This window comes from Pogoniulus pusillus, chromosome 38, assembly GCF_015220805.1.
Source record: "Pogoniulus pusillus isolate bPogPus1 chromosome 38, bPogPus1.pri, whole genome shotgun sequence".
In the NCBI taxonomy this organism is placed as follows: domain Eukaryota; kingdom Metazoa; phylum Chordata; class Aves; order Piciformes; family Lybiidae; genus Pogoniulus; species Pogoniulus pusillus.
Window position 1 is genome coordinate 3,136,927 of NC_087301.1, and position 140,953 is coordinate 3,277,879.

At 48.7% G+C, this 140,953-nt stretch overlaps 2 protein-coding genes across 3 annotated transcripts; both read right to left on the reverse strand.

Annotated features, from left to right (window-relative positions):
• Nucleotides 1-2,304: 2,304 nt before the first annotated feature.
• On the reverse strand, nucleotides 2,305-16,172 carry CRTAM (cytotoxic and regulatory T cell molecule). Its single transcript, XM_064173086.1, has 14 exons — nucleotides 16,022-16,172; nucleotides 15,834-15,902; nucleotides 13,357-13,503; nucleotides 11,705-11,857; nucleotides 11,383-11,514; nucleotides 7,875-8,045; nucleotides 7,270-7,332; nucleotides 7,078-7,143; nucleotides 6,490-6,597; nucleotides 4,898-4,969; nucleotides 4,619-4,720; nucleotides 4,042-4,188; nucleotides 3,469-3,552; nucleotides 2,305-2,445 (listed from the first exon to the last, which is right to left on the reverse strand). Exons 1-14 carry the CDS (start codon nucleotides 16,170-16,172, stop codon nucleotides 2,315-2,317), a joined length of 1,596 nt encoding a protein of 531 aa, XP_064029156.1. The 3' UTR covers nucleotides 2,305-2,314.
• A 3,157-nt stretch (nucleotides 16,173-19,329) lies between these two features.
• On the reverse strand, nucleotides 19,330-103,059 carry UBASH3B (ubiquitin associated and SH3 domain containing B). 2 transcript variants are annotated; one of them, XM_064173241.1, is made up of 14 exons: nucleotides 102,786-103,059; nucleotides 45,961-46,014; nucleotides 45,196-45,382; nucleotides 44,493-44,691; nucleotides 43,207-43,376; nucleotides 39,761-39,969; nucleotides 36,272-36,407; nucleotides 35,148-35,268; nucleotides 33,819-33,941; nucleotides 31,699-31,791; nucleotides 30,779-30,923; nucleotides 26,105-26,211; nucleotides 25,053-25,162; nucleotides 19,330-24,252 (listed from the first exon to the last, which is right to left on the reverse strand). In XM_064173241.1, the coding sequence occupies exons 1-14, from the start codon at nucleotides 102,944-102,946 to the stop codon at nucleotides 24,115-24,117; spliced, it is 1,953 nt and encodes a 650-aa protein (XP_064029311.1). In that variant the 5' UTR covers nucleotides 102,947-103,059; the 3' UTR covers nucleotides 19,330-24,114. The 2 variants fall into 2 exon arrangements, with proteins under 2 accessions (XP_064029311.1, XP_064029312.1); XM_064173242.1 differs by having other exon boundaries at nucleotides 45,957-46,014; nucleotides 102,786-102,927.
• Between the last annotated feature and the right edge of the window lie 37,894 nt (nucleotides 103,060-140,953).

Here is a 140,953-nt window from a genome sequence, read left to right on the forward strand (position 1 = left end):
CTCACCCCAGCGCTCACCCTCGGCGGTGCCGGCTCGGCCCCGTGCCCGGCCGCGGCGCGGCCCCGTCGCCATGGCTCTCGGACGCCGCCGTACCAAGCGCCGGGGCGGCGCGGGGGGAGCCGCCTGCCTGCCCCCTCCCCTCAGGAGTGAGTGGTACCGGCCGGGCCGGGGTACAGCGAGCCCTTGCGCTCCGCTAGCAAACGGCCTGAGAGACCTGGGGGTGTTCGGTGTGGGCAAGAGAAGGCTCCGAGGTGACCTTATTGTGGCCTTCCAGGATCTTAAAAAAGCTGTGGAGGGACTTTTTCGGATGTCAGGTAGAGATAGGACTGGGGGGATGGAGCAAAACTACAAGTGGGTAGATTCAAACTGGGTGTTAGGAAAAAGTTCTTCCCCGTGAGGATGGTGAGGGCCTGGAACAGGCTGCCCAGGGAGGTGGTGGAAGCTTCATCCCTGGAAGTTTCTAAGGCCAGGCTGGATGTGGCTCTGAGCAACCTGAGCTAGTGTGAGGTGCCCCTGCCCATGGCAGGGGGGTTGGAACTGGATGATCTTTGAGGTCCTTTCCAATCCTGACAGTTCTGTGATTCCCGGCGGGAGTTTGTTCATTCGTTAGTCAAAAGCAGCTTTCAGCAGCTTTCAGAAGCTTTCTTACTCCTAGCGAGAAATAATAATCTCTGTTACAACAGCCCCTCATGAGGAGAGCAAGCAAAGCTTTCAGCTGTCAGGTAAACTACCTCTGCTTTAGGAATTCAGTTCCTGAGAGAAACCTTCCCTGGCACAACAAGGCAGGATTCACCATTCCAACCATCACCCAGTTTTACTTAGGGTTGTTATTGCATCATGCTGCATCATGCAGCATGTCACATCATGCATGTCACAACATGCATCGTGCTACATCATGCAGCATGTCACATCATGCATGTCACACCATGCATCGTGCCACATCATGCATGTCATAACATGCATCAGGTCACATCATGTGCCATGCCACACCGTGCCACATCATGCATGTCGCAACATGCATGCTCCTCATGTTTGCTAGCCCCTTCTTTAAAGACCAGATCAAGGGAGGTTCTCCCCTTCTATTCTGCCCTAATGAGACTTCATCTTCAGTACTGCCTTCAGTTTTGGGCTCCTCAGTTGAAGAGGGACAGGGATCTGCTGGAGAGAGTCCAGTGGAGGGCTACAGGGATGATGAGAGACAGGAGCACTGCCTGATGAGGAGAGGCTGAGGGACCTGGGTCTGCTTAGTCTGGAGAAGAGAAGGCTGAGAGGGGATTTAATCAATGTTTCTAAATAGCTGAGGGCTGGGGGTCAGGAGGGGGGGACAGGCTCTGCTCACTGCTCCCTAGGATAGGACAAGCAGCAATGGATGGAAGCTGCAGTGCAGGAGGCTGCACCTCAACACAAGGGGGAAGTTCTTTACTGTAGGGGTCCCAGAGCACTGGCACAGGGTCCCTAGAGAGGTTGTGGAGTCTCCTTCTCTGGAGCCTTTCCAGGCCTGTCTGGATGTGTTGCTGTGTGAACTGAGCTAGATTGTATGGTCCTGTTCTGGCAGGAGGGTTGGACTGGATGATCTCTTTGGATCCTTTCCAACCCCTGACATCCTGTGATCCTGTGACTTCCACACTCTTGGAAACAGCCCTGGAAGCTTATGTGATTTGGGAAACTCTACAGCTGTAGCATCCAAAAGTTCGAGGTTCAGAGCCCATTGCAGACTGGTGCAGCCTTGCACAGCATGGAGTGATGTTACCATTGCACAGGTGAGCAGCTGAGGCAGAAGTCCTAGCAAGGGGGAACAATTTTCAGGTTTGATTTTAAAACACTTTGGATATCAGGATGCTTTCCTGCTGCATGCCCAGGTTTTGGTTCAGAAAAACATAATACAAGTCCCAGTTGGTTTGCACCTCCTGCTCAGTCTCGTGCTTGCAGAAGAGGTAGCTGAAGCATTGGATGATATCTTCACAGCCTGTGGTCCGTGGAGGTAATTGCATGGTCCCTTGCCAGGACCCTAATTGCTGACAGGAGCAGAGATGGAATTGATGAGGTCTATTTCTGGCAGTGCTTAATGAAGTCCTTTGAGGATTACAGGTAAATCAGTGTGTTCATTACTAATAGTTACAGGTAAATCAGTGTGTTCATTACTAATAGTTTTCAAAGAGCACCAGGCCTATCTACCTGTCCCTCCATTTAAAGAGAAGCAGTCCCAGTTAGCTGTTTGTACTTCTGCCCCTTGAAATCACATTCAGACCAGAACACTATAATGTAGCTCTCAGGAGCCAGTGGTGTTTGTGCAGGTGGCACAGGTTTGCCATGGCTATACATGTGTTTCCCTTCCACATCCAAGCACTTCCTCTCTTGTTGCAATGCTTTTGTCTCTTGCATTCTTCTGTGTTGTTTCTACGCAGCCTCCTCTCACATACTGTGTGTTGGACTTCTGACTGACACCTGGAAGATGAGCAGACCTTGGTTACTGAATTTGGGAAAGGGGAGGGGGTACCTGCCTGCTTTAAGGATTTCCTATTTAAAAATATTTGAAAAGGAAGGAAAGTTTTCAAAATGTGTGGAGAAAATTCCAAGCCACTTCCCCTTTCGATGCACTTTGGGTGCTGCAAGAAGCTCATGTTGGAAGGCATGGGCAAAGCTCCCTCATTTTTGCCATCTGGGCTCATTCACCTGCCAGAAGTTGTCTTTCTTTAGACAAAAGTCCAACTGCAGAGTGGAAACGCCCAGCTGAAGAGCCAGTCACTGGCTGGGGGCAGGACTCTGGGACAGGCTCTGTTCACTTGCTCCCTGGGATAGGACAAGGAGCAGTGGGTGTAAGTTGGAGTATAAGAGGTTCCACCTCAACACGAAGGGGAACTTCTTGACTGTAAGGGTCCCAGAGCAGTGGCACAGGCTGCCCAGAGAGGTTGTGGAGTCTCCTTCTCTGGAGCCTTTCAAGGCCTGTCTGGATGTGTTCCTGTGTGACCTGAGCTAGATTGTATGGTCCTGCTCTGGCAGGAGGATTGGACTGGATGATCTCTTTAGGTCCCTTCCAACCCCTAACATCCTGTGATACTGTTTCTGATGAAGCTCTGATGTTTTGGTAGTGGTGAAATCACTAAGAGCTATTCAGGACAGTTAAACAGTAGTAGTTTTCCCACTAGATACCATGGACGTTGAGTTTCAGTAGATCAGATTTGGAAGCTATGGAGGAACCCATTGTGATTATCCAGTCTAACCTATCAGTCTATTATCCAATCTCTCCTTTCTAACCATAATGAAGCTAAGATTCTCATTGTGTACAGTTTTGCATCACTGTTGCTGAAGCTATAACATCTCTGGTGGTCCTGCATGTATGGAAGGGCTGGGCTTAGAATTTTAAGTTTAAAACAAGCAATTCCCAAAGCAAGTTTGACTGCAATGTGCTGCTGTGGTCAGTAGCAGTGCTCTAACAGGAATTGGTTTATGTTGGTTAAAGCGTTTTACCATGTCCATTCTTCTCATGGCCTGGGCTGTCTTCATTACATTTGGATTTATAACTCTCCAGTGTCTGCTCTGAAACATCATTTTCTGTGCAAAAAACACAAAGGTAATTAAGATGATGAGAATTTTCCATGGCTCTTCCTCACTTTCTGCCTTGAACATAGAAATCCTGAGAGACTATTTATAAAATGAGAGTTCAGTCTTCATGACCATCTGAGAAATAGACTTAAACCAATAATTTCATGGCTTTTGTGGCATCTCATGTCACCTGAAGGCCATCAGTTACAAGGATTCTTGAGCAGTTGTTTGCAACAATCAAAGTCACTGTTTATAGAAGGACATTTGATCAGTGGCTGCAGGATCTGTGTCTTGCCTCTGCTTAACAGGCTCCTCAGCTCTCCAGGCCCTTTGAATAAAGCAGCAGCAGCTGCTGGATTAGGCCATCACTCACTCTCTTCCATGCTCCTATCATTCACCTCTTCCACACTCCCATCACTCACTCTCTTCCACGCTTCCATCACTTACCTCTCTTCCACACTCCCATCACTCACTCTCTTCCATGCTCCCATCACTTACCTCTCTTCCACACTCTGTGAGCTTTTTTCACCTTCCTCATAAAAAGCAGGACAATGATAAGCAGTGCAAAAATCAGAGTAGCCACCAAGATTGGCAGCAGGAGATTCTTCTCCTTCTTTTTGATGCCTTCAGATTTCAGATCTTCCTCTGTAAAAGAAAAGAGGCAGATGTCTGTTTGTGCTGTTAAATAGGTTCCCATGAGTCTTTGGTAGCTAAGACTAGAAGGATATATCCTGGACCAGGAAAGATGAAGATGGTGAGAGAGCAGAAATCATCTACTGGACTTAATTTTAGTATGTGAGGTCACATACTAAACAATCACAGAATTATTGAGGCTCTGAGATCAAATCCAGCCCATGACCTAACAGCACCATGTGTAACATAAGTCACAGCATTTCTTGCTTTTGCAGAAGTCAGTGGACTTGTGCTTGGGCATCACAGACAGTAACAATGTGGTTGTGTTTCTGTGGTCTCTTTGCAGGACTGCAGGCCAGCATTACCCTGACAAGCTCTGGAAGTGGACACATGGTCAGAGAGAAGCAGCTTAGTGTAAGAAGCTGTTTGGAAGCTGTCATACCAGAGGTGGTGGAAATCACAGTTACATTTTCACTTGGGAGTGGAGCTGCTGTCTTGGAAAGTTCCTCTTCTGTGACATTGCCACTGAATGGTGCTTCAGTTCCTGGAAGAAGGGAAAGGAGAACAGTATTTGTCTGAAGGCCAAAGTGATGCTTAAGAAATGCAGAGGGGTTTTTTTTGATTCTTTTACTGTCTTCATAGCTCACAGTGGTGCAGTCACCCAGTGTGAGAGTTGCCATCCTTGCTACTGCCACCCTTGCCTGATGCTGTGAGGTCATACCATTGGGGACATGATAAGTTGATGAACCAGCCAGTTCTTCCTTCGCTGCTGCAGATGGTGTCACTTCAGGCCCTGTGCAGAGAGGTGAGCTCTGACTTTCTTATGCACACAGACAACATATCCTTGTGTAGTTAACATTGATTTATAAAGCTAAAATGGTAATGTGCACTGTGCCTGCCAAAACTTGACAGGTGGAAGAGATCTTCCTTATCTAAGCACCCCTAGTGAAAGTCCTGTTAAAGAGTCAGGCTCCCTTTCCTTGAGTACTGCCTTCAACTTTGAGCTCCCCAGCTGAAGAGGAACAGGATCTGCTGGAGAAGGTCTAAGCAGAGGGCTATGAGGACAATAAGAGGACTGGAGCAGTGCCTGAGGAGGAGAGGCTGAGGGACCTGGGGCTGCTTAGTCTGGAAAAGAAAAGACTGAGAGGGGATTTAATAAATGTTTGTCAATATCTGAGAGCTGGGGGTCGGGACGGGGGACAGGCTCTGCTCACAGCTCCCTGGGATAGGACAAGCAGCAATGGATGGAAGCTGCAGCACAGGAGGTTCTGGCTCAGCACAAGGGGAAACTTCTTGCCTGGAAGGGTCCCAGAGCCCTGGCACAGGCTGCCCAGAGAGGTTGTGGAGTCTCCTTCTCCGGAGCCTTTCGAGGCCTGTCTGGATGTGTTCCTGTGTGACCTAAGATAGATTGTAGGGGGGTTGGACTGAATGATCTCTTTGGGTCCCTTCTAACCCCTGGCATTCTGTGAGCCTGTGATCCTGTATGTTCATCACTGTAGGTGTGAACTCTCTATTGGGCTGTAGCCATCCTGTGACATTTGTAATCACTGCTGCAGCATGGTGATCCCAAAGGTCTTTTCCAACCTAAATAATTCTATGCTTCTAGGACAACAAAGCTGGTGAAGGGTCTAGGGAAGAAGTCTTATGAGGAACAGCTGAAGGAACTGGGGTTGTTTAGTATGGAGAAAAGGAGGCTGAGAGAAGACCCCATTTCTGTCTACTGAAAGGAGGTTGGACTGAGATGTGGATCAGTCTCTTCTCCCTAGTATAAGGTGATAGAACAAGAGGAAGTGGCTTGAAGTTGTGCCAGGGGAGGTTTAGGTTGGAGATTAGCAAAATTTTCTTTATGGAAAGATTGGTCAGGCATTGGAACAGGCTGCCCAGGGAGGTACTGGAGTCATCATTCCTGGAAGTGTTAAAGAAACCTGTTGCCATGGCACTTAGGGACATGGTTTAATGCCCATGGTGGTGTCAGGTTGGACTCAGTGATCTTAGAGGTTTTTTGGACATTCGAGCTCTTCATTCTCCTGCTGGCAGGAACTTCTCAACTGGAGAGCTGCGAGCTGCAGGCTGCTGCATGCACCGATAATCGTTGTTGTGCAGTGCCACCTAGTGCAACCGTCCAGAGAAGTCCCAGCCTGGGCTCTCACCGTGCTGCTAATGCTGATGTCCTGCATCTAAACAGAGATTTTGTCTGCTGTCACGACTGACAAACCGAGGTCTTCCCACACAAACTAGAAATGCTGTGCTTTATGTTATGTGTGTGTTTGCAATGCAGCATTTCTGTCCTGGTTTGGTCAATTCCAAACTTACAAGCAAATGTGAAACCTGGTTGGAGGTTTTGCTGGGTTGGTGCTGGTGCTGAGCTGCTAACTACTGGATCTTCTGGTGCTGCAGAAGGTATGGTTCGTTGTTCAGATCCTGAAGGAAATGCCCCCAGAAACACAGCACAAAAATTCAGCAGAAACACATAGAATGAATCATAGAATCATAGAATCACAGGATGTCAGAGGCTGGAAGGGACCTCAAAAGCTCATCCAGTTCAACCCCCCTCCCAGAGCAGCATCTCCTAGACTAGATCACACAGGAATGCATCCAGGTGGTTTTGAATATCTCCAGAGAGGGAGACTTCACAACCCCCCTGGGCAACCTGCTCCAGGGTTCCGTCACCCTCACAGGGAAGAATTCCTCCTCATGTTTACATGAAACTTCCTATGCCTCACTTTGCTATTGAATTGATCTTTGAAAAGTGAAACCTGCCCTGAATACTCCTCTTTGGCTGCTCTGATTGGTGGTCAGACTTAAGAGTCCTACCTTCCCACCTTCAGTTTCCCTGTCCTCCAAATGTATTTAGTGCTACAAAACGAGGAGTGGGAGAAGGAAATGAAAGTGAAGCCTTACCAGTATGCTGTGGGTGGCTTGGGGTGGAGGTTGTGTTGCTCTGGAGATCTGACCCTGCTGTGGCCACTGGGAAAACAAAAGCAGTTCTGAAGACTGTGCAAAAGTGTCCCTCAGTGCTGAGGGCAGCTGATGGAAGCACTGCTGTGCTTGTCTGGGCAGTAATTCAAAAGAGGCTGAGCAATGGATGCCTACCTGGAGACTGCTCATTCTCAGGGACATGTGTGTCCACCTCTGGGGCAGGGTTTGGTTTTGGCACTGAAAAAAACCCAACAACAACAATGCACCTGAAAGCATTTGCTGAATCAAGCAATCTAAGGCAGAATCAAGTCAGAATTGTTAGATCCATTCTAAAGATGAGGGGAAAGCAAACTTTACTCTGAGAATTATTAGACAAGCAGCTTCAGTGTTAATTGACAGGTTTTAGACCCTGCTGGCTTTTCTTGCTGGATGTGTCTGGTATACAGAAGACACAGGAAGCACAAAGCTTCTTGACAGCAGAAGCTTGGCAGATATCTTCAAAGCTTTAGGACAATTCTAGCAGTAGCACTGGGGAATTGACCTGCCTGGGCTACTGTGGTTTAATGTTTAACAGGTTTTAAGGTAGTTAAGAACCAGGGAGAAGCCCCCACATCTCAGTTTGGAGCTCTTCATTGGCCCCAGACAGTCCTCTCATTTGAAAGAGATTCTATCTGAGTGGCAGTAGATTATGAGCTTCAGCTTTGCATGAGCATCTGCATGAATTTCAGCACTTCAGAATGGTAAAATGAGATAGCCCTTGATGGGGGAGCCTGCAGTACCTGTCCTAAGGAGGTCCTCAAAGTGGAAAGACAACTTCAGCTTCTCTTCCCTTAGTGCTGGGTGGCGAACGATGCAGCTGGCTGTTGAGTTGGGCCCATGGGCAAGCACTGTCAGCCTGCTGGTTGTGGTCCACTTCTTCCCATCAGCTTCTGACTTGTGCTTAGTGTCACCTATACACCCATTGGAAGAAAACACTGAAGAGCTTTCTAGTCAAGAGCAATTTAATGAAAAACCTTCCAGGTGCAATCTGCATCACTTTGGTGTGCTAAAGCAGCACCTGATTGCTGTGCAGAAGTGGTTCATTGTGTAAGTGGATTAAGTGGGAGCCCAAAGGCAGCAAGGTCATGTTTGCTTCCTCAGCAGCTAAGTGCAGACCTTGCTGTGCCTCTTGCACTCAGTCCAAAATCTCTGCTTGGTTTTATGACTGATGTGGGGAAAGTCCACTCCAACACCACATGAAATACCCACTTTTGGTCCTTATTGAAGGGAATGAAGTCTTTTGCTATGTGCCACAGCTGTGCATAGCCTGCAATGGAGAGCCTCAGGGCTTGGCACCTGCTGTTTTGCAGCACAACTGAGATCTAGAAGAGTTCTGATTCATAGATTCCTGGAAAGGTTTGGGTTGTAAGGGACCTTAAACATCCTCCACTTCTAATCGTCCTGCCGTGAGCAGGGACATCATCCACTAGCAAGGCCCCATCCAGCCTGGTCTTGAACACCTCCAAGGAGAGGGCATCCACAACCTCCCTGGGCACCCTATTCCAGTGGCTTACCACAGGATCACAAAATCAAGCAGTTTGGAAAAGACCTTTAGGATCATCGAGTCCAACCTAGCACCTAACCCTTCTAATTAACTGAGCCATGGCACTGAGTGCCTCATCCAGGCTTGTCTTGAACACCTCCAGGCACAGCAACTCCACCACCTCCCTGGGCAGCCCATTCCAATGGCAAATCACTCTTAGCTTCAATCCATTCCCTCTCATGCTATCACTACCAGCCCTGTGCTGGTTATGTATGAGCATGCTGTGTGATATCCAAGGACACTGAATTTGTATCCCAACAGCTGTGGATTTGTTACCCCAGACATAAAAAGTTGTGCCCTCTGTGTGCCTGTTGCTGACCACGCACAGAGAAATATTTAGAATCATAGAATCATAGAATCAACCAGGTTGGAAATCTGTAATAAATCAACCTTCATGGAACTTTATGTAACAAGTCCTCCATCATCCCTACAATGCAGGTTTGACTTTTCCCCTTTGGCAGCTGGAAGACTTAACCACAAAGATTAATTGCCTTGCCATAACGAATTAGAGAGCACAGTGTGACTTGTCTGATGTAGTCTCTGCTCCTCTAGGTGGTAACAACTCCTACTCATTGATATGATAGGGAAAAATAAAGATGTGCTTCATGTGACACAAAGGGAGGTGTTTGAAGCACTCTGGTGGAGAGAGAGGTTTGGGTTTATTTCATCTGGTTACCTTAAATACCCATGGTTGCAGAATAATTTCTGCTCTGTGTGTGTAGAGCTTCTTTGGAAACAGCTTTGGTGCTTTCTCTTGATCTGTTCCCCTTGTTAACACTCATTTCTTAAAGGAGAGAAATTCCTCCTTTCCAAATGAGCCTTTGCAGATAACTTGCTGTACTGCACAGAGCAGGATGTCTCAATCCTTTTTTCATCCCCAGCAGGGTCACGTAAGAGCTCAAAAAGATTTCAAAGTGTTGGTTTGGGTTGGTTTGGGTTTTTTTTTTGCTAGGAAGGAAATATTCCTTGTCAGCAACAGCTCAGTAATTACAGCTGGTTTGCCCCTGCTGAGCCCGGGGGGAACCGAGGTGCTGCCAGTAATTAAGATGCATTAGCCAGATTCTGATTAGTATAAACATTTGCAGTAAGTGATTAAAGCCGACAATGAGAGGGGGAGAAGGCAGCGCTGCTCAGAGGCAGTCATCTCTAAGAGGGGAAAGGCACTTGCAGAAAGTTCGAGAAGCAGTGCATGAGGGCAGGTGTTTTTCCTCCATTCAAGCACTGCAATTTGTGTCAGCTGCCTGGTGAAATCAGCAGCTCTGGGGGCACCCAGCCACACCTGACCCCTATTAAGCACAGGTCTTAAATGATTTCTAGGTGCCTCAGTGTGAGGTTGGAAGCTCTGCTGGGACCTGCTCTGCTGTCTGGCCGGGACTGTGCTCCAAGGACAAGGAGGAAAGGTAGGAAAATGGAGTTTTTTGGTTAAAATATGTGGAGAGATGTTTAGTGTCTGTGTTCTTACAAAGAAAAGAGTACTTTGCCAGGCCAAAGCTGCGACTGTTTCATGTTTAAGAGCACTCTGGAGGAACATAGGGAGCAGTGAATGTAAAGTCTGTGCTGTATTGCAAGGGTTTCTCTGTTAGTCTTGATTTGTGGCTATATTCTGACCAGCACACCTCTCTGCTGTCTTCCAGGGCTCTTAGTTTAAAGGAAGATTGGGGTAGGAAGATTGCAGGCTAAGCTTTGAATATGTTGCTTGAGGATGCAAAATTGAAATAAGAGCTTGTTAATGCATGAAGGAAAATACATTTGCATCTCTGGATATTTTCCTCACACTTTGATAGAGCTGTGCATTTCCTCTCCCTGTGCTACAGTTACAACTGATATTAGAACATGGTCTTCAAAGCAGCTATTTGTGTAGTGTACAAGTGAGGCTGAGCCCTCTTTCTCCTCGTGTTTGCCGCTCGGGTGCCTGCAGATTAAGGAGAGCCTCACAGGCCAGCATGAGTTGTGTTTCCTGAGCCATCCTTTTGCTTCTGCTGGTGCCTGGCACTGGCAGATTCAAGAGAGAGAAAAGCTGGTGGAGTGTGTGTGAGCTGAGGCAAATCTGTCTACCAGTTGCAGTATGGAAATAGTTCTGATGGATTTATTATCTGCCTTTATACTGGGGCTTTGAAAATTGTGCCCCCAGAGTTTTGGTTTCATTTTATTTCAATGGAGTTTTACTCCAGACTCTTAAGGGACATCTTGTTACTAAGTGGTGGTGTTCTGAATGTGGGCAAAACAGATGAGCCCTCTCCCCTGCACAAACACTAGAACATGGTGCTAACTTTTCTCCAAACCTGCACCACAGGGCCAAGTTGTACTAAATGACTGGAGGAGGAGCAGTGGTCCAGCTGATGTACTCTAGAAGGTGTTTCAGCCTCCAGTGTTTTTACACATAGAATCCTAGAATGGCTTGGTTTGAAAGGGACTTTATAGATCATTTAGTTCCAGCCACCCTGCTATGGCCAGGGGCACTCTTCACTAAACCAGATTGCTCATCCAGCCTGGCTTTGAGCACCTCCATGGAGGGGGCATCCGCAACCTGTTCCAGTATCTCACCACCCTCACTGGAAAGAATTTCTTCCAAATCTCCAGTGTAGATCTCCCCTCCTCAAGCTTCAATCCATTCCCTCTTGTCCTGTCACAAGAAGCCCTTGTAAAAAAAACCCTAGGCTAGTAAGAAGTAGTTAGCAACCAATCCTTGGTCCTTTAACACTTACCAGGGAGCTCTATCCCGTTGTCCAGCAGCCAGGTAATGTGGGGCTGTGGTTTGCACCCTTGGGTATAGCAAGACAGTGTAATGATTCTTTCTGAGTCTTGAGATACTTCTAGCACAGGAGGAGGAGGAGCAGCTGCAGAAGCAAGACTTAGAATCAGTTACAGCTGCTTGGCTTTATGGATGGCTGCATACAGAGTCTTATTGAGAGATGCTGAGCTAAGACAGGATTATGTTTTGTTAAGCACCATGCAGAAATGCAGGTGTGGAGTTGAAGAGCTGCCTTTGTTCTGCTCCTCTGGAATAAAGCAGGTGAAGAAACTTACCTAATACCTCCACAGTCTTGTTCTTGCTCTTAAATGGGCTGCCATAGCAGAAGCATTTGTATACACCCTCATCCTGCACCGTGATGTTGGAAAGCTGGATGGATAATTCATCTGCTGAGTGATGGATAAGTTTGTATCTCTGGTCTCTTAAAGCTGTAAAGAAAATAAACCCCAGTGTGCTAAACAAGTTGGTTCATAAGAGCAAGAGACCTAAACAGGGCAGTAATGGTTCAAGGTAGTTTTCTTTGTTGCATTTAATTGATCAACACTTGAGGCAGGGAACAGTTCTAGCACAAAGCATTCCTAGCTGGAGGTGTTTCAGCCAAGCCTGGCTGGGGCACTTAGTGCCATGGTCTGGTTGATTGTCTAGGGCTGAGTGCTAGGTTGGCCTGGATGAGCTTGGAGGTCTCTTCCAGCCTGGCTGATTCTATAATATGTTGTCAGAAAAGCAGTAAGACTTTTGAATATAAAGCTGTGTGAACTGAGGACCTTTTTCTTCCCTGTTCCCCAAACCTTTATTTGACCTTGGAAAAAAAAAAATCACTTCCCCTCTTTGGGTGTATTAAGAGATAACTAAATGAACACTGTGATCAACATGGAACTATTCATTAACTGCTTATTAATTGTCTGTTTTGTTTCTCCTTGTCTAATTAGCTTGATTTTAAAAGAGGCCATCTCCTAGGCTGTTTGTACTCTGCTCTCCTGACTTTCTAGGGTTTTTTATTCACTCCTCCTTGTCTTGGTTTCAGCTGGTTGGGCTTAGACCATGACACTCCTGATGCATAAGCCATGGGAGTCCTCAGGGCCAGGCCAGCAGGTCACATGAACTATTCTCACAATCACAGCACAGAAAGTGTAACTTTCTGCCCTTAAATTGAACTGAAACTAAGGATATGTACTGGGCACAAAGGAGGAGGGGAAAAAACATCAACAGCTATATGTATTTTCAATTAATTTTTCATCTGAGGTCTTGCCAAAATACAGAGTTGGGAGAAAATGCCAACAGCATTGTACTGTATGGGAGTGCTGAAATCATGATGTAAGACTTGTAGCTAACTTACCCTCTTCTTAGCTACACGGAGACTGGGGGGAGCTGATTCACGGAGTGGTTTATTGGAGAAGCAACATGACAGAGACTTACAGTGGTGAGTCAGAGTAGAAAATGGCCATGCATAGCCCTCATCTTGCAGAGCTGTTGAATGTGGATCACCAGGAGAAGAGAGAGAAGGAGCAGAGGGGCATGAGGTGCAGAGAGTGAAAGGCAACACAAGTGGAACTTTGCCTTTCCAGCACATATTAGGAGTTGCTGCTTGTTTGCTACAAATTTCCCCTTGATGCACTGCATCAAATTCCCTGATGAGCAGAAGAGCACCTAGGGCTTTCAGGCACATTCACTCTTCTCTCCCTTTTAAGGCAGGAGTGAGTTTTTGTGCTAATCTCTTGGTGCTGATGGTAACTACAGCTAAAAGCTCTAGTGCCAGACCACTCTCATGGGGGTTTCCATTTCATCAGCTTACCGCCAGCAAGAGCTGAACCTAAAACCACCTCGAGTGGTTGAGTCAGACTGGCCATGGGTGGGAGCAAGGAAAACCCACTTCTGAGTGACCCTCCAGCTCCACATGGAAGGTTTTGGCTTCAGTTTTCACACTTACCCCTCTGGTTGTTAAGAAAAATGACAAACCCATGAGGGTTTAGCCACTGCAGGGCTGAGCTGTCATTGCTGCTGAGGGTGCAGTTGAGGCTTAGGTCCTCTCCTTCCTTTAGAGTCACAACTTCACTGCCAGCTCCTGGAAAATCCCCTGCCAGAGTTAAAACACAATAAACCCAAGTATTAAAATGGGACATGAAGTGATGTTATCTGGCTTCATTCTGGGGCTGATTTGCAAGTGGTGCAAATCACAGCTGTGAAGAATGAGGTTATTTTATTCCCAGACTCACAGAAGGGACCCCAAGGATCATCAGGTGCAACTTTTTAGGCAATAATACAGTTGAAATGAGCTGGCCCAGCAGCCTGCCAAGCTGAGTCTTCAACCTGCCCAATGGAGAGGACTCCACTGCTGCCCTTGGGAGGTGATTCCAATGTCTGACTGCTCTCATGTAGGAAAATTGTCTTCTGGAGTCCCTTCCAACCCAATGCAATCAGTGAACCTAGAGTTGCTGCAGCTAATTCACCATCAGATATGGCACACCAGTTTGCATCCCCTGGGGTGGAGATACTAACCTGGGGTTAGTATCTCAGCTGGCATCTCAGGGCTTGTGACACATGGAGATCATTTACAGGTAGAAAAGCAAAACCTCCTTGCATGGCTTCCACTTGTGAAGACCTGTGTCAGGAGGTGCAGAGAAGCCCTTGACTGTGGTTTTATATGGGGCCCTTCTGCACTACTGCATCATGGCAGTTTCCTGTTGCTAACAGCTGTGTGGGGTCTTCAAAGTCACACCTTTTGAGGTGGGAGCAACAAGGGTGAACAAGAGAAGCTGGGGGTGTTGCATGCTTGTCTCAAACAGGAAAACCCAGCACTCAGAATGGAGCCTAAGTGTAATTTCCATCAGACCAGGGCTTCATTCACACCATGATTCACAGGTCAAATTTCTTTCCTTCTATAGGGGAGAATTTGATGTGGCTGTGGTCTTCAAGCCACTGTAGTCCACCATAGTACAGTCCCTGGGGTATGGGATATACTCCTGTGCTTTGTATTGTGCAACCTCAGGTGGTCAGCTACTTGGAAACATGTTTGGCATTAAGTGCAGGGATATATCCACCTGCTTGGCAAGGAAGGGCAACAATTGCTTGCCAGGAGCAGCAGAATGCAATGGAGTGGAGTTGTTCATGTCTCTGGTTGCACATCAGAAAGTGCAGAGTTTGCTGTGGATTTAGGCACTCAATGCATCATTTCAGAGGTATCTTTAAAACTGTAGCCTGTAGACACATCCTGTTTAATGATTTATTTTTGGCCTCTGGTGGCAGACCTGTGAGTGGAAGCCTGAATTAATCCTGAGGGCCAAGAGCAGCCAGCAGTGGTCAGTGGGTACAAATTCATCCTGTAGAAGGCTGTGTCAATACTGGGAGCTGAGGGGTTGTTGGCTGAGAACAAAGTGAAAGCTGCTGATTTGGAGCAAGTCTGGAGGGCACTGCAAGTGCTGACTAGAACTGACAGCTCCTTAAGGCCTGGCTTCTGTCAGGCATAATCAATGGCAATAAGAGATCCTAAGCACATACTTGTGTTGTTCAGACACAGAGATTTGATGTGGCCTCCGAGTGGGAGCATTGTAGAATCATAGAATCAAGCAGGTTGGAAGAGACCTCCAAGCTCAGCCAGTCCAACCTAGCACCCAGCCCTACACAATCAACCAGACCATGGCACTAAGTGCCCCAGCCAGGCTTGGCTTCAACACCTCCAGGGATGACGACTCCACCACCTCCCTGGGCAGCCCATTCCAATGCCAATCACTCTCTCTGGCAACAACTTCCTCCTAACATCCAGCCTAAGCCTCGCCTGGCACAACTTGAGACTGTGTCCCCTTGTTCTGTTGCTGGGTGCCTGGGAGAAGAGCCCAACCCCACCTGGCTACAGCCTCACTTCAAGTAGTTGTAGACTACCTACACACATCAGTCAAGTGCCAGCAGTGGTACTGCCATGCTTGCTGCTCCAGCATTCCTTAAGAAGGGAGAGGGACTACTGCATTGTTCAACAGCAGGCTTGTGTATGCATTCCATTCTCCAAGGTCAGGAGTGAAGCCTGCAAGGCTCCTGAGCTGTAGATAGCTGTTCTGCTGCTTTCCTTACTTAAACCTTTCCCTGTTTGCTATACTCCAATATGAATCTCTCTCATTCTCCTGTGTATGAAAGACAGGCTAGCAAATAGCTATAAGCTATATCCTCTAGTAGGACTGAGGAGATTAAGCATTAAAAGCACTTTTCATTTTCAGAGTACTTTACAATGGCTTTCTAAACGATTCTGACTTCTCCTGTTAGCCTCCTTCGACACAACCCACGAACCAAGGCACACACAGATATGCCAGCCCTGGAAAGCAAGCAGTCATCTGCTGTCCAAGTTTTAGGGGCAATCTTTTGGTTTCCAAATGCTTTGCCAGCAGCTGCTAGGAGGTGAATTGGTCTCAGGGATACTGCAGTAGTGGAGAAGCTGGAACTGAGCACCAGCATGCTTTGGCAATTGGGTGACAGTGACGTTGTCAGCTAGGAAATAACACCAGCAACGCTGGCTTGCACCTGAGCCAGTGAACTCTGGAAATCAGGTTCTCCAAGCTGGGCTGCTTGCAGCAGGGAGATGGTGCAGGACAACATGCATGGCTTACCTTGCATCAGGAACAGAGCTGCGATGTGTAGCACCCTGGTGAAAGTCATGCTGTGGTTTGGCTGCAGGCAGTCAGGGCTGGCTTCCTCTCTCTGCTGGGGCTGCTGTGCAGCAGGTCCCTTTTCAGCATGGGGGGAGAGCAGATTTACCATGACTTCATCACTGATGGGGTCTCTGCCTCCTTTCCTTCTTTCTGCTGTTCCACTCACTTCTCCCACCACCTTGCATTTCCTCTGTGTTGGTGACTGCTGAGAAATCTGTGACCTCACAGGTCCCTAAAGTGAAACTGGTGGGTGGCAGGACTGGGGGCACTTCACCTTGCACCCCCGTCCAGTGCTGTCTCGGTGTCTGTGAAGGGGAGGAAGCAGGCACCTGGGAGCAAGCAAGCAAAGGTGGACTCCTGCTGCAGTGATGCTGTAGGTGCAGTGTGAGCAGGATTTAATTCCCCAGGATGAGGAGGCACCCGGGAGGGCAAAGCTTGTCTGATGGATGCTGTTTTACTGCAGTAATTGACAAGGTTGCTTGAAGACCCAGCTGTGCAGTTTGAATCAGTGGGAAGATAAGTCTCGTGTGGCTCTATCTTGTAGCATCAGGTGTCTGGGAAGTTTGCTTTGCTCTGTGTGCAGGAATCCTGGCAAAACAGTCTCAAGAGAAAGGTAATTTGCTGTGTGTGGTTTGTGGCTCTCTGGGGAGCAAAGAAGATTGGTGAGGTGATTGTGAAAGGTTTGCTGAGCACCAGAGCATGGGACAGAGGGCTGGCTACATCAAGGAGATCCCAGAGGACCAGTGGCAGAATTTGGGTTTCCCATATCCCCTTTCAGGTCAAGATTATTTCATGAGCAATCTGGGCCACGGCAAAGACCTTTGTGTCTCCTGGGTGTGTGGTGTCCAGCAACATCACCAGATTTACCCAAGCCTGTTGTAGGCAGAGGAATCTTCCTGATGTATCCTGGTGTGCTGGTTCCCGAAAAAAGCTTTGGCAGAGCCTCTCTGGCACTTCTCTGCAACTGCAAATGGCTGATACTGTCAAAATGAGCTGGGGTTAACAAGAAAGGGACATGGGTTTGAGAGGAATGGGCAGAACAGTTATAAATACATCAGGCACCTCATTTCTGATTTATTAGAATCTATTCCCACTAAACTTGGAAGTGCATCGTCCTGTCAGTGTATATTTCATTGAGAAAAGCTGTGGCTTTTCTGTTTATCCTAATACCATCAGAAATCAGAGCTATAGGCCATAAAGCTTAATGCAGGTTTGAAAGGAGAGTCTCACTGGCTGGTGAAGTAGTCCTGCTGGATGAATGGGTTCAGATCAAGAAAGAAGATCTGTGTTGTTAGCATGGTTTTGGCTTAAAATTTGTGCTTCTAGCTTCATGCATCTAAACCTTGACAGTAAAATAACTCTGGGGATAAAAAAAAGGACCATCAAGCAGCAGGGACACTGAAGCCTCCTGCCTCCAACCCAGAGGGAAAGCTCCTTCCTTGTGCAGCAGATCAAGATCTGTGTTGTTAGCGTGGCTTTGGCTTAGAATGTCTAGCTTCATGCATCTAAACCTTGACAGTAAAATAACTCTGATGGTCCTTTCTTTTATCCTTAGTCAGCAGGGACACTGAAGCCCCCTGCCTCCAACCCAGAGAGAGAAAACTCCTTCCTTGTGCAGCAGACAGAAAATCAGACTCGAGGAGGTTTTGTGCCATCTGCTGTCCATTAATTAAATTTCAGCTTCAGTGGAGGGAAGGGAAAAGGAGCTCAAATTCCCCTTTGTTCTTGATGCTTCTGAGGCTTGCAGCCCATCTGGGTGGGCATCCCCAGATGGGATGTGGTGAGGGCAGCACTGCAACCCAGACTGAGAAACAGCCTTTTTGTGTCAAGGTCCCACTGCAGCTCGTCCCTAGGTATCACAGAATTGCAGAATGTTTGGCTCTGGCCAGCCTGATCTAGGGAAGGGTGTCCCTGTCCAAGGCAGGGGGTTGGAACTAGGTCATCCTTGTGGTCCCTTCCAACCCTGACTGATTCGATGGTTAGGGGCTGGAACAGGCCTCTAGAGCTCATCAGATCCAACCTCCCTGCCAAAGCAAGATGACCTAGGGCAGGTCACACAGACTTGGACAGGCTGAGGGCTGGGCAAGGAGAAAGTGAATGCAATTCAACAAGAGCAAGGGTAGAGTCTGGCACCTGGGAAAGAACAACCCCAGGAAGCAGGATAGGTTGGGGCTGAGCTGTTGGAAAGCAGCAAAGGGGGAAAGGATGTGGAGGTCCTGGTGGGTGGGAGGTTGAGCATGAGCCAGCAATGTGCTCAGGGGGCCAGGAGGGGCATTGCCATTCTAGGGTGGATTAGAAGGGCTGTGGTTAGTAGGTTGAGAGAGGTTCTTCTGCCCCTCCGCTCTGCCCTGGTGAGGCCACATCTGGAGTGCTGTGTCCAATTCTGTGCCCCCCCAGTTCAAGAGAGTCACAGAACTGCTGGAGAGAGTCCAGCACAGAGCCACAGAGATGCTGAAGGGAATGGAACATCTCTCTTAGAAGGAGAGCCTGAGGGAGCTGGGGCTGGGAGCTTGGAGAGGAGGAGACTGAGAGGTGACCTCAGCAATGGCGATAAAGATGTGCAGGTGAGTGCCAGGAGCTGGAGCCAGGCTCTGCTGGGTGATGCCAGTGCCAGCACAAGGGGCAATGGTGGGAGCTGAGGCAGAGGAAGTTTCATTTAAACATGAGGATGATTTTTTTTCCCCCCTGTGTGTGTGACAGAGCCTGGAAGAGGCTGCCCAGGGGGGTTGTGGAGTCTCCCTCTCTGGAAGTATTCAAAACCCACCTGGATGTGTTCCTGCACTGGCAGGGAGGTTGGATTGGATGACATTCTGTGACCTTTGGAGGTCCCTTTCGACCCAAACCGTTCTATGTTTCTTTGGTAAGAAGTGGACTGTGCTTTGAAAACTGATGAGTGAAACCTCACAGTGAGCCTGGAGGAGGCTCAGGGGTGACCTCATTGCTGTCTACAACTACCTGAAGGGAAGCTGTAGCCAGGTGGGGTTGGGCTCTTCTGCCAGGCAACCAGCAACAGAACAAGGGGACACAGTGTCAAGCTGTGCCAGGGGAGGTCTAGGCTGGATGTTGGGAGGAAGTTGCTGGCACAGAAAGTGATTGGCATTGGAATGGGCTGCCCAGGGAAGTGGTGGAGTTGCTGTGCCTGGAGGTGTTTCAGCCAAGGCTGGCTGGGGCACTTAGTGCCATGATCTGGTTGGTTCGCTAGGGCTGGGTGCTAGGCTGGACTGCCTGAGCTTCACCCTGGTTGATTCTATTCTATCAGCTCTGTAGCCATTTCGATATCTTTATTAAATCATCCACAAGACATTGTTGTTTGTCTGCCTTCAGAGAAATCCATTCACTCTCAGAAGTGAATTATAACACAGTGATTGTTCCAACAGCTGTTAGCATCTGAGATTTGAGATTGAAAAGCAACCAACCCCTCCAAAAAAAAACAAAAGCAAATAAAAATATTACAGATGTCACAGGTAATTACAGCTAAACCTTTGTTTTTTTGGCAATACAATTATTGGTGGTGATTTTTAAACAGCAAACATTTGCTTCAAATAAATACAATCTGCTCACACTTAAAACAACCCAAACCAACAACCAAACCCAACAGAATGATACAAGTTTAAAATGGAGGGGAGGGGGAGAATAATATAATAATCCACTGATAACATCAAGTTTTAAGAGATGTCCACAGAGAGGTGTTTCAGAAAACACATTTTGATAGGAAGTACCAGAGAGGAACTGGCTGAGAGTTTTCTGTTCTGTAGCATGTATGGTTGGTGAAGATTCCCCAGGGAAAAAGTGTTTGAGGAAGTGGTGAGAAGTGAGCAGCAGTTTCCAGTGCCTGCAATCAATCACACTTACTGCTTGGCTTTATGAATGTCTGTTGTTCCTTCTCTCACTGTTTTAAGCTTGTCTGCTACCACTGCTGTCTCATGGTTATTTTTAAAGTTTCAATCGTTTCCTCTGTGCTTAGGCTCCTCAGTGAAACCAAACCACAACCCGAATCTACCCATGCTCCCTTTCCAAACAAGCATTTCAATGCACTTGAAGCTGGGAAGCGTCACAAACTCGTTTCCAGCTCTGGACTTAAATGAGGGTTAGTCAGCTGCAGCCTGACTCCAGTGTCTGCTCTCCCTCTTTTTGAACTGAAGCTGAATTCTCATCGCGTACCAAATCTCCCCACCGGTTCATTTCTCGCATCAGGACTGGAAGGGCTCAGCCCTGCACAGATGAGACTCCTCATGAAGTCGGTGGCAGGTAGTGAGGAGCAGCCTGTGGCAGGACCAGGCTTTGCATGTTTTCATCCCGTGCCTGAGGGTGTAATGAGTAATCTTCCTCTTGGTTTGCCTGGGCTCTGGGGCCGCAGGACCCGGTGAGAACCTTTCATTTCACATGCAGTGCAGTCCTTGGGAGCTAAGCAGAGAGGCTGAGTTTGTCACAGTGCTGTTACCCAACTCCCTCCCCATGCTTGGGCCTTTCTTTACCCAAGAGCTGCAGTTAGTGCACAGTACCCACGTCCCTGAGTTATTGCTGCTTGGGAGGCTCAGGGCTGCAGATGCAAACTCATCTGGTGGGAAGCAGCACTTCAGTATCCCTTCCACCCTCTTTGTCTGGCAGAATTCTTCTCTAAAGATGATTCCTGGTGAATTCTTGTAAGCAGCCACAGATTTGGGGCTGTAAATGACCACTTTTCTAGTGTCAATGTTACTATGAGCTAAACACCGGAGGAGAGGAGCAGGCTCCTGCCACCAGCTGACTTCTTTCTGAAACTGCACACTGAGTGAAAAGGGAAATGTGGTTCTTGTATTCTTTTTTTTCTGAAGTTATGGTCTGGATCCTCAGTTTGCATAAAGCCCTGTTGGTTTGAGTCCACAGTGTCAATTTACACTCATGAGGAACCTCAGAGGATTTAAGTATGTGGCTGTAGCTGCCAGTGCAAGGGAAATGCATTGAGCTTTAGACCTGGCACCTCTGTTAAACTGGAAAGGTATCCCCAGGCAGAGCTGAAGCATTGGGGTGGGGGCATGCTGCAAGCTCCCTCCCACCCACTTCAGCAGAGGAAGAGACAAAACCCAGTGACAAGGACAAACTCTTGATCAAACCTGCACTTTTTCTAGCCCCCTGCATTTGACCTGCTGGTGCTGTCATCCCATCAGCTGCTGCTGTCTTGATTCTGCACTTTGCTCTCCTGTATTTTTCTAGCCCAGCCTGTAAGTTCCAATTTATGAAAATCCTGACCAAACAACTTGACAGATTTCCAGCTTTATTCCTTAACTGGGAAGAGAAGTGGGGGGAAAAGTCTAGGAGCTGTTATTTACCTCCTATGCCCAAATCAAATGGTTGGGATCTGATGCAGCTCACAGTGAAGGCAAGGAAAAGACTCACACACACTTTAGATAGACCAAGTCTGATGTTCTTGTGGGACAAAACACTGAAGTGACATTAAATACACACTAAAGAGCAGCAATGGAGTGCAAGTGAAGCAGCAATTGTTTTGCACTCTTAACATCTCCATTAAAAACCTTAAAGGGACACATTTTATCCTTTCTTTTTTCCTCCCCAGTAAGCCAGATTGACACAAGACTACTCAACACAAAACTCTGTGAGAAATCAAAAAGGCTGGAAGAAAAGAAGATGATTTTTGTTTTCCTTTCTGAGGTTCTTGGCACCTGAAAAAAAGTAACTGAATTGAGCTAAGACTACAATTGTCAAAATACTTTCCCAAACATCCAAAAATAGACTTTTTTTTTTTAAAGGAAAGAGTGTTTTAACATCTACCTTCTCCAACACAACACTCTTTATTTTTCTAGATTGCTTACTATATGCAAAGATCAGCTAGTACAAGATTCAAATTGTGCATTCAGGTTTAGTTCCCTCCCTGTTTCATGCTTCTGCCTAAATAAATCCCTTTTATCGTGTTCCTTAACTGTTGCAGGGCCTGACCAGCCTCTGCTCTTCCCTGTGGGCAGTATTTGGTGCCCCAACTGCAGGAGCAGCCTCTGCTCTTCCCTATAGGCAGTATTTGGTGCCTCAACTACAGGAGCAGCCTCTGCTCTTCCCTATAGGCAGTATTTGGTGCCTTAACTGCAGGAGCAGCCTCTGCTCTTCCCTACAGGCAGTATTTGGTGCCACAAATGCCATCTTGCTGACCCCTAGCATGAAACAAAAAGCAGTCCAGAGTATCACACATGCAGCAGGAACCAAAGGAGTTTTGCTGTGATTGTCAATTCATCTGTCTGGTTTTAAATTCTGCAAAGTTGCAGTGGGTAAGCATGGAGGAAAACAAGCCAGAAAAGCTCTTCAGTGTGTCTGCACACAGCCCAAAATAGTTTAAATTACAGTTTAAAAAGTAAAGTGACAGCAGTATCACTGCACAGGAGCAGTTCCTTTGTCAGCTCCTAAGTTATTTCCCTGACTTTTCAGTATACATCCCTGGGATAATACTGCACTAATGAAGAGCCTACTGTGTATTATGTAGTCATAAAGTCTAAATAGTGGCCTGTTCTTCTGGACCATGACAAGGGACATACTGCACAGGATGAGAGCTCTGCTGTCTCCAGGTATCTGCAGAATCTGGTGTCCTCTCCAGGCATGCTAAGTAAAACCCAGAGACAAAGCTGAGCTAAAATCCTTTTGGACTTGTTGCATTGCAAATCCTGCTGAGTGCTTTGCCCCATTGCTCAAGGAAGTTGTGGATGCTCCCTCCCTGGAGATGTTCAAGGCCAAGTTGGATGAGGCTTTGAGCAGCCTGGGCTAGTAGAAGGTGTCCTTGCCTGTGGCAGGGGAGGTGGAACAAGATGATCTTTAAGGTCCCTTCCAACTTAAACCATTCTATGAATTTAGGAAGAAAGGGCTGCAGCTTCTCACTCGTTATTTCTTCTGACTGCTGAAAGTGCAGCTCAGTCAAATCCTTCTGAAGGTGAGACCAGTCCTGCCTAAGGCTTGATAGGTTAAGAGATACCAACACAGACCCAATTGTGATCTTGCTTTAAGCAATAAACTTCTGCCAAAGTTGGCCAGCATCAACTTCTGTGCCACACAATCATCTCAAGTGAGGACATGAACACTTGTGCAGAGGAAGAGGTGAACAGAAGGAAGGTACCTGGGATGCCAGGATTTATTTCCTGGTACATCTCCACTTGCCTTTGCTGCTGCTTATGGGAATACACAGATTTATAGCCCAAACCAAGAAAGGAGGATGCCTAAATCTTTTTCACCCATTTAAGCACATTTTAAAGTACCTTCTGCTAAGACTCCTAAAAATGCCTGCAGCAACTTTTTGACTCGAGACTGATGACTTAATATTAACCTAAGAGAAGCCTGTCCTGAAGCCAGTTTATGCAGTAAACTACCTGCTGTGGTGGATGCTGCTTTCTCCTGTGAGAAACTTCATCTGTAACTGATGTGAGACTCAGAACCTCCTTCTGACATGGGTCAGCATCCATCAGCCTTTGCATCCAAGGCATGCCCAACACCTAACACACCACTCCAGTAGAGGAGAGGAAGAATCTGCTGCTGCCCACAGAGGCAACGCTGGATTCTTGTTTCCAGCTGGTGCTGACACACTTTATGGAAGGTGCTGAGAATCTGGGGGCTGGGAGTGAGGGGGGTGGCAACACGTGGTCCTGAACAAGCCTGCTAATGCTTTGCAAAAGTAGTAGTTGAAAAACCAAACCCAAGCCAGTCTCCTGTATGCTCCATTTACACAGTGCTGGTTGTTCCTAACGCGATGCAGAAGGCAGTGAGTTACTGGTGTTACCAGAGCTGTGTTCAAGGTGGGAAAACCTACCTGAGCTACTGACTAAACAGAACCTCCCTGCAGTGCAAGACCTTCAGTCTCTATTTTAGGACTTTCTTTTTTTCCCCTCTCAAATCTCACTCCCTTTTGTATTTGCCTGCTTGTAGATGAGAGCTGTTGCATGACTGTGGCTGTGAGAGATGCTAGAATGCCTGTTTGTGTGACCCACTCAACATAGCATGACTGGTTTTCCACTGTCAATAAACACAAGAAAGAGACATTCTCCAATGCTTAGGAAGGCCATGGGTTTTCCTTCTTTTGCCTATTCTTGTAGTAAGGTTTCTCTCCAGTTAAAGCCTCCAGTTGGTCCATGTGTGAGAGGGAGGATAGGGGGGTCGGTAAGCTGCCAAACGCCTGTGTCTCCCAGTTCTTCGCACGAGCAAAACCCCAAGTATGGAATCTGTGTGAGGAGAGAGGGAAATAATGAGCAGGGATTGAGCTGGGCTTCCCTAAGGGCTGAAGTCCTGTTCTACTACTGAAGCATCTCTCTGGCTTTTCTCTCTCGCCCAAAGCCATTTTCAGTAGGGTGTGACAGCCAGACTGCATGCGCTGTTGTGCACAACGCTGGGCAAGGCAGAGGATACCCTTGTAACGTGGGTTAAACGTGGGGCACTTCACTTCAGAGGTGTCCTGTTGGCTCTTCAGGCTTCAGACTCTGATGGTCAGCACAGCTCTGGAGGAAATCTATGGCTGTTAGTCTGGCTCAGGTGTCCTCAGGTCAGGTATGAGTTATGGACATCTCAGAGCACATCTGCAAGGCTGGCCGTGGACAGTGCCATCTCTTTAGCCAGTAAAGAGTAAAGCAGTGAAGGCAGCAAACCTCCTAATGGCATTAAAAGCTCTAAAAAGGGAAAGGAGAAGGGAAAGTGCAGAGCAGAAGTGCCTGTTAACTGTGGTTAGGGTGTTTTCAGCACTGGAGGGCAGTGTGGGAGCCTCTGTAGAACCCCGGCATGCACAAGAGCAAAGCAGAGTCACTGCAAGGCCATCTGTAGGTGGGCACCCGATCCCATGCTCTCTGTTACAGAAGTGCCACGTTCAGATAAGCCTCTTAAAGCAATCCTGACTTGTGAAACGGATGAAACTCACTCACGGGCAGAGGGATCAGAGGAGAGGAACAAAGTGTCCTCTGCCTGGTTAAGCAGATTGCCAGTTCCTCCTCTCTGTCGAGCCAGCCAAGCTCTCCTCCTGCCTGCTAATTACCTTTCGGACCATCTGTACAAAGTCCTTGGAGTTCTGCGGCGAGAGCCCTTGGAGCTGGCAGGTACAAGCCTCCAGGGAGGATGCATGTGCCACTAGCAGGATGTTATTTCCTGAAATAAATGGAGACATGCAGGCTCAGGGAAAGGGGAAGGATGAAGCCAGCTCGTACAGAGCAGTCAGCCTCCTCTTCTGCAGACTAAACAACCCTGGTTCCTTCAGCTGCTCTGCACCGGACTTGTTCTCTCAGCTTTGTCCTGGTGGAATGAGAGATTCAAGCTGTGACTGGGGCAGGTTTAGACTAGATATTAGGAAGATCTTTTTTCACAGAATGAGTGATCAGTTATTGGAATGTGCTGCTCAGGGAGGTGGTAGAGTCACCAACCCTGGACGTGTTTGAGTTATTTGGATGTGGTGCTTGGGGATACAGAACAAGGGGACATGGTTTCAAGTTGTGCCAGGGGAGGTCTATGCTGGATGTTAGGAGGAAGTTCTTCACAGAGGGAGTGATTGGCATTGGAATAGGCTGCCCAGGAAGGTGGTGGAGTCATCATCCCTGGAGGTGTTCAAGAAGATTGGATGAGGCACTTAGTGCCATGGTCTGGTTGACTGGCATGGGCTGGGTGCTAGGTTGGACTGGCTGAGCTTGGAGGTCTCTTCCAACCTGGTTGATTCTATGATATGGTTTAGGCTGAACCTTGTAGAGTAGGGATATGGGTTGGACTTGGTGATCCTAAGGGGCTTTGCCAACCTGAATGTTTCTGTGACTCCTGTATGGGATTCATCTTGAAGAGGAGAACATTGGTCAGGGATATCAGTGTTCACTGGAAAATCAGAAGCAGGCTGCCCAGGGGGGTTGTGGAGTCTCCCTCTCTGGAGATATTCAAAACCTGCCTGGACACATTCCTGTGTGATCTGGTATAGGCGATCCTGCTCTGGCAGGGGGTAGGACTGGATGATCTTTTGAGGTCCCCTCCAGCCCCTGACATTCTGTGATTCTATGATTGACATCCCAGGGTGCCTGTCTTGTTTTTCACCCCTTCTGTAGCACTTACCTTTGCCTTTACATTCACTGATGATTTCTTTTGTTACTTGGTAGCTTCTACTTATATATGTATCATAAGATTCAGAAACCACTAACTTGCTGACAGGAATATGAGGTCTGTGAAGAGAAAAACAAGTTTAGTGAATTGGGAGAAGTGAACAAGTTTCAAGTGCAGTTATGATTCATCTGCAAGGAGCTCTTTCTTTCAGCGCTTAATTCCTCCAACCTGTGTCTCACATCGGGACCGCTGTGATGGTTTTTACACTTCAAGACAGAGACCTTTACCATTCCTGCATTTAGATGGTTCAGTTAGCTGGGGAAATTGATAACTGCTTCCTCCAGTGTGGACCACTTCGTGGAGGCAGCACAGGACATGCTGGTTGCATTGGTGTTGCTTTTGCAATGGTGTGCTGCCACAGTGGTGCCACTTGGCAATTACTGAGGCATGTGTCCTTGGACCGGCAGATTTCAGGCTTCACTCAGCTGCCTAAAGTTAGTGAGTGGCAGGAGAACAACATTTTTCAGCCCAGTAGGAGTGGGTGAAGAGAAAGGGACAGCAGGACAAGGACAGTGCAGGCACCACCACCTGCAGACAGCTGAGTCAGCTCTGCTGGCTGCCCAAGCCCTCTGTGCCAGGCTGAGATCTGCACTGGGCTACCTCAGCTTCCAGCTTTGAGGATGGGCTGACAACATCTGTGTCTGTCTAAGGAGTCCAGGCAAGCACAGGGACAAACTTGGAGTGTGGAGAAGGCAGATGCTGGCTCTTTTTGCTGTCCCTGCTTTGATGGTGAAGGGCAGAGGCAAACTGCTGCTTTGGCCATCTGTGAAGATGCATTGCTGGGAAATGTCTGGAATTAGCCAGCCCCCTCCTGGGCCAGGGTGTTTCAGTGAATTGCCTGGCAGGATTCTGGCCAATTCTTTCAGCTGGAGCAGGCTGATGCACAGGGAGCAGCAGAAGGCTGTATTTTTGTGCTGGGTACAAGGAAAAGACATAACTTTTCCCTCCATCCAGTGAGCTGATCTATCTACAGCATTACTCTTGTGAGAGGAGACAGAGAGCACCATGAAGGCTGCCTCCCAGGCCCCCGTTTAACCAGCTGACCACACAAGAGCAGGCTGAGTCCTCTAAAGCTGAGAGCATTTGTTATGGTCTTCCCAGAAGGCATGTGTTTTCTGAAGCAGAGACTCTCCTGTGGTCCAGCTGCTCTGCTGAGTGCCAGCAGGGATAAATACAGTGTCAAGAATTCTATTTAGGTACCCTCAGCAAGTTGGAATTTCAGCTGGAGACCAAAAGGATGCAACACAAGTCACTTGTGGTATAATTAGGTATGAAAAAATCCCACTTGGTGTTTCTTTTTTTCCCCTTTCCAGTTTTCTTTCTTGGTTTTTTGTTCTTTTTAATGTCTCTCAGCTGCCTTTCTTCCACTTGAGGGTTTTCAAACACACGAGTGCACTAGGTCACCAGGCAGCACAAGTGTTTCTGGTGTTACCCTAAACCACAAAAACCCAGCCACAAAATATTTGTCACCAAGCCCACGTCTTCTCTGTGTATGCTAAATGTTTTCTCCTCATCTGACACTTCTCAGCCAGCAGTCAGGCTCACACTAAGACAGTGCTGGGCTCTGCAAGAATCATAGAATCAGTCAGGGTTGGAAGGGAGCACAAGGAGCAGCCAGTTCCAACCCCCCTGCCATGCCCAGGGACACCCTACCCTAGAGCAGGCTGCACACAGCCTCAGCCAGCCTGGCCTGAAACACCTCCAGCCATGGGGCCTCAACCACCTCCCTGAGCAACCCATTCCAGCCTCTCACCACTCTCCTGCTCAACAACTTCCTCCTCACCTCCAGGCTGAATCTCCCCACCTCCACCTTTGCTCCATTCCCCCCAGCCCTGCCACTCCCTGACAGCCTCAAAAGTCCCTCTCCAGCATTATTTTGTAGGCCCCCTTCAGATCCTGGCAGGCCACAAGAAGGTCCCCTGGGAGCTTCCTATGCTCCAGCCTGCACAGCCCCAACTCTTTCAGTCTGTGCTCACAGCAGAGCTGCTGCAGCCTCTGAGCATCCTCCTGGCCCTGCTCTGGGCATGCTCCAGCATGTCCACACCTTTCTTGTAATTGGGGCTCCAGAACTGGATGCAGTACTCTAGATAGGCTCTCAGCAGAGCATAGTAGAGGGGGAAAATCACCTCCCTCGAACTGCTGGCCACACATCTCCTAATGCAGCCCAGGATCTGGTTGGCCCTCCAGGCTGCAAGTGCACACTGCTGGCTCCTGTTGAGCTTCTCATCCATCAGAAAGGCAGATCAGTGCAGAGTTCAGCAGTGAGGTGCAGTGGAGGACTAAACTGTGTGACTTTCCTGGAGTTTCCTTCTTTGTGGGAGCTCTTCTGAAGCCTGGCTTGTAGAAGTGAATCATAAATTGGAGAGTAGGAAGCCTGAACAGATCATCTTGTCTATTCTTTGCCACATGACTGTTTCTGCTGAGTTTTATTTAGCCTTTCTCTCTGCAGCTTACAGTAAAGCTGCCTGTGTGTTAGGCTGGAGGGCATCAACTGCTGTGCTGCTGCACCAGGGAGTCAGAAGAGTCTTGAGTTTCCCTCCAGACTCAAGCAGCAGCCCTGTGGTGGTTGTTGCCAACGATATTTGGAACACAGAGGTGTGGGCATAGGGCTGGATAAAAGAGAAGTGGCAGAGGCTGGCAGCAAGGGTGCAAGGTCAGGATGTGGAGCCTAACCAGGCACTAAGGCTGAACTATGCAGCTGTGGGGGTGGCTGGCAAAAAGGCCAAGCCTTGGAAAGGTCAGCCCTGGGCTTTTGGAGCAGTTGTCAGGGCCATGCAAGCTGAGAGGATTCTCTTTGTGCTTCCCTTTCTGCAAAGCAGGAGGAAAGATCAGTGGTGCTTATCCATTTGCCATTCAAATGATTTTTAAGCAGATGTTTAAATTGTTTGCTTTCAGCAACTGGGGTTTGGTGGGGTGGGGGTTTTGGAGGGTTTTTTTGGCTGAATACCATGAAAACCTGGGTAAAAACCCTGCTGTTTCCCCTAAAAAACTTTGTAATTGCTGAGAAGTGACAAATACTGAGGGCTTGGCTCTCTATGACACAAAACCTCTGACTCTTGCTGTCACAGGACCCTAAATGCCTGACAGCTGCAGACAGGTTCCCCAGGGTGATACAGAAGGTACAGTTAAGTTCCATCACCTTGCCAGTCATGAGAGACAGACAAGCTTTTGCCTCTGGAATGAGCCCATGGTTCAGTCCAGTCTGTGGGTGTGATGGTCAGGGAACTGACTCAGCCAAATTAGTTCTGTTAGCTGAACCCAAACTCCTCAGTTTTAGTAAAGCAAAAATATGTTGGTGAAGGTCAAGAACTGGCTGGAGAGCTGGGCCCAAAGAATGGTGGTGAATGGTGCCACATCCACCTGGCACTAGTGGCATGCCCCAGGAATCAGTGCTGGGCACAGTCCTTTTCAGTACCTTTATTGTTGATCTGGCCCAGGGCATTGAGTCCAGCATCAGAAAGTTTGCAGATGACACCAAGCCAGGAGAAGCTTTGGATCTATTGGAGGGTAGGAGAGCCCTGCAGAGGGACCTGGCCAGGCTGAATGGATGGGCAGAGGCCAAGGGGATGAGATTGAACAAGGCCAAGTGCAGGGCTCTACAATTTGGCCACAACAACCCCAAGCAGCACTACAGGCTGGGGCCAGAGTGGCTGAGAGCAGCCAGGCAGAGAGGGAGCTGGGGGTGCTGGGAGAGAGGAGCTGAAGATGAGGCAGCAGTGCCCAGGTGGGCAGCAGAGCCAATGGCATCCTGGGCTGGCTCAGGAGCAGTGTGGGCAGCAGGACAAGGGAGGTTCTTCTGCCCCTGTGCTCAGCACTGCTCAGGCCACCCCTTGAGTGCTGTGTCCAGTTCTGGGCTCCTCCATTCAAGAGAGATGTTGAGGTGCTGGAAGGTGTCCACAGGAGGGCGCCAAAGCTGGGGAGGGGCCTGGAGCACAGCCCTGTGAGGAGAGGCTGAGGGAGCTGGGGGGGTGCAGCCTGCAGCAGAGGAGGCTCAGGGCAGAGCTCATTGCTGTCTACAGCTACCTGAAAGGAGGCTGTAGCCAGGTGGGGTTGGGCTCTGCTGCCAGGCACCCAGCAACAGAACAAGGGGACACAGTGTGGAGTTGTGCCAGGGCAGGTTTAAGCTGGATGTTGTTAGTAAGTTGTTGTCAGAGAGAGTGATTGGCATTGGAATGGGCTGCCCAGGGAGGTGGTGGAGTGGCTGTGCCTGGAGGTGTTAAAGCCAAGCCTGGCCGGGGCACTTAGTGCCATGGTCTGGTTGCTTGGGCAGGGCTGGGGGATAGAGGTTAGGCTGTCTGAGCTTGAAGGTCTCTTCCAACCTACTTGATTCTATATATTGAGGGTTTCCTGGACACCTGAAACATGCAGAGGATGGAAGGAAGAATAGAAAGAGGACCTCCATAATCAGCAATGTGGCTGGACCTTGCCAGTGAGCTGGGAAATTTGGTTTATAAAAAGTCATTCTCAGGTCCTGTTCAACACAGCAGCCTCAAGCCTGCTCTAAGTTTCATTCTGGGAGCCTCAGCAGCTCTTTCAGTCACTGCTTAAAAACTCAGCCCAGTGTTACTCTTCAAAAACAAAGCCAAGGAGCAATGCAGGACCCACTCATCCCTCCCTTTGTGCTACCTGTAGGTTGTATCAACACTTAGAGTAGCTGCAGCTAAATCCACAGGGGGTATCCAGGCAGGTAGTGTGTTCCCAGAGACCCACTTGGTCCACTCAAACAAGCCTGGCTCTATTCGAATTTTCAGGTTGTTCTCTTGCTGCATGCCTGGGAAAGGGAGAAAGGAAACCAAATATCAGTGGAAGTAGCTGGGGAAGGAGTCAACAAGACTTTGCAGCTTTAACACTTCACCTTGAATGAAAACTATCTTTGAATGAAGCTTTTCATTCAGCTTGAATGAAAACTGTCTTTGTTTTCTCTCTCTGAGCAGTCAGTTGATTCATAGCAGGTATGAAAGGTGAGGTATTTGATATAGCTACTGGGCATATCCTGGGCCAGGGAATGTAAATCCCTAGCCAGCAGCTATGTGCAATACATTGAAGCTAGAGCTGGCTGTGTTTTGACTGTTTCTGATGCCAGGGCATCTCGTGCCTCTTTCACTATTTCCCTTCCCAGTTTCTACTGTAAATGACTCTTCCAGCCTGGTTGATTCTATGACTCTATGCTGATGGTAGCATTTGCTGCGGGAGCATGCAGCAAGGAGCAGCTGTAGGAGGATGAGCAAGCAAGGGTGCAGGGCATGCTGAGCTGGATGTGTCCACCCATCCCAAATCTGCATCTGGCTTCTGCAGGGGTGGGGGGCAATAAATGCCACTCTGCCCAGCAGCTGGAGGTGGTCAGGCCAGCATGCTGTTTGCCTGAGCACTTTTCACACCATGCAATTAGAAAAGGGCTCCTCAGGTGATGCTGTGCTCAGGTATAGTCCCATAGAAATAATCCTCAGGCTGAACCATTTGCTTCAGTCTCCTGTACCAGGGTTCCTTCCAGCTGGTGTTTTACCCAGAGAGGAGAATTCAGCCTTTCCTGCTCACTGGGTTCTTACCTTTCAGGATGTTGTGTGCTGTCTGTACACACCGTAGGGACGGGGAGCTGTAGATGTAGTCTACAATGGTATTTGTTTCTAGCAAGGCTTCACCTGCAAGTAAGTTTCAACACCCATGAATAAACCCAGACGTTGTAACAGCATGGGGGAAGGGGGGGGTGGCTGGGGAGGTTCTGCCACCCAGCATGGAGTTGAAGCAGCTTTCCAGCTGACTGCCTGTGTTCTGGGAAAGATGTGTACCCATCAGATTGATTTCAGCAGCGTGCTGGGCGCTGTGATGTGCCCAGCTGTGGAACCAGGATATGTTTCCCTGCATCTGTTGCTCCACCTGCACCTAGATACTTAAAGCAGGATGCACAGAAATCACAGCAGCTTTGGCTCCTAGATTGAACCAAAAAGCCAACAGAGTGCTGAGGAGAACTGTGGAGAGCTTGAACTTCATTTCATTGCATTTATAAGCTGTAAATCAGAACAATTCAACTTAACTCAAGCTCAACTTAATGCAATTGGCTTGATCCTCTGCTGGTATAAATTACCATCTCATCACATGAGTGGAAGAGTGCTGAAAATGAGATAAGAATCAACTCCCCTTTTCTCATTTGGTTCCCTTAGGCATTGTAAGAATATTAATAACCTTAATAGTGATCTGCTCAGCACTGCACAGACTTGTAGTAGGGCAGAGTTACGTTTCAAGAGGCAGGACAAAGAAGTGGGAGCAAGAAAGGGTTGTTAACCTTAACTTCATGTGTTTAATGATGGCTGTAAACTATGTCAAACTGCTTTATAAATCTTTTGAGAGCATGTGGGGCAATTTAGAAGGAGCCACACATCTAACAGCCCTCTTGGTTTGCTTTGGTCATCAGAGGAATTATGGCTCGGTCAACCTCAAGGTCGAGGCTGTGCTGCAGCCAGTGGGCAGCAGCAGCTGCCTGCAGATGGCCAGCGTGCCACAGCCAGCCTGGCAGGTTGATGGCTTCTGGGTCACGTATGCAGCTGCCTACTCAGAGCTATTTAATGATCTCAGCAAAGTGTGCTGTGATTGCTCCCAGATTCACCTTCTGCTCTGTGCATCCTGCAAACCCTGCTGCCACGTGGCTGGGCGTCTGAGCATCCTGCTGTGGTACAGCCATTGCTGTTTGTTTAAAATGCAAAGTGTAATTTTAGCTGCCCTACTTTGAGTGTGACCAACGCCAAGTGCTCTGAAGGATTTGCATCTGAGAAAATGCCAAGAGCTGCTCTCTGAGGCTCAAGTCTTTAAGGGGCTGGGCTGCCCTAATCAAATGCTCCCTGCCTAAGTTTTCTGTCTCTGCACCAACAGACGCAGAAGGCAGAGACAAGGATGGGGGTGTGGGAGAGAACTGGAAAGAATTTGGACCCATGTTTTTGCCACAGAAACATAAAGAAGCCAGGCTGATAAAAGCAGGCTGACAAGCTGAAATTTGAACCTGCACCAAACCTTTCTGTGGCTCTGGTGTGGCAGATCCAGCATGAGGTGACTGTCACCCTGCTGCATTTCTCACCAGCATCTTCCAGGGGTGCAGATTTACAGGGTGGTAGGGAATGCTCTGCAGCCATGCCTCTGATCTCATTCTGTGCCCTAGATTTTCAGCTGCAGCAGCTGAAGGAGGCAAGGTTTCCTTTCAGTCATAGAATTGTTTTGGTTGGAAAAAGACCTCTTAAGATCATCCAGTCCAACCACCGACCCACCACCACCGTGGCCATTAAACCATGTCCCCTAGTGCCATGGCCACAGGTTTCTTGAAGACCTCCAGGGGTGGTGACTCCATCACCTTCCTGGGCAGCCTATTCCAGCATCTGACTGCTCTTGCATTCAAGATTTTTTTTTTTCCCCTTCATAATCAAGCTAAACCTCTCCTGGCACAATTTCAGGCCATTTCCTCTCATCCTCTCACCTAGAGAGAAACTCCCTTTGAAAGCAGAAGCTTGCTGGGGAAGGTGAAAGGGCTTGGCAAAGGTCCTTCAAACATCTAAGTGCTGTTAGTTCAATGCACTTAGATGTTCTTTTTTCCTGCCCTGTGCACTTTCTCTTTCTCTGGCTGGGTGTGTGAGAGGGAGATATTAAAGCTTCCTGGGCAGGTTCTTGTCTGAGGACAACTTACCAACCATCCTTGCCTGCATGCAGCCCAGCACAGTGATGGGAGCATCCTTTTCATAATCCCTGAAGCCGCCACTTCGCTGAGGTAAGCTGTGAGGCATGTTCAGGTTGCTGCGCATGTACCTTCCTGTGAGAGCAGAGTCAGGGAGAGGCAGACAGCACCACCTGCTTCATAGAATGGTCTAGATTGGAAGGAACCTTAAAGATCTTAAATGTCTCTTCCACCCTGGCTGGTTGTATGATCATAGAATCAGCCAGGTTGGAAGAGAGCTCCAAGCTCAGACAGCCCAACCTAGCACCCAGCCCTGCCCAACCAACCAGACCATGGCACTAAGTGCCCCAGCCAGGCTTGGCTTCAACACCAGCAGAGACAGTGACTCCACCACCTCCCTGGGCAGCCCATTCCAATGCCAATCACTCTCTCTGACAACAACTTCCTCCTAACATCCAGCCTAGACCTCCCCTGGCACAGCTTGAGGCTGTGTCCCCTTGTTCTGTTGCTGGTTGTCTGGGAGAAGAGCCCAACCCCACCTGGATACAACCTCCCTGCAGGTAGTTGCAGAGTAGATTATCAAGTTCCCTTCTCCATCATGGGCAGGGACACATCTCTGCTACATTTGGTTGCTCAAGGTCTCATCCTGCCTGGCCTTGAACACCTCCTGCTCTGACAGGGGGGCTGGACTTGATCTCCTTGGGTCCCTTCCAACCCTTAATGTCCTGTGACATCCAGGGAGGGGGCATCTGCAGCCTGTTATCACCCTCATACTGAAGAACTTCCTAGGATCCAATCTAAATCTACTCTTCCTCAGCTTCAAATGATTCCCCCTTGTCTCATCTCTAGACACCCTATGAGAAGTTCCTCTGCAGCCTTCCTGTAGGATGCCTTCAGCTATTGGAAGGCAGCTCTAAGGTCCCCCAGTCTTCTCCAGGCTGCACACCCCCAGCTCCCTCAGCCTGTCCTCGCAGCAGAGGTGCTCCAGCTCTTGGCTCATCTTTGTGGCCCTCCTCTGGGCTTGCAAAAAATTTCCTGATGGTAGTAAATATTTGCACTGGAGACCAACCACTAACATCATGACTTCATTCCCAAAAAAAATGCCCTTTGGCAACCTCACTTTAATGTAATATTTCCTGCAATAGTTTGCCAAGTGTTAGCAGATGTATGCACTCCCTGGCTTGTGTTTCTGCTTCCAACTGCAGCCCTGCTCTGCCACATGGAGCTGCTCGAAGCAGCACTTTGCGTTAGGAAACCACAGCTCCCATCTAAGCTTTGCCCCAGGCAGTCGCTGCTCTCCTTCCTTCAGCTAAACCTAGAGACCCGAAGGAGTTGGCTCACCTTTGGCATCAAAGCACTGTGACAGCCAGTACTTCCCAAACACCACATCCATCCTCTCCCCATGTCTGCAGACAAACAGGCAGCGTTTCTGAGGCCCTGGCTGGCTGCTGATTCTCAGGGGCTGGAAGAAAAAGGCCAGGATTTTTTTACCTTCAGCAAAGTGCAAGGGGTTTCAGAGAATGGTTTAGCTTGGAAGGGACCTCAAAGTTCAGCCAGTTCCAGCCCCATGCCATAGGCAGGGACACCTCCCAGTAGAAGAGGTTGCTCAAGGACTCATCCAACCTGGCTCTGAACACCTCCAGGGAGGTTGTGGAGCACAGAAGCACCCAATGTGATCACAACCTCCCTGGGCAACCTGTGCCAGTGTCTCACCACCCTCACTGTAAAGAATACCTTCCTAACATCTAGTTTGAATCTCTTCTCTGCCAGTTTAAACCCATTCCTCCACATCCTGTCACTGCAAGACCTTGTCAATAGTCCCTCCCCAGCCTTCCTGGAGGTCCCCTTCAGATGCTGGAGTGGGATCTGAGGTCTGACTTACTAACCAGAGTCAGAACCTCCTGCTTTTACCCAGGTGTGGGTACAGGAAACTCTTCTGAAGTTGGTAAATTTCTGCTGGTATAAAGCTGCTAAAGTGAGCAGAGGATGGGACCCTGCTGCACCACACTAAGAGCAGGTTTGGGGGCAGCAATGGCATAGATTTATACAATGGTTTAGGTTGGAAGGGACCTTTTAAAGATATCCAGTTCCAACCCCCCTGCCATGGGCAAAGACACCTTCCACTAGCCCAGGTTGCTCAAGACCTCATCCAGCCTGGCCTTGAAGACCCTCCAGGGAGGAGGGGACACCCAAAACTTCCCTGGGCAGCCTGTTCCAGTGTCTCCCCACCCTCACTGTTGAGAATTTCTTCCTAATCTCCAGGGTAAATCTGCCCTCCGCAAGCTTCAATCCACATCCTCTATAGCTGCAGTTAATTGTGTCCTTCAGAAGCTCCTAGAGAACTTTTAACTCGTAACCTGTGCTACAGGCAGTGAAAGGACACCTGAGGGCAAGCTGGCAGGGAACACTCAGTGCTGGACTCTTGCCACTAAAGCTGTGTCTGACTTCTGTGTGCGTGGCACTACCTGCACGTTCTGGCAGATGATGGTGAGCGGCCCTGCCTCGCAAGGTCCTTGCTCTTCCTGCTGTCTTCTTTCCAGAGCTCCATCACTGAAGGCTTGAAGGGATGGGGAGGATGTAGTATTCAGAATGGAGTAGGACCTGCCAAGAATAGAAAGATGTTGGCTTGGGGAATGCTTTGGGCTTCATGTGTCAGGCTGCAGCAAGGACATTTCTGCAGTCCACAGGAACTGATGATAATTACTCTCAGGATGCTATTACTTTATAATGTGTATTTTAGTGCTGCCTGGAGAGCACCTTGCTAGGTGGTGTACACACATGGAGAGACAAAACCCATCTCAACACACTTTGTCTCCTTAGAAACAGTTTGACAGAACTACAGTTCCCAAAGTTTGGTCTACAAGGCTCTGCCAGCCATTCCTCATGGAAAATACCAAGACCTTCCTCGCAGCCACAGGATGCTCACTGACATCATCTGGGGGCCAGCTGCAAATTACTTTAATGGTCTTGTGGACTAAAGTTTGGGAACTAATTGCTGCAGGGAGTTCCCACTCACCTATTGCTTCAGTAGGAAGCTGGAGCACAGTCTTGCCTCTCATGCTGGGGAGTTTGCAGGGTTCTTGCACACAGAATAGCTTATGGCCACTGTTGGGGGTGTGGCAGACTCAGGCTGGGTTGTTGCTTCTTCATTTTTCAGTTCTGTCTATCCCATTTCCCATCTGCAGTGGGAATTTCTTCCCACCAGTGTTTTCTCTTAAGTGCAGTCAAAGGGATATGATAGGTCTCATTCTCCCTCTGAATAAAGCTCTCATGTCCAGACATTCAAGGACTTTGAGCTAGACCCTCAGGAGTGAACTCTTGACAGGCAATTACAGAAGCTGCAGCTTCTCTGCTGGTTCAACTGCATTGTTTGGGTTACATTTGCTTAGTCTCTACAAAAAAATCAGTTATCAGCTTAGGGTATGTGGTCAGTTACTCTGGTAGAAGTAGCTGCCAGTGCTTGCACTTCTCAGCACCTTACATCTGTCAGAAGTGGCTTCTGAGTAGTCCCTAGTTAGGATAAAATCTCAGAGGGGTGTTTCAAAGCTGCAGAAAGAACACCAAGTTTCTCTACCAGTGGAACAGAAATAGGTCATCTGCATTTTTGTGGAGAGCTGCAATCATATGATTGGCATCTGCTTCAAGAAAGGAAAAGTACCACACTGCTGGTCCCTTAGCCTGTGTGACCTGCTCTAGGTGGCCCTGCTCTGGCAGGGGGGTTGGACTGGAGAACCTTTCATGGTCCATTCCAGTCTCTAATGTTCTGTGATTCCATGATCTGGTGGAATTAGGGTGCAAGGATGAGACTGAGGTGCTGGCTTAGTCAGGTGAAGATGTCATTCAGAGAAGCACTGGCAGGCAAAGGGAGCAGGAGGTGGGAACCAGCCATGCTGAGGCCAGCACTGTTGCCCCTGCCCAACAGCATGTAGCCTTGCAGCAGGCACCATGGGTGCAGCAACCCTCTGGCAGCAATGACCTCTCTGACCTCCTGCTCTTGCTCTTTCATACCTGACCCTCCAGCATGACTCATAACTAAATCAATTTTATTCCCAGCAAGGGCTGGGCATGCTGCAAGGAACTGTTCCCCTCATTGCCCAAGTGCAGGCAGAGGGCAGCACACACCTCAGAATGCTGAGGCATGGTGTGACAAGGTGCAGCAGGGGTGGTGGATATCGAAGGGGAGGTGAGTGTAGGCAGGAGAGCTTTGTGGATAAGCTGATGGAAATCTTACCAGGTGCTGAGGTGAGAAATCATGTCTAACCCTCCTCCTCAGAATATATGCTTGTGATGTATTGCAGGCAGGAGTACACTCAGAACACACTTCCAGCTGGCAGAATAAGGCCAGCTCTGATCCAAAGGCATTACCTGTGCCAAGCCCAGGTGGCTAAGCTCTGAGCAGGGAGCAGCAACAGACATTTCTCTCTGGATTAAGTGCTCCACTTGGATTGTGAATGCAGCTAGCACAGATACATCCTCACTGACATCAAAATTGAGAATCTTAATATGAGTAGGATCTGAATTTCTCAGCTAGGACCCATCTTTGTTGCTGTATAAAGTGGATCCTCAGCCCTCTATCTGGCTGCTGGAGATCTTTCTTTGTAATGAAAGGTCAGCTGCAGTTTGAAAGTGACAGGCTCAGTGAAGACAGCTTTACTCTGCTTGGCAAATATACAGATGAAAGGTCCTTTTAGTAGTTGTGTCCATTTTGAGAGCAGGCAAGAAAAGAATAGATGGTTGTGACAAGGGGGGCAAGTGAGTGATCTCTTGCTGTGCTAGTCCCTGCCTGACAGACTCCTGGGTTGGAGTCCTCATGGGGCTAAGCCCAGGCTGCCTTACAGAAAGGCAGTGGTTGGTGGCAGTCACATCTGGAAGCCAGCCTGCAAGCTACGGTTGCCCTGTGCCTGCTCTCCATCTGTCACTCACCATGTTGCATGTGTTAAGCCAGAAACGTCCCAGGCACGGGAGAAGGTTGTTTGCCCTTTCTGCTCTGCTTGTTTCCTGCATTTTGTTTGATTTGAGGAGTAGTTGGATCAGTTTCTATGTGAGTGCTGAGTTAGGTCAGTTCTGCTGGCTGGCCTCTGCTGACATGGGTTACTGAATGCTTTCCCTTTCTGCCTAGGCTCTCCCTGCACAGGTCATGTTGAAATCTGACACAATACCTGTCTGTATTTTGCTCTGTATCTCCATCCCTTCCCTTTGTAAGCAACCTGCTCACTGGTGTGACCATAATCAAACTTCTCTACCTGCAACGGTGCTTAGCAGAGGGGCAGCAGGCAGAAATGTGTCCCCTCTCCTTGTCCTCTTCTGCTCTTACGTACCAACTACTCCCTATGATTGTCCAAGGTATTTAGGTGCTTAGGGGTGCAGCCAGCCTTGCAGGAGTGCTCACACCCACCCCTCAAGCACTATGTTTTTACTGCTGTTTAGCAATCTCCATCAAAATCCAGAGGCATTAAGGCACACCCTCATTCAGAAAATGAGATCTGCATTCTCCTTGAATGCAGGAAGGCAACTAGCTGCTTCTGAAAACCCTGCTAAGTCTCTAAGAAACATTGCTTATCCCAAGTCCTTTTCCCCAGGCAATTACACACAAAAGATCTTGCTTCCCAAATTAATGCTCAGATTTAAACCTTCCTGATGCCAGTCCCATCACAGAGGTGTCTACACAGCAGTGACTCTGCAGTGGCCATCTGCTCTGTTAACCAGCAGTAGCAACTCTGTGACTAATAGTTGCTGGAGCATCTTGGCTACATACATCACATCGTTCTATAATCCTGTGCACCAGGGACAGCATCTGCTCTTCCTTTGCTTGTCATGGACTTTGCATGCCAGTATGTTTCCCCCAAGCAACTTTCTCAGCAGCCCTGGGGAGCTCTTCACTTACCTAGGTGAAATCACAGCTGCTGAGCCCTCTTTTTAAAGCAATGGAAACTGGACTGAGCAGGTTTACCTACCCATGAAACACCCAGGTCCCACATTCATCTGCCTTCGTGATGTAGTTTTCAGGCAGTAGCCCAGAGCAGCCAGTTGCAAGGGAAATGCCATAAATCCAGCCCTCACTTGTACTGGTTTGTTCCACTGGGGACATGAAAATAAAATCCCCTGGGACCAGCTCCAGTTCATCATCGTTCTGGGGGGTGTAAGGATAGATCACTTGCAGAGTCTGGGGGAGAAACAGAAGCACAAATGAACGAAAGGATTGTTAATGGAAGGGAATCCTTAGCAGAGCAAGGCAGGAAGACTCCCATACTGCACCTTTAACCTTAGCAAGGTCTGAACACCCCTCCCTGTAATGCAGCATCTCCTGCTTTTACAGGGAAGCTTTACCTTGAGGGAGTTCCTAACACTTTCCACTCTACTGTTGGAAAGGTTTTCTAAGTATTGACTCCTCCTTCCCTCTTTGACTCTAATCGTGTCTTTCACAACCAGGAAGGAGAGAGAGGGATGACCTTTTTAGTGAGCAAAACCAAGTGCTTAAATCTTAAGTGCCCTGTTAAAGTTCTTGCTGGGATGCAATATTTACACAACTCTAGTGGTTAGTGACCATTTTGGCTTCCCTATTCCTGCTTGATCTGAAAGAGTTGTCCTTCTTACTATTGCCTTTGAGGACAAGGCAAAGACAGCTGAGGGGGCTAACAGGTTTGACTCTGTGACATGCTGCTCTCAGAACTGCTCATGAGAATGCCCAGGAGGAAGCACAGCTGATGAGAACTACTTGGATGTGGTCACATCACAGGCTCACAGATGTCAGGGGTTGGAAGGGACCCAAAGAGACCATCGAGTCCAACCCCCTGCTAGAGCAGGACCATACAATCTAGCTCAGGTCACACAGGAACACATCCAGACAGGCCTGGAAAGGCTCCACAGAAGGAGATTCCACAACCTCTCTGGGCAGCCTGTGCCAGGGCTCTGGGACCCTTCCAGTCAGGAAGTTCCTCCTTTTGTTGAGCTGGAGCTTCCTGTGGTGTTGCTTCCATCCATTGCTGCTTGTCCTATCCCAGGGAGCAGTGAGCAGAGCCTGTCCCCCCCATCCTGACCCTCAGCTCTCAGATATTTATAAACATTGATTAAATCCCCTCTCAGTCTTCTCCTCTCCAGGCTAAGCAGCCCCAGGTCCCTCAGCCTCTACTCATCAGGCACTGCTCCAGTCCCCTCATCATCCTTGTAGCTCTCTGCTGCACCTTCTCCAGCAGATCCCTGTCCCTCTTCAGTTTTGGGCTCCCCAGTTGAAGGCAGTACTCAAGATGGGGTCTGACCAGGGCAGAGTGCATTGTTTTCTTTGTATTTCCTAACACAAACTGTATGGGGGAAAGATCAGTGGGCAGAATTCTGTCACCTTCAGTGGAGCATGAGGAACCCAGACAGACTAAAAGTCTGTCAGGAACTTTCCTTGGCAAGAGCTGCAGCAGCTCCCATTTAAAAGGAGAACAAATATGGTATTGTCCCTGGCCAAGCCTAACTCCTGCAATGGCACCATGCAAAATAAAACCCATAATCTGCTGAGCAGCTCTGATCTCCTGATGGTGTCAGTCCATCTGCTCACTAATCCTCCTAAACTACTTCTGGTATCTTCAAAGGAAGATGGAAACAAGTCCCCATCACCTGAGACCAACACTTTCACACATGGCTGCCTGAAGTTAGACATGCAAAGATGTGAGCTGGTTTCCAGCAGCAGCTCCCTTTGCACTCAGTGATACTGTTGACTGTTTGCAGCTTCTAAAGGACAAGAAAGCTCTTTGGATAGGGGAGGAGGCTGCCATGCATGGGAAGCATGGCCTGGGCTGGGTCACAGCACTATACAGGAGAGGCTTCAGAAGGTCTGGCATCTCTTCTCTGTGTATTATGTGCTGGACTAGAAGAACTTCTTCCTGCTTCACCGCAGGTTTTGTCTGATTCTGAGCAATGCACTTTGGGGTTAGTCAGCCCAACCTTAGGAGTCAAATTAGCTTCCTAAGCCTGAGCAGGCACCTTGTGGAGGTTCCCTTCTCCAGAACTTTGATTCATCTGAGGTAGAGACCTTAGCTGGGTCAGATGATTCACTTTCTGGAGGTGCCTGCTTCTCCTCAGACTGGGTCAGACATAGAGGTTTAACTTGGGGATATTTAGAGGGAGGTGAGACCAATCTCACATGTGGTTTCTCTACTCCCAAGATCCCAATCTACAAATTGCATATAACAATAACTCTTTTCTTTATATTGTGCTGGAAAACAACATTATTAAGGAAAGTAGGTTAGGACATGCAGATGTGGCAGTTATGGAATCCATGTGAGTCATGGAAGTACACAGGTCATGAGAGGAAATGTTTTTAACAGGAATTAACATGAATTTGAACTAAATTCTGGGCCTATTCATCACCTCAAGTCTGTACAGATGAAATGGGTAGCAGGCAGGTTAAGGTACTGGTCTGGCTCTTGAGAGGTCAGACCAGCTTATACTGATCTAACAGAGCATCATTGTTAGAGTTAATTAATCCAGCAGGACATTGTTCCCACAAGAAGCAAGAAACGAGGTGGGGGGAAAAGCAAGTCTAGACAGCAGGAGTGAATGCCAGTGGCATCCTGGCTTGGATTAAAAGTGCTGTGGCCAGCAGGAGCAGGGAGGTGATTGTCTCCTTGTACTCAGCTCTGGTGAGGCCACACCTTGAGTGTTGCGTTCAGTTTTGGGCACTGCAATACAAGAGAGAGGTGGAGATGCTGGAGAGGGTCCAGAGGAGGGCAATGAAGCTGGGGAAGGGCCTGGAGAATAAATCTTATGAGGAGCGACTGAGAGAGCTGGGGATGGTTGGTGTGAAACAGAGGAGGCTGAGGGCAGACCTCAGTGCTGCCTGCAGCTACCTGAAGGGAAGTTGTGGAGAGGCTGCTGCTGGGCTCTGCTCACAGGTAGTTGGAGACAGAATGAGGGAGAATGGCCTCAAGCTGAGGCTGGGGAGGCTTAGATTAGACAGTAGGAAAAGGTTTTTCAGAGTGGTCAGGGACTGGAATGAGCTGCTCAGGGAGGTGGTGGAGACACCCAGCCTGGATGTGTGATTAGGATGTGGTGCTGAGGACTAGGTTTAAGGTGAATCTTGTAGAGTAGGGTTCTAGGTTGGACTTGGTGCTCCTGAGGGGCTTTGCCAGCCTGCATGTGATTCTGTACAAAGCACAAGCAAGGGGCAGAGTGGCTGCTGGCTGAGAGGACTGGTGGGGTGTGGGACATCTACATTCCAGGTGTCTGTGTGGGACCTGAGGGAAATTCCTTACTGCCTGTGTAGTCTGTGCTGTGTGCCCACACACAGCTCTCATCCATCACCTGAACCCTCTTGAGCTGCAAACACAGCCCGAACAGCCAACAACTCTGCCAGGTTCCATTTATAATGTCCCTTTTTGAACCTGTGGGACTGAAGCAAGCTGCAAAGCTGTACCTCGTGGTTAACGAAGCGTATGTCTCGGGAGAAGATCGCCGCCACCCAGTCACAGCCCAGCTTGACGTCAATGTTCTGTGCTAACTTCTCCAGCGTGGGCAGGTGGCTGGTCTGGAAGTGATAGGCCAGTGTCACATGGAGCTGCTTCTTGTGGGGCTCCACGTGAACGTCTGCAATGAGAAGATGTCAGCTAGCAGCAAGGAGTGGCGAGATTAGCAGCTCTTCAGAGCTGGAAGAGCATCTATCGCCTCTAAACAGGAGCTGAGCTTCGTGAGATAGCTCAAGTGGAACAAATTGTAGGCCAGCATCTGAAAAAGGCTTTGCAGAGTCTCTGTCTGCCTGCTGCTGCCTTGCACAATGTGCATCCGTAAAGGCAACAGCAGTTTTCTGCCTTTTCTGGAGGGAGGAAAGTTGTAGGTCACTGTGAGGTGAAAGCTCTGCAGTTCAGAGGTGTGAACCACCTTGCTCTGGGCCAGAGGCAGAGACTTGCAGCTGTCCTGCGTGGTGTCATGAGGTGTTTGTGTAGCATGGAACAGCCCAGGGGCTCAGGAGTTGCTCTATCTTGATGAACTTAAATTAATGTTGTGCTAATGAAGGACTATAATTGTGCCGTGATTAGTGCAGGCTGAGCGCTACACCAACAGAGAGTGGGAGGATTAGTCAGGGAGCTATTACAGTGCTCCACTGCTGTCCTTACTTCTAAGTTTGGAGGTACTCAGAGGACACCCAGAGAATCTGTTCAGCGGTGGAGATTACTGGTTCTGGTTATCTCCTCTCCCTGCTTCCACAGGGGTTCCCCCATCTAGAAGCAGCAGAGGACCAGGCAATGGAACCATGTGTTGGTACTGGGGTTTAAAAGGGTTCCCTTCTAGGTACCCAGGGCACCTGGGGTTTTGTCACAAAGCTCCACTTGCATCTCAGAAACGAACACAGCCTTTAAGTGGCTGAGGAACGTTTTGTGGCAGTGGCTTGAGCTGGTGAGTAGAGCAGGAAATGCTCAGCCTGGCAGACAAAGCATCGATCTGAAAGGTTAAAGAACCACAAATGTCAGCTTCCCTTTCAGGAGATAACATGTGAGATTAAGTGTAAAGTGATCTTCGAACTGAGTAAGCGCTGAAACCCAAAGCACCCTGTGAGGTGTTCCTTCTTGAGCTCTTAGTCTTCAGGCCACTTCTAAAAGTTAAGAGTAGTGGCTTAATGAGCTCGGTTTCATTCTGCCGTGGAAACTTTGGGTTCTCAGAATGCTCAAGATCTGACCAAGCTGTGAGCTCTTTGAAGTCACTCACCTGCTTTAGAAGCAGCCTCTGCAGCGAAGTCTGCAGCAAACTTCTTGAGCACCTCAGCACTTTCTTCCTTGACAAAAAGCCCAATGAAATTGGAGGATGTGTAGAGCTCCAAAGGCAGAGGGGCAGGGAATTTGCATTTCCACCGCATCACAGTGGCCTGCAGAGCTTCAGTGAGAGCATCAACCTTGCTGTCCTCACACTGCCAGAGAGAACAGGAGAAGCATTTCTCAGAGGGAGAATCATTCCTTACACCTGTGGTTAGCTCTTGGTAGAAAGGGAGAGGGTTGGGTGTGTGGGTGTGAATGCTCTACCTTTTGCTGTAATGCAGTGAGAAAAAACAGGTGTTAGGAAAAGGTACGTTGAGAGCTCATCTGCTCCTTCTCTGTCCTCAAATCTGGATCTGCTATCCCCAAATAACCTTTCTAACCTCCCCTTCCCTCCCCCAGTCTATTTTCCCATTAACTATTACTTAAGGTTAGGAGAACCTAGGGTTTTGCTGCTGCTTTCCCCTGGAAACAACCTGCTTTAGAGCCCAGTAAGCTCCTCAAGAAGCCCAGGCATCAGCAGCAGTGGCAACAACCCCTCCCAGCACAACCCCTTCTGCAGCCACCGAATGAAGCGTGTCATGGCTGCAGGCTGCGCCTGGCAAGGGCTGCTCATGAATGCAGGCATAAAGGCAGTGGAAAGAGGAGCTCTGGCTTACCATAAAGAACTGGCAAAGGGTGATATGTGGGAAGATGTTGTGAGCTTTGTTCTTCCCACAGATCTGCTTTGACTGCTGCCAGAACTCAGAGAGCTTCTGAGCCAGGGGCCCGGTGGGGCGCAGGTAGAGGACGTACTCCCGGGGCAGGGTGTCATCCAGGAATGGGTCACCCACATGGGAGAACAGCCTGGGGGGAGAAAGAGCTGTTAGATTGGCAGGTAAAGGCATATGTATTTTAAACCAAATCATCTTGCCTTGCCCTCACACCCTTTTTGTTCCCCTGTTATGAAATGAAGCAGCTCCAGCAGGCCAGGCAGAGGTGCCCTGCCTCACTTGCAGCCCATTACCACTGCTAAGTAAGACAGAAAATTGCAGTGTAGTTTCAGGCTGAGGCTCTGAAGATCTAACCCAGGTCACCACTTCTGCCTTTCTGCCTTTCAGTGTATGAAACACAGGGAGGAGAGCACTAGAAATTGCTCAGCAGCTCTTAGATTTCTGCTCAGGTGCTGGGGTGCAGAGAAGAGTGGCTTCTCTCTCTCATGTCTCTCTTGTTGGTGCTGCTCAGGATCACAAACTCTCAGACAAGGCTTGTTTGCGGCTTGCTGATTTCCAGCACTTCAGTAACCTCCCACTCACTCTCACAAGTGCTTTTCAGATAATGCCCTTGTTTTAAACACATTCCACAGGCTAATGGCTTCATGGTGAACGTTAAATTCACTGATTCCTCTTACTCATTGTTTTAAACATTTATTACTTCATACCAACCAGTCGCATGCTGCTTGAACGCTTCTTCCGCCTGTCGATGCCAGCGCTTTTTGTCTGGAGAGAGAGCAAAAGGAGAAGTGCATTTCAGTGCTGCTGCCTTCGATGGCCATGGTCACATCTACTGCTTTAACCTGCTGGCATTCTCTTTGGACATCTGTGGGATATGCTTTCCAGATTGATTTCTTCAGCCCTGGGGCTTGCTCTCCCCTGTGGGGCTTTGTTTCCCACATTCTTTCCGGCACGAGAAGGACATGAAACTGTTGGAGTAAGTCCTAATGAGGCCACAAAGATGATCAGAGGGCTGCAGAACCTCCTCTATGTGGACAGGCTGAGGGAGCTGGGGCTGGTAAGCTTGGAGAAGAGAAAGCTCCAGGGAAACCTTACAGCAGCCTTCCAGTACCTGAAGAGAGCTACAGGAGATCTGGGGAGGGATGTTTTACAAGGGCTTGTGATGACAGGACAAGAGGGAATGGACTGAAGCTAGTGGAAGGAAGATTTAGGCTGGAGATTAGAAGTTGTGTCAGGGCAGGGTTCAGGCTGGATGTGAGGAGGAAGTTATTGGCAGAGAGAGTGATTGACATTGGAATGGGCTGCCCAGGGAGGTGGTGGAGTCGCTGTCCCTGGAGGTGCTGAAGCAAAGCCTGGATCTGGCACTTAGTGCCATGGTCTGGTTGATTGGATAGGGCTGGGTGCTAGATTGGCCTGGCTGAGCTTGGAGCTCTCTTCCAACCTGCTTGATTCTGTGATTCTAAAATGTTCAAGGTCAGGTTGGATGAGCAGCCTGATCTAGTGTTAGGTGTCCCTGGCCATTGCAGGGGAGTTGGAACTGGATGATCTTTAAGGTCTCTTCCAAACCATTCTATGTCACCTGCCAAGTTACAATACTCAGCCTGAGCAGCAAAGCCATGCAACCTGTCCCTGCATTAGACAGGGACCTCTGGGTTTTCCCTGCTTGGCCCAATGCTTGTCTGCATAGGGAAGCAGCAGCTATTGGTATTTACTGAGCACTTTGCTGCTCATTTGCTCAACAATTAAAACGTCCAAGTCTGGAAGTGCAGGGCATGAAAAATTCAGTGGCCACCAGAGGGCACAAACCAGAGGTTTTCAGGTTACAATCAACTGCCCAAATGTGCTACCTCCCTTCAGTTCTGGCTGCACTGGAAGTGCTCTTTTTGCTGATTTCCCTTCAGGATGCCAATAAATCTCTCTTCACTGCAGCTAGGAAGGCCCAAGTCTTCTGCTCAGCAAGTTCTGCAGTTGCAGGACAAGCCAGCATGGTGCAGGCACAGAATAGTGCTTTCCAAATGCTCAATGGCAGCACTGAAATGCAGCTGTAGATCAGCTCAGCTTTGTAGCACTTGAGACTGCCAAAATGAGGAATTCACCCAGAATCCAAGTGGCATAAAAATTTAGCCAAAAATATGAACGAAGGAGCCAGAAAAGGAGAGAGAAACCTTAGGGCTGTGGGGCAGAAGCCAGAGCCTCAGGTGTTATGAAGGCAAACTGAAGATCAGTGTGGTGTGCACCCTGGGCTATCTGCTGTGAGAAGATGCTGCTGGTTGGTTATAGGAAGCGACTCCAAGTGATGGAAGAGCATTGTGGCTCCAAAGTTCAGCTCATGGCTTTAGGATTAGGGCAGCCAGCACCCTCCATAACTTGTTACTTCTGCCCATAGTGCTGTGTAGGATGCTTGCTGCTCTCTGTCACCCTTCTGTCTGCAGTGAGGAGTTTCCAAAGCCCTCTGAGAAGCGTGTGGGAATATGCACTGTTACCCACCACCTCAGAGACACGTGGTGTTGACTCAGCTGAGTTTCAGCTCTGCCCTTGGCTTCTCCACCCTTTGAATATACAGATTTTTGTTCATTTGAGAGTAAGAGGAAGGTAGAAAGATAATGCTGCTGCAAAAAGGGGCTGTGTTGCAAACGTGTGATTATGAAAATACTTCCTCCTGAAGCATTTTGCTGCTCTTATCTGCCAGCACCCGTTTGAGATCAGCAGAGTGCCAGTCCAAGCACCTGCCTTTTGGGAGGCTCTACCTTGCATGATTGACGTTGTAGTGTGGTCTGTTCTATCTTGCTGACCTTTCCCTAGCCTGGCTCACATGCATCATGCAAAAAAGCCACTGCTTTGCTTTGAAAAGTAGTTCAGACCAGAGCAAAGAGCAAAAAGCTTTCCCTTGCACAGGCTGGGACCCTTTCAGGGAGGTTGCTCCTTGAGCCAGCAACGTCCAGCTGCTTCAGCTGGCTTACTGTGGATCATCCCTGCCCTGGTTTCATCATCCCTTTCTGTTAAGTTGCCTTTGCTCAGTTCACCTCCCCTCTTGCCTGGATTGTTTATGCTCTTTAAAACACAACTAAAACGTGACTCTCCTAACCATACATCTTGCTACTGAGGTCTGTTTGTCTGTGTTGCATCCTAGGCAGTGAATTTCAAACACCCTCCCAGTTAAAGCTCTGGCTTTGAAATGAGCAGCTTCTCCTGTTACAAAAAGTGAGGGCTGACAAGCTGGCTCTCGCTCCTTATTTACTCTCTCCAGACCCCAGAGCAGATCTCTGAAGGAGTCATGCACAATCTAGCAGGACAGATGGTTCTGCCACCCACCCTTGTTGACTTGTTCACATAATGAATTGATGTTTCCTTGGAACAAATCACACAATAGAGCTCTGCTGGAATTGACTGCAGCTCCTTCTTCATTGCCTTTTGTGCTCCTGGGACCCTAAAGAGCCTTACAAAATATTAGACTGGGCCCCACACAGGTTTGTTCATCCGTGGTTTCCAGAGGTGCCTCCCTCTTCCGTAGGGACAATAAGCTCCCATTTCAATTTGATTTTCAGTGCAAGGAGGAAAAACTGCATAAAGCAAACAAAAGCCAAGGTATATTTTTATCACAGGACCTGAAGCTGAGTGACTTTCTTCTTTTTCTTTTCTTATTGAGTGCTGGGAATGGTGCCAGTCACTGGATAACCTCTGCTTGGTCCCCAAACAGGACATGCATTGAGTCCTTCCCAAATACCTTCCAGTGTTAGCCACCAGCAAGAACCTGGAGAGGACCTCCAAGTGCTCCAACCTTGTCAAGATCAACTCTTTCAAAGCTGAGTACCCAAAACCAGTCACACCTATGTTTGACCACTTACAAAGCAGCCTAATTTTTGCAGCTGCTGAGTGCAGTGAGAGCTGGAAGACACGTTCTGCTCCTGAGGAAAGCAGGTCACTTAATTAGGTGACTAACTATGGCTTAGGTGCTCGAGTTTACCCATGCTGGGTAGCAGGTTTTGGCTGTAGTACTGTAGCTGGTGGTGAGAAGTGGGTTTGTGATGCAGATGCATGAGAGAAGAACCCAAAAAAAGGCCAGAAAATAGTTTATTTCTCAGAGTCTACCAAGCTGGCCCAGTAGAGTTAACCATTGCTGGTCAGGCAAAAACTGCAGTTGGATACGGACAGGAGGTGTAAAGCTCTGTGCAGCATTACTAGTCCTTTGAGCTACCCAATTCCTCCATCTCTTAACTTCTGCTGCCTCTGAGGTGATGTACAGGAAAACCCTTTAGCAACGTGCAAAAGCAGTTCTGAACAGACAGCAAGGCCGAGGCTGTGTCCAACTGCAGGTGGAGATGGAGAGTTCAGGGAAGGGGAAAGAAGACCCTAACAGTGTTTTCAGAAAGCACTCCAGTGATTTCTAGCTACCACAGAGAATCAGAGGCGTTTGATTCTTCAGTCCCAGTGACCTCCCTGTGACACTCTTCAATGTCAAGTCGCAAGGAAAGTCTTTCTCCATTCAATCACCGGTTAAAGAGCATCAAAATATTGCTAGGAACAGCTGACCCTTTAGCCTGCAGCATAACAGCAGAACTGCTGTCGCTGCCCTGGCATACATATTCATGTGCAAATGATGCCCATTCTAAGCCCAGCCCACTTGATGGGAGAGCTCACAGCTCTGCCACGCTTAAGAACTTAACTCATTACTGCTGAAGGGTTTTTGACTTCCTGCAATCTCAGGATAGGGGGGAAAAGGCAACTGAGGAATGTCGATTCCGTTAGGAAATACTTATCAATAAACATAAAATGTAATGGCAAAATCCCACTTAGCTCAGAGGCAATGGCTGTAATGGGCAATGATGCACTGACCAGAAAGAGAACCTTCAGTCTCACAAGCACCACGCAGAAATCCTCCCTCTGGAAGGGCTCAGCTTCCTCTTCCAGTCCAGCTGAAAGAAAGGAGGCTGTGTATGGCTGCCAGTGGTGCTGTAGTGTAGGGACTGAGATAGGGAAAGTTAATGCAAGCAGGACAAGAGCAAGGGTTGGGGGTGAAGAGCTGTGTGCTGAGGTGGAAAAGAAGAGTTTGTTCACCCTGGCCATGCAGGGTCTCCAGCCTCCACTGTGGTCAGCCTGGACTGCAAGGGCTGAGATGTTTCAGGGCCACACCTCAAGTATCATGTTTAGTTTTGGGCCTCTCACTACACGAAGGACATTAAGATGCTGAACCACGTCCAGAGAAGGGCAAAAAAGCTGGTGAGAGGTCTGGAGAACAAGGCTGGTGAGGAGCAGCTGAGGGAATTGAGGGTGTTTACTCTGAAGAAGAGGCTAAGGGGAGACCTTATTGCTCTCTACAGCTTCCTGAAAGAAGGCTGGCCTGAGGTGGGAGTTGCCCTCTTCTCTCAAGGAACAGTTAATAGGGCAAGGGGAAATGGCCTCAAATTTTGCCAGAGGAGAGTTAGGTTGGCTATTAGGAAAAATGTCTTTGCTGCAGGAGTGCTCAAGCACTGGAGCAGGCTGCCCAGGGAGGTGGTGGAGTCGCCATCCCTGCAGGTGCTCAAGGATCATGTGGACATACCACTCTAGGACATGGTTTAATGGCCATGGTGGTGTTGGGTTGGTGGTTGGACTGGATCATCTCAGAGGTCTTTTCCAACCAAAACAATCTTTCTAATTCTATGTGCAAGCCCTCAGAGCTGGACCTTCAGGCATGCACAGAGCAGAGACTGCTGCAGGCAACTGCTGCTTCTCCTCCTGCTCAAACAGACCAAGGCTGAATCACACAGCTGCTCTCAGCCCTCAGGTCCAGAGAGCCTGCTTGTTCCCCAGGAGCAATGTCTAAGTCATAAAAAGCTGCCCCCTCTGGCTGCTGCTTGGGGCTGAATTTCCCCATTTCCACTGGCTCTGCCTTTGCTATAATAAGAAGAGCTTCAGCCCCTGCTGTGGGCAGAGCTGGCTTCTCTCTGTAAGGGGGAGCTTGCTCTGCTGCCTGCTCCTGCTCACAAAGGCTGTAGAAAATGCTACCAGCAGCCTCCACCTCTGATCCACCTACAGGTTGTCTGCCTATGGAGGCACCGAGGGATTTGTGAATGAGCAATGGAAGGATGCAGGCAGCCTGTAAAGGAAAGGGAATGACTAAATCTTCCCTTTGGTTTTGTGCCTCGAGCCTAGACAGACTTATCTGTGAACAAAGCCCCTCGGAGGGATGAATTCATCATTTCAAGTAGCCCTGAATCTTTGGCCCATGAAAGATTGAGCTGTGTAAATAAAAAGGGTTTGGAAAGTGCATTATTAAGCACGATGGCAGCATTTGGCTCTGCTCATTGCTGGGTTCAGTTTGAAGGACTGCCTGACATGATGAGATAGGAATTAAGGATCATGGTTTATGCCAAAGGAGTTTGAAAGATGAAGGCTGTCAAACAGAGTATTTCTCTTAGGAGTCTAAAGGAGGCACTTTTATTTTTCCTTGTATGTGTGCATTAAATCCATATCTGTGTAAAAATATACTCAAGTAGGTATCTTCTTAAAGCTTGACTTCCTAGCAGTCTCTCTTTGCTTTACAATCAAAGAATAGAAAGGGAAATGCTGCCTGGCTTCAGGGAATGACAAAATCTAGGTCTGCTGCAGAGGTGGCTGTAGCTGCTGTTTGGAGCATGCCTGTGAGCCCAGGTATAGGTCAGGAGCCCTCCCCTTGTAAAACGAAGTCAAACTCGGTCATGTGTGAGAGGTCCTGAGTTGAAGCCCTGTGTGTTGGGGAAGCAGTTGTGCATCCTTGCACAAGCAGCAGAATTCCCAGCTTCTTGTGACTGTGTGTTCATTCCACATTTCCCAGCAAGTGACATTTATGTGTCCCTTATTTTTTTCCACTTGCCATCAATTGTTTATGCCATTAGCAGCACAGCAGTGGAAATGTCTCTGCTTTAGGCTTTCAGGGACACATTCCACACTGAAGCACAGTTTTGCAAGCATTTGTCTGTCCATTCAATGGTCTCAGTTTCTCTATGTAGGGCAAGATACCCAAATTCCAAATACCTGTGTCTCATGAATTGGTTTTGTTCATAGATTCACAGAATGGGTTAGGTTGGAAGGGACATTAAAGATATCCACTTTCAACCCCCCTGCCACAGGCAGGGACACCTTCCAGCAGCCCAGCTTGCTCAAGGCCTTATCCAACCTGGCCTCGAGCACCTCCAGAGAGGGGACGTCCACAGCTTCTCCAGGCAACCTGTTCCAGTGTCTCAGCACCCTTACTGTAAAGAATTTCTTCCTAATCTTCAGTCTAAATCTGCCCTCTTCCAGCTTGAATCCATTCCCTCTCATCCTACCACTACAAGGCTTTGTCAAGAGTCCCTTCCCAGCTTTCTTGTAGCCCCTTGCATGTACTGATCTTTCTGTGTGTTCTACCCAAAGAAATGCCCACAGGGAGGTGTTCTGGCCTGATGAGTTTTCATCTGGGTGAGTCGAATGAGTTCCTCTGAATTCTCAATATGCAGAATTCATTTGGTCACCAAAAATCATATGATGCCATTTCTGTTCTTATTTGGGTGACCTTAGTTCTATAAATAGGGGCAGGACAGGAAGATATCACCAGGGATCAAGTTCCTGTTTAGAGGAGGGGGTTGGGTAGGTTCCTTTACTGCAGTTTAAGGGGGAAAGAGGAAAAAAAAACCCAAATTTGGTGTTTTAACCTAAGTGCACAGCAGAGGAATTATTTTTCTCCCCATCACTGAGCTTAGGCTTTCATCCTTCCAGCTCTGCCTTCTGTTGCTTTGCACCCACGATGGAGGACATAAAGTCCTCGTGTTTAAGTGCCTGCCTCCAACTGCAGCCACAGCCCCCACCAAACGTGAGGTCACTGCTCTACCCTGGGCTGCCCTTAGGAACAGGCTGTTCCCTACAACAACCCCAAATTTAGGTCAGTGAATGCTGCAAGCAGATCACAGCTCTGTGAAGACCCAGGTCTTGCCTGAGATACAGGAACCTCCAGAGGAGGATGGGGAACTGCTCAGTGGCTACAGGGGCTGCAAGGTTTCAAGCTGTGCTACATCCTGTAGGTCACACAAATATTTATAGAAGGTGCCTGACAGCCTGATAGAGGCTCAGCACTTCTCTTCCTCCTCCTTTCCCAAGGGCTGACTGCTTATTCCCAGCCAAGCTCTGGTGATAGCAAACAGGGAAATTGGAAACGCTCTCCAAAACGAGTTTGGGCAATGCACTGCTTTGTGCTTCTTTCTGCTTCTTTCTGTTTCCATCATTTCAAAGGCTGAATTTGAATTCAGAGGACAGTGCAGCTGGCAAACTGCACAGCCACATGATGCTGATGGTTATTTTTAAGTGCAAGGAGTGATGGCCTGGGCGTGTGTCTCTGTTTGAGGTGTTTGTTTTGCTAAGTTATGTAAGGTTTCGAAGGCGGATTCCCCCCCTCCCCCCTTTCTTTAGCACATGGACACCAAGTCATTCCCCTAATCCTCTGCTTAGCTGGCTTGTTGCAGCAAAAGAAAGGGGAAGTACAGGCTCGTAAAAAGGGTCCAGGATAAAGGCAGGAATGCAGCAGGCATTTAACATTTGGGAAGCGATAGAGGGTGTGAAAAGGAAGCAGGAGATTGTTTTCTTGAGAAGAGTAACAGTGCTGGTTTTTATAAGCCATGGGCTTACATGTCCAAGCCCTGAGCCCCCAGGTGCCAGCCAATCCACCAAGTACTCCTGTGATGGGGAAGGAAGGCACAGGTATTTTGGCTGGTTCAAATGGGTCACACACCATCAAAACTCCTCTGTCAGAGAAGCACAGAATCTCCTAGATTGGAAAAGCCCTTCAAGCTCATTGAGTCCCATCATTAGCTTCACACTGACAAGTCCTTGACCAAACATGGACTTTTTATTCTTCCCTTCAGTTTCACATGCAAAACCTTGTCACAGATTCAGATTCACAGATTGGGTTGGAAGGAACCTTGAAGACCCAGTTCCAACCCCCCTGCCATGGGCAAAGACATTTTCTACTCCAGCCTGGCCTTGAACATCTCCAGGGATTGAGCATCCACAACCTCCCTGGGCAACCTGTTCCAGTGTCTCCCCAACCTCATTGGAAAGAACTTCTTTCTACTGTCCTGTCTGAATCTACCCTCATTACTTCTGCTTACAGTCATCATGCTGTTTTTCTTTTTGGGTGGCAGTTGTTGTCTGCCTGCTTAGTTCTCTTCCATTTCTCCTTCTGTACAAATGAATAAATGTTTGTTTGAGCAGCAGTCCCTGAAAAGTAGCAGGAGTCCTGAAGCTGGAGATAGAAGTAGATAATGTCTCACAATTCCTGATGAAACCATAGGACTTGGCAGAACCTCAGCTGGCTGATTTGGAAACATTCACAGTTTTGATACAGAGCAATCACTGGGAGGGGGTGACAGGGTTAAGGAATCATAGAATCAACCTTCCAGCACCTCAACATCTCTCTTGAATTGAGGGGCCCAGAACTGGACACAGCACTCAAAGGGTGGCCTGAGCAGTGCTGAGCACAGGGGCAGAAGAACCTCCCTTGTCTTGCTGGCCACACTGCTCCTGAGCCAGCCCAGGATGCCATTGGCTCTGCTGCCCACCTGGCACACTGCTGCCTCATCTTCAGCCTCCTGAATCCTGGCTATTAGCAAAATAGCCCAATGGAGATAACACAAAGACACTCAAAGACCACATTCATAGAACCATTTTGGTTAGAAAAGACCTCTAACATCAAGTCCAACCACTGACCCAACACCACTGTGACCATTAAACCATGTCCCAAAGTGCCATGGCCACACTGTCTTGAACATCTCCAGAGCCACTGACTCCCCCACCTTCCTGAGTAACCTATTCCAGTGACTGATCAGTCTTTCCATAACAAAAATGTCCTAAACCTGCCCTGGCACAATTTCAGGCCATTTCCTCTCCTCCTATCACCTCCTACAATGAAGAAACCAGTCCTCACCTCACTGCAACCTCTTTTTAGGAAGTTGTAAAGAGCAATGAGGTCTCCCTTTGGCCTCCTCCAGGCTGAACAACCCCAGGTCCCTCAGCTGCTCCTCATCAGACTTGTTCTCCAGACCCTTCACCATTTTTGTTGCCCTTCTCTGAACATGCTCCAGCAAATCAGCACTTTTTGTCTTTCAGCTGAATTCAAATGCCTAATTTTAACACTGGCCAGAATGCTGCAGAATGACCAAGGCTCCATTATTCAAACAGCGCAGCGCAGGAGAGCAGAAGCATTCATCCCAATGCTAGTGACACATTTTTAGCTATCCAGGAAGACAAGGTCTTTGCAAGGAGCCAAGTCTGAGGTCTAAGTATCCTCAAATGTACCATCTGGAGTTCCAGTGATAGCCAGGAAAGGAAGCAGTTGTCAGGCTGATTGGAAAGAAAGGAGTTCAAGACAAATGTGAAGCTTTCTTCTTCCTAATTGCTCTTCTTCCTAGGCAGAACTGAGCTGGAATGGGACAGAGATTTCCCATCTCTCTTTTTTTTTGTATAAAGGTCTTTTTATAGCTGAGGCCTCTCTTTCTTCCCATCACAGGTGGGTTTTAGGCAGCGTGGCTCTGCCACACGGCTTGCCAGGGCAGGATGCTGGGCCAGGTGGCTGCCGGTGGCGCATGGTGCCCGGTGAATGTGCATCTCGGTTGTCTTGCTGCCCCTTCACGAGCACCTGCCTCTCCATCTGTCACCTGGCCTCTTACTCTGAGTGGCACAGCTCTCTTTTGGAGACCACTGTTTCAGCAAGTGGCCACAGTGCCCAGCATAGCTCCAGCTGGTAGCACCAGAGGAACTGTCACAGTGATGGTGCATGTCCCACGCACCCCAAATCAGAGAGGGTGAGATATAGGAGGTGGAGAGATAGTGAGCTACCCAGTGTCACACAGGTGATGGTTTTGCTATGGATGCTCTGCTGTGCTGTGGTCTGCCTGCCTTGAGGCTCCCTGAAAAGATAGTCAGAGGGCTGGAGAGCCTCACCCATGGGGACAGGCTGCTAGAGCCAGGGGTGTTCAGCCTGGAGAAAAGGTGTCTGTGAAGAGACCTTATAGCAGCCTTCCAGTACCTGCAGGGGGCCTGCGAGGAAGCTGGGGAGGGACTTTTTACAAGGGTTTGTAGAGATAGGCTAAGAGGGTCTGGGTTAAAGTTGGAAGAAAATTTAGACTGAAGATCAGGAAAAAAAACTCTACACAGTGAGGGTGGTGAGACACTGGAACAGGTTGCCCAGGGAGGTCATGCATGCCCCCTTTGTGGAGGTGTTCAAGGCCAGGTGGGATCAGGCCTTGAGCAACCGGATCTAGTGGAAGTTGTCTCTGCCCATGGCAGGGGGAGTGGGACTAGGTGATCTTTAACATCTCTTCCAACCCATTCTGTGTATCTCCACTTGCACTTGGTTCCCAAAGACTACCCCAATGCACTTGGTTCCCAAAGACAACCCCAATTTACTTCTTTGTGTGTAGACTTCTTTTTTTTTTCTTTACCATCAGATAGATCTTTAGGAAGGGGAAAAAAAAAAGCCAAAGAAAAAAGGCCCAAGTAGCACTTTAAAGTGCCAGTGTTAACATTTTCCAGCTTCTTGGGGTTTCAAAACAGGAAGTTTGGGGGCGGTGCAGTTGCACAATTTGCCAGAGAGCTGCTCTGTGGGGTTGGTGATGCTGTGCTGCACCAGAACTGAAGCCCTGCAGCCAGCAAGGGCCTTGTTCTCTGGCACTAAGTGCCTCATCCAGGCTTTGCTTCAACACCTCCAGAGACAGCAACTCCAGCTCCTCCCTGGGCAGTCCATTCCAATGCCAATCACTCTCTCTGCCAAAAACTTCCTCCTAACATCCAGCCTGAACCTCTCCCAGCACAATTTGAGACTGTGTCCCCTTGTTCTGTTGCTATTCTGTTGTTGTACCTCCCTTCAGGTAGTTGTAGACAGAAATGAGGTCTGCTCTGAGCCTCCTCTTCTGCAGGCTGCACACCCCCAGCTCCCTCAGCCTCTCCTCACAGGGCTGTGCTCCAGGCCCCTCACCACCTTTGTTGTCTTTCTGTGGACACCTTCCAGCACCTCAACATCTCTCTTCAACTGAGGAGCCAAGAACTGGATACAGCACTCAAGGTGTGGCCTGACTAGTGCTGAGCGCAGGGGCAGAAGAACCTTCCTTGTCCTCCTGCCCACCTGGGCACTGCTGCCTCCTCTGCAGCTCCTCTCTCCCAACACCCCCAGCTCCCTCTCTGCCTGCCTGCTCTCAGCCACTCTGTCCCCAGCCTGTAGCGCTGCTTGGGGTTGTTGTGGCCAAAGTGTAGAACCCTGCCCTTGTTCAATCTCATCCCATTGGCCTCTGCCCACCCATCCAGCCTGGCCAGGTCCCTCTGCAGGGCTCTCCTATGCTCCAACAGATCCATAGCTGCTTCTGGCTTGGTGTCCAGAGAGGAAGCAAAGCCTCACAGCTAAGGAGAAAGCTTTCCCAGCCCAACAGAGAAGAGGCAGGTAGAAATAGCACAGAGCATCATCAACAGGGTACAGGTAGAGACTGAAAACAAAGCTTTGAGCTACTTGGTCTCGTGATGGAACTTGTGATGCAAACTTCCTTCTAGGTTAGAGTCCTTGTGTCATGCACATCTTCAGAGGGAGAGCCTGAACTTGCTCAGACTTGAGGGCAGTGAGATTTGGATCACATCATCCACTTAGAAGCAATGCTCCCAAAGGCTTGTTCAAAGAGGGTGAAGCATCAGGTTGGGGCCTGCATAGCCAAATCCACTCACTGTTCCCATCCCTTTCTATCTAGCAGGAACAGATCACAATTCAATTTCCTCAGCATCTGGAATTTAATCTTACACTTGGTCAGTGTCTGGGGTAGAATAATCTCCCACCGTGAGAGAAGGTGATGGTTGACACCAAAGCAATGATGTTTTGTGGCTAGTCTGAGTTATCTGTTTGCCAGCAATGGAAGGGTGAAGATGTCCTTGTCCTGACAGCTGCACTCTGCAAGCTTCATTTGGTATTCTTTGCATTGGTCACTTTTTAGACTGCATTTGGAAGAGTCTGACTGTGTTCACCCTGACACTTTATTTTCTCTTCTTTATGGGCAATGCCTGTTTACAATGAGGACTCTTACACGTTGTCTAAAACAATGGACTCACATCTTTGCTGAAAAGGCAAACCCTGGAGGCAGAAAATGGGAAGTAGATGCCTGGCAAGAAGCTAACCACAATCCCACACCTAAAATAGACTCACGCAAAGCAACAAGAAGGAAGTCTAAGAAATTAAGGAAGGTGGAAGGAAGAAGGGTGGAGTGCTGAGATAGTTGGGTTAAAGGGAAAAAGAGATACTCAGAATAGCCTCCTGCTCTAGACAGCTCTGTTCAGGAAATTTTTCAGGCCTTGTTGTTTGCAATACTACTTGAAATAATTATTCCTCGCTCACTGTTTCTTGCCATCCAGGTAGGAGTGAGTTATGTCAATGTTTGTATGGGAGACCTGGGCAAGAGGCCTGAAGTGCTGTAGAAAATGGGGGAAAGGAGGACTAATGCAGTAGATGATGAGGCACACTTGCCAATGACTCAAGGCTAAAACACCCTCCCCATCCCCCCAAATAATCTTGGAGTTGGGAGGGCCACAATACCCCACCTTGGGGTGAGAAACTGCACACAGGTCTCAGCCTCTTGCCTGAGATTCTGCAGTGTGTGGTTAAACCAGTAAACTAAAGCTCATGTCAGACTTTCCATTTGGGGGGGGGGGGAAGTTAGTAGCAAGCTTCAGTCTGAAATTCAGTTTGGGTCTGTGTTTGGTCTTTTCAGATGGTTCTGTGGTCCTCAGCTGACACAAGTCTTTGCTAGTAAACCCCCAGCCTGGGGCATAAGGAAGCCTGCAGTTAGATGAAGCAAAACCTTACATGGAAAACTGAAAGTTAGCTCAGCTTTGGCTTGCTGCTTCTACTTCTTGTTGCAAGAGGAAGGAAATTTAGGCTAATGTGGATGCTTTTGAGAGAGCTGTACACCAAAGTCAGGTGGGAGATCTAAACTGGAATGAAGAATTGCTGTGTAAGTACCTGTCCTTTACCAGCCTCAAGTGGCAGAGTACAACAATTTTGCTGCCATAACATTAATAACCATGAGAAGCCAAAAACTCTTGACCAGACCTGACCTTTTAAGACCAGGTTATATGTTACAAATGCCCCTGGAGTGCCTGGTTAAGTAATCTGAAGTGTATCTAGGCAAAGGCACCTGAAAGGTTTTAAGCATGGAAAGGTTAAATAAAGAGCCACAGGACAAATGTGTGTTTGAAGTCTAAAAGGGAACAGGAAGTGAAGAATTGTGACAAAATGAGAATCAATAAGATAAAGAAGGATCTGAGAATGCAATGAGAAAATTCTACCACAGAGTGGGAATATTTCCCTGCATACTTCTCCTGGTTTTACTTTCCAGTCAGTGTGGTCTGCTTTTCTCTCTCCCCTGTATCTGATCATATTCTTGCAGAACAGGTGAGGGAATTGCAAAAATACAAAGGAAATAGGAAAACCTTAAGGAGACCTGGATTTAACAATTATCCCTACACCAAAGAGTCCTTAGGCATGCATTTAACTTCAAGCATGTACTTAGAGGCTTCAGCCAGGCAGAGCAACTGCTCTTCTGCAAAGCAGGTGCTGGAAGGTTACAGCAAATCAAAGCTTTGAGTCTCTTCTTTCTTCCAGCAGAATATCTATAGATTTAAAGCAAGTGTTTGCCTTGATAAAAGTGAGTTTTCTTTCCCCTGCTCACCAAAAACCTGGGGGTTTAATGCCAGCAAATAACAAATGGATGTGCATTTGCTGGAGCAAGAATGTATTTAACGTTCCCACTTCCTCACTAAAAGCCCCAAAGCAGCACACCCGACCCAGGATCTGGCACAGCCTGCAGCACTGCATGGTCCTGCTTGGTCCCCTCCCTACAGGATCCCCTCCCTACAGGATCCCCTCCCTACAGGATTCCCTCCCTACAGGATCCCCTCCCTACAGGATCCCCTCCCTCCAGGATTTTCCTTGAAGCCAGTTTGCAGCCTGCTGTTGAGGGCTTCCAGATGAAGCAGGTGTCATGGTGCACTGTTTATTCTAGTGCTTAGTTCTCCTGTTTACAGAGGAATAACTTCACCCTTCTGTGCTCCAGGATGTGTTTGTTCATAGATTCATAGAATGGTTTGGGTTGGAAGGCAGCTTACAGATCATCCAGTTCTAACCTCCCTGCCATGGGCAGAGACACCTCCCACTAGCCTAGGTTGCTCAAGGTCTTATCCAACCTGCCCTTGAACACCAATCTGGGCAACCTGTTCCAGTGTCTCACCACCCTCACTGCAAAAAACTTCCTACAGTGCTCTCTGCAGCTGCAGCACTCCCCAGGACCTGGCACAAGGCTCAGAGACCTCAGCAGGGCACAACCATAGTACAGGTCATAGCAAATCAGCTTGCCAGACCTCTTTCCCAATCATTCACTCTCTTCTGAGCCATATGAGTGACTGCAAGCAGCATAAGGTCTTAAAGAGTGTTTAGCACAGTTTCATCTGGCCTCAGGGAATCCCCAGGGGCTAAGCAGTGTCAGCTTTACAGCGCAGAGTAGAATGGTGCTCGGCTCCTCTGTTCTTCGAACCAAGAGCTGATGATAAGTGGGTCCCACAGCTGAGTTATGTTACATAACTACTCCTCTCTTCTCCTCTCACCATCATCACTTTTATTTCTGACACTGAACAAGTCAGGCACTGGGAGCAACGGATTAGAAGCAAGTAAGGAGGCAGACCCTGCTCCTTTTGCCTCAGAGAAGCTTGTGCTGTGTGTGAAGGTCAGAGACATAACCTGGCCTGTCCTCTGCCTCTCCTACTCACCTGCTTGGCCAATGTGACCACCGAGGTTTTGTGACTGTTTTCCATGGGCCAGCAATGTGCCCTTGTGGCCAAGAAGGCCAATGGGATCCTAGGGTGTATTAGGAAGAGTGTGTCCAGCAGATCAAGGGAAGTTTTCCTCCCCCTCTACCCTGGTGAGACCTCATCTTCAGTACTGCCTTCAGTTTTGGGCTCCCCCATTTAAGAGGGACAGGGATCTGCTGGAGAGGGTTCAGAAGAGAGCTACGAGGATGATGAGGGGACTGGAGCAGTGCCTGAGGAGGAAAGGCTGAGGGACCTGAGACTGCTTAGTCTGGAGAGGAGAAGACTGAGAAGGTATTTAATAAATGTCTATAACTATCTGAGGGCTGGGGGTCAGGAGTGGGGGACAGGCTCTGCTCACTGCACCCTGGGATAGGACAAGGAGCAATGGATGGAAGCTGCAGCACAGGGGGTTCCAGCTCAACACAAGGGAACTTCTTTACTCTGAGGGTCCCAGAGCACTGGCACAGGCTCCTCAGAGATGTTGTGGAGTCTCCTTCTCTGGAGCCTTTCCAGGTCTGTCTGGATGTGTTCCTCTGTAATCTGTTAGGTAGGATTGTCCTGCTCTGGCAGGGGGTTTGGACTGGATGATCTCTTTGGGTCCCTTCCAACCCCTGACATCCTGTGAGCCTGTGATTGCTTGGGTACCTAAGCAGAGGGAGATTTGGGGTGCACATTTAGTTAAGTTTTGACTGTGAGGCTTCTCAGGTGAGCTGTGCTGCCTGAGCACAAAGCATTTGCTTTTTTCTCTCCTGATTTTCCCTTTACCAGTCACCAAAGGCAGCTAGCACCTCGCTCACCTCAGCGCTTGCATCTGCCATGTGGAGGCATGCTCCATCCATCCTATTGCCAGGGTTGTGTAGGAGGCTAAGTCTTGGATGCTTGCCTTGGAGACCTTGTTATCCAGACTGATCTTTTCAGGCAGGTGTTGCCAGACAGACAGACGGACATAAGCGCTACTATCACCTCATCCCCATGGCGCAGCTCTCCCCCACGCTGGAGTATCACTGCTGCTGTGGGGGTGTGTTTCTAAAGTTATTCATGCTGCAAATCTTCTACAACTGATCCCCCTCTTAGCTGCTTTTTGCCTGTGCCTGCTATCATAGAATCAGGCAGGTTGGAAGAGAGCTCCAAGCTCAGACAGCCCAACCTAGCACCCAGCCCTGCCCAAGCAACCAGACCATGGCACTAAGCGCCCCAGCCAGGCTTGGGTTCAACACCACCAGAGACGGTGACTCCACCACCTCCCTGGGCAGCCCATTCCAATGCAAATCATTTTCTGCCAACAACTTCCTCCTAACATCCATCCTGAACCCTGCCCTGGCACAACTTGAGACTGTGTCCCCTTGTTCTGTTGCTGGGTGCCTGGCAGCAGAGCCCAACCCCACCTGGCTACAGCCTCCCTGCAGGTAGTTGTAGACAGCAATGAGCTCTGCCCTGAGCCTCCTCTTCTGCAGGCTGCACACCCCCAGCTCCCTCCGCCTCTCTTCATAGGGCTGTGTTTCAGGCCCCTTGCCACCTTTGTTGTCCTTCTCTAGACCCATTCCAGCACCTCAACATGTCTTTTGAATTAAGGAGCCCAGAACTGGACACAGCATTCAAGGTGTGGCCTGAGGAGTGCTGCACAGGGGCAGAAGAACCTCCCTTGTCCTGCTGGCCCCACTGTTCCTGAGCCAGGCCAGGATGCCATGTCCCTGCCTGTAGCAGGAGGGTTGGAACTAGATGATCCTTGTGGTCCCTTCCAGCCCTGACTGATTCTGACTCTGTAAGCTTAGGTGAATATTAGAGCAAATTCTGCTGGTAGGAGACAGATCTCAGTACCCTTTTTTGCTGCATTAAGGTTTTGAGACGTTCACAGATGCTAAGCCCAGTTCTGCATGGATCCCTGTGTGGACAGACCAAACTGCATAGCAATTACTCCATCCTGCAAGCCAGAAAAATGTGCTCTGTGCTAAACTGCATGGAGACCAGGAGGCTTTCAGAAGAGCTCAGCATTAGCCTAATTTTGCTCCCAGTGGTATTGAAAGAGGCAGAATTAGGCTAGAGCTGAGCTTCTGAAAGCCATACCCTATCTCCCTCTTGCTAGAGTTGTCTAAAAATAAGGAGTCCAATTAAGTCAACAGCAGTACAAAGTATGAGGGAATGTATAATTAATTAAAAGAATCAAAGGCTGTCTTACAGCACTGATCAGTATTTAGCAATCCTGCCACCAGCTCTTACTCTTTTCATTCTTCCTTTTTAATCAGTGATTATTGTTGAATCTCCTTACATTATGATCAGAGATTCTGGTAGGATTTCAATGTGACTCTGTTCCCTGGGAGCAGTAAGCCCAGGCACAAGAGGAAAATAAGAAACTCCAGTAAAAGAGGAAGGGATGAATCTGCTACCAGCTTCTGACATCTACCTGCAGCCCCTGATACTGGTGAAGGATGTGAATCTGATTATTGTGATGGTTAAGACCTTCATTGGCAGCACAGCCCTGATGAGAACCAAAGCATGAGAGATAAGAAGCTGCATGTTAAAGTCACCTCTCAGAGTTCTTGCTCTCTCTGTTGCTATTATTCTGTATCTGGCACTCCCAAAACCAAATGTGGTTTGTTGGTCTATCAAGGAGAGAAAGCTGAGGGGAGAACCTAAAAGTTGCAGTGAGGTAGGAGTTGATTTCTTCTTCATAGTATCAGGTGACAGAAGGAGAGGAAATGCATGAAGTTGTGCCAGGGTAGGTTTAGGTTGGAGATTAGGAGCAAGAGTGGCCAGACAGTGGGAAAGGCTGCCCAGGGAGCTGGTGGAGTCACCATCCCTGGAGGTGTTCAAAAAACAAGTGGCCACACCACTATGGCCCTTAAACCATGGCCCCAGGTGCGGCTGGGTCAGTGGTTGGACTCAGTGATCTTAGAAGGCTTTTCCAGCCAGAACAATTCTAAGATTCTAAACAAGTGCTTTGCACTTTTTACTCTTCCAGTGCAGTGTGAAGGGAGCTGGAGAAGATCTGCTCTTCTCAGTTATGCCAGGAGGTTAGGGGTTGGAAGGCACCTTCACAGATCATCAAGTCCAACTCCCCTGCCAGAGCAGGACCATGCACGTGGTTCTCTTGCACTCATGTGAGCAGCAGAGAAGCCAGGTTGACACTGGAGGTCTCAAAGGTCCAAACCCATCTTGGTTTGTGTGACACACTCTGAATGGGAGCCTTTGTGCTGCTACATCCACAGCTTTCAGAGCTGGCAGCAAGGGGAGGGTTTCACAGATTCATAGAATGGTTTGGGTTGGAAGGGACCCCAAATATCATCTAGTTCCAAACTCCTGGCAGGAATCCCCAGAAAGTGTGCTGGATTCACAGCAAATCTGGAGTGACTCCATCTGGGTTCCTGGGAGCAGAATCTGGCTTACAGTGCCAGCTGCTAGTGGGAAACAGACACCATGGAAGGAGAATCCACATCATCCTGATTGGGAGGCTCATCGCTGAGCTGTGCCTCTGTTTCTCTCCCTTTCCTCTGCCTAGTGAAATTTCAAGTTGATTGATTCCTTCATGGCAGCAAAGGTGGACAGTCAGCAAGCCTGATAGGGCAGCAGTGCCAGGATGAGCTTTTGCCTCAAGCAAAGGTTGAGGGAGGTTCTCCAGCAACCCAGCAGCGGTGGCACCGACTGCTTGCTCTGTGGGTAGTCTGAGTGAAGTGAGTGGATCCTGTGGTGGTGGCAGCCCTCCTTTGAAATAGAGCCATTGCCACTGCAGATACTTGCATCTAGAGGCAGCACTTGTAGGGCATGTTTAGTTTTGGTGAGGGCAGGCATTTCAAATGTCAGATGACTCATGCTCTCGAAGTGCCTGTCTCTCCTCCTTGCCTGGAAAAAGTGAGATGACTTGTCCAGACATGGGCATCACCTACTGACATGGGAAAGTTCTCCTGCCCTTTGCTGGTCTCTGCCTTTTCTCTGTCTCTGCTCGGTGCAGTCTCTCCTTTTCTCCTGGGCATGTGGATGGCAAATTCCCTGTGGCACTGTGAACTCCTGCAGTGATGTCAGTGTGATGGTATCTTGGGACCCTGCAGCAGTGCTGTCACCAAAACAACACTGCAGTGCTTTCCAATGAGTACATACAGACAGTGAAAAGAAAAGATCAGTTGTGTGAGAAAAACTACTCATAGTTTTCAGCAAAAGAGCTGAGGGGGAAGATCTTTTGCCTTCAGCCATGCAAGCAGCTTTTATGTGTGATTCAGTTTCTTTATCCTCAGCTAAATACCCCCTGTAAAAAGCACCATGACATTACTGGTAGAAGCTCACCCACCTCTAGGTTTCAGTGTAGTAAATTTAGATCCCTGCTGTAGAAGGGTGTAGAACAGCTCAAGGAGGTGGATTTAAGACTAGACTTAGGGTCCTCAGCTTGAGGAGGAGAGATTTAGACTGGAGACTAGGAAGAAATTCCTTACAATGAGGGTGGTGAGACACTGCAACAGGTTGCCCAGGGGGTTTGTGGATGCCTTCTCTATGGAGATGTTCAAGGCCAGGTTGGATGAGCAGCTTGGTCTAGTGGGAGGTGTCCCTGCCCATGGGAGGGGCTGGAACTGGATGATCATTACTGTTTCTTCTAACACAGACCATTCTGTGTCACCTGCCAAATTACCATGCTCAGTCTGAGCAGCAAAGCCAGACTTTGTGTACATGTGCATCCTGTTTGTTCTGAGATGTGCAGTTCCATTATTTGGCACTCATTTTACAAGGGTTTGTAGTGACAGAATCATAGAATCAGGCAGGTTGGAAGAGACCTCCAAGCTCATCCAGCCCAACCTAGCACCCAGCCCTGGCCAAGCAACCAGACCATGGCACTAAGTGCTCCAGCCAGGCTTGACTTCAACACAGCCCTGTGAGGAGAGGCTGAGGGAGCTGGGGCTGTGCAGCCTGCAGAAGAGGAGACTCAGGGCAGCAGATAGGGTGAGATGGAATGGACTGAAGCTTGAGGAGGGCAGATTGAGACTGGTGATGAGGAGGAAACTCTTGCCAGGGAGGATGTGAGACACTGGCACAGGTTACCCAGGGAGGTGAAGGAGTCACCATCCCTGGAGGTGTTCAAGGCCAGGTTGGAGTAGGCGTTGAGCTACCTGTGCTCAGGTGTCTCTGCCTATGACAGGGCAGTTGGAACTAGATGCTCTTTGATGTCCCTTCCAACCCACTCTATGAAAGAGAACTAGAAGGGACTGCATCCAAACATCTGCCCTGGGCTCTGTTATCACAGGATCATACAGGATCACAGGATGTTAGGGGTTGGAAGGGACCCAAGATGATCATTGAGTCCAACCCCCCTGCCAGAGCAGGACAATCCTTTCTAACACAGATCACAGAGGAACACATCCAGACAGGTCTTGAAAGTCTCCAGAGAAGGAGACCCCACAAACTCTCTGGGAAGCCTGTTAGAGTGATGTGTTTGTTAAGCAGAAGGGATTCTTTTTGTCTCTTTAAGAAAGACAATTTCACATAGTTCCTGCCTTGCTGCTTTGCAACATCTATTTTGGATATCCAGTCACGTTCAGTCCTGCAAGCCTGACTGCCCTGCATGCAAGACTTGTCTAGTTTGTTTAGTGCCCTTCTGAAGCGTTAGCCCCTCAGATAAGTCCTTCAAATAGACTCAGGATGCCAGGATACAGCTCTCCTGCTGCCAGATTTGAAAACAAAGATCTCTATCTTTTGTATAGAAGAGTAATTTTTTCTCCTCTGCTATCTTTGCTGCCTGGACACTGGTTTCCAGCTATAGGCTGCTGCTCAGAACTAAAGCATTTGAAGTTATTTTTGAGATGAATTATTACCCTGAAGTTGCCTCTTTCCCCTTGTTTTTTTTTCCCTATTTTTGATGCATAATTTAGATTTTAGCCTCTTATAAATTCTCTGCCTAAGGAGCTGCTGATGCTTCTGAGAAAGAAACCAACAATAATGAAACTGTACAAAGTATTCTGGGTGAGGGCTGTTAAGGATAGAAACATCTCTACTTGTCTTGGGTCTTTCTTCTTCTTATATCTGGGGTGTTGATATGATTACAGAACCTCTGCCATTTGAATGGTTTAGGTTTGAAGGGAGTTCCAACCCCTGCCATAGGCAGGGACACCTCCCACTAGAACAGGCTGCTCAAGGCCTCATCTAACCTGGCCTTGAACATCTCCAGGGAGGTTGTGGAGCACAGAAGCACAGAATGTGATCTTTGATCACATTCTGTGCTTCTGTGCTCCTCAACCTCCCTGGGCAACCTGTGCCAGTGTCTCCTCATCCTCCCTGTGTGTGCTCCACAACCTCCCTGGGCAACCTGTGCCAGTGTCTCCTCACCCTCCCTCTCTTGTGCTCCACAACCTCCCTGGGCAACCTGTGCCACTATCTCCCCACCCTCACTGGTCAAGAATTTCTTCCTAACATCCACTTTCAATCTCTCCTCTTCAAGTTTAAACCCATTTGGTAATTCACCAGATTAAGATTGAAGAATAGAAAGACGTTCTTGACACTGAGGGTGGTGAGACACTGACACAGGTTGCCTAGGGAGGTTGTGGATGTCCTCTCCCTGGAGATGTTCAAGGCCAGGTTGGATGAGACCCTGAGCAGCTTGGGTTGGTGAGAGGTGTCCCTGCCCATGGCAAGGGGGTTGGAACTGGATGATCTTTAAAGTCCCCTCCTACCCAACCCATTCTATGAATCTATGATTCTATAATTGAATTTTCTTGTGTGGCTCCTCAGGTTAAAATAAAATATGAATTGCCTGAAAATATCCCAAATGGGCTCTTTTTGTATGTACTGAAGAGAACATCAGCAGGTTTTTAAGTATGTAATTTATAGGGGAAGTGACTCAAATGAAATGATTCACTTAAAAAAAAATCAGCAATGTTGTTGAGGGCATAATAACCTTTGAGGTATTTTAAAAGCCCTTTCATATTTGTATTATTGGAGTTCCTCAATCCTGTAATTTTACTTCCTTTCCTCCCCCTCCCCCCTTTATTAATGGCACAGCTCCTGCTATCAAGTGATTATTTAAGAATCAATGAATCTCATCTGAAATAGCAAAGTCATCGAGTCACAGAATCAGTCAGGGTTGGAAGGGACCACAAGGAGCAGCCAGTTCCAACCCCCCTGCCGTGCCCAGGGACACCCTACCCTAGAGCAGGCTGCACACAGCCTCATCCAGCCTGGCCTGAAACACCTCCAGGGATGGAGCCTCAACCACCTCCCTGGGCAACCCATTCCAGCCTCTCACCACTCTCCTGCTCAACAATTTCCTCCTCACCTCCAGCCTCACTCTCCCCACCTCCAGCTTTGCTCCATTTCCCCTACTCCTGCCACTCCCTGACAGCCTCAAAAGTCCCTCCCCAGCTTTTTTGTAGCCCCTTTCAGATCCTGGAAGGCCACAAGAAGGTCACCTGGGAGCCTCCTCTGCTGCAGCCTGCACAGCCCCAACTCTTTCAGTCTGTGCTCACAGCAGAGCAGCTCCAGCCCTCTGAGCATCCTCCTGGCCCTGCTCTGGACACACTCCAGCATCTCCACATCGTTGTAATGGGGGCTACAGAACTGGATGCAGTACTCCAGGTGAGGTCTCACCAGAGTGGAGTAGTCAATCCATATCCTTCCTGGCTAGGGTGAAAAGCTTAAGGAAACAACTGGAGTCTATCCTAAAACCTTAGAGACTATGAACAAAATCGAATTCAAGTTGTAATGTTCTGGTTATTAAATCTTAGTGTCTTTATGCCACTCTTATCAGCTTCTGTCCTTAGTCATAAGCCCTAAATTAAGGAGACAAAAATGGACTGCAAATTGCTTCCATCCCTCAGTTTGTGGCAGGAATTGAAAATACCTGGCACTGTATGCTGAGTTTATGGCTCATTATCTTTAGATCTCTATCCCATTCATAGGGGATGACCTGCAGGAGCATTTTGGGGTGCAAGCCACTGGCACTTAAAAGTCTACTCACTTGAATAAAGTCCCCATCATTTTTCTCTTCTCTTCTCTTCTCTTAGATCAAGGTGGCTTGAATTAATTCAGACATTACTCACATAGAAAAGTCTCTTCTTGCCTGTGCTTGCTTGAAAGAAACTTCTCTGTGAGCATCCTGATCTGCTTTCTGGTTTTATTGCAGTGTTTGAGATGTGCTCTATTAGATCAGATACAAAGCCTGTGCAGACCATTATTGGATCCTGTCCTGTGCCCAGCACTGAGCACTCCAAACCAAGCAAGCACACAGGCAACATCTCCTGCCCATACCTTTGCACCTTCCCAACATTCAGCACCTGGCAGTTTAAGTAAATGACTGTAAAGGAGTTTAAAGTCTCTGCCAACCTAAAGCATTCTGTGATTCTGTGAAGTATTTCTTGAGCCCAAAAAGTGCATCTCAATGCCTGTGAGACGATCTCTGGCCACACATTGACTTTCCCCCTTTACAACACCCCTGACCTTGTAACTTACACCCTGTATTTACTTGCTGCTTGAATAAGTCCTCCTTTGAGCTTGCTGTAAGCCTTCTGCCCCAGCTGTAGGATCCAGATAAAGGAGTTTAAAGTCTCTGCCAACCCAAAGCATTCTATGATCCTGTGAAGTATTTCTTGAGCCCAAAAAGTGCATCTCAATGCCTGTGAGACGATCTCTGGCCACACATTGACTTTCCCCCTTTACAACACCTCTGACCTTGTAACTTGCACCCTGTATTTACTTGCTGCTTGAATAAGTCCTCCTTTGAGCTTGCTTTAAGCCTCCTGCCCCAGCTGTAGGATCCAGACAGACTCTTCCCATTGCTTGCAGCCAAGGCAGTGTGTGAAATGGTAACTGAGACCATAAAGACAATGCACTAGGGAATTCCAGACCAAGGGATGGAGGAGCTTTGCTCAAACCAGAACACATGATCCTGGCTGAAAGCCAGGTGAATGACAGCCTCACACCTCGTGCATTTCCATGAGGATTAAGCATTTTATATAGCCTGAACATTAACTTTCTTCCTGTCTGGGAACTGCAGGTTTGCAAATCTAATATGCCTCTCTTTTTTCGTGTGTGTCACTGTTGAAAAGGGCTGCACATGTTCTGCTCTCAGACCTGAGTCTGTTTTTAAGGAGTTTTCTCATGAAAACAGGCAATTCTGATAAACTCTCCTGCTTAACATCTCAGCCTTTCCTTGCCTTTGTAACAGAAACTGTTTTGGTAGGGGTTTCCAAAGGGTCACCTGGAGGCAGGTTGAGTTTATTACCCTCCAGACTATCTCTGGAGGAAGAAAGGTAACACCACTGAATAACCTCCCTTCTGCCTTTGACCCAAAGCCTGCTAACACCCTGCACAAAGGGGTTGGAATTTGCTTCAGGAGTCGTCAAACAATAACCTTTCAGTGGATTCCATCACTTCCCTAATAAACAAAACACGATTCCCTTTCAAGCTTATCTGTGTGCCAAGTTCTGTGGTCGCAGTACAATAGCTGCATTGTTCCTCTAGGCTAGAGGCTAAAATGTATTTTGGTAACTGCTGCTCTTTATAACACAATTGTCTGCTGACAGTTACTCGAGCAAACCATTAACTCCTTCAGGCCGAGAGGACCTCTTCCAGCAGGCTGGAGAAGGCTCAGGAAGTTGTTTTCCCCCACTGAGCATTGAGCAGAAAAGAAAATAACATAAAGTTGGGACTTTCAGTGTTAGATAACATGTAAATTATGGTGACTCACAGAGGGAAATCAGAGATAAAAATGACACAAAGACATATTTAACCACCATCTTATGATTTTTATCCTCTACATGACTGCAGGAGATACATACTTCAGAATAATGCTACTATTTGTCCATCCACCCCCCCACCACCACCACCCTGCAGCTGCCTTGGAGGATATGAGATAGAGAATAAAAATGTAGATGCATGTTCATATTCGCTGCACATTCCCCACTGAGCCATGAATGAGCCCTGAAACACTTCTAATGACTGGTGCAGTGGTGACAAATACACCAATTCCCACAGTCATGCTCTCATGGAAAGGCTTCTTGGTTGGTTGGCTTTTTTTGCTGGAGTGCCTGGGTTGCTAATGAGAGATTCACAGGCTCACAGGATGTCAGGGGTTGGAAGGGGCCCAAAAATGATGGTCAAGTCCAACCCTCTGCCAGAACAGGACCATGCAATCTAGCTCAGGTCACACAGCAACACATCCAGATAGGCCTTGAAAGTATCCAGAGAAGGAGACTCCACAACCTCTGTGGGCAGCCTGTGCCATTGCTCTGGGACCCTTCCAGCAAAGAAGTTGCCCCTTGTGTTGAGCTGGAACCTCCTGTGCTGCAGCTTCCATCCATTGCTCCTTGTCCTATCCCAGGGAGCAGTGAACAGAGCCTGTCCCCCTCTCCTGACCCCCAGCCCTCAGATATTGATAAACATTGATTCAATCCCCTCTCAGTCTTCTCTTCTCCAGACTGAGCTGCCCCAGGTCCCTCAGCTTCTCCTTCTCAGGCAGAGCTCCTGTCCCTCATCATCCTTGTAGCTCTCCACTGGACTCTCTCCAGCAGATCCCTGTCCATCTTCAAATGAGGAGCCCAAAGCTGGAGGCAGTATTCAAGATGAGGTCTCACCGTGGCAGAGTAAAGAGGGAAGAGAAACTCCTTTCATCTACTGGACACACTCTGCTTATACACCCCAGGATCCCATTGGCTTTCTGTCCACAAGGCCACATTGCTGTGCCCATGGATAACTTGTCCAGGTGATGGCTTTGCAGGCTTCACTCCTTCAATGAGACTGCAAGAGCCACACAAGCCTGCAAGAGCTGCTTGGGAAGAAGGGCAGAAGAGGCAGAGTATCTGGCTGCTCAAGGCAGGAAACACTGAGAACAAGGTTGAGTTGCTTTGGTTGGGTTTTTTCAGTGTGTGCCTGTGGTATTTTTGTACTTGAAGCTCAAGCCACAGCCAAACTCTGAAAACAAACCAAAAAGAAGAGCCAAATATGTTAACATGAGCTGGAAAGGGATTCCAGCAGTGACTGAGAGTTTAAGGGCAAGAGATACTTCCTTCTCCTTAATCCCATGCTAACATCCTAGGCTCTGCTAAGGAAGTGAGGAGGGAGAAAACAGCTTGGCAAAATGCCCCAGGTTTTCATTTCTGGAGGACACAGGCTCATAGAATCAGGCAGGTTGGAAGAGACCTCCAAGCTCAGCCAGCCCAACCTAGCACCCAGCCCTGGCCAATCAACCAGACCATGGCACTAAGTGCCCCAGCCAGGCTTTGTTTGCACACCTCCAGGGACAGCAACTCCACCACCTCCCTGGGCAGCCCATTCCAATGCCAATCACTCTCTCTGCCAACAACTTCCTCCTAACAGCCAGCCTGAACCTGCCCTGGCACAGCTTGAGGCTGTGTCCCCTTCTTCTGGTGCTGGGTGTCTGGCAGCAGAGCCCAACCCCACCTGGCTACAGCCTCCCTGCAGGCAGCTGCAGGCAGCAATGAGCTCTGCCCTGAGCCTCCTCTTCTGCAGGCTGCACCCCCCCAGCTCCCTCAGCCTCTCCTCACAGGGCTGTGCTCCAGGCCCCTCCCCAGCCTTGCTGCCCTTCTCTGGACACCTTCCAGCACCTCAACATGTCTCTTGACTTGAGGAGCCCAGAACTGGACACAGTAAGTGCCAAAAGCTATGGCTGGGTTTCTAGAGGAAGGCTGTAAAAGTGCATTACAGTGTAGAGGAGTTTTCACGTTACTCATCCCTGCTCACCTCCCCACCAGCACAGAATTGTTCCCAGTAGTATCCTTTCATTTGCTTCCTGCAGCTCAGCATTCAGAGGCTCAAAAAATGAGGGCAGGCAACCTGACAATTAGAAATGTTCTTCCTAATACTCTGTCCTGATTTGTCTTTGCTCATTTTCATGCATTAGCCTTCATGAACTTCACCAGGCAACCTTAATTGCATTCCCTGCTGGCTGCTTAAAGAAGAGCTTTTATATATATGTATGTATTTAATGGATTGAAAGCAGGGTTTGAAGACAGAGTCCTGAGAGCCAGGGGCCACAGCCTTTGGCAGTCACATCAAGGGAGCAAGGCCACTACCTGGTAAACAACACTGGGCTGTTAGTCTTGTCCCAGCTGCTTGCCCAGTGCATGATGCTCCAGCAAGGGCATGAGATTCATGTCCCTGTCACTCAGCCAACCTACATTGTATTATTCCACTCTATGCACAGTGCTCACTGGTTTGTGACCTTGGTGTCAGGAGGCTTTATGGTGCTACCAGCATATGCATTATTAATGGAACTATCATAACAACTAGTTATAGCCTGGAATTGTGCCAGCTCAGGTTTAGGTTGGATATTAGGGCAAATTCCTTTATGGAAAGAGCAGTCAGGCATTGGTACAGGCTGCCCAGGGAGGTGGTTGAGGCTCCATCCCTGGAGCTGTTTAAGGCCAGGCTGGATGAAGCTCTGGCCAGCCTGCTCTCGGGTAGGGAATCCCTGCTCATGGCAGAGGGATTGGAACTGGTTGATCCTTGTGATCCCTTTCAACCCTGACTGGTTCTATGATTCTAGAATAAACTCTCACTACTCCCCAGCTAAAAGTTTGAGCAAATGCAGCTCAGTTGTCTGTAGCAGAGGAGTTAAAAAGACCCCCCCAAACAATGAAAGGCTTGTGCAGGGAGAAATGCAAAGGCTAAAGGCTGCTCTAACCACTAAGTAGCAACTTCATCACCCACCTACCTCCCACACACCACTGGAAATAACTTTAAATAATTAATTTAAGTGTGTCTGTATTGCAGCTCCATGTTGAATGATTTAAAGGGACAGTGTTTCACTTTAGGAAGGAATCTGAGTTTTCCATGATTGGACGGTAAAGCATTATTCTGCTGCAGGATTTCAGAGGGTTGGCAGCACAGCTTCACAGCACTCAGTGGATCAAACTCTCCACTGCCATCTCAGGTAGTCATTATCCTTGCTAATGAGGAAAAACATGGCACAGATGAGTTTAGTAGCTAAACTTGGAACATGAGAACAAGGAACAAGCTAATTTCCCTGTCCTGTTGGGTGAATGTTAGAAGGGAAAATAAACCCAAACCCTCTCTCATCTTTCTGTTGCTCCTATGATTTGTTGCCTCAAGAACTGTCTTTTCATAGATAATGATATTTTCAGAGGCCTAAGGGCAAAAAAAATCATGCAGGAATGTTAGTAGCAGGATGATGATTTGTAAAGGAAGGAAAAAGGAAGCAGTTACAGTAAAAATTTGGGCTTAGCTCATTAGAGATGGCTGATTCCAGGATTCTCAGTCTGGAGAAGAGGAGGCTCCGAGGTGAACTTATTGTGGCCAGTAAGGGAGTTCCCCCTTGTGTTGAGGTGTTTGAGAGGGACAGGGATCTGCTGGAGGAGATCCAGCAGAAGGCTGTGAAGATGATGAGGGGACTGGAGTACTGCCTGACAAGGAGAGGCTGAGGGACCTGGAGCTGCCTAGTCTGGAGAAGACAAGACTGAGAGGGGATTTAATCAATGTCTATAACTATCTGAGGGCTGGGGGTCAGAAGGGGGGGGACAGATTCTGCTCACTGCTCCCTGGGGTAGGACAAGCAGCAATGGATGGAAGCTGCAGCACAGGAGGTTCCAGCTCAACACAAGGGGGAGCTTCTTGACTGGAAGGGTCCCAGAGCCCTGGCACAGGCTGCCCACAGAGGTTGTGGAGTCTCCTTCTGTGCAGCCTTTCCAGGCCTGTCTGGATGTGTTGCTGTGTGACCTGAGCTAGATTGTATGGTCCTGCTCTGGCAGGGGCTTTGACTGCATGATCTCTTTGGGTCCCTTCCAAGCCCTGACATCCTCTGGGCCTGGGACTCTTGCCCTGCTGAGTACCTGGTGAGTTTTCTAGGAACCATTCAGAGAAGCACTTCCTGTGCTGTTGACAGGGTGAGATGAGCTGTGCTGCTAGTTTGGCATTCATCTGAGCCCCAAAAGCCTCAGCAAAGAGCAAGCAGCATGTGGTACAACCATTTTGTTAACAGAGGGAAAATCATGCTCTTTAAAGCACCATTTTCCCCCCTGTATAAATGCATGGTACAGAAAAGCTAATTATAGCCCCAAGGCTGACAATTATCAGTGACAAACACAACTTCCCCCTAAACAAACCCAACAGTTTCTCGTTTTCAGAAGCTCTAGCAATGCTCTTTTAATGGCTCACCACCTGATCTACATGTCAGCTTGCTCTCTTGCTGATGCTCACCTAGAATGAATCATTGCTTAGAGGGAAAGCAGAAAACAAGGGAGAAGTTAAGCCCTGGCAGGCATCTGAATCTCAGGCATCTTGCTTTACTTTGCCTGTCTCTGGTGGCAGATGGTCGCTTTGCAGAGGTGTTAAATCTGCTCACAACTAACAGGGTGCTGTTTCTTGGACTGCTCCAGCTACTTCCACTGGAAGAAGCAACCCAGCACTTCTCAGTGTAACATGGCACCACCCCATGGCTAAGAAACTATGGCAGAACTGGGGAAAAACCCAAATAATGCCACCACCTAGGTCCCCAAAACCCCCATCAGTGAAGAGTACTTACCCAGAGTTGTTTGCTATGCTTTCTCCTATAGCATTACAGAATGGTGTAGGTTGGAAGTGACCTCAAAGCTCAGCCAGTTCCAACCTCACACCATAGGCAGGGACACCTCCCACTAGAACAGGTTGCTCAAGGCCTCATCCAACCTGGCCTTGAACATCTCCAGGCAGGGAGCATCCACAGCCTCCCTGGGCAACCTGTGCCAGTGTCTCACCACCCTCACTGCAAAGAGCCCTTTCCTAACATCCAGTTTGAATCTCTGCCAGTTTAAACCCATTACCCCTTGTCCTGTCATTACCAGACCTTGCCTATAGTCCCTCCCCAGCCTTCCTGTAGGCCCCCTTCAGATACTGGAGGGTCTCCTGGAAGCCTTCTCCATGCTGCAGAGTCCCAAACTCTTGTAGCCTGTCCTCATAGCAGAGCTGCTGCAGCCCTCTGAGCATCTTGGTGGTCTCCTCTGGACTCGTTCTAACAGTTCAATGTCTTTCTTGTGTTGGGGGCTCCCAGCAGATCACCTTCCAGTCTGTACTGGTGCAGCTTATTACTCCTCCCCATGTACAGGACTCTGCACCTCCTTTAGTTTCTCTGTGCCCAGCTCTCTGTCTGTCCAGGTCTCATCTGGGTAGGTTCCTTATCTCAGTGGCCCTGCAATCGTCCCTGAACATTTTGGTCTCTGCTTCTTTGCCAAGGACCATCTTTTTCTCATCAACTATTTGAAGAACCTGTTCTTAAGAAAGAGAGGTAAAAGTGCAGCTAGCATGAAGCCAGTGCTGGTTTTTGATGGCCTCTGTTGCCCTCACCTGCACCCCCTGCTCAGTCTGCACAGTGCCTGCTGCTCAGGGCCACAGCTTTTAGAACAAGCTGTTACCAAGCGTGCAGGATGAATGAAAAGCCAAAGGGGACACCAGCTAAAAGGAAGGAGCTTTCCCACCCACGGAGCAGATACAATGACACCTTTTCCTGCTACCAGAAGATAGCCCAGCTGTTTATTAGTCTTAGTCACTCTCAAAATGTAGAGGCTGTGACCTTTCCATTCAGGTGGCGGGGATCCCAATGGTTTCACAAGCTGGCTCTTGTTCAGGTTGTAGACTCTGTGAACTGCAGGACAAATTCTGAAGGCCTTCCAGTTTCTTGGTTGTGCAGACATAAGCTCACATGGGGGTAAATTTCTACTGGATGAAATTGCACAGACCAAAGGGGCAGGCTTGGCTTCCAGCTATGCCAGCATCGTTTCAATTAACCTTTATCATCCATCAAATGATAAGCTCAGCTAAGAATCAAAGCAATCAGGTGCTGGAATTTGCTTACACCACACTTTTACAGGATTCTGCAAACTGGTTTAGAGCTCTGTTCATCCCAGGGATGGCTCAGAGATGAAAGACATGACTGCCTTGCTCAGTAATGGCTCACTCCTGTTCTTGCTGACTGATTTTTGGGAGTTCAACCTAAGCTGAGTTCAGAAGACTTCAATACTGATGTGTGGCACAGCTCTCATTGCAGCCTGGGAAACAGGGGAATGCTGAGCAGCAAGCAGGAGACAAGAGCCTTGTGCTGAAATGTTGAGCCCTTTCTTTTGATCTAAAAGGGAAAGGGAGGGCTTGGGCTTCCCACTTCTACTGAATCCATGAAACACAAAATGGTTTGGGTTGGAAGGGACCTTAAAGATCATCCAGTTCCAACTGCCCTCCCACCAGCCCAGGTTGCTCAAGGCCTCATCTAAGCAGAGAGAGTGATTTGCCATTGGAATGGGCTGCCCAGGACGGTGGTGGAGTCACTGTCTCTGGAGGTGTTCAGGCAAAGACTGGATGAGGCATTTAGTGCCATGATCTAGATGGTCCTAGCTGGGTGCTAGGTTGGACTGGATGATCCTGGAGGTCTCTTCCAACCTGCTTGATTCTATGACTGTATGAGTCTACAATCTCCAGGGAGGAGGCATCCACAACCTCCCTGAGCAACCTGTTCCAGTGTCTCCCCACTCTCACTGGAAAGAATTTATTCCTAATTTCCAGTCTAAATCTGCCCTCATCAAGCTTCAGTCCATTCTCTCTTGGCCTGCTAGAACAAACACTTGTAAATGCTCCCTCCCCAGAGCCCTTCAGGTACTAGAAGGCTGTTCTAAGGTCTCCCTGGAGACCTCTCTTCTCCAGGTTGAAGAGCCTCAGCTGTCACAACCTGTCCCCATAAGGGAGGTGCTGCAGCCCTCTGATCCTCTTTGTGGCCTCCTCTCCAACAGTTCAGTGCCCTTCTTGTGCTGGGAGTACCAGACCTGGACACAGTGCTCCAGGTGGGTGTCTCCTAAGACCTTTTTGCTTCCCTACAAGAGCCAACGCAGCTAAATGATAGCCACCAGTCTCTGTTGGTCTGGACTCTTGCAGTGCCTAATCCTCAGTTCTCTCCATTTCCTTCAAAAACCAGTAAGATCAGACTCTTCTAAGCTGTATCCACAGTGATTTGATTACAAGTCAGCACTGAACTCCCATTGATTTTCATGTGGCTTTGCAGCACTGTCTTTGAAATCGCTCCATAATATGCTCGTGGCCTCAGCGCAGCACTTGATGGAGTTACAGGAAGCAGATGCCCAGCTCAGATGAGCTATGGATTTGTTAATAACCATTGAAGGCCAGGATTAAAATCTATCTGACCCAATCCTTTCTGGGCTGTCAAAACTCATTGAGAGATTCACAACTTCACTTCTGTCAAATGCATTTAAAAATTCAAGGGTTTTTTGCCATGTCCATGCTGCTTCCCAGGTCTGTCAATCAAAAAGGATACAGAAGCAGCATCCACATGAGTGGCTGAGGAATAAAGGGCTTTGGGGAGAGGGGGAATGCAGATAATAGAATCATAGAATGGTTTGGGTTGGAAGAGACATTAAAAACCATCCAGTTCCAACCCCCTGCCATAGGCAGGGACACCTCCCACTAGCCCAGGCCACTCAAAGCCTCATCCAACCTGGCCTTGAACACTTCCAGGGAGGAGGCATCCACAGCCACCCTGGGCAGCCTGTTCCATTGTCTCAACACCCTCACTGCATAGAATTTCCTTCTAATCTACCCTCCTCAACCAGTAAAATTCAGTCCTCTTTGCTGAATCTTGTTTGGTAAGCTCAGCTTTGGATACTTCTCACGTACCTGCATTTAACTGAGCCACCTGAAATAAGAGCTAAGGAGACTTGGGGATCCTCTGGAGTTGACTGATGGTTAAAACATGAGCAATCTCAAGTACTTTTGAGCTAATGCATTACTGAGTGGTGGAAATTACTGGCATACAGTGTTGTGGAGGTTAAAGTCTAAATGCATTAAGGAAAGGCAATTTAAATTAGGCCTGGCTTAATGGTGGCTTTCAAGCAGTTGGGGCCAAATGAAAAGTTTTAGCTCAGGAATTTTCCAAGTTGCTGACTGGCACAGGCTGAGAATAGGAGATCTGTTTTGTGGTATATGAAGCTAAATGAACCTTTCATCTAACAGGCTGTGCAAGTCTTGTATTTCTCTGCTTGCACATCAGAGGGAAGGCAAACCAAACCATTATTCTTTAGAGCCTGGATGAATGATTTCTGCCATCTCCCGTATCACAGCAGGCCAGGGCTGCTGGCTGAGTTCAGCGTGACAGTCGTGGTAGAGCCCCACTGGCAGCAGGGGATTTGGACTGCTCATTTATCTCAGTGCAAACGAGCTCAGAATTGAGCCCATTCATTTCCTGGAACCACTGGCTCACATCCTGTACGTGTTCAGCCGTGCGGTGGTGTGCAGCTCTTAGATGAAACAGCAGAAAATGAGGCCTCAGAAGACAACACAGACACACCACTTTCCCCCAGGCACTCTTCATCTCATTAACAGCCTGAGGATGGCTTTCAACCCCTGTCCTAAAGACTGTTTGCCAAAAGCCCACTGTTAGCTCAGGCCATAACTTGCAAAGCAGGGGCGAATCTGTTAGCACAGAATCATGCATGATCCCAGAATGCCAGGTTGGAATGCACACCTTGACTGCTGCATCTAGTTCTGGGCTCCTCAAGTCGAGAGACATGTTGAGGTGCTGGAAGGTGTTGAGAGAAGGGCAGCAAGGCTGGGGAGGGGCCTGGAGCACAGCCCTGTGAGGAGAGGCTGAGGGAGCTGGGGGAGTGCAGCCTGCAGAAGAGGAGGCTCAGGGCAGAGCTCATTGCTGTCTACAACTACCTGAAGGGAGGCTGTAGCCAGGTGGGGTTGGGCTCTGCTGCCAGGCACCCAGCAACAGAACAAGGGGACACAGCCTCAAGCTGTGCCAGGGCAGGTTCAGGCTGGATGTTGTTAGGAAGTTGTTGTCAGAGAGAGTGATTGGCATTGGAATGGGCTGCTCAGGGAGGTGGTGGAGTGGCTGTCCCAGGAGGTGTTGAAGCCAAGCCTGGCTGGGGCACTTAGTGCCATGGTCTGGTTGATTGGCCAGGGCTGGGTGCTAGGTTGGACTGGATGAGCTTGGAGCTCTCTTCCAACCTGCTTGATTCTATGATTCTGTAGCTCATGGGGGAAAATTGTCTTCTGGAGTTCAACTGGAATCAGTCCAGCAGTAACTTGTCCCCACTACCCCTTGTCTTTTTCATGGGACTCCTTGTAAAAAGTGGGTCTCCATTTTCCTGGTAGCCACCATTTGTGTACTGGTTTAAGCCCTTTGATCCTGATTTCCTTGGGAGATGTTTTCAGTCTCTAACTGCTCTCATGGGGAAAAAATTGTCTTCTGCAGTCCAGTGGGAATCTCCCCAGCAATAACTTGTCCCCATCATCCCCTCTGTCCTTTTCATGGGACTGCTTGTAAAAAGGGAGTCTCTATGACCCTGGCAGCCAGCCTTTATGTACTGCTCCACAGTAGTAAGCTCTCCCCTAGACCTTCACTTCTCAAGGCTGGAAAAAAAAAACCCAATTTTCAGTCTCTCCTCACCTGGCAGGCTATGTAACATGTTCTTCTTCACAGAGAGAGTGATTTCCCATTGGAATGGGCTGCCTAGGGAGGTGGTGGAGGCACCGTCCCTGGAGGTCTTCAAGAAAAGACTGGATGAGGCACTCGGTGCCATGGTCTTGTTGACTGGATAGGGCTGGGTGCTAGGTTGGACTGGATGAGCTTGGAGGTCTCTTCCAACCTGCTTGATTCTATGATTCTATGTTGTGCAAAAGGCTGTATTAATCAGGCATCAAGTCCTTGTGAGTGTGGTCAGGCAGAGGTCCCTCATCAGAACAAATATGCTGTAGGGCAGGTTTGTGTTTCTCCTGCTGGCCCTTTGTTATTGGTCTGGATTGCCTTAGCACTGCAGCCTCTCTGCTGTGGTTCACATGGCTGGCCTGTGTTTGGCACTCAGCTTTTCTAAGTGCTGCTTGTCCATCGGTTTTCAGGTTGTTTGCTGAGCCAGCAAGTTCTTCTGGCTTCTGCTGCTCGTTTGGTTTGTGTTGTGGAGAGGAAAAGAAGAAAAGAAAAGAGAAAAAGAAAGCAATCCAGACACTGGCCACAAATTGCTGCCAAACTTCCAACTGTACATGGCCCATTGTATATAATGTACAGACATCTGCTTGGGGATGTGAGCAGAAAGCTGTGCAGATGCCTGCTATCTATAGAAAGTAGGTAGGGTGCTGTGCAGTTTTACAGCTCACTGGCCTTAAGTCGTTCAGCTGTTGTATTGAATAGATAGAAAGTTGCCTTAAGATGTTTTGGGGGAGCTGGATAGTTGCAGAAGGGCTGCAGAGATGGAAGAAATCCTTTCCAGATTCAGAAATGCACAGGAGACAAACTGCCCTTTGTGTTGTGCCTTCACAATGTCCTCAGGATGGTGGGGGAGGCAGAGCAGGGAGCAAACTCAAGTACAAGTGTTTGGGTGGAGGAAGATGCCTCCACTGTCTTCTAGATACTCTTGTGCTTGTGTTATGGCTTGGCAATGGGTAAAAGTCAGAAGTGCTCCAGAAGCTGCTCTGACCTTGGCAAGAAACCATGAGTATGTGACTTGTAAAAGTCATAGCAGTGTTAAACTTGCAGAGTCCAGGGAGGAGAATCCTTTCTCTCCTGTCAGTCTGTCACAAAGAGGAAGAGAGAGGAAGACTCCAAACTCCTGTATTTCAGCGTTTCTTTTCATCTAAGGTGGGCCAGTGAAGTCAGCTCTCACCAGAGCACATTTCTGTAGCAGAGGTGAAAGCAGAAACAGTCACTTGTGGCAGCTTTCCAGCTCCAGATCTCTGACCTTCGTTTCCTGCCCAGAGCAAGGACAGTTGTGTGCTGCACTCTGTCCGGCACGCTCCTGGGAGAGGGAAGCGATGGACAGGAAGCCAAGGACTGTGTTTCTGGGCCAGATTCAGAGCTGCTTTGCTGTCAGCTGTTGTGTCATGGCAATGCAGCACCCTGCAAAAGCAGAGACCCTGAGAAGGTGGGGAAAAAAGCTGCACTAACCCCAGCAGAGGCTGCTTGTGGAGCATGCCTGGAAAGCATTAGCACTGGGGAGGAAAGGTTGGCCAAGTGCTTACACTGATGCTGACCGACTTCTGTAGGGAGGGAAGGTGGTGAGGGATGTGCTCTGCAGCTGCATGGGAGGTCATAGTGTCTACAGCCTTCTTCACATCTGCTCCTCCTGTTTCTCCAAACACCACTCACAGAGACCAACCCCTGCAAACACATCAGCTGGCCCCGGAGGGCTGCAGAAGCAAAAAGGGCACAGAGCTGGATGCTCGCAGTGATCCAGAAACCTCCTCAAAGTCAATCTCTGGTCACTTCAGTGCTTTCTGAGGAAAAAAACCCCAACCCTTCTATCTGTAAAGCACACCCAGAGGGTTGGGTTTCCTACTGCCATTTGCTTTTTGCAGCCATTTTGCAGGCATGCAGGGTGAGAGCAGGGCTGCTGTTTGACAGGCTGCCCGCTCTGCTTAGCTTGCATGGGGAAGGAGAGAGCAAAATATTTCCCTTGCTCAGTCCATCCCATTCACTGAATCAATGGGATGTAAACATGTGTTTGGGGTTTTCTTGAATGGAAACCTAAATATCCTTCTCTGCCTGTTTTAATAGATCCCATTCAGCCACCAGCATAAAAGATTCATTGTCACCCATTCTTGCAGAGGTTTACAGGTTCTCTGCTCAGCCTGGTCTTCTGACCAGCTGAAGCCATGCCAATCTCACCAGCCAGCCTAATCACATTCGCTGGCCAAAGCTGCTTTAGAGATGACTTGGATATCACTAGCACACAAGTGAGGGAGGAAAAATCAATGCTTACAAGCTGATTCAAAGGCTGCTGAATTCAAGGGAACCATTCCTCTTCAAGCCAGCAGCGCTCTAAATGAGGCTGGACAAAAGAAAGCTTTGACAGCGATTGATTTTTGAGGGACAGGAACCAGGTCTTTTGCTAGGCTTGAAAATGAGTTGTTTAAAGGGTAAAGGCAAAATCCATGCTAGCTTGGAGAAGATGATTATAGCTGTGCAGAGGTTGCAGTGAAGAGACACAGGCAGGCTGCAGTCTCTAATGAAGGGAATTGAGAGGAGCTGTGCTGGATATGCAGAAGTAGTCTGCTGTGAGAAACGAGACGGTGAGAAGTGATAATGAGAATGAAGAACTTCCTTTCATTATTGCTTCTCATTTCCTATAATGCAATCTACATCTCTGCTGTTAGGTGTTAGATCCCCTTGCTTTCTCCACATAGTTAGAAGATCTTAGGCCCTGGCATTGAAAGAGGTTAAGCTGGATAAAGTAGAATCTAAGCCTCTTCCCCCTCCCCAACCTCCCTGATTCATACACCACAATAATGCAGTGTAACAGCACAGGTACGAGCAGAGCCATTGCAGATGTACAACAAAATCTGGCAGGCAGAAAAGTGCAGAGTGGTATTTGGTAGCAGCCAAGACAGTGCTGAGAGAATTGAATCATATAATCAACCAGGATGGAAGACAGCCCCAAGCTCAGACAGCCCAACCTAGCACCCAGCCCTGGCCAATCAACCAGACCATGGCACTAAGTGCCCCAGCCAGGCTTTGTTTGCACACTGCCAGGGACAGCCACTCCACCACCTCCCTGGGCAGCCCATTCCAATGCCAATCACTCTCTCTGCCAGGAACTTCCTCCTAACATCCAGCCTAGACCTGCCCTGGCACAACTTGAGGCTGTGTCCCCTCATTCTGTTGCTGCTTGCCTGGCAGCAGAGCCCAACCTCACCTGTCTACAGCCTCCCTTCAGGGAGCTGTGGACAGCAATTGCTGAGAAGGAATAAAGAACAGGAGGTGACTGGATGAGGCATTTAGTGCCATGGTCTGGTTGATTGACCAGGGCTGGGTGATAGGTTGGACTGGCTGAGTTTGGAGGTCTCTTCCAACCTAGTTGATTCTATGATAGCTGAACCCATCCTGAGTTGGTCCTGGGGACTAGGGCAGAGCTGCACCTGCACTTTCAAACAATTCCTGCATGTCTAAATGCTGAAATACTTTGGAAAATTTAGCTCCAGGTCTCCCAGATCTCCTTTGAGAACAGCTCCTGAGTCTGTAGATTGCCAGATATGCCATCCCTACTTGCACATACAGATGGGAGTGGGGCTTTGCCTTTGGCCAAATTGCATAGGCTTGGTCTGTCAAAAGCAGCTGCTGGTTTTGGAGCTACCACCTGAGCTGTGCATGGATTTTCAAAGCTGGTGAGCAGCGTGCAGCAGGGCTGGATGTGTGAGCACTCACACTGCCTGCTTTGACATGTTTAAAACTGGAAAATTGAGAGCCAGTTTGGAAAACATCAGAAGTTTAAGTTTCCTGTACTTGGCACTCTGTGAAATGGGGATGGTGATAACACTTAGCCTGCTGATGGCAAAGGAAGCTGCCAGAAATTTCTCTGCCATCCTTATGCTGCAGTGGCTGGCACAACACTGGTGGTTATTGCAGGGCAATGTGTGCACTTGAAACCCTGTTCTCTTGCAAGTAGTAGGCAAGGGACATGAGCACAGCATGGGTGGCAGGTTCAGCTCCAATTCACAGAATCAGGAATGCTTTGGGTTGGAAGGGACATCAAAGAGCATCTAGTTTCAACCCCCTACCCTGGGCAGCAACACTTCCCACTAGAACAGGTTGCTCAAGGCCTCATCCAACGTGGCCTTGAACACCTCCAGGGAGGGAGCATCCATGATGTCTCTGGGCAACCTGTGCCAGTGTCTCACCACCCTCACTAGAAAGAATTTCTTTCTAATCTCCAGTCTAAATCTGCTCTACTCAAGCTTCAATCTATTCCCTCTCATCCTATCACTACAAGCCTTTGTAAAATCAGTGCCAAATAATTCAGTTGCACAGCTCAGAACAAACAGGATGCACATATACACTTAGCAGAAAAATAAACCCTTCTTGATTAACACCCAAGGGGAAATGAAATCAGAGATACTAATCCAGATAATAGAATCAAGTGGTTCTAATGTGGGATGGCAGTTAACTAATGGCAACAAGAGCAGAGAACTAATAGCAAAACTCCACCCTAAGCCACAGTATTTAAAAGCAGAATTGTTTCAAAGGCCACAAGCTAGCTGTGAATTTATGTGCCTGAGTAACTCAAAACCAATGGCACAATTCATGTGTTTGAACTTGAGCAACGTGTCTGAATCCTTTGCCAGGTTGGCACCTCGCTCCATCCCAGTTTCCCCCTTGAACGTGGGGCTTTGCAGGGGAGCCTGTGGAAACCTGCATGGCTCCTCAGAGCATGCTGTTCAAAGGCTGATGTTCCAACTGCCCAGCATGCTGCTGCAAGGCTCGGCTTTGCCTTCAGCTCTGCAAGCCACAGGGATTTTTCTGCACAAAGCATACCTTAAACTTACTCTTACTCTGCCCAAACCAGATGGGCTGCTGCTAGGATTTGCCAAAGTGGGGTTTTTTTTTGCACCTAAGAGGGATAATTGAAACAAAAAAGCCATCGCTTTCAGGAATTGTGTTCAGTTCTGGGCCCCCTAGTTTAGGAGGGACATTGAGATGCTTGAGTGTGTCCAGAGAAGGGAGACGAGGCTGGGGAGAGGCCTTGAGCACAGCCCTATGAGGAGAGGCTGAGGGAGCTGGGATTGGTTAGCCTGGAGAAGAGGAGGCTCAGGGGAGACCTTATTGCTGTCTACAACTACCTGAGGGGAGGTTGTGGCCACGAGGAGGTTGCTCTCTTCTCTCAGGTGGCCAGCACCAGAACGAGAGGACACAGCCTCAGGCTGTGCCAGGGGAAATTTATGCTGGAGGTGAGGAGAAAGTTCTTCCCTGAGAGAGTCATTGGACACTGGAATGGGCTGCCCGGGGAGGTGGTGGAGTCGCCGTCCCTGGAGCTGTTCAAGGCAGGACTGGACGTGGCACTTGGTGCCATGGTCTGGCCTTGAGCTCTGTGCTAAAGGGTTGGACTTGATGATCTGTGAGGTCTCTTCCAACCTTGGTGATACTGTGATTTTTCGTTCAATGGTAAACTTGTCTCTGCTTTGAGGCATCCTGCAGAGCAAAGAGACAATTATCTAGTCACAACACTCAACCCCATTTGCCTAATCTCATCTAAATCGTTCAACAGCTTCAAATACTTTTGTGATTAGAAAGATACTCCACAAATAAACCGACTGCATGTCCTCAAACCCGATGTGCTGCAAGGAAGGGAAAGATAAAGCAGCATGGAAAAAAGGATTCCTTCCTTACCATAACTTACCCAACCTATGAAACCACAACATTTCATGTCTGTTATTGAAAGTCACATCAAAGGTCCTGCAAGACTTGGGGATATGCTGCAATCAAACTGCAATAGTATTTAGTAGGTGGAAAGTTGAGCTAGATGCTTGGGACAGCATCTAATTGCCACACAAGAGTGCATTTCTGTCTTCTTTATGGCATGATGGCAAGTCCAAATTACTGAGATCTAAGCCCAGTACTGCAAGACTTTCTTTGTGTCCTCAGGCAAAAAACCTTAGAATGCTTTCATGCTTGCTGGGAGGTGTTTAATTTACAGAGACACTGAGCATCACTTAGCCAAGCTTTTCCAAAGTGGTTGCTGACTTTAGGTAATCCATTTTGGATCTCTGAAAATGGCTCAGTTTCCAGGCACAGCAAAGCACTCTGATTTCATTGCTCTGTTTCTTTTGGTGCATCGACTCTCATTCCCTGCCTGTCATCACATTTCAGCTGGGTGGCCTTGGCTCAACCCATCTGAAGTTCACTTTGCAGCAGATGGGTCTAGCTAAGCGCCAAGGGCAGGCAATGCAATCAACAGTTGGTCACAGGAGTTGCCTAGGGGAATAAGAGGTTGTAGCCAGGTGGGGGTTGGTCTCTTCTGCCAGGCAAGCAGCAACAGAACAAGGAGACACAGTCTCAAGTTGTGCCAGGGCAGGTTCAGGCTGGATGTTAGGAGGAAGTTCCTGGCAGAGAGAGTGATTGGCATTGGAATGGGCTGCCCAGGGAGGTGGTGGAGTCGCTGTCCCTGGCGGTGTGCAAACAAAGCCTGGCTGGGGCACTTAGTGCCATGGTCTGGTTGATTGGGCAGGGCTGGGTGCTAGGTTGGACTGGCTGAGCTTGGAGCTCTCTTCCAACCTGGTTGATTCTATGAGAAGGATGGCAGCAGGCTGCCCTTGGTGGGGCTGACTCACACAAGAAGCCTGGTGAGACATTTCTTGGGCACAAAACTTCCTAGGACACAGCCTGGGCTGGAATCACAGGGGTGATGTGCTGGCAGAGGTCCCTCTCTGCAGTGCTCTTCCAGAGAAGTCAAATGAAGTGCTAATAAGGTCTCCTCTAAGCCTTCTCAAGGCTGAACAAACCCAGTCTGAACAAATCAGAGGAGGTTACACCTCGACATGAGCAGAAAGTTCCTTACAGCAAGGGTAACGGAGTGCTGGAGCAGGATGCCCAGAGAGGTTGTGGAGTCTCCTCTGGAGACTTTCAAAACATACCTCAATGCATTTCTGTGCAGCCTGCCCTAGGTAATCCTACTGTGGCAGGGGAGTTGGACTCAATGATCTCTAGAGGTCCCTTCCAACTCCTATCACTCTATGATTCCGTGATTCTCTCAGCCCTTCTTCATATGCCAGCTTCTCCAGTCCTCTGATCATTCATGTCCCAAAGGGCAAAGCCTCCTGGTAGTGCAGATCAGCCCAGCACCATTTACTTTGTTGGAGCAGTGCTAGTACACACCATCTGAGGATGTCACCTAGAAATAACCCAACCTGCAATGCTGTGGAAACTTCCTCTAGGGAAATGAGGGCTTCTTTCCACCAGTCAGGTCATGCAAAGACCCTGTGTGTAAATAACAATCAGCATCTAAGCCTCTGGGAGAAAAATACAAAGCTCAGGTGCTTCTTGCCTGTTCCCAGCACATTTCTAAGCGTTGAGTCCAGCCCTGCTTCACAGCACAGCTACAGCTGCTGTGTGCTGGGGAGCACCACGGCCCCTCCATGCGTGATGCTGTGCTCCCAGGCAGCGCGGGAGCAGCTCTCTCCCCAGGTGCTCTGCTTATTTGGGTCTGAAACACGTCAGCCAAGCACAGCAGGCTGGGGAGAGGATGAGTCAAGATGAGTCCACAGAGACTCAAATCATGCAGGCTTCCTGCAGCGGGCAGATAGCTTGTGCTGCGATGGCAGCTGATGCCCTTTCCTTCCAGTGTTACACTGATTACAGGGTCGGTGCTCCACCAGCACGTCCCTGGGCTAGGCTGATTAACTCACTCTGTTCTCTGAGTTAGCTCTGATGCGTGCAAGAGGCCTCCTGAGTGGGGTCAGGTCCATGATTGGGACCTCTTATACCAACCTGAGGGTATTTTAAGTCTTGCTGACCCACTCCTCGGTTGTATTTCCTCTTTTTTACCCTCCAAGATAAAATTTCCTACCTGCAAATGGTTAAGAGCAGCCTTTACAATTATCCATTTCATCACCCAGCTCCCCAAAGCAGCTCATCAGCTGCAATCTCTGAGGTAGGATTTGACTCTCTGTAAAGACTCTGGCTTTGGGGCTCAGTGTAGCTTCCCCCACTTCCTGCCCCAAGGCTGCTGATCCTCATCAGGATCAAAAGGCTTTAACCAGTACACAAACAGTGGCTGCAAGAAGGATGGAGATTCCCTTTGTAAGGAGTTCCATGAATAAGATAAAGGGTGGTAGGGACAAGTAACTGCTGGAGTGATTCCAGCAGACAGTGTTTTGCCATGAGAACAGTTGGGCATTGGAATCATCCCCAAAGGGCAGCAGTGGACTCCCCTCCATTGGACAGTTTGAAGACTCAGCTTGGCAGGGTGCTGGGTCAGCTCATTGCAACTCTCCTATCAGCTACAAAGTTTGGAGCAGATGATCCTTGGTGTGCATTCCAACCTGGCATTCTGGGATTCCATGATTTGTGATGCAGCCCAGCTACAGGAGGGGCTTGAAGAGGCTGTAAAGGCAATACCAATGTGTGTCTTGTAAGGTGCAAGTCAGATTTACTGGAGGGCTCGTTGCTGTTTCCCACAGACTACTGTGAACATGAACCAGATTCTTCAGTTTGAGATTTCTGTGAGCAGTGCCTGGGACAACTGACAGGCACTGGAATGAGCTGCCCGAGGAGGTGGTGGAGTCATCCACCCTGGATGTGTTTAAAAGTCATTTGGATGTGGTGCTTAGGGGTTTGAGGTGAATACTGTAGAGTAGGGTTCTAGGATGGATTTGATCCTGAGGGGCTTTGCCAAGCTGGCTTCTTCTGGGATTCTATGGCTGCACCTTATCCATGGGTACTATATTGGGATGTGACCCTTGCTAGGACTTGACAGCTACTCTCAGAAAGAAATATTGATTGTGAAGAATAAATTCAATGCAATAGCAGAACAAGGGAGCAGGACACCATTGACACCATTTGCAGCCTGCAGCTCTCAAGTGTCTTTTCTTTTGAGTGGATGGCAGACGTTAATTAAGGTGCTCTCTGTGGCATCAAGTGACTAGATGGATCATCATCTCATTTTACACCTTTCTGCCTGCAAGATGGGATGTCTGAGGCAGGGAGGTGGACTGGAGGAGCTCTTGAGCTGGCTGCCAGTCCTACTTCACACATGTTTCAGAGAATCATAGAATGTCAGGAGCTGGAAGGGACCTCCAAAGCTCATCCAGTCCAATGCCACTGCCAGAGCAGGATCACCTAGAGCAGATCACACAGGAACACATCCAGGCAGGTTTTGAATATGTCCAGAGAAGGAGAATCCACAACCCCCCTGGGCAGCCCATTCCAGGCTTCTGTCACCCTCACAGGGAAAAAAAATTCCTCTTCATGTGTAAATGTAACTTCCTCTGCCTCAGCTTCCACCCAGTGCCTCTTGATACCTGTTCCAAAGTAGCTGCTCAGAGCAGTGCTGTTCTCACACAGCTGTGAACTTCAGCCATCAGCCTAACTCTGGGTAACAACTGGGAGTAAAGGCTTTTGGAGGCATTGCTGGCATCACTGCCTGTCAGCAGGAGATGATGCTGTCTGCTGCTTCATACAGCCTCTCCCTGTCCTCTCTAGAGACATTTGCTCCTTCTGACTCCTACTTAGATCACCAGAGCAGGGATGATGTTTTCTTTTTGCACAGCTCCCAGCACAATAGGATTGTGGTGTATAAAGACCAGGCTGCTTCTTACTGGTGCCACGCAAGGGAAAAGTGATGCTGGTGCTTCATGTTAGCACAAACTCAGGGCTTGAAATTTGTGCCATGAAAATGATTTAATCATCCTCAGCAAATTGAGGAACAGCTTAGAAAACAACGACTACCAGAGGCAGCCTTTCAGTGCCTGAAGGAGGTCTCCAAGAAAGCTGAGGAGGGACTTCTTGCAAAGGCTTGTTGTGATAGGATGAGAGGGGATGGATTGAAGCTTGAGTGGGACAGATGTAGACTGGAGATCAGGTTGAAATTCTCTAGAGTGAGGGTGGGGAGATGCTGGTAGAGGGAAGTTATGGATGGCCCCTCCCTGGAAGTGTTCAAGGCCAGGTTGGATAAGGTTTTGAGCAACTTGGTCTAGCAGAAGGTGTCCCTGTCTATGGTGGGGGGTTGGAACAGGATGATCCTTGAGGTCCCTTCCAACATAAGGCATTCTATGGTTTTATCTCTGTCCCCCATTCCCAGTGCCATGTAATGCATCCCCCTTCACGTCCAGCAGAAATGCATGAGGCATCTCCACCTCAGCCATTCAAGAGCAGCACCGTGCTCGAGAGCTTCGCTGAACCAGGCCATTAATGAGATCTGTGTCATGTAACAACTTGCTGCATTTCATTAGGTGGAGGAGAAAGGGAAAAGCAAGAGTCATTTATACAGCTCAGGAGATGACAAAGCTCTCTGCAACACGCCTGCCTCTACACTGGCAATTCTTCCACGGTCACCACCAAGGAAGCATTAATCCTGCACTACCATGGACTGCAGAGCCCAGCTAACACTGCATGAAAGAGAAAAAGTGCCACTTGCCTTGTGTTTGATAATAGCAGGGGAGTGGTGGGTGAGTGAAATACAGTTAAAAGCCCTTTTGATGTCAGGCTGTGGAAAGCCAGGGTGGTTCTGAGTTGCCTATCTTTGGGTATGCCTTTGTGTTCCTGGTGCAGAAGACAGATATCCATCCCAGCGTTGCTCAGCACTGCTGTTTGCTCAGCCACCTGCATAACCCTTCACTACCACTTTCATGCTGATCTCCTGCCGACAGGGACTGGCTTGCAAGGGGTTCATGCTGGCAAGGACAGGAGACTTCAGTCTCAAGGACTCTGCTTTTCCCAGACACCAAATTCATCAGACACATCTCCTGTCACTCTTTCCAGGTTCCAGTGTATAATTGCTTGCTTTCTGTTTCACTTTTATGCTGCTGCTTAGTGGATGACAGAAATCACTCAGGTCTTGACAGTATCTGTCAGGATATTGTCATATCTACACATGCAACTCTGCTTTCTGTGCTGATTAAGCTTTTGGGAATCCCTGTTAAAAAACAAAACAGGAAGGCTGAGGCTCCCCAGGGAACGGAGGAGCAGTGGCTCCTACTCCCTGTGTGTGCAAGAACAACATCTCCTAACTGCATTCCATGAGTTGAGGATATTTGGGGCTTAAAAAGTGCTTTTTTTTCGCTGCTAGGGCTTGTAAAATTGGGGAGAAATATTGAGAGTGGATTGGAAAGGGCAGCACCTGTGTCTTATGAACACAGTCCAGAGGTACAAGCTGTCTAAGCCACTGTTTATGCAGACTCTCAGCTGCTTTGTCGCGGTGACTTTAGCAATTCCCTCAACCCATCCTAGTCTTTCTTGCTGGTTTTTTCCCCCCTCCACTTTCCCCTGCTCTCTAGATTCAGTCTTTGTGCTCAGCTGGGCACCCAAGGATATGGTAGGGGCAGAATAATGCCAAGCAAAGCCCAAGCCTATTCTTTTCAGGTCTGTTTATACAGGCAGTGAGTAAGACACAGGCGCCAGGGAGCACCCCATTGTAATGCACAAAGCCTGCAGCCAGTCTTGGTGATGGAATCCAAAACGCTGTCAGCTGCTAAACTACAGCCCTTTTGATGACTCTGCTTGTTGAGGATAATTAGACTGGTGCAGTACAGACACACACACGGATGTCTCTATTCTTTTTGCAGTTGCAGAGCACATGCTGTGAATCCACTATGAGCACCAGTTTAAAACCCAGGGCAGCATCTTCAAGTGTGAGCAAGACTTGGGAGTCTAAGATTCATGTTCAAAGGTGACTTAAAAACACAAGTCCTATCAGGAGCCAGCAGGGATAGCACTTAACTTTTCCAAGCACCAATTTTCCCTTTCATTATGTGTTTTGAAACTTCTGCTCATGATCTGCACTCAGTTTTGGGCTCCCCAGTTGAAGAGGGACAGGGGTCTGCTGGAGAAGGTCCAGTGGAGGGCTACAAGGATGCTGAGGGGCCTGGAGCACTGTCTGAGGAGGAGAAGCTGAGGGACCTGGGGCTGCTGAGTCTGGAGAAGAGAAGACTGAGAGAGGATTTAATGCCTATAAATATCTGAGGGATGGGGGTCAGGAGGTGGGGGGGGACAGGCTCTGCTCACTGCTCCCTGAGATAGGACAAGAAGCAATGGATGGAAGCTGCAGCACAGGAGCTTCCAGCTCAGCACAACGGGAAACTTTGGGTCACAGAGCACTGGAACAAGCTCCCCAGAGGGGTTGTGGAGTCTCCTCCTCTGGAGGCCCCTCTGGATGTGTTCCTGTGTGAGCTGAGCTAGATTGTATGGTCCTGCTCTGGCAGGGAGTTGGACTGGATGATCTCTTTGGGTCCCTTCCAACCCCTGACATCCTCTGATCCTGTGATCTTTCAAAGAGTGGAATTCCCCTCTGACTTCTGTCAGTCTGTTTATTCAAGAGGTCCCAAGGGTTAGCAGCACCCTCTGAGAGGCTCTTGCATAGCAAAGTGACAGCAGTAATCTAGGGGTAAACTTCCAGAGGGCTTTATAAAGGAAATGATCCAAGACTCTGCAGAACCAGGGCAATGCATTGCCACTGTCACCAGGTCTCCAAGGAGGGAGCATAATCAGCATCTTATACAAACAAGGCTCCATTCAAGCAGTCCATGAGTTTCTCTAGTGAGTCTTTGTCTTGGGAACCTCATCAGTAAATTTAAGCTGGCTCCTGACAGTAGTATCAGGTCTGTGAAGTGAGAGACAAAAAGGGGCAGAAAAGGAAAAGATAACACTGCTATCTGTAGCACTTGAAACTGATATGCAGCATGGAAGGGAGTTGCATACCAAGGATCAGGTTATTAACTACTTGAGTTTTTGACACAGGAGGCACTAAGTAATTCTTCAGGCTCTGGCAGTGACATATGAAATCTCATTGCACATTTTGAAAGTCTTCTCCTCCCCACTGTAGAGGGCAGGATCTGGACCTTTGCTCCAAGACAAAAAAGATTGTGGGGAAATGTTTTCTTGTTATCAAGTTCTTTCTGGGGTGCATTGGAAGGGCTGTGGTTAGTAGGCTGAGAGAGGTTCTCTTGCCCCTCTATTCTGTACTGGCGAGGCCACATATGGAGTTCTGTGTCCAGTTCTTGGCCCCCCAGTTCAAGAGGGACACAGAACTGCTGGAGAGAGTCCAGCGCAGAGCCACAAAGATGCTGAAGGGAATGGAACAGCTCTGTTAGGAGGAGAGCCTGAGGGAGCTGGGGCTGTGCTGTTGGGAGAGGAGGAGACTGAGAGGTGACCTCAGCAATAGTTATCTATATGTAGAGGTGAGTGCCAGGAGGCTGCAGCCAGGCTTTGCTGGGTGATGCCTGATGACAGGACAAGGGGCACTGGGTGGAAGCTGAGGCAGAGGAAGTTTCATTTAAACATGAGGAGGTCTCTTCCAACCTGGTTGATTCTATGACTCTATGAGGAAGAATTTTTTTCCCTGTGAGGATGACAGAACCCTGGAACAGGCTGCCCAGGGGGGGCTGTGCAGTCTCCCTCTCCATTTGGGATTTTGAATATCCATGGGATATTCCAAACCCACCTGGATGTGTTCTTATGTGATCTGCTCTGGGTGATGCTGCTCTGGCAGGGAGGTTGGACTGGATGAGTTTTGGAGGTCCCTTCCAGCCCCTGACATTCTGTGATGTTATTTTAATACCAAAATGAATTAAGTACTCAGGGACCAGGACACTTCCTGACATCTCTTACAGTCTTTGCCAAAGTTAGCCCTGAAAAACACATCTCAGAAATCCAGGGACTGCAGTCTCCTGGCTGCCTTGCCATTGAAGCAGGAGCTTGCTGCCTGTAGTGATGCTGCTCAGACATTTAAATATGAGATCTCAATGAGGAATGGTTTGTGAAGGCACTCCAAAGGTGGGATTGTTTTCTCCTCTGAACATGTGCAAACTCACTTTCTGGGCAGCTGGCACTTCTGCAGCAAGCATTGCACTGACTTGCTGACCTTGGCTCTGCTGTGAGCACTTTGTGTACAGGGATGCTCTGTCCTTAAACCAATTTCTTGATGTCTGTGGCAAACACCAAGCTTTTTCTTTGTCTGTATCAGACCTGAGTATCTGCTTGCTCCACTTCTCCCAACTATCAGATATGATTAATGGCAGTTATGTATAGAGCATCCTTGATCACCGAGGTGATATGGAGAGCTACTGCTGCCATTATCATTTTAGAGTGGGATCTTATCACAGGAATGACCTCTTCAGCCTCTGATAAGAGAAGGTCTCTCTCCATTTGAAAATGTTGGACAATGTCATGGAAATAAACACATCTAAATCTTGTGATTAAGCTAACAGACTGAAACCCTACAGGTTTAGGTGCCAAGTGCCAGCCCAACTTAAGATTTGAGGGATACATCTAAGCTTCTCTGTGCCTCAGTTTCCAGACTAGACAGTGGAAATAAAGAGCCCTCTATGAGTTAGATCTATCACTTAGATCTTTAAAATAAAGAACTATCTAATAGAGATCTCCCCCACACCAAACACGGTGGAGCCAGTGGCATACTGCAGTAATCATCTCACAGCAGAAATCTGCAACGAAGCCAGTGAATAAAATCCATATCCATAGCAGCCATGGGACTCAGTCCCAAATGTAGGCTTGCTCAAGCCACTCTCCAGTGCACCTTCCTGGCAGCTGCTGACTCAGTTGCAGGATCCATGTTCCACTGCACAGTGCAGACCTGTTGGATCCCTTCCAGCACAGATGTACAAAATTGTTCAGAGGCCTCAGTGCTGAACCTAGGAATTGCAATACATGAACTAGAGCAGTTAACTGCTCTGACTGTTGCTCAGGTTACAATGCCTTGAACCCCAGCATGGCCAAAGAGCTGCACACCTCATCACTTCTGACAAAAGCTTAAACAGGCACAGAGAAAGGAAAAGGTCATAGTAGGGAAGCAGGTCCAAGTGATTTGCCCCTAGAATCACAGAATCAACCAGGTTGGAAGAGAGCTCCCAGCTCAGCCAGCCCAACCTAGCACCCAGCCCTGCCCAACCAACCAGACCATGGCACTAAGTGCCCCAGCCAGGCTTGGCTTCAACACCTCCAGGCACGGCCACTCCACCACCTCCCTGGGCAGCCCATTCCAATGCCAATCACTCTCTCTGCCAACAACTTCCTCCTAACATCCAGCCTTAACCTGCTCTGGCACAACTTAAGACTGTGTCCCTTTCTTCTGTTGCTGGTTGCTTGGGAGCAGAGCCCAACCCCACCTGGCTACAGCCTCCCTGCAGGCAGCTCCTTCTAACAAGCTCTTCCTCTTCCACTATCTGTGGACTGCAAACAGATCACAAACACTTCTTAGGAAGCTGTTACTTAAACATATCCCTTAGGCTGGTGGCTGATAAGCAATACTAGAAGTGGAAGCATCTTGCTTAGACTGTTCCTCTACTGCACAGTCCAGTGGTACAATCCAAGGCCAAACCTCACTGTCCCAAATGAAGCGCACAAACAGAACATTAGGGGAAGCTTTTGCCTATGCCCTTGCAGCCACAACACCTGCATTTTCTATTCAGTAGCTGAAGATTTTCTCCAGTGCTGTTAACAAACTTGGAAATCCACTGTCAGTGCAGCTTCTTTCTACACTGTTGCTTCTAGAATCACTTCTATTCACAGGCTTCTTCACTTGGGGTGGGGTTTCCCTCCACACTCTGGGTCAGCACAAGTCTTTGTGAATCATGAAAGCCCTTCTTAAACCTGGGCTCAAGTGAGGCTTGGGGAATGCCTAAGTTTTGGGCTGCTCCTTTGTAGTAAGGTGAATTCCAGCCAAGAGTATTTGCAGAAAACTAATACAGGCTCACAGGGTATCAGGGGCTGGAAGGGACCCAAGGAGATGGAGTCCAACCCCCCTGCCAGAGCAGGACAATCCTATCTAACACAGATCACACAGGAACACATCCAGACAGGCCTTGAAAGTCTCCAGGGAAGGACACTCCATGACCTCTCTGAGCAGCCTGTTCCAGTGCTCTGTGACCCTTCCACTAAAGAAGTTCCCCCTTGTGTTGAGGCAGAGCCTCTTTTGCTGCAACTTAGAGCCATACCCCTAAGGCAAGGCTGTGAAGGAATAGAAACCACTTCAAAACCCAAAGATTATCTGCAGCACTTTCTTCCCATGCAGTGATTTTCCCAAATCCAGTTCAAACCCGAGAGGAATGAGAGACTTTGCAGCCTTTCTGTGCTGAAGTACTGCTGTGTTGCTAAGTCTGTTACTAGGCAAAACATGTTTTAGCAGCCCAGAAAACATTTTGAAAACACAAGAGAAGATTTTGCTGTTTGTAAACTGCATCTGAGCTTCTTTTCTTTGAGAATAATGAAACTCTTAATACTCCTAAATTCTCACAGTTACTCAGAAACAAACCCAAAATCCAGCTGGCTTGGTTCTATTCAGGACCAGGGGAAATGTGCTGCAGCTTTGTAAACTAAGTCGTCTTCATGCCCATGAACACAGAGTTAAACCTAGGTGGTCTTCTGTGGGAGAGAGGAAGGAGTCAATGTGTAGTCTAGGACAAGCAGTGAGGTTGATCCAGGGTGAACTGCATAATATTCCTGTGTATCCCATTTGTATGAGGGGGAAGTGTTTGCAGTGATGTGGAGTGTCAGCAGATCCACCCAGGAGCACAGCATTATACACTGAACCAGCCAGGCCAAAAGAGACTGGGGACTGGTGGATAGTAGGTGAAGATGAGGCAGCAGTGTGCCCAGGTGGGCAAGAGAGCCAGTGGCATCCTGCCGTGGCTCAGGAGCAGTGTGGCCAGCAGGACAAGTGCTGGGTCTAGTTCTGGGCTTCTCAATTCAAGAGAGATGTTGAGGTGCTGGAAGGTGTCCAAAGAAGGGCAGTAAGGCTGGGGAGAGTCCTGGAGCACAGCCCTGTGAGGAGAGGCTGAGGGAGCTGGGGGGGTGCAGCCTGCAGCAGAGGAGGCTCAGGGCAGAGCTCATTGCTGCCTGGAGCTCCCTGCAGGGAGGCTGTAGCCAGGTGGGGTTGGGCTCTGCTCCCAAGCAACCAGCCACAGAACAAGAGGACACAGCCTCAAGCTGTGCCAGGACAGGTTCAGGCTGGATGTTAGGAGGAAGCTGTTGTCAGAGAGAGTGATTGGCACTGGAATGGGCTGCCCAGGGAGGTGGTGGAGTGGCTGTGGCTGGAGGTGTTGAAGCCAATCCTGGCTGGGGCACTTAGTGCCATGGTCTGGTTGGTTGGGCAGGGCTGGGTGCTAGGTTGTACTGGCTGAACTTGGAGCTCTCTTCCAACCTGGCTGATTCTATGATTCTAAGACCATGAACCTTTCTGTAGAAGCCTTTTTTCAGGCTGAGATGAGAAGAAGGAACCTCAGGTCAGCTTTGGAAAGCTTTACCACCTCTGTTGAGACAGAGCTCATCTCTTACACTTACCACCAAGAGATGGCAACCAAAAGAGCTTGATGGCTGTAATTTAAGTGTTGTGTTTATGGGCAGTGATTTACCCAGCTTGAGTAATGTCAGGGGCCAGAAAATTATCTTCATTTTTCTAGCTCTGGATCTCTTCTGAAACAGTAGCTTGGGGCTGTGGTTTGAATTGAGAACTGTATGCAGAAGCTCAAGGAACATTTCCAGTTTTATAGGTTCATATGTTCATGCACAGATGCACACCCAGCACTAAAACAAAGCAAGCAGACATTTGTTTTTCGTGGTAGAATTTTAACTTTCTGGGTTTGAGGATGTTTTGGAGGAGCCTAAATCCTGACAAGAAACTTTCAAAAGCTGTGAATCACTCACAGATTCTGGGGCCCATTGAGGCCACAGGATTTCAGCTGCTTAGCTCTCTATTGGCTCCAATAGCTTGATTTTGGGGCACAGGTTTCATCCTGAAAGAAACTGAAGTCCATCAGTGGTTTGTTTCTTTTGATGTAACACAGATTGTGTTAATTGCTTGTACATGCACAGTAGTTTCAGGGGCTCCCCTGTGGTTCCAGTGGTGTGTAAACTACACTAGGCTCCCTTTCCATTTACTCTCAAGAGCACTATCAACACCTATGTAGGGATTGCAAGAGGTGCTGGCAGGCAGATTACATCTGGGGGTGCAACCACTGACAGCAGATCCATAAGAAGATGAGGTGCAGTATTTCAGGGCAACTGAGAAATAATAGCTGTGTGAAATGTCTGTCTAGAGGAAACTTGAGTTTGTTTAGGGGGTTGAGAGGCTGGAGGTCTGGGTAGACTTTTGTGAGACCTTGGGTAAAAAACTTGTCATAGTCCCTGCATTGCTTAGTGGCAATTGTACCATCACCTTTGCCTGCCTTCCTTGCTTAAATCAGAAACTACCTGAGCTAGGGACTAGACAGGAGCCTGGGTCAGTGCAATCCCGAGCACAACTCCAGGCTGGGTGGGGAATGGCTGAGAGTAGCCCTGAGGAAAAGGTCCTGGGGCCTGGGCTGATGAAAAGCTCAACAGGAGCCTACAGTGTGAGTGCAGCCCAGACACAACCCTGTGCTGGGCTGCAGCAAGAGCAGTGTGGGCAGCAGAGCCCCTTGGCTCTGCTCTCCTGAGACTCCACCTGGAGTCCTGTGTGCAGTTCTGGAGCCCCCAACACAAGGACATGGAACTGTTTGAGCCAGTCCAGAGGAGGCCACAAAGATGCTCAGAGGGCTGCAGCAGCTCTGCTATGAGGACAGGCTGAGAGAGCTGGGGCTGTGCAGCCTAAAGAAGGCTTGGAGGAGACCTTGGAGTGGCTTTCCAGGATCTGAAGGGTGCTCAAGCAAGGCTGTGGAGGGACTATTGACAAGATCTTGTAATGACAGGACAAGGGGTAATGGGTTTAAAGTGGCAGAGGGGAGGTTCAAACTGAATGTTAGGAAAGGGTTCTTTGCAGTGAGGGTGGTGAGAGACTGGCACAGGTTGCCCAGGGGGGGCTGTGGATGTTCCCTCCCTGGAGGTGTTCAAGGCCAGGTTGGATGAGGTCTTGAGGGACTTGTTCTAGTGGGAGGTGTCCCTGCCTATGGCAGGGGGTTAGAACTGGCTGAGCTTTGAGCTCCCTTCCAACCTGAGCCATTCTGTGATTCTATATTATGGGCTGATTGCTAAAGAAAAAAAGTAGTGAAGTTTTACTGACAAAGACCCCAACAGAACACAACAGCTCTTCACAGCTATAGCCCAAAGTGATGACATCCTGCAGTGGTTAGAGCAAGTGGCATCCACAGGTGAAAGCACCCAAAGGTGGTTTGTACATGACTGCCTCCACCGTGTCATTTAGAGCAGCCCAGCTCGACTGGGGGAAAGAGACACACAGAGATGCTCTTCTACTCCTGCCTACAAGGGCTTCACCGGGGGGGTGGGGTGGGCAAAGCCTCCACTGTCTCAGGCTGTGTTGGGAGACGTTGCCATCAGTGGAGCTCTATTAATTTCAATACCTGCTCTCAGACTATCTTAGCTCACAAGGGAGGATATGTCCTTTGATGGACCCTTTATCCCTACTCCCCCATCAAGCACATGCAGGATGGCCAGATAAAGGCTATTAGAATAATGCCTTGGTTTGAACAAAGGATCCAGGGGCAGTTTTGTACATGCCCTTGACATTCTCTCTAGGTTTCAGCCTGGCTCATACCATTTTCTACTCTATACTACCCATCCAGTAATAACTGGAAATCATATTTTGTCTTTTACCTTTGATTATTCTAGCATGCATTGGGTGAAAGTGACTTGATCAAAGTAACACAGAACCAGGAAAATAAAATGAACATGAGAATCCTCAGCTCCTTCTATCACTCCTGGCCCTCTGAGCTCTACCTGCTGTTAGGAACTGTAAGCATGGAGAAGTATGATCAAATCATTAACTATTCCAGTTTTGAAGAGCCAAGAGCTGACTGCTGGTAGGGATGTGAGGTATGTGAAGCTACCTGAGCTGAATTAGAAGCTGAAAGTTAGGCAGTGTGAGTACTCCCCAGGATCTCAGTACTGTCTCAATACTACATCTGAAAACAGCACTCTTGTGATCTTCAGGTCACTCCTTTGTGTCTTACCCTGGCTTCGGCAGTCCTCTCTGTCAGTCCCCCTGGCTCTAACAGGAAGGCAGGAGGCCACTGATGGCGTTTTGTGACATGCCTGACAGACTAGTCTGACAACTTGGGAGCTTTGTTTTGCATAAACCATCCAAACAGATGGTCACCACTTCTAAGTATCAGCCTGGCTTCTATTGGGACGTAGAATCTACAGGCACAGAGCTGCTGAATTCTCTGCTGTGGTAGCTCTGGCTTTGGGGTGGAAAACAGAGCTGTGAGTTCTGGGAGGAGGCTCAAAGGGGCTTTACTGTAAGGCTACTTCTCAGTATCAGCTCTGGGAAACAAAGTGTTTTCACATCCTTGGCAACTCAGTCACCTCCTTCATTCACTCATGCTGCTGGTTGAAGAGCAGCTCCCGGGGAGCAGTGACCTCTAGGCAATGTCCTTCTGCCAGGCAGTCCTACCTGGCACATTTCTGAACCTGTGTGGGTTTTCACAGCATAGCCTTGGTGGCAGTACTTAGTTGTTTGGTTTTACTTCTGCTTTGCTTCTTATCTGCATTTTTAATGATGAGTTATTAGCAATATTTCCAGCAGGTTGGAATAGGGGCACTAATTGCTACTCCAGGGCAGGAAAGTGGTCCCCTGCCAGCAGACAGCTGAGTTGGTTACATTGCAGTGTCTTGAATTTAATGTCAAGAGAATTTTCGTAGACTCAGAATGGTTTGGATTGAAAAGGACCTTGAAGATCATCTAGTTCCAATCCCCTCTGCCATGGGCAGGGACACCTTCCACAAGACTAGGTTGTTCATGGCCTCATCCAACCTATCCTTGAACACTATCAGGGAGGGGACATCCACAACCTGCCTGGGCAATCTGTGCCAGTGTCTCCCCACCCTCACTGTAAAGAATTTTACCCCAAACTGTACCTACAATAAGCACTCTGTGCAGTTGGGGATATCTTATCCCTTTCTCTGCCTTGTTCTTTGTGTTTAACTTTCCCTATGTCATATGCTGAAGCTCTGAGTCTATTTTTGCCAAACATCAGAGTTTTCTTGGGCAAGTCTATGAATCACAGACAGTTCCTCAGCTAGCATTTAGGTAAGACCAGGGCTGTCAGCCTTGATGGCACTGTTGTACAGGTAATAAGCAGCTTCATTCAGAGAACCGAGCTGCTTTTATCTCCAGCGACACTGAAAGATGCACAGCTGGTTTTTGAAACGAGCAGAGCATGAAGTCTCCAGTCCCCTACTATCTCTATTTGCATTCACTGTCCATAACTGCCATGTGTTGCTTTCAGCAGATACCTACAGACCCCTGGCAGGCTTACAGAGCACAAGTAGGACAATGGAAAACAGACATTAGGTTTTCTGTATGTGCTAGTGGATCCAGGACAGTCTCATGCATCCACAGCTGACACACGTCCTTAAAGCTCCACGTGTGCATATTTATTAACAGCAGTGCACAAAGACAGGCTGCAAAACCTCCGAGTTCTGACTAGCATCATCAACAAAAGGAAAACTTAAGCAGATCATGGAATCATCCAAATCCTCACTGGTTTCGTTTGCATCCTGAAGTGCAAAGTCCCGCTTCGGGAGGCACTACGTTTAAACCTGGGGAGTCGTTATTAAGTTATCATTAGGTTGCTGCCTAATTAATTTAAAGCATAAGCACACGCAGGGAGATTACCCCAGGGCATTGCTGAACTGGGGTAAGAAAAACCTCCCACTTTGGACTAGGGCAATCTTCTATCGCTCCATTCCTTTTTTTCTTGGCTTGTACGTGGCTTAAAGGAAATCTCCCGGGTGACCGAGTGAGGCAAAGCAATTGCGCCAGGGGCTCCTTCTTTCCAAAGTGCGGGAGCGATCGGCTCCCACTGCAACTGCGGAGGCAAAAGAATGCCTCCCGACCATCCCAAACTTCCCAGGGATGCCTGTGCCGGGCGGTGCGGTCGAGCTGCTCCGGGCAGCGCCCAGGCCCGTCAGCACCCTGCGGGGACGGGACAGGAGGGGACGCGCCCCAGGACAGCACCTGCCTGCCCCCCACCCCGGCACCTCACCCTCTCCCTCGCCTCCCGGAGCCGGCCCAGCGCGCTCATGCTTGGCTGTGGCGGCCGCCGGGAGAGGCGACCCGGCGCATCCCTCGGCCCGTACAGCATCCCTGGGCCGCTCCGGCAGCGCATCCCCGGGCCGCTCCCGGCAGCACAACCCCTGCCGCGCCGAGCCGCTCTGGCAGCGCCGCTCCCGGCAGCGCATCCCGCGGCTGCCCGGCGTTCCCGGTGGCCGGAGCTCCCTCCCGCGAATTCGGCGCCGCGCCGGCCGCCGGTGGCGGTCTGGAGCAGCAAAGCAGACAGGCGCCCGTCGCTTCTCGCCGCCGTTAAAACGAAAGGGGGAAGAAGCGCAGGGGGAAGGGGGCCGTGCGGCGACTTACGCCCGAGCTTTGGGGAAGCCCATTGACAGGAGGATCTCCAGCGACGAGCCATGTTTGATGGTCCCCGCGCGGTGCTGCCGGTTCCGCCGGGGGATGACTTTGCTGTACAGCTCCTCTTTGGCAGCCATGGCGTGCGGTGCGGGCTGCCCGCGCTGGGCCATCACGCAGCCATCGCCGCCCGCGCAGGGCCATGCACTCCCGCAGCGCCCAGCGCCCCGCCGGGGGCCGCGGCCGGGCCCTGCCTCCCTCCCCGCTCCGCGCCCAGCCCAGCCCAGCCGCTCGGCCCCCGCCGCCGCCACACGTGCGCGCCCCACGCAGCCCCACGCCGGCACCGGAGCGGCGAGGAGCAGCCGCCCGCCCCCGTGCTTAGAGCCGCCTCCGGGCGGGCGGGGGCAGCCTCGGCCCCACTCCGGCCCCCCGAGGGGTTGCGGCGCCCACCCGCTGCCGGCGCTACTCTGGGGCTGAGCCGCGGAGCGAAGCAAGGGACGGGGGCTGCACGGAGCGAGGGCTGGGGATGTGCGGAGTGAGAGACGGCGATGCGCGGGGCAGGGCCGCTGCTGGAGCGGATGGGAGAAGCGAAGGCGTGCTTTAGGAAGCTGATACAACAGCACAGGCGAATATTTGTTCTAATGCCTTTTTTTTTTTTTCCCGTTGGAAGAAAAGCTTGGTGAAATATGGTTCAAACTACACAGGGGACAGAGCAGAAGGCTGGCTGGGTACTCTGCGTGACAGTGCTGGGACTTCAGGGGCTCTCTCCATCACTTGACGTTGCTTTGGTTTGGTAGCGCTAGTGGTTAATCCAGACGTAGTTGGATGCTCCAACATTTCCACTTCGTTGGCGGGTTCCAGCATCCTCCTCAGCCCTCTCCAGGCTGTCACTCGGAATATGGGCCTCAGAGCATGTCAGCTCCAGGGCAGTCCCTGTCCCTCCCAGTGTTAGGTCTACTGTGACACAGAGTTCTGCTCCTCTCCTTGCTCCCACGCAGAAGCTGCATGTTCCTACGGGGTGGGTGGAACAAATATTGCTGCTTTCTTCCCAGTCATATTTCAGTTCAGTCTTCAGTTTTGTACCTTCGAGGTGTAAGCCAAGGGGTGTATTTGTGACAACAGGCATCCTTCTTCCTCTTTGTTGGTTTGTTTGGCTTTGGTTTTCTTTTTTGGGCGTTTTGTTTGGTTGGGTTGGTTTGGATTTTTTGGTTTGGTTTTGGTTGGTTGGGGTTTTTTGTTTGGTTGGGTTTGTTTGGTGTTACATGGTTTGGGTTGGTTTTTTTTTTTCCCTCTAAGGCCCTCCTGTTCTCTCCTTCACTACACACTCCATAGCCTCCCTGCTTTCCCCTTTTAAAGACAAGACAGCACTACAGATCTTCCCAGAGCAGGCTCAGCTCCAGGGCTATAGAGAACAGCATGAAACTACAACCCTGGAAAGAAATAAGAACCATTAGGAAGGGTTTTCAAAGGTACAGTAGTTTATGTTGGAGAAGGAAAGCAGTGTTGAATCTGTCACTACACTTACTAGCACTAGAGAAATCAAACAGACCATTTCCACTTTTGTTGTCTCAGCGAAGCCAGAGAAGGGGAAAGCTCCCAACTCTCTGCTCCTTCCCCTCCCATGCCAGTTTGTGTTCTGCTGCTTTATCCAGAGGTGCAGAGAGAAAGGACCACATGCCACAGTCGGTACTCCCATGCCACACTGGGGGCTGTGTTCCCACCAGGACAACAGGCCAGCAAGTCATCCTCACACTGCCTGAACTAACAAGCACCAGGAAAATTAAAGCTCCAGAAAGACATTGCACAAAGCACTGCTTGTTCGTTTCTGGAAGTCACTTTCAACCCCTTTGATGTTGCTGAGGCACTGATTCTTTTTGTTTACCCCCACTCTTAATTGGCAAGTCCTTCATTAAAGTCAGTGTGTGAAACCAAGAAGCATCTAATCATGGATTTCAGGCATGGCAGATATTTTGCAGCTGGGAAATTGAGATCAGGCACCTAAGCTCTTCCATTTTAGTGAAGGAAGAGAGTTAAAGATCATTGTTAATAATATTTGTGCTGAAATGTGTTGCCAGAGCCTCCACAAGTGTTTATCTCTGATGAACTCATCCCCAGCCATGCCAGCAGCACCACAAAGGCACAGCCAGTTGTGGAGCTGTGAAAGGACAAGATGAAAATCCCAAATGGGCACTGAACCCTACCCTCCCACCTCCCTAACAGGCACTGCAGGCAATTCCCAGGAGAATCTGATCAATGTACAGGGATTTGCAGCCAGCAGAAATCCATGAGGATTGGTTGTGTTTTGACTTCACTCGATATGCTTCACTCATGCATGGATTTTTGCTCCAGCTGTATTACTCAATCAGGAAATGACAATAAAAATGTAATTTGCTATGGAAGTAGCTTCCAGGGACTTTGCCCAGATGAGAATCTCTTTCCTCTAAGCTGTGACAGATTCATAGCATCCATTAAAAAAGAGGAAGAAAAAGAATCCACATTGTAGAAGTTATAATATTGAAGTTCTGTTGGTTGGATGAATTGCTGCAACTAACTCCACTGGAAGCAGCAAAGATGTTAGAGTGAACAAGAAGGAACACAAATGAGATGTTACATATCCAGGGAGGGAGGGGATTGTTTCAAACTGCCCCACTAAACAGTGAGTGGGAGTGTTGCTATATGCTTCAATAGGAAGAGGTCAGGCTCTGAAGGAATTTGAGCCAAATTTAGTCATCTTCCCTGCCTGATGCGACCTCCTCTCATTTGCATGCAAAGGGTTGAGTCTAACAATGGCAGCAGGCTGAAATAAACCAGCACAACAGCAGGAAACAGAATAAGGAGCTTGCTTTCCTCCTTCCTAACCTCCCTCCCTTAAAAACAAAACCAGGGAGGGCAGATTCTTTCAGAAAGTCCTTGTTTAAGGCTCTGCTATTTGAATTATTACCAATTGAAATGAATTATTTGCCCTGGGGAGGGGCAGGGAAAGGGAAAGGAACAGGATGTGGAGCTCTTCCTGGGCCAGCACCTCTTCTATAGGAGCAGCAAGGCAAAGACTGTCCCTTCTGCCTCTTGTCTCCAGTGTCCCATAGGCAGGGACACCTCCCACTAGAGCAGATCCCTCAAGGCCTCATACAACTTGGCTTTGGACACCTCCAGGGAGGTTGTGGAGCACAGAAGCACCAAATGTGATCGAAGATCACAACCTCCCTGAGCAACCTGTGCCAGTGTCTCACCACTCTCATTGCAAAGAACTTCCTAGCATCTACTTTGAATCTCCCCTCTTGAAGCATGATTCCCATGCTTCAACCCTTTTCCATACACACTTATTCCACAAGGCAGCTTCAGGTCCACCAGCAGATGGGAGGAAGGCTTCTCCCTTACCTTGCTTTGGCAAGTCCATCCTTCACTTGTTTGCCTGCACGTCGAAGTGTCAACAAGCCTTTGGGTCTGAGCATCAGAATGTGCTGAGTAATTAAAGCTGAGTCCATCCTCAGCACTTTTCCCTCTCTTCTTCTTTTTGTTTCTCTTCTGGTCTCCTCAGTTCCCAAACAGCAAGGGTGGTGATTTATCACTGAGAAAAAATGGAACAGCTGCCCCACACTTGATTCAAAGGAGTATGCAAACTGAGCTAAAAATATGTATTAATCAGAGTTTTTACAGAGCTAAACCCAAAGAATCTTCAGCAAACTTCAACCCTTTTCCTGTGCTGTTGATAATTGCTCTGTGTGCTGCTTTTTGTGACTGCTTGGGTTTTCTGTTATAACATCCATCTGAGCATGTTTGGAACAACTGCTGAGCCTTAGTGGAAGTGGAAGGGCAACATTCCTGAGAGCAGCTTAATGTTAAAGCCTGAAACACCTTTATCTGGATATTTTACCTGTTTGGGCTTTGATAATTGAGCTGGAATGAGCATTTCTTTGTGGTTTTGTTCCACAGGGATGGTTTCCTTCCTTTGCTAAGCATCCATCTGCATAGGTACTTACATGAGCCTCCTCTTCTCTCATCACTGCAATATTTGAGTCCCTGCAGAGTATTCAAAAATAGAAAGAGCATCTGGTTTATAGGAGAACAAGGTTCTCTGCTTTGTCCAGGAGGCTGTGAAAGGACTTTCTCGCCTTTCACTGTATCTACCTCACCTCAAACCTCCGTCATGAGGTTTGGGCTCAGGGAGGATTCATTGGGGCTGCAGAGCACTCCCTAAAGACCAGGGAGTTTTTGTATCCATCTTCAGCTTTTATTGCCTTGAGGCTCTAACACCAAACTCTGCTACAAATGTGGAGATATGGAGGTGGATTTGGACCCAGGGCTGGCCACAGCACTATTGGCTTTGTTAGAGAGCAGCTGTGGCTTAGGCTTGCAGGATCCAAGCTGGTCATAGGCACAGGAGAATTTGCTTTCATAGCTTGGATTTCCTTCAAAATTGGAGTGTATTTTTCTCCTTGCAGACAGGAATTCATCACAATCTCTTTATTTGTGCATAGAGCTGTGGAGTCAAGCAGGACCATCAGATATCTCAAGAGGCAAAGTGTCCTTCAGGTATTTCACTTTGAGAGGAGAGGGTAGGAGATGGCATCTGGTGCAGCTTGCCTAACTTCCAAGCCCTGGAAATAAAATAACACATGTATTTTTAAATGCTCTGAGCTATTCTTGGTTAGAAGGCAAGGAATGTTCCTGTTTGAGGAAGGAGTCCTAACTTTCTTGCTAGGAGATGATTTACTGTGCCAACCCTTCTCTGGAACCCAGTTCTTTCAGTTCATTGGCCCCACGGAGTGAGGATACTCAGGGTACATGAGAGCAGAATTCACCTGCTGGGAGGGATGGCAGCTTCCTTTGGCAGTCTTAGCAAAATGACCTTTTGTGGGTCACTGAAAAATGAACAAACCACAGAAGGTGCAATGCAAAGATGGAGTTTACCTTCTCTTACCCTGTCCACCCCTGCATCCTTGCCCATACTCAGCAAAGAGCTGCGTGTTTTGAGCTTCTCCCTACAGAGCTGCTTGCTGCAGCAGTGCAGCTGGCCAGAGGGAAGTGAGGGTGCAGTGTGCTTGCAGCCCCTCTTCAGTCACATAGGTAGCACTTTCAAAGGGAACTGAAGCTGCCAGTGCGTGGTAGTGAGTTCACAGCATTTCCCTGGTATGAAATCCACTGAATCTGGCCTCAAGAAGCATGGTTAGCTAAGTCCTGCCATGGTCTGCTTACTGTAATCCTGGCCTCTGTAAGGGGAAGAACAGTTGAGCAAACAAGATGAATAGACTCCCAACTTCTAGCCCATGTGCAAGAAACATCTTGAGCATTGGCTATCTTATCTGTTGGATTTAGTCTCTGTTTCTGCTACGCTTGTATGAATCTGGTGTCTTTGGATGATTATTTATTTGCCTGGGAACTAGCCAAGAAATAACAAGATACAATAGAGAGCTGCTGGGATTTCCCCAACTCCCACACACAGTAAAATATGCTGATCTGCAGGAGCTTGTACAAAGTCTGCAGCTTTTCTGCAAAGGCCTTTTTTTTCTGACTTTTGCTTTTGTTGTAATGATTATGTTTGGTTGTGATTTCTTTAGCCGCATTCTCGTCTCCTGAATGGGACTATTGTTAGAGGGATACATTTGTTGGGTATAATGTTGAAAGAAAGGAAGGGAAGGAGGTGTTTATGGTCACTTGAACTCTTCCTAATTGTCTTGTAGAGTTGTTGGAAAAGAGGTGAAGATTGGTCATTTGGTTTTGTCTCCCAGGGAGGCAATAAGGAACTAAAAGCAGTGGAGGGGAATTTTTTTTCCATGTGAGGGTGACAGAACTTTGGAGCAGGCTGCCCAAGGGGATCGTGGAGTCTCCCTCTCTGGAGATATTCAAAACCTGCCTGGATGTGTTCCTGTGTGATCATAGAATCAAGCAGTTTGGAAGAGACCTCCAAGTTCAGCCAGTCCAACCTAGCACCCAGCCCTATCCAGTCAACCAGACCATGGCACTAAGTGCCCCAGCCAGGCTTGACTTCAACACCTCCAGCCACAGCCACTCCACCACCTCCCTGGGCAGCCCATTCCGATGCCAATCACTCTCTCTGACAACAACTTCCTCCTAAAATCCAGTCTGAACCTGCCCTGGCACAGCTTGAGACTGTGTCCCCTTGTTCTGTCCCTGGGTGCCTGGCAGCAGAGCCCAACCCCATCTGGCTACAGCCTCCCTGCAGGTAGTTGTAAACAGCAATGAGCTCTGCCCTGAGCCTTCTCTTCTCCAGACTAAACACCCCCAGCTCCCTCAGTCTCTCTCACAGGGCTGTGCTCCAGGCCCCTCACCAGCTTCGTTGCTCTTCTCTGAACATGTTCCAGTATCTCAACAGCTCTCCTGCTCTGGCAGTGGGATTGGACTGGGTGATCTTTTGAGGTCCTTTCAAGGCCCTGACATTCTGTGATTCTGTGAGTGACACTAAAGATTGATTTGATTCCTTTTCTCATTTTTCTTTAGCTTTTTTTAACTTTGCTAGTATCACAGAATCATTTTGGTTGGAGAAGACCTCACAGATCAGATTTACACTCTTCTCACTTGCTCCCTGGGATAGGACAAGGAGCAATGGGTGTAAGCTGCAGCAAAAGAGGTTCCACCTCAACACAAGGGGGAACTTCTTGACTGGAAGGATCCCAGAGCCCTGGCACAGGCTGCCCAGAGAGGCTGTGGAGTCTCCTCTGGAGACTTTCAAGGCCTGTCTGGATGTGTTCCTGTGTGATCTGTGTTAGATAGAATTGTCCTGCTCTAGCAGGGGGGTTGGACTCGATGGTCTCCTTGGGTCCCTTCCAACACTTAACATCCTGTGCGCCTGTGATCATCAAGTCCTAAGACCACTACGGCCATTAAACCATGTCCACACAAAGTGGAGCCTCTGTTTGGATACAGAGTGGAGAAGAGAGTGAAAGAGCTTACAAGCAAAAGTGAAAATGATTGGTGAAGTTTCCCAAAGTTCATTGAAACAGAAATAATAGAAGTGCAATAAAGCAGGATAAGCAAATTCAGGAGGAAAAAAATCTGACTAATGTAGTCATCAAACATACTTAGGAGCATAAAAGAGCAATTTTTAACCATTTATGGTAATAATTTAAACTGGAAATCCTCTTTCACTGGCAGAGGAGGGTTTACTTTCCATGTAGGTGTAGGTGCATTACAGCTCCTTAAGGAAGTATCTGCAATGGACATACAGGAGAGGAACTTAAAGATGTCATTTCAATATGAATGAACAGCATCCAACATCCTGCTTCAGCTGCAAGTGCTTGCAATTTATTTCCTATTTAGATCTTCATTATCCCAGTGGCTAAAAGCTAGAGGCTGTGCTCTGCAGATTCAATTCCACCCTGTGTGGCTCCACGTGTAACTCTTTGCAGTCACTTACTTGAAATGTCGCAATCAGAGCATACATTTCCACGGTGCTTTGATTTCAGCTGTCTGCCTTTGACTGAACCTTGCAGCAAATTAAATATGCTTAGTCAAAACTCTAATCTCTGCTAATAACACTTAGCATAAACCTTGCTCCTGTCATCCACAAGAAAAAGAGTCATTGAGATTTACTGGGTGAGGCTGCAGTCCTAGGAGGCTACACATATGTTTAACTTCACCCAGCGCTGCCTCCTTGTACTCCCAGCAATCAGATGAAGTCCATGCATCAATGTCTGCTGGGTTGGGGCCCAAGGTAAGCCTTGATGCCCTGCTCAACACATCACCTAAAAATAGATGTGTTGTTTTGTCTCTGCTTTGTAGTTTTGTTTGTTCTCCCCTGCTGGTCTGAAGTAGCTTGCAGTTGTGTGATCCTACTTGTGTTTCTTGTTAGGATTTTGAGGGGTAAACAAAAGAAGGCAAGCAAACAAGGAAAGAAAGGAGTTCCTGTTTGCAAATCATTTCCCATCTGTTTCTCATTCCATTTGACTCCAGGGAACATTTCCACACTGTATACCTCTCTTTTTTAAAGAGCACAAAGTCTGGATGAAGGCTTTGAGCTTCCTAATTCTGACCTGGACTCCTATTTCACTTGAACCCTTGTAGATGGTCCTTAGTCCTGCAGGAATCCTTGGTGTTATGCTGAGGTAGAAGTAAGCCCAGGGTCATTCAGGGCATGGTTTAATGGCTCTGGTTGATGGTCAGATTTGATGATCCTGGAGGTCTTTTCCAAATGAAACAATTCTGTGATTCTATGGATTGCAACAGCAATATGGATTCTATGGCCACAGCCTCCTCCAGCCTGGCCTTAAACACCTCCAGCCATGGGGCTTCAACCACCTTCCTGGGCAACCCATTCCAGCCTCTCACCACTCTCATGCTCAACAACTTCCTCCTCATGTCCAGGCTGAATCTTCCCACCTCCAGCTTTGTTCCATCCCCTCTTGTCCTGTCACTCCCTGAGAGCCTAAAAAGTCCCTCCCCAGCTTTTTTTGGAGGCCCCCTTCAGATCCTGGAAAGCCACAAGAAGGTCACCTGGGAGCCTCCTCTTCTCCAGACTGAACAGCCCCAACTCTTTCAGTCTGTGCTCACAGCAGAGCTGCTGCAGCCTCTCAGCATCCTCCTGGCCCTGCTCTGGAGATGTGCTACTTCAGAAAAAAACCCATAGTAATGAAGCCTGAAAACATTTTATCCTCTGAGAAAGGATCTTTGGAGAGCTGCTAGGGGGTCCTGAAGTAGAGCTGTCCTTTGGGCTTTCTGGAAATGCAAAGGGATCCTGCAAAAATCCTCGTTGCAACCTAACCCTCATTTTTGAAAGAGGGCTTTGTTTGACACAGGGATTTTGAATCACTCTGTAGCATCACTAAGGTGGAGAATTGTTGTGGCTGTGTTCAAAGTACAGTCTGGAAGCTCATTATCTGCATTAAATCTGGTAGGATTTCCTGTATTGACCTCTGAAATACTGAATAGAGAGTCCTGTGTGGCCGGATCCAAATTCCTGCCCTGGGGTTTGGTAGCATTGTCTCTGTAGAGGCAGCATTCTGTCAGCTGATGGAACAGTTTGCTTTAGACAAGGACATCTGTGGATAATTGCAAAAGTACCTTCATGCAGTCCAGTTGAATTTAACCTTGGGTTTAAGTGGCAGCACTTGTTTAAGTACATGGAAACTGTGGCTGTGACACATCCTGTACTCAGCTGCAGCCTGCAGCGCTGTTCACTACAATGACCCACCTCAAGCCATGTGAAGTGAATGAGATTCTTCATGGCTCCAGGCATAAGTACATGGGGAAGGAGAAAAGGTTCTAGCATGAACTGACCCACCTCTTCCTCAGCACAGAGCTTTAAGCCCAGCCTGAGAGCCTGTTGCTTTCCCTGCAGCAGGTTGGATTTTGGTGCTGCACTTCCCTCTTGTGTTTGCTGCTAATACTGAATTTCCTCTTTGCCTGCTTGCAAGGCATGCAGAGAGCCTCAGGGATGTGCTCTGAAATCCTGGTGAATGGTGACATTAGGAAAGAGTTTTTCACGGAGAGAGTGGTCAGGCACTGGAATAAGCTGCCCAGGGAGGTGGTTGAGTCACCCAGCCTGGAGGTATTTAAGGGTCGTTTAGATGGGGTTGTGAGGGGTATGGTTTCGGGTGAATCTTGTTGAGTAGGGTTCTAGGTTGGACTTGGTGATCCTGAGGGGCTTTTCCAGCCTGGGTGTTTCTCTGTGTGACTCTGTGTGACCTGTTTATCCTTCCTTGAGTGCCTTAAGAGCTGCTGGAATAATTCCCCATGGCACTTTGGATCCTTTCCTGAGGTGGGAGCCCTGGCTTTGTGCACTGACTGTAGCCTGAGATGATTCTGGCCAGCTTGTGCAGCACATGACTGAGGTCACAAGGAGAATTGTCCCTGCATGCTGCTGGCTTGTTTATGAAAGAAAAGGCTCTGTAAGGGAGCAGAGATTTCTCTCAAGGTCCTTGCCTGTCCTTTCAAACTGCAGTCCATGAAGTTTCAACCAGCCTGTAAACAGTGGCAAAGTCAAGGTCTGGTCCTAGAGCTCTTAAATCTAAAGTCAGATTGTAGATGACCTTTGTTTTTAGGCAAGAGTTGAGGTTTTCTGTCACTAGTTTTGCTCCAGCACATTTCCCTGGGTTTTGCTGTAAAGACAATTTGTGTGGTAGTGAAAACCCCAGAGCTGAAGTGACTCCAGAACACTCTTTCTCACCGGGATGAATAAAGAGGTTGGAGCTGCTTAATTGCAGTGTGACTGAAAGTGGTTTTTTTTTTCCCTAGTTTTGCTGTTCCTAAGCTGTTTGCTGGAGATTAAAGTCTTAGACACCCCCATAGAGATATTTCAAAGCAGGGAGCTACCATGGTCATGAAGGTGTTGAGTAGGAGCTTGGACTTGATGATCCTAGAGGTCTTTTCCAACCTTTGTGGTTCTATGATGTGTGGAAGTTCTGCTTTGTTTCTGAAAGATTCCCCTGCATTCTCCACAATATTTGGCTACCCAACAAATCCAAACACAGTTTCACAGCAGATGGGGCTCACAAGATCAGGCATCCTTACAGTATGCTCAGACAGATGCCTGTCTTCCTCCCTCAGCTCTGGATTTGACACCATAAGGAAGGCAGACACGAGTTGGGATCAGCTTCCTTCACTTATCTGTGCTGAGAGGAACTTCTAACACTGAATATTGTATAGAAATATTTTCCAGTCATGTCTTCAATAGGCTGGGAGGTGCTGCACTGAAATCTATCTGTCTCTGTGGTGAGATGCAGCTACTTGTTAGGCAAAAGTTTCCCAAGGGCATTTAAGTATGGACTTTCTTTCTCTTGTTCCCATACAAAGTAGGTTTGCTTGATGCTATTTAGCAGGCACCATGCTGCTCTCAGCTATTGATTTGGAGCAGGGCCGAAGAGGAAGTTTCCAGCAGGTCAGGTAAAGGGAGATGAGAGCACTTGATTCTAATGCAAGGCTTCAAATGCCTTGTTTCCATTTATCCTCCTCTTGAAAGCCTGGCAATTATTTATTACAAACCAAGGAGCAGGAGCGGGGGGAATGAATGGAGGTGCAGTATCTGCAGGCCAAGTGTGTGATTGAAGATGAGGTTTTCAGACATGATGTGAGAGCTTTAATGGGACTGCATTAGGATATTTAGCTCCAGTGGAATGCTGAGCCACACACTGCTGCCTCTCAGAGCATTGCAAGGTGCTTTGGTAGTGGTGGAGACAGAGCTTGTGGCTTGTTAGCGATGAATTGCTGTCCTTGGAGCTACGTGAGAGCTTTCAGCAGGGAAATCAGAAACCCAGGCAGGTCTGAGCCACAGATAAAGCAAACTAAATTAACTGGCTACGTTCATTTGTGCTCTGATTCAGTCTGGGAGTCAGCATTCAGCCTGCTCGTTGGTCTCACGCAGCCAGGACTGAAGATTTTGTATTGCCTGCCTTGACCTTAGCCCTGTTGCAATATTAGCATGCTTCTGACCAGGAGCAGCTGCATCTCGGTAGTGAGGCATACAGGATTACAACGAGTTGGCTTGTTCCATTTTGGGTGCTGAATCAGGACTCTGGGGTGAATGGGTGGTTTGCAAGAAGGCTGTTGGAAGTGAGGAGTTGCTGCAGGAGGGGCACAGAGGCACAAAGCAGGTCAAAGGATGCAAAAAGTTAACTCTTGTGCCAAGTTTTGCCTCTAGAGGCGTCCAGTTTGAGAAGATATGGGGAATTGGGCACCCAGCAGAGACCAGAGCTGTGCTATGGAAACAGCTGCAGGGACACAGCAACTCTTTTGGTGAATCAGATCTTCCTGGCTTCAGAGAGTGGAAGTTCACAGTCATTCAAACTCAGCTTTTGTTGGTTTTTCTTTCTGGAGCTTCACCAAGTTTTATTAAAGGTTCTGTAACGTGGTCTTATTAAAGCACAAAGAAGAGAAGAAGCCTTTTGAAGTGGGAATGTTTCATGGATCAGCTGGGAATTCTGGAGTGCTGGCTTGGTGACCCTTCCTTTGGGGAGGAGGCTGTGGTGATTGGAAAGCTCATTTGTGGTCTGTGGTTGTAGCAAATGCTGCCTTGGCTTTGTTAGGTACAGATTAGGGTCTAATGGCCACTCCACTTGCTGCAGATGTTGCTGGGAGTAGAGATATGGGCTAAGTGTGCCTGTTAGTACCCTTGGGGTTTGGGTGCTGACCAAGCTGCTGGGCTGGGTGTGTGGGATACAGAGCAATGGGATTTCAGCCTGTGACACTTACCTGACATCCTCCAAGTGTTTTCCAGGAAGGTTTTGGAAGTTTCTTTCTGGATGGCTGGTGGGAGACCAGGGGAAGCTTCTCTGTGATTTCTAATAGGCTTTGGATCAGGATTCTGTGCTCCCTCCTGAGGTCACCAAGTCAATTCCTGTCAGCATGGCTATGTGTAAATCCCTGTGTCCTAGCAGCAGAAAAACAGGAGGAGGTTGCTTGCTTGGGCAGTTTGTGAGCACAGTGCTAGAGAAGTTGTTCCTGTACCACACCTGAAATCACTCAGCCTGCAATATGCTCATCCTGTGAAAGGCAAATACTGGCCATAGTTGTGATGCTGAATGGGTAAAAATGCAGTTTCCAGAACAATTGTTTCTGAAGCAGGTGTCCTGATCCCCTCACTGGGCTCACCAGTTTGAAGGTGGTGTCATTCCATGGGGAGTGAAAAGAGTTATTCTGTACACTCTGCATTGAGTGCAGAGCCCAGCCTAAAACACCTCCTGACACCAGCACTGTCTGGACAAAAGGTTCTGGTGTGAGCAAAGTAGCAGGGCCTTAAAGCTAAGGCAGATGTCCAAGGTCAGCAAATGGATTGATGCAGTAAGGCTGCAAAGTGTTTGTGAAGGAGAGGAATTACTGGCAAGGGAAGAGCTAAGTTCCTTTCCTTTCTCCTCTCAACTTAGAATCATAGAATTGTTTTGGTTGGAAAAGACCTCTAAGATCATTGAGTCCAACCATAGACCTAAGACCACCACAGACAAATCGTGTCCCCAAGTGCCATGGCCACAGGTTTCCTGCACACCTCCAGGGGGGTGGTGACTCCATCACCCCCTGGGCAGCCTGTTCCAATGCCTGACCACTCTTGCAGGAAAGGAATTGCTCCTAACATCCAGTCTAACTTCTTTGGAGCTGTAAGTTGGCATGGAGTTCATGGCACTCAGAAGGTGCTGCTCTGTGTCATGGATATGCACTTCTGCAGAGTCAGGTCCCTGCTTCCTCTCTAACATCACACAGGAGCTCCTGCACACCATCCTCAGCAGAGGATCCCCTCCCTGAGTGACAGCTCTAATGCAGAGGCTGAATTTGGTTGGGCTGTTCAATTCCTGGCACATCAGTGTGTCTGTGGGGACTATGGGAGCACAGCCAAGGTGCTGGGCTGCTCCAGCCTGGAGCAGTTTGGGAAGTTTAGCACCTACAGCTCTTTCTGCATTGGCCTTCTGCCTGGTTGCATGGACCAGGTGAGGCTATAGTGAAAGGAGCACCTGGGGAATGATTTGTTTTTAAAGAGAATGTAGCTTTTTGCCCCATCTAGTGGGTACCTGATGTACAGAGCCTGCAGTTCCTCCTGCTGTGTTAATTCCAGCATTCAGCTTACCTAATGCAGCTCTCAGTCCCCTGAGAGCTTTGCCTGTAGCTGTTTGAGCAATACTGTGACGTGTCAAATGCCCAGAGAGAGTTCTCACACAGAGAAATGGCTCAAGCATTGGTTATTGAAGAAAGTGGTGACAGGTGGAAGTCATTCTCTTCTCCCTAGTATCAGCTGATAGGACAAGAGGAAATGGCCTGAAATGGTGCCAGGAGAGGTTTAGGTTGGAGATTAGGAACAATTTGTTTCCTGCAAGAGAGATCAGTCATTGGAGCAGGCTGCCCAGGGAGGTGGTGGAGTCACTGTCCTGGGAGGTGTGCAAGAAATGTGTGGCTATGGCACCTTGGGAAATGGTTTAGTGGCCATGGTGGTGTTGGGCTGATGGTTGGACCCAGTGATCTTAGAGGCCTTTTCCAACCCAAACAGCTCCATGATTAGGGCACATTTTTTAGAGCAGCTGCTTTTGTACTGATGCTGGATATTGTTGGGTTGGAGAGATCCTTTCTCTTCCTTGTCCCTTTCAGAGGGACATGGAGAAGGCACCCAGCAACAGAACGTGGGGACACAGTCTCAAGTTGTGCCAGGGCAGGGTTCAGGCTGGATGTTAGGAGGAAGTTGTTGTCAGAGAGAGTGATTGGCATTGGAATGGGCTGCCCAGGGAGGTGGTGGAGTTGCCATGCCTGGAGGTGTTGAAGCCAAGCCTGGCTGGGGCACTTAGTGCCATGGTCTGGTTGACTGGATAGGGCTGGGTGCTAGGTTGGACTGGGTGAGCTTGGAGGTCTCTTCCAACCTGCTTGATTGTATTCCATTCCATTCCATTCCATTCCATTCCATTCCATTCCATTCCATTCCATTCCATTCCATTCCATTCCATTCCATTCCATTCCATCTCACCTTTAGAAAGGTGATGTTGCAGTTTTGAGTGGTGCAAGTGGACTTTCCAGTGTGGTGAGCCTATCCTTGGCATTTTTGAGAGTAAAAATGAAATAGTTTTTTTTAACTGTGAAGCAAATTCACTTAGATCCAAGCATGAAAAAAGCTTGCAGAAAATTAACCTTGCTTTTTTGGGGATGCCATAAGTGTGCTTTACATCTGAGATACCCTACATGACCTCACCATTGGTTGGTATTTTGCAATACTGTTATGGAACTGACATGGAAGACCTAAAGGCTCCCCCCCATCTTCCTCTGCATCACTGACTCCTTCCAAAGTTTGCTATGAAGCTCCAGTGATCCTGTGCTCCAGAAAACTCCTGGCAGGGCAGCCTGTAGCTGTGCCAAGATGTGAACTGTATGGCTGCTCTGCCGTCTGCCAGGAGGGGAAAATCATTTTCAGACCTCAGTAGAGAGAAGGATATTTCTTGCAAGAAATGTTGTTAATGAGTTTAACTTCTGGGCCAAGGAGGTCACTTTGTACTGCAGGGCCATCTGGCCTGAGGATCAGCAGAGGGTTTTAGATGGAAGAAGCTGCATGGTGCAAGGGTTGAGGGCAGTGACTGTCTTATTAGTGCTTGTGGTTTAGAGTTAGTACAGCTTCAGCTCCTAAAGTGGGATAAGGATCCTGAAATCACTCACAAGTGACATGAGCTGCAGGGCCTTGAGATGCTGCTGAGAGCAGAACTAAAGCTCCCAGTTCAGCTCTGTGCTTTCCTAAGCTTCTCTGCTCTGCCAGTGGCTCAGTAACACTTGCAAATCAAGCACCCTTCCTACCCAGCAGCATGCATAGAGGCTGTAGTATTATGCACAGTGGCCAATTCTTTGTCTTTTGATCCCACCAAGTGGGAATATTTCCTACCTTATGGAGACTGAGTCTTAATTTAATACATGTGAAATGTTATTACTGCTCTTGAATAAAAAATCAGAGTGGTGAGGGAACAATTATTATTTCATTTACTCTAATATGCTAGAAGAGAGTCTTCTTTCAGGCATCCTTTCAGTCTGGTTAAGCATTGGACACAATGCACCACGAGGCTAATAACAGTGTCTCAAGCAGGAAAGAGCTAAAGGAATGAAGATTTCCCATTATAAAGTGCAGTAACTCTGAATTTGTTGTGGTTATGCTAATCCTTCCTTGCTGCTTAGGTTAGGGCCTCCTCATCTTTAGAAAGCAGTAATTGGCTGATAATGACCTGTGCTAAGGGGGCCTGTAGGAACAGGAAACAGAAACAACAACATTAAGTCTTCAGAGGATGAGATGAATTTATACACAGACCCTGGGCACGTCCTGCCTTTCCCTTCTCAGATCCTGTGCTCATGTTTCAGTTGTCCAAAGGCTGATTATTGGAAGGTAGAAGTTCTTTGCAGTGAGGGTGGTGAGACACTGGCACAGGTTGCCCAGGGAGATTGTGGATGCTCCCTCCCTGGAGCTGTTCAAGGCCAGGTTAGATGATGCCTTGAGTAACCTGTTCTAGTGGGAGGTGCCCCTGCTTATGGTGGGGAGGTTGAAACTGGATGAGCTTTGAGGTCCCTTCCAACCTTAACCATTCTGAACATGAGCCAGCAGTGTGCTCAGATGGCCAAGAGAGCCAATGGCATCCTGGGCTGGCTCAGGAGCAGTGTGGCCAGCAGGACGAGGGAGGTTCTTCTGCCCCTGTGCTCAGCACTGCTCAGGTCACACCTTGAGTGCTGTGTCCAGTTCTGGGCTCCTCGATTCAAGAGAGATGTTGAAGTGCTGGAAGGTGTTGAGAGAAGGGCAGCAAGGCTGGGGAGGGGCCTGGAGCACAGCCCTGAGAGGAGAGGCTGAGTGAGCTGGGGGTGTGCAGCCTGGAGGTGTTCAAGGCCAGGTTGGATGAGGCCTTGAGCAACCTGTTCTAGTGGGATACATCCCTGCCTATGGCAGGGGGTTGGAGCTGGATGCTCTTTGAGGTTCCTTCCAACCTAAACCATTTTGTGATTGTGTGATTCTGTCTCTGGATGGAAGGTGATATAGAAGTGTGAACTATTCATATTTTCTAGGTCAGGGAAAAAAAGCAATTACTTGTAGACCAGTAATTTTCTTTTTTATCCTTTCAAATGAATCTGAATAGAGCACAGCAGCAATTACACTGATGGAATGGAAAAAAGACTTTCCAACTTCTCTTGGGCTGCCTACTTTTATTTCACATTGACTTTGAATTCCCTTTGAGGTGGAAGGTTTAGTTTTAGCACGGTGTAACCTCTGTCTGAGAAAAAGCCCTGTAGTGTCTGTGTCCAAGGACAGAAAGACAAAGCATGGAAGATTCTCTATTCTTCCCCTGTACTCAACACTGCTCAAGCCACATTTTGAGTGCTGTGTCCAGTTCTGGGCTCCTCAATTCACGAGAGATGTTGAGATACTGGAACATGTCCAGAGAAGGGTGATGAAACTGATGGGAGGTGACTCCACCACCTCCCTGGGCAGAACTCTCGGTAGAATAAGCAGCAACAAGAAGAGAAGTCCTTGTGCAATGGCAAGAATAGAGTATCATAGAATCAACCAGGTTGGAAGAGACCTCCAAGATCATCCAGTCCAACCTATCCCCCAACCCTATCCAATCAACTAGACCATGGCACTAAGTGCCTCATCCAGGCTTTTCTTGAACACCTAATGTCCAATCTAAACCTCCCCAGCCTCAGCTTGAGGCCATTCCCCCTTGTTCTGTCTCCAGTTACCTGTGAGAAGAGCCCAGCAGCAGCCTCTCCACAACCTCCCTTCAGGTAGCTGTAGACAGCAATGAGGTCTGCCCTCAGCCTCCTCTTTTTCACACTAACCCTCCCCAGCTCCCTCAGTCCAAGTCTGGACCAGAGAAAAAAAAGATCAGAACCTAAACATGGTATTTTCCAAAGAGCAGACCCACTCACAAGGGTATGTAGCTGGCTCTAGAGGTCAGATTCTCCCTGAGACCATGATCCATCCTGTGGCTTGCTCCCAACAGAGAATACCCAACCCAACATCCTTTACAATTCCTGTATGCTGACAAACTCCTATTTGCCAATGAAAGCTGTGATAAAAAATCCAGACCAGCTGCTGTAGCTGTGGCCAACCACAAATTGCTTTGCTAGTTTTGATGATAGGGACACAGCTGCTAAGAGGAAAAGAAAACAACAGACCCTGTGGAAAAGAAAGGAGTTCTCTGCCTCAGAGCACCAGGGATGGGTCACCTCTGTTGTAGGTCATCCCTTGGCTTTGTAGCCAGCGTGAGGTAACTGTAAAAGTGGTGTGGGCAAGCAGCAGGTCTCTTGTCACACACGTTGCAGGGTTTCTTTGGGCCTGTCACCTGAGCTGGGAGCTGCACTGTAGCAGCTTTTCTTGCAGTGTGTGCCAGGGAGGCTGCCTGCTCTTGGGAAGGTGAATAGAAACGGCTCAGAGTGGTAGGCACAGCAGAGGCTGGAGCCTTCGCTTGCTGGTGGGTAGATGAGGAGCACAGAGCTGGCTGAGGGCTGCCACTTGGAAGCTAGGATGGTAGCTCTCTTTAAAGCCTGGCCCCCTGGGATCGATTCAAGGTCATGCAGGGAGTTTGTAGCAGAGCCAGGGCCTGCATCCAGATCTGCTGACTCTCGGTGCGATGCCTTGAGAATAAAAGCTATCTTTCATCTAAATTAAACCCTTACCATTTTATAGCAGCTTCAGGGCCTCTGCCTAATCTATTCACGCAGCATTCATCACCATGGCATCTAGGTGCCACTCTCCTCAGCTCTTCACCTTGCCAGAGTCTATCATGAATATTCTGAGCATCTCTACGTGCCTCCAAACGAGATGGAAACGCCCTCTGCCACTCTGCGCCTCTGCACAGTCAGGCTGCACGCCTGAGAAACAGCCCCATCCGCTGCAGCCTCCAGAACAAGAGAGAGGCAAAACACCAAGGGGGGGTCCAATTAACCAATATCACACTTGGCCATATTTTGGAGCTTCTCTTTTCCCTTCCCCATTAGGACTTAGGCAGGCTAAGGACGCTGCCTGTCGCCGCGCAGCCCGCCAGCTGCAGAAAATGAAGGCATCAGGCTTGCTTAATTGAATGCATAATGAGTTGACTGGCAGGTTTAATTAACAAAACTCATCCTGTGTATGCACCTGGAGGTGAAAATAAGTTTAATCAAGAGGAGTTGGCAAGTGCAAACAGCTCTGTCATGAGTTTGGAGGGTTTTTTTCCTCTGTCATGGGTTTGGAGGTTTCTCCCCTCCCCCCACGCTCTCTTCTTTTGGTTTGTTTCAACCAGGCTTTGTATTTGAGAAAAAAAATTAAATGGCTCTGGGTGCTGATTAATTATCTTTTGCCCAAGATTGATGAGTTGTTGCAGCCTGCCTTGTAATGAGAAATCCTGCTCCTGGAAAAGCTGCACTGGAAGCTTTAATAAGCAGTCTGCCCCAGATAAACTACTTGTGGCAAGCATTCAAGGTGCCTGAACCTGGCCCCATCACTGTAACCCTTGAGGACCTCATCCATGTGAGGAAGATGTGCTCTTAAAACATGTTGGTTGTCATACTACTGGTAAGAGAAGCTTCCTGGTGAAGGCAGAGGCGTGTAGCCAGTGGCATCCTGGGCTGGCTCAGGAGCAGTGTGGGCAGCAGGACAAGGGAGGTTCTTCTGCCCCTGTGCTCAGCACTGCTCAGGCCACCCCTGGAGTGCTGTGTCCAGTTCTGGGCTCCTCCATTGCAGAGAGATGTTGAGGTGCTGGAAGGTGTCCACAGGAGGGCGCCAAAGCTGTTGAGGGGCCTGGAGCAGAGCCCTGTGAGGAGAGGCTGAGGGAGCTGGGGGGGTGCAGCCTGCAGCAGAGGAGGCTCAGGGCAGAGCTCATTGCTGCCTGCAGCTCCTTGCAGGGAGGCTGTAGCCAGGTGGGGTTGGGCTCTGCTGCCAGGCAGCCAGCAACAGAACAAGGGGACACAGTCTCAAGTTGTGCCAGGGCAGGTCTAGGCTGGATGTTAGGAGGAAGTTGTTGTCAGAGAGAGTGATTGGCATTGGAATGGGCTGCCCAGGGAGGTGGTGGAGTCTCTGTCCCTGGAGGTGTTGAAGCAAAGCCTGGCTGAGGCACTTAGTGCCATGGTCTGATGATTGGCTAGGGCTGGGTGCTAGGTTGGAGTGGATGAGCTTAGAGGTCTCTTCCAACCTGGTTGATTCTATGTTTCTGTGATTCCTTAGAAGTTACCAGATTAAGGCAGAAACCACAAGAGATGTAGCTACTTGTGTTGAATTATTTGGTTTGAAATGGCAGTTATAGCATCCTTGGTGGGTCCTGTGTGTTGATGAGCAGTCATAGGTAAGAGGTCTTCCTCCTGAATACAGGGCTAGTGGAGATATCCTCATGTGTATGGACAACCTGTGCTGTTATTCCCTCTGTCTGCAAGACAGGACTCACACTATCTCAGACATCCACTTTGGCCTGTCTGAATCCAAGCTGAAAGTGCAGACATAGGAGGGTGGAGATGGACAGACAAATCCCAGTGATGACTATTCATAGACTCACAGATTCATAAAATGCTTTAGGTTGGAAGAGACTTTCAAGGTCATCTACTTCCAACCACCCTGCCATGGGCTGGGACACCTTCTTCCAGTCAAGGCTTCATTCAGCCTTGCCTTGAAAACCTCCAAGGGAGAGAACATCCACAACCTCCCAAGGCAATTGATTCCAGTGTCTCACTGTCCTCACTTGAGCAGGTTGCCTATGGGCCTTGCCTACCGAAAAGGACTCCTGGACTGCTGAGGCCTCTGAGTGTGCCTGCAACAGAGCTTATCAAGTCCCTTGTTCCTCACCCAGCATGTGGAAGGTATCATAGAATCAGTCAGGGTTGGAAGGGACCATGAGGATCAGCCAGTTCCAACCTCCCTGCCATGGGCAGGGATACCCTACCCTACAGCAGGCTGACCACAGCCTCATCCAGCCTGGCCTTAAACACCTTCCAGGGATGGGGCCTCACCTACCTCCCTGGGCAACCCCTTCCAGGCTCTCACCACTCTCCTGCTGAAGAACTTCCTCCTCACATATCTACCAAGCCAAGTTCTAGCAAAGGTTGTGGGCGTTCTCCAGGGAGGTTAATGCATTCAAGCTGTCAAAATATTCTTCCTGCTATTCACCCAGTTAACATGCCCTCTCTTTCTTGTGCCTGAAAAGGCATTTGCTATGGTATTCTAATAGATGGTCTGTGTTCAAGATGTTAGTGACAGCTGTTGTATGACTACAGGAAGGAAATTATGACTCCCTAATGATAACATGTCACGGTGTGTCTCTTGCTTTTCTTCCCCTTTAGACGTGCACTTCTTCTGCCAGTGTCTCCCTCACTGCACACATGCAGTTGATTGTGTATCTGTGCCATGTGCTGAGAACAGGGCTATAAAAAAGGCTCTTCTGAATGCTTCCACCTTCTCTCAAAACCACGTGGAGCTGGCAGTGAAGATGCCCCATATGGGTACCTGATCTTGAACTTTGGGGTGCTTTGTATCTGGAGGTCACTGCCTGGCTTTTCTTAGGGGCTGACAGAGCCTGAGGGTGGTCAGTTAAGGAGGGAGCATTGGGGGTGATGAATGAGTGCATTCAGATCTGCTGTCACTTAAATGTCTTAGAATGACTTCTAGCCTTACCCTGGAAGGACTGTCGGGGTTGGAGAATGAGCCTGTTAAACACATGGAAGTGGCTGTCTGGATGGGCCACCACAAGCCTCTCTTAGCTGTAATCTAACACCTCCAGCCCTTGCTGGACATCTTCTCACAACACTCTGATGAGAAGTGACCAAAAAAGAGTCTTTTGCATCTGCTTTAAGGAACTTACTGGAGTGACAAGTATGTTTGACCTAGTTTTTAATTCCCTTGGTAAGGGGAAAGTTTCTGTGCCTGGGCAGAAGGCCCAGAAGGGTTATGCATCATTTACAAACCTGATGTTCAAAATGAGGGGTAGGCTGGGGGTGGGAGGGAGTAAAAAGGTAGGTTTATAATTCTCAGCTCAGCAGGAGCCACTGTCTTGAACAGGGGCAAACCCCATCTGATTAACTGCTTCTGGCAAGGACAGCAGTTCTTGGTTCTTCTTGCTTCGGGCTGGCATGGCAGAGAAAGTGTCTCTTCATGATGGCAAACTGCTGCTGTCAGCTGGGCATAGCCTCTGTGCAGCTTCCAAGCCATATCTGCAGGACCTTGGCAGGTTTTGAGGTCATCCAGAGCAACCCAACAGCTATAATTTTGCTGTGTGAGACACAGTGGTTCCTGCTCACTTCCCATTACATCTAGGTGCAGCTGTGTGTCTTTGTGCAGGGTGTTGCTGCCCTTCAGCATAAAAGTCTTCCAATTCCAGGCTGTTTTGAAGAGAATCCTAAATATTTGAAACAACAGCAACAACAAAAGGTGTCTGGAGACATCTGGAGATAGTGGATCTGTGGTTTGTCAAGCTGTGGCTCCTGAGAGCATGTGAATCCTTGAGCTCAGAAGTCAGACAGCACAGGGCTGGGTGCCTTGAGCATCCCAGAGCGTATCCAAGAATGTGGCTGAGGGCAGCATCAGCTACTTGTGCATGGCTTAGTTGTGTAGCCAGGCTTACCATGGTCCTGAGTGGAGGATTCCCCTGGGCCACCTGCTGTCATTTCTTCCCGCAAAGTGGTTACAGGATCACAGGCTCACAGGATATTAGGAGTTGGAAGGGACCCAAGGACATCATCCAGTCCAACCCCCCTGCCAGAGCAGGACCACAGAATCTAGCACAGATCACAGAGGAACACATCCAGACAGGCCTTGAAAGTCTCCAGAAAGGAGACTCCACAGCCTCTCTGGGGAGCCTGCTCTGGGACTCTTCCAGTCAAGAAGTTCCCCCTTGTGTTGAGCTGGAACCTCCTGTGCTGCAGCTTCCATCCATTGCTCCTCGATGATAATGTCTCTGGTGATGCCAGAGACCTCTTCATCCTGGGCTCCTGGAGAGCTGAAGCTTGTGTCTTAGTGCTGTCATATGGGGATCTGCTGCTGAAAGGCTTTCCCCATGCCAGACAAACTCTCTTGTGGTGCCAGCCAGCTGAGCTCTTCAGGAATGACCTTGCTGATGAAACTAAGGCAGGTAATGCTGTAAATGCAGGACAGACATTTTTGGGGTAGGACTTAGACTTCAGAAGTCTTTAACATGGTAACCTTTTCAAAGCACTTGACTTTCCTGTGGGATTCCCTGCCTCTGGAGCTGTATGGCATCTCAGCATCATTTCTCAGATGGAAACTGATGGACAATCTGTATTTGTCTCCCAGAAGGGATTTTTCATGTTGCCTGTGGTGTAAGAGCATAAGCTTGCAGAAGGAGAAAGCCACACCTTGGAAGTTGTTTTGACACCTGGTAGCTGTGGCAACCATCAAAACCCCAAGGAGGCTGCCTTCCATGCTATTGCTTAGAAGAGTGGTACCTGTGCTGTACATCCTGGCTTCCCCAAACCCCCCTTCTGCCACTGGCAAGATGCTGTTTCTGTTTCACTTTAGGCAGCCATGAGAAAAAACAAAAACCACAGAAATTGCTTTAATGTTGCCTCTGAGCTGTGGATGAATTCATCTGTTTGTGGATGGCTTCACAACAGTACAAGCCAAATTTTGTAGAAAGGCACATCTCTGTGCCACTGCTGGGGACAGGTTTTACCTCCAAAAGTGGTTTTTCATTTGGTGCCAGAAGTTATCATAGAATGGCTTGGGTTGGAAGGGACCTCAAAGCTCATCCAGTTCCAACCTCCTGCCATGGGCAGGGACACTTCCCACTAGAACAGGTCACTCAAGGCCTCATCCAGCCTGGGCTTGAACAGCTCCAGGGAGAGAGCAGCCACAGCCTCCCTGGGCAACCTGTGCCAGTGTCTCACCACCCTCACTGCAAAGAACTTCTTCCTAACATCCAGTTTGAATCTCCTCTCTGCCTGTTTAAACCCATTTTCCCTTGTTCTGTCATTACAAGACCTTGCCTATAGTCCCTCCCCAGCTCTTCTGTAGCCCCCTTCAGATCCTGGAAGGCCACTCCAAGCTCTCCTGGAAGCCTTCTCTTCTGCAGGCTGCACAGCCCCAACTCTCTCAGCCTGCGCTCAGAGCAGAGCTGCTGCAGCCCTCTGAGCATCTTGATCAGATGAGTAAATTTGAGAAAGGCACTGAGTAAAAGCAAACTTTCCTTTATCTTCTCTGTGCGATGGACCCAGAGTAGGACAAAAGAGGTCGAGGGATGCACACAGAGGGAGTTTTTGCAGCTCGTTTTGCCCAGTGATGTAAGCAGTGAGCTGGGGGAGGCAGAAGGGCAGAGCCCGCGGCCGGCTGGGTCGCGGCCGAGGCGCAGCGGCCACAGGAGGGCAGTGTTGCACTGCGGTTGCGGCTGCGGGCGGGCAGCGGGCGGGCAGCGTGGCCTTGGCGGAAAACTTGACCCAGAAGGGAGAGTTCATTCGTCCTGGGCACTTCTGGGTAGTTTGGCAGCCTGGTTCGCTTCTGCGTTCAGCAAAAGCCGGTGCATACTCGTGAGGAGTCTGTTCCTGAAAGGAAGCAAGGCTTTGGCACCGGCGTGGAAGGAAAGCTGCCGCAGGAGCGCGGCCGGGGATGCGATGCCGCTGGGCAGGCACGGGGCTGGAACCAACGCTAGATGGCTCAGGGCTGGAGCGGTGCTGGGAGCCGCTGGCTTTCACCTCCCAAGCGTTGCCTTCCTTTTGGCCCAAGCCTTTCCTTGCAGGCTCAGACAGCTGCTCGGTGGAGGTGAAGCGGTTTGGCAGACGTGGGCCAGCTGGAGCGGAGGGTGTCCAACATCCCGGCGGACGCGGCTGCCGCGCAGGTGGCCTGCTTGTTGGCAGCTCCGCTCCAGTTATCAAGGCTGAAAAGCTCCCTCCGTGCCTGATCTCAATTCCTCTGCCTGCACTTTATCCTTCCAGGGTGGTCCCGCGGCAGGTTGGTGCAGGAGGCGTGAGGGATGCTCGCACTGCTACTGTCAGGGTCGAGCCTGGTTGCTGAAAGAAGATTTGCATTCCAGGAGCGTCCAGCCGCTGCCTTCCCCCAGGGCTCCCACTGCTCTGCAGCAGGTTTCTTAAGGCCCATTCCCAGGGAGGTCTGGCAGCTATTTGATGTGGTCATAGTGCTTTTAGAGAACGCTGGGACAATGACAGAAGTGAAACTCAAATATTCTCCAGTAGGCTCTGCGGTTCCTTCATTAAAACCAGACAGATAAACAAACAAATTGCAGCCCATTATGAGCATGTCCTTCAGTTCCTCCTCAAACATGGGGTTTTTGTCTGTTTGAAGAAGCCTTAAATAAGGACACAGCCTCCTGAGTCTTTGCCATAAACTCTTGGATTTAAGCTTTCCTTGTGCCTCTAGGTCCATTGCCTCTGATGTCTTCTAACTGTCTGATGTGAGCTTTTAATTCGTTTGGCTTTTCCTGGTGAGAGGCTTCATAACAAGATTCCTTGTGTGCAGTCTTTGATGTTACACCACAAAGAATCTCCCCTTTTTTCTCCCCCTAATGCTCTACTGAACCCCCATTTAAAAACAGAAAAAAAAAGAAAGAAAGTTTTCTGTAACTAGGCTGGGAGGAAGTGGGGTGACCCATGCAAATAGTTTTTGTGTCCCTGACAAAGGCTCAGATGCTATGGTGATGGCTTCAGCCAAAAGATCTGAACTCATTTAGAGAGGGCTGAGCTGAGATGTCTTTGCTTTGCGCTGGCTGAAAGGCAGAGGAGACAGGGCTGGGGATGTGAAGGAGTCCCTGCCACGCTAGGTTAATGCAGCCCATCCTTTCAAGAGCACTCTGCAGACGTGGCCAGTTTGCTGTCTCTTCTCTGCATAGCCGTGGCCGTGCTCTGGTAGCACGGATTGTAAGAATGGGAAGAACCTGTAGCTCACAGTCCCGAAAACATGAGGTGAAATGCACTGGTAAGCCAGCCAGAATATTCTGCTCCCTCAGCCACTGATGAACAGCTAACCGGTTTGCTTCATCTGACAGTTAGCAGCTTCTGCCTTATTGTTCTGTTGGCACAGGGCTTGTGATATTAGGACTTTGTCCTCCATGCCTTACCTCTTCTGATGCCTTTGGGCATCTCCAATTCTTCCCAGGCACAGCATTCTTAAAGCTGAGGCAGAGGGAAAACCATTGTCTTCATCACAGAGTAAAACAAAGCTCTTGATTTTTGCAGGCAGTGTCTTTGCCTTCACAATCTGGGTTGCTGGCTGAAGGCACAGTGCTTTGGGAGTATTTTGTTTGGGCTCCTGCTTGTAGTCTAAACCCAAAACAGGTGCCATTGGTGCAGCATGTGAGGCTCCAGCTTCATGAAAAGGCTTTGTTGTAAGTGTGTTTTTGGAGAGGAGAAACCTATGCACTGACCCTTTTCATTATCATCTGATGCATGCACCATGATTAGAAAGAGTAGGGGAAGTTAAAAATAACCTGTGGAGGAGGCATTCTAATGAGCAATTATCATTCCTTTCCATTGACTTTTGCAGCAAGGCTCTCCATGTGTTTAGTCTTCTCAAAAGAATATGCCAGATGTTAGAGTGAGTGACTTGTTAAGTCCCTGAATGCTATTCTCACTGGCGTACTGAACCGTTGTCAGAGGAGGGGGGGGGGGGGGATTGTAACTATTAAAATAATTGGGCCCTGAACATTCTGACCTGATAACACCAAAGAATCTTGGCTGCCTTTCCTAGGGGTCACATTTGTGAAGAGAAGGCTCGGGGAGTGTTTGCCAGAACAAAGAAATGTTTCTGCATGCAAAGATCTTCAATAACTTAATCTGAGGTGGAATCATCTGGCTTCAGAAATTGTGCCTCCTGGCAAAATCTGACTTTTGCATTTCAACATCCTGAACTTTAAGTCTTCAAGGAAGCTTTTGTGCTCGTGGGGCTCTGCCCTTCTCCCCAAAGAGAGCCCTTTAGAAATGATTGACGACGAGGCCCATTCTACCTTTGCAAGGTTTTCATGTGGGGGAAGCAAGGAGGAAAGCGCAGAAGCCTCTCTGCAAAGTGACTGAAGCCCTCTGGCATCCCCACTCGCACGTAGGAATCTTAATTGGATTAAAACACAAATCTCTAGCTTGTGATTTTGCATGCTATGGATCCCACCCTCCTGCTTTTAGCCACGTTGGCCAAACTCAATGAAGTGCACGGTCAATGTTTTAGCTTTGCCTTTGGTGTCCCTCGGTTGGAGCTCATTAAGCATTCGGGGAATAATAATTCTGGGACTTGAACTTTGATCTGAGGAATCTGGGAAAAGAAAGGGCCGGAAATTGCAGCAGCCTGATTAGCTACCCCAAGTTGATCAACTTTTCTGCCAGATGCAGGCAAAGCTCCCAGAGGCTGAAAGACAATAGCAGGAGTGAGGGAGAGCTGCCTCGGCCGTGTTGTGTCTGTGCTCCTATCACTTCCCATTACTGTCTCTCATGCAGATGGCAGTTTGAACTGCTTTGCACACACCCGCAGCCATCCAGAACTGTTGTCCCAAATATCTAGTTGGCAAGGAAAAAAACATCACAATAAAGCACACACATCTAGATAGAAATTAACCCTCAGCATTTGCTTGCTAATTTTCATGCATCTGGGAACTGTGTGGTTTCACCTAGGGCTGGAAGTATCTCGAGGGAAGCTCAGACAGAGCTCTGAGAGATGTGCCTTAAAAAAAATGATGCTTCAGAGCACTCAAAGTTCTGGAGTTTGACTCTGAACTTGGGCACATTTCAGAGGGATGAGGCAAACTGCAGTGCAACAAGCCCAGGATAGACTGTGTGTGCCAAAGCTGTCCATGATAGGCAGGGCTCTGATGCCCAGCGACAGCACAAGGGGCAATGGCTGGGAGCTGAGGCATAGGAAGTTTTGTGTAAACAGGAGGAATTTTTCCCTGTGAGGGTGACAGAGCCCTGGAACAGGCTGCCCAGGGGAGTTGTGGAGTCTCCCCCTCTGGACACATTCTAAACCTGCCTGGGTGTGTTCTTGTGTGATCTGCTCTAGGAGATCCTGCTCTGGCAGGGGGTTTGAACTGGATAAGCTTTGGAGATCACTTCCATTCTGGGATACTTTACCCCTCAGAAGGAATTTTATGTTGGGTTATAAAGCCTAAAATGCTTACATTCAGAACAAGGCAGCATCTGTCCTGTATTTTTATGTTCCCAAAAAAAAAACCCCAAACCCATGAGAATTCCAACTCCAATTCAAACACATGTTGTGACAACCTAAATCCTACGAGGAACCAGCCTTAACACTCTGCTGTGGCTGACTGGAAGGCTTCTGACTTTGGCAAGCTGAAAAACCCCAGCTGTAATTGAGGGAAAAGTGAAATAAGGTTGTTTCACACAAAGCAAAGTTGGAGGCTCAGATTCCTTTCTTCTTGTGGAGTAGCTGGAAGTTGTACCTGCCACCATCAGATTACCTTGAAAATGCTGACATACTGAATCCTCCATCTTTGGGAAGCTTTCCTCATTGTTGTCACCATTCCCTTACAGCTTCTTCCACCTTTAATTTCTGTCAAGAGGCACATCAAATGTCTAGCTCAGTATCTAAGGGAAATAAATACCCACAAGCATGCCTAGTGCCATGCATCCAAATCCTTGGCAGAGCAGGAGCTGGGGGTGGAGCTTTTCCAGAAGATCTTCTAAGCAAGACTTTAATATATATATTTTTTGGTTTTTCTTTTGGTCCCTGCTAGAAAGCAAAGATTAAATATTGCAGTAGAAAACCCAAATGATTTAGGTTTCAGAAATAAGGCAATGTGGTGTGTTAGGAGCTGTGACTGCAGTGCTCCTTGGTCCCTCTTTATATGGAAGGCACTTTGCTGCCAGCCTGAAGCCAGGTGGGCTTGGGCTCTTCTCCCAGGCAAGCAGCAACAGAACAAAGGGACATAGCCTCAAGTTATGCCAGGAGAGGTTTAGGCTGGATGTGAGAAGGAAGTTGTTGCCAGAGTGGTTGACATTGGAATGGGCTGCCCAGGGAGGTGGTGGAGTGGCTGTGGCTGGAGGTGTTGAAGCCAAGCCTGGCTGGGGCACTTAGTGCCATGGTCTGGTTGATTGGCCAGGGCTGAGTGCTAGGTTGGAGTGGCTGAGCTTGGAGCTCTCTTCCAACCTGCTTGATTCTATGATTCTATTCTACCTCCCTTCAGGTAGTTGTAGACAGCAATGAGGCCTGAGCCTCCTCTGCTGCAGGCTGCACACCCCCAGCTCCCTCAGCCTCTCCTCACAGGGCTGTGCTCCAGGCCCCTCCCCAGCCTTGCTGCCCTTCTCTCAACACCTTCCAGCACCTCAACATCTCTCTTGAATTGAATCTTTTCATTTCTCCTGGCTGCTGTTGCACCATGAAATTAATCAGAACAGAAGATTTGTGGAATATGAGGACTCACAAAGCAGGTTACATTTGAGGCTGATAAAGCTGCAGTAGGTGGTGGCTGGTCATTATTTTTCCCTCTATGGCTGAAGCAGTTCCAAGAACCTCCCCTATTGTTGCTAGCAAAAGAGGCTTCCTGTGATATAAAGTAATTTCTTTTAATAGGAAACATATGGCAGGTCCCTAACAACAAAGTAATACTCAGGTGCTGATGGCATATGCCTCCAGTCATATTACAGGAAGCTATCTTGGAAATCTGGTGGCAGAGGCTTATGCACTAATTTTCAGGAAGTGGAGCAGGGGGCAGGAATCTGAAACTGATATCAGAAATTCATCTCCATGTTTAATTTCACTGGAAGTTCCTTGCTGGTCCTGCTTTAGAAGTCTCTGATATTCCTTCCCCGTTAGCTACAATAAACAAATCCTGTGTGAGGTCTGTGTTGCTCCCTTTGGTTTCCTCCTCTGAGGAAAAGCTCTGGTAATTTCAGACAGAAAGCCCCTCTCAGCACTTGGTGCCTTGCATCATTTCACCTGCCTGTCCTCAAGTTGGCCACCTCTGCAGAAGAGAGGAGATAAAAATTGCTTTATGATCACGGGGTTAGAAAGGATGCTCTGTAATAAATCTCCACTCTCCAGCTCAGTACCACAAGGCCCAGATTGTCCCTTGACAGATGTTTTCCCACTTAAGAGTTCCAGTGGAGGCTCTGCTGAATCCCTTGGTGAGCAAATGTGGTGTGCCTTGCAGTGAGAATAGGAAACCTCTTGTTCTAAATTGTCACCATTCTCTGCCTTTTTGCACCTGAAGTTGGGATGTTGCTGTAGCATTACCTTCTGCTTTGCATTTCCCTGCCTCTTCCATAGCTTGCTGAAAGCTCAGGGGGCCATTGGTGGGTACCTTTTGTGTGCTCAGTTACATTGCTCAGGCTTCAGGGAAAGGACTTGGACTGAACCATAGCTGAGGGTTTTGTTTTTGTTCTCCATTGGCGTTTTTGCCTACCTGCTTGAAAGGATTAATACCATTTACCTTTGCTCCCTTAGCACTGAAACCTGAGCCACACTACAAACTTCTTGCCTGTGCTTTAGCTAAAAATATTAGATGTGCTGTTTTGTCACAGCCCCAGTATAGAGGTCCCTTCTCAGCTGGAGCTTGGGTTGTGCTCACAGCCCAAAAGTGATGTTGGTTAGCAGAACCTGAAACAGATCTGGAGATCTGCTGTCTTTGTGCTTCTGGAGAGATCAGAGACTCATAGAATGGTTTGCTTTGGAAAAGACCTTAAAGATCATCCACTTCCAACCCCCCTGCCATGGGCAGGGACACCTTCCACTGGATCAGGTTGCTCAAGGCCTCATCCAATCTGGCCTTGAACACCTCCAAGAGAGGGGACATCCACAACCTCCCTGGGCAACCTGTGCCAGTGTCTCACCACCCTCACTGTCAAGAATTTCTCTCTAATCTCCAGTCTCAATCTCCTCTCCTCAGGCTACAATCCATTCCCCCTTGTCCTATCATCACAACCATCCTGTAAGACATGGCAAACCACTGAGGGATGTATGGAATCAGCCTCACTGGTGGCATAACTCTCCTGGAGCTCAGCAGGAACTGCGTGCCTCTGCTGTGGGGCAGTGTCAAGCCACTAGAAGTCATTGTGGTTTGATCTTCATTCACAGAATCTTGTGATTGTTCAGTCTACTGCAAAACTCCCTTTCCACCATCTCCTGTTCTTGCTTTCATTATTGTTCAGTTACCCAATTAGTGCACTCACACCTGCAGCATCCTCTTCATCTACAAATGTGCCACTGCCTTAACCCTTTGGAGTGCCACAGCTGGAGAAGTGGTGAGATGTGAGGAACAGCTCTTTGGATTTAATAGAATCATAGAATGGTTTAGGTTGAAAGGGACCTCAAAGATCATCTAGTTCCAACCCCCCACCATAGGCAGGGACACCTCCCACTAGAGCAAGTCGCTCAAGGATTTGGAGTGGCCTTTGTGAAAAGATGCACCATCCAAATTGGTTTTATCCCTGCATTTGGGGAGTGGCCACCTAAGCACAGCAAGGTTGAGGCCCCATCCCTGGAGGTGTTTAAGGCCAGGCTGGATGAGGCTGTGGGCAGCCTGCTCTAGGGTAGGGTGTCCCTGGGCATGACAGGGGGATTGGAACTGGCTGATCCTTGTGGTCCCTTCCAACCCTGACTGATTCTATGATTCTGTGATTCTATGAATGATTTCTGTCTGGCAATGAGCTCTTTTTAGGGGTCAAATGGCATGATGAATGTTAAATGTCTTAACTTCCACCATTAGGAGCTACACAGACAAGTAAGAGTCCCACAGTGTTCTAGCAAAGACTGAATCACGTAGGGAATCATCTTCAGAGTTGCAGTGAGTTGCAGAGAGACATAACAGCTCAGCAGGATTGATTAAGTGTCTGCAACTCTGCCTCTAAGATAGTGCTGTAATAAAAGTGACAAATGAGGAAGAGTAGTGTGCTAGAAACTTAGCATGACTGAATGGGAAGAATGCACAGCGTAATTTATCGTCACCCAAGAACCATCAGCAGGAGAGAGTCAACCTAATTCATCCCGATTAATTAGGTATGGGACTTAAACCTTGGTCTTCCACAGCCCTAGCCACACAGTCCCCTGGCATCTTGGAGGACTCTGGATTCTGCCTACAAAATCTTGAAATGAATTTTAATTGCTTGGTTCAAATGTCTGCCAGAACAGTAACCAGGAGGAAGCCTCTGAATGTACCTTGTGCAGCTTCCAGAGGCTTCACCTGGGCGTTTTTCCTGCACCTCCAGAGCTGTTTTAGCACTGCAGCTTTAAATAGATGCTGCTGTTTTAAATAGCCATGCTTCTCCCTGTGGGAGGCAGTGGCTGGGGAGGGGTGGCTGCCATCCCCGCTGCTGCAGCAGTGAGGGTTTGCCGTGGGGCTCTTTTTGGCACTCACAGCAGAGGAGATGACCCGCTCTGGATGGCAGCAGCCTTTGCCAAGCATGAGGCTGGGCAGAGCTTTCTCACCCGCTGATTTGGCTGCAATCCACCCAGACTCCCAGCAGCCACCCCCCAAAAAACACCTGCAGGTAGTCTAGCAACCATCCTCCCCTCCCCAGCCCAACAAACAGAGCATCCTGCTGCTAACAAAGAAAACTGTAGACATTCCCCAGGTAATTTCCCCTTCTCCTCAGCTTTAGGAAGCACTAAATCTGAGTGGGTACAGTAGGATGGGGACGGGGGGGGACACACGAACAGCAGCACCTTTTGAATGCGTGGCCAGAAACCACATTCTGAAGCAGAAAGCACAAAGGCTGTTTTTTTCTGAGGCTGGGTGAGGCTGCTGTGTGCTGAAGGGATCCCACCATGCAGCCACACACAGATAAAAGGATCGTTTTATGTGATGTAATTCCCAACATGGTCTGCACTCCACTGAAGCTTCAGGCGAAATCAGTGTGGTCAGCTTGAGGTTGGAGTGGCTGGGGTGGGGAGCAGAGAGGAGGGGGAGGAGGAGGGCATCCCAGAACAGGAATGTTTTTACAAATAAGGAACAACAACAACAAAATCCACTGAAGCTTCTTCCTCCCCTGACAGTTTGTCGGCAGTGCCTGGGTTGTGTGTGCAATCTCTGCCTGAGCCACTGGCTTGTCCTACAGAAATGATTTGTTAGACAAGCAGAGCCAGAGCTGAGGGCAGGGGGAGGAGGTGGAAGGAATCAGGGGGAACCTTGGAATGGATTCAGGAATGACTGATGGGCTTGACTGCAAATTTTAATCCGACTACTACCTTATGGAAAGGGGTGGGGAGGGGGCAGGTTGAGAAGTGGATGGGGGAGAAGTGAGAGAAGGCAAACGGAGAATGGCTGAGCTGGCTGCTATAGCATCAGGGTGGTTTATTTTTCGCTGCTAAACGCAAAATCGATGTTGTTATTTTTTAAGGATGCATAAAAAGAGAAACAAATAAAGAAAAAGAGCCTCTACCTCTCTTAGAACTGCAGACAAAGGAAGCTGTAGCAGACACCCTAGACAATGGGGAGTCCTTTCTGCCCTAAGCATTTGCCTTTCTCGGCAGTTAAGGGTAAAAAAAACCCAATCAGATAAACCTCACCGAAGGAATGAATTAAAAAGATGACCCCGGAAAAAATGTGGCAGCCTTTTTTATTTGATGAGGAGTCAGGTTCCTAGAGTGTGTCACCAGAGGTGCTGTGATTTGGGCTTTTATTTGCTTCCTGGCAATAAGAACGCTCATTTTAGTCTGCTCTCATCGTCTCGCTCCCTCTTTTCCATCCTTCTCTTCCTCTTCTCGCATCTTTTTCCCTTTCTGCTTTTTTTTTTTCCCTCTCTCACCCCCTCGCCCTTTTCTTTTTTTCCCTCCTTGCTTGCCAGTTCAGGCATTCTCACATACATTACCCCTTCCTTTCATCTCCGGAATGACCTGAAATGACCTTTTGCCTGGCACTAGACGTGACTTAACTGATAATAGCAGATACTTGGGGGCCTCAAGCGGTGGCTTGTCTGAGCACGTAGAAGGAATCGGGGGGGGGGGGGGGGGTGTAGGGGGGGGAAAGAAGAGAAATTCCCTCTTTTTTTATTCCCTAGGAAAAGCATGGGTTTCTCTTTGTAGCAGCATTTCCTGCAAGGCAGCAATTAATGACATTTGCTGCTGCGTACTGCCCGCTGGATAAAAAACCCTCCCGATGCTCCCCTTCCAGCATCCCAAACTCTGCGGTAGGGGCGGGGGGCAGGCAGGATAAAAAAAACAATAATAATAACAAAAGAGAAATAAGAAAGAATCAGTCTGCAAGTGGTTAAACAGCAAACAACCAAACGACTCCACACCGGAATGCTTCTGCCACTGGCTTAGCAGCGCTCTCTGCATTGCGTCTCCGCTGCCTTTGTGCTCCCGGCTCAGCCGGATACTTGCTGGAGCAGCGCAAATGTCCCTTCTGCCTTCAATAAGCCACACTTTTAGGTGATTAATCTGCCCCCATCCTCCATCCCCCCCCCCACCCCCCCCCAAAAAAAAAAAAAGAGATAAATAAGAATTAAAAAAATAAAGGTTATTATTTAGCTTCTTAACGTCCCAAGAAGTCATCAGGGGAAAGATAAGAATGGAGTCTGATTTCGATTTTTTTTCTTCCCCCCCCCCCCCCCCCCCATTTTAACTATTTCTTTGGCTGCTCGGCAATGCTGGGCGAGTTACCACAGCAACGACTCTGAGTCTTGAACATGAAAGGGCTCTTATTGTGCCATGTGGTGCCTCAGAGATAGAGAGAAAGGAGGAGGCGGGGAGGAGAATTCCTCTTTAAAGAAACAATAGCCAGACATTATGTGAACTTTGGGGGGCTTTATAATAAAGTTTGGAGGGAAAGGGGGAGAAAAAAAAGGGGGGGGGGGGACGGTGATGAGGGAGGGGTAGAGATGTCTGTGGTGCAAAAAATGTGCTGACTTCTCTGTAGTTTGGAAAGGGAGGTGCAAGTGTTTATGGAAAGCTGAATTAATTGACTGTTAACTAAAAGCTTCATATATATACTTGTAGTTAGGTCTTTCCTCCAACAGATCATTTAGCTGCTCAGGCTGTCAGCTGGCCCGAGCAGATCAAGGCTCAGGGTCAGAACCCAAGATATGGGTCTGGGTTGGGTTTTTTTGTTGTTGCTGTTATTATTTCAGTTTGGTTTTTTTGAACTTTGTCCTGAGTCAAAGGCTCCACAAAGAGATGGTTACTCCCACAGTGGTCATTCATAAGCTCCTAGAATGGTTTGAGGTGGAATGGAGCTTAAAGATCATCCAGTCCCAACCCCCTTGCCATAGGCAGGGACACCTTCCACTAGACCAAGCCACTCAAGGCCCTTTACTTTGGAAAGGAAAAGGGAGTGGGTGTTAAAAGTGTCAAGAAAGGTAGCACAGTGCAGTCTGGTTTCCACTGTCCAAAATAATGGGGCAACTGAAACTCCAGACAATGGGAAAACTGGGATAATAGGGTTACCAAAGCATACAGAGCAGGAATACTTGAATGGCTGCATGTGGCAGTGGGTTAGGTGCCCCTGCAGCTGACCAGTTCAGATTTTCCATCACCTTGAGCAGATCCAGTCTGGGTTTGAACGTGGTGCCACTGCAGCATCCCTGTGTTGGGCTCTCTGGGTGCCAGAGGGGTTTGTTTTCTCCAGATCAGAGCTGGCCCTCTACGTCTTGTACAGAGCCTTGTGCTTGGCTTTACCAGATCTGAGTTGGTGTGGAGCCAGCTCAAGTTGTGTCTGTTCTATGCCACACTCAGATGACCACACCATGTAAAACTTTTTACAAGGGCTTGCAGGGCTTTTCACGAGGGCTTGTAGTGATAGGGTGAGAGGGAATGGATTGGAGCTTGAGGAGGGGAAACTTAGACTGGATGTTAGGAAGAAATTCTTTCCAGTGAGAGTGGTGTGACACTGGCATAGGTTGCCCAGAGACACTGTGCATGGTCCCTGCCTGGAGGTGTTCGAGGCCAGGTTAGATGAGGACCTTGAGTGGCTTGGTCTAGTGGAAGGTGTCCCTGCCTATGGCAAAGGGGTTGGGACTGGATGATCTTTAAGCTCCTTTCCAACTCAAACCATTCTATGAGTTTATGAATGACCACTGTGGGAGTAACCATCTCTTTGTGGAGTCTTTGACTCAGGAGTGCTTAATCTCATAATCTCACCACACATTTCTGTCTCTGTTGTGTATTCTTACAATGTTTGCCATCCTGAAACCTTTTTATAGCAAGATTGCTTTTTCTCCACCACTTTGGTGCATCTAGTTTAGAACCTTCACATTTTGAGTAACATCATACAGCTACTTAGGATTCCTTTCCCTCTCCAGCAGAAGTTCAAGCTCCATTCTTAATTAATTACCTGGGTTTACAGCTCTTCTTTTTAGAGGAGTGTCACTAAATTGAGTGAAGTGGATTAAATTGCCGTTGCAGGTGAAGGACAAGGCAAATGGGGGTTTGTTGCACGAGTGCCTGAGGTGATGATGCTTGTGTATTCCTGAGGGTGTCACAGTGTCAGCTGTCTAAATGTCTCCGGTGGTGGTGTCATAAAAGCTTTCTGATTTCTTTCATATGCAGGATGCCCAAAAGTTAGGCTGAGATCTGTCAGGATAATATTGGCACTAAACTTTCCTCTGAATCTCAAATTACATCTGAGGGAGAGGTTAAGGAAGAAAAAAAGAACCATAGAATCAAGCAGGTTGGAAGAGAGCTCCAAGCTCAGCCAGTCCAACCTAGCACCCAGCCCTGGCCAAGCAACCAGACCATGGCACTAAGTGCCCCAGCCAGGCTTGGCTTCAACACAGGCACAGCCACTCCACCACCTCCCTGGGCAGCCCATTCCAATGCCAATCACTCTTTCTGCCAACAACTTCCTTCTAACATCCAGATTATACCTCCTCTGGCACAACTTGAGACTGTGTCCCCTTGTTCTGTCACTGGCTGCCTGGCAGAAGAGCCCAACCCCACCTGGCTACAGCCTGCCTGCAGGGAGCTGCAGACAGCAATGAGCTCTGCCCTGAGTCTCCTCTTCTCCAGGCTTAAACACCCCCAGCTCCCTCAGCCTCTCCTCACAGGGCTGTGCTCCAGGCCCCTCACTAGCTTCATTGCCCTCCTGTGGACACCTTCCAGCACCTCAACATCTCTCTTGACTTGAGGAGCCCAGAACTGGACACAGCACTCAAGGTGTGGCCTGAGCAGTGCTAAGCACAAAGGCAGATTAACCTCCCTCATCCTAACTGGCTGTTAGGAGGAAGTCGTTGGCAGAGAGAGTGATTGGCATTGGAATGGGCTGCCCAGGGAGGTGGTGGAGTCACCATCCCTGGAGTGCCATGGTCTGGTTGATTGGCCAGGGCTGGGTGCTAGGTTGGACTGGCTGAGCTTGGAGCTCTCTTCCAACTTGGTTGATGCTATGATGAGCAGTGAGGTCTAGTGGAAGGTGTCTTTGCCCGTGGCAGGGTGGTTGTAACTGAACGATCTTTAAGGTCCCTTCCAACCCAAAGCATTCTGTGATTTGATGAATACTCAGAAAAGATCCTCCCTGACTAAGCTACGGCCTCTGACCACAAACAATCTGCTGTGCTCTTCTCTCCTGATGCAGACAGGAACTTTCTTGATGCTCTCAGACTCGGAAGCTCGTTTCATATCAGACACCGAGCAGTTGTTTCCTCTTTAATCAATTGCTTAACTGGTGTGTGTTAGCAGCACCAACAAGAAGTGATTTAGATAAGCTTGGGTTATTAGGAAACCTTTTCAGAAACTGTGGAGTACATCAAGCCTGTGGAAATGGCTGTTAAAAGCATTTATATTGCTTAGGCATTTGAGAACAGAGGAACGTCAGAAGGAAATGATGTCCACAGTGAGTTGGATGAGGTTCCTGCATCTCAGGAGAGCATGAACTGGAAACTGCAGCCTTACTTAGAAGTTTTGACCCCTGAAACCTGGGTCTCCTTCCAACTGGCAAAAGAACTGTGCTAACCATGTACCAGTGCTGGGCTGTCTTGCTGAGTTCTCCAGCAGTACTCTGCTGTCTGTAGGGACAGAAGAAGCTTCAGATCGCTCTGTCTCTTCCCTTCCCCCCTGCCCTGCCGTGCCTGTGTGCTGCTGCATGTGCTGCAGTGTGGGTTCTGTGGCCTGACTGCTCTTGGAAGTTGGGACTCTTGATTTATGCTCTCATCTCTTCCATTAATTTCGATGCATAACCTTGGGCACATAACTGGAAAGGCTCATTTGTGAGTGGGAGTGGAGGTATTTGGGATGTCTTGAAGCGAAGGCTCCCAGCTGGCTGTGTATTCCTCTAGCCCAGCTCTCTGGAACGCATAAGCTGAGCTGCTCCACTTAACAGGCAAGCGTTGAAAGGTGCCGTGGCTTGACTTAGCAAGGCCATGCTGCAAGCAGTGATATTTCAGCACCTGATGCTCCACCAGCTCAGGTGAGGACAGGCAGCCAGTCTGAGCATCCCCAGAAGCTTGGAGCATTCAGTCTACACTTGCTTTAATTAACCAGCTGGAGACAGCAAGCATTTAGGGACCACCGTCCCTGGGGCTGTTCAAGGCAAGGTTGGACGTGGCACTTGGTGCCATGGTCTAGCCTTGAGCTCTGTGGTAAAGGGTTGGACTTGATGATCTGTGAGGTCTCTTCCAACCCTGATGATACTGTGATACCTTCCGAAGTGGGGCTTATGGAGCAGGCTGAGATCTGCACTTTGCAGGAGCAATTTGTGTTGTGCCTGAGAAGCCTGCAGTAAGAACAGGGCACTGGTGTGAAGCACACAGGGGCATTCAGATCGAAGGAGGCTCCTTTAGGGGGCAGTTCCTTTCCCCTGGAAGTTTCAAACAGCAGGAAGAGAAGCTGCCAATAGATAAGGAGGGCAGAGATTGATTTTTTTTCTCTTCTTTTTTTCCAAATTAGAAATTATTTGCAATGAGAACTTTTGGGTTGAGTCAGCTCAGTGCTC

What these genes read in the sequence shown, in the direction of transcription:
- CRTAM (XM_064173086.1), bottom strand. Translation starts at nt 16,172, where the DNA reads ATGGTAAATCTGCTCTCCCCCCATGCTGAAAAGGGACCTGCTGCACAG. An exon ending in TGAGAATGAGCAGTCTCCAG is followed by an intron (nt 7,144 to 7,269) that starts GTAGGCATCCAT and finishes TTGTTTTCCCAG; the next exon opens with TGGCCACAGCAGGGTCAGAT. An exon ending in TCACAGAGTGTGGAAGAGAG is followed by an intron (nt 3,553 to 4,041) that starts GTAAGTGATGGG and finishes TTTTTTGCACAG; the next exon opens with AAAATGATGTTTCAGAGCAG.
- UBASH3B (XM_064173241.1), bottom strand. Translation starts at nt 102,946, where the DNA reads ATGGCCCAGCGCGGGCAGCCCGCACCGCACGCCATGGCTGCCAAAGAG. An exon ending in GGCTTCCCCAAAGCTCGGGC is followed by an intron (nt 46,015 to 102,785) that starts GTAAGTCGCCGC and finishes CTCTCTCTCCAG; the next exon opens with ACAAAAAGCGCTGGCATCGA. An exon ending in GTTCAAGCAGCATGCGACTG is followed by an intron (nt 45,383 to 45,960) that starts GTTGGTATGAAG and finishes TTCTCCCCCCAG; the next exon opens with GCTGTTCTCCCATGTGGGTG.